This window comes from Neolamprologus brichardi, chromosome 22, assembly GCF_056152115.1.
Source record: "Neolamprologus brichardi isolate AB-2024 chromosome 22, ASM5615211v1, whole genome shotgun sequence".
Lineage (NCBI taxonomy): Eukaryota > Metazoa > Chordata > Actinopteri > Cichliformes > Cichlidae > Neolamprologus > Neolamprologus brichardi.
In genome coordinates this window covers 32,992,085-33,110,362 of record NC_142124.1, presented here as the reverse complement: position 1 = coordinate 33,110,362, position 118,278 = coordinate 32,992,085, and the positions used below count along the sequence as shown (strand labels likewise).

The 118,278-nt window shown below is 43.7% G+C and overlaps 6 protein-coding genes and 2 non-coding genes across 12 annotated transcripts; 5 read left to right on the top strand and 3 right to left on the bottom strand.

Annotated features, from left to right (window-relative positions):
* Positions 1–591: 591 nt before the first annotated feature.
* Positions 592–22,717, bottom strand: smad10a (SMAD family member 10a). Of its 4 annotated transcripts, none has more exons than XM_087834908.1 (13): positions 22,417–22,717; positions 17,656–17,731; positions 17,299–17,542; positions 11,420–11,594; positions 11,260–11,283; positions 8,903–9,088; positions 8,479–8,730; positions 7,895–7,996; positions 7,389–7,442; positions 5,542–5,725; positions 3,393–3,561; positions 2,850–3,003; positions 592–2,678 (listed from the first exon to the last, which is right to left on the bottom strand). In XM_087834908.1, exons 1-13 carry the CDS (start codon positions 22,418–22,420, stop codon positions 2,467–2,469), a joined length of 1,836 nt encoding a protein of 611 aa, XP_087691034.1. In that variant the 5' UTR covers positions 22,421–22,717; the 3' UTR covers positions 592–2,466. The 4 variants fall into 4 exon arrangements, with proteins under 4 accessions (XP_087691034.1, XP_087691036.1, XP_087691035.1 ...); XM_087834910.1 differs by having other exon boundaries at positions 2,850–2,988; XM_087834909.1 differs by having other exon boundaries at positions 17,299–17,539.
* A 2,920-nt stretch (positions 22,718–25,637) lies between these two features.
* Positions 25,638–28,740, bottom strand: snapin (SNAP associated protein). Its single transcript, XM_087834573.1, has 4 exons — positions 28,380–28,740; positions 28,194–28,240; positions 28,001–28,119; positions 25,638–26,057 (listed from the first exon to the last, which is right to left on the bottom strand). Exons 1-4 carry the CDS (start codon positions 28,595–28,597, stop codon positions 25,950–25,952), a joined length of 492 nt encoding a protein of 163 aa, XP_087690699.1. The 5' UTR covers positions 28,598–28,740; the 3' UTR covers positions 25,638–25,949.
* On the top strand, positions 28,514–34,455 carry chtopa (chromatin target of PRMT1a). Its single transcript, XM_087834572.1, has 6 exons — positions 28,514–28,832; positions 29,329–29,418; positions 30,427–30,577; positions 32,584–32,758; positions 33,166–33,309; positions 33,530–34,455. Exons 2-6 carry the CDS (start codon positions 29,354–29,356, stop codon positions 33,718–33,720), a joined length of 726 nt encoding a protein of 241 aa, XP_087690698.1. The 5' UTR covers positions 28,514–28,832; positions 29,329–29,353; the 3' UTR covers positions 33,721–34,455.
* Positions 34,456–35,292: 837 nt separating this feature from the next.
* Positions 35,293–40,402, top strand: LOC102777972 (uncharacterized). Its single transcript, XM_087834848.1, has 9 exons — positions 35,293–35,316; positions 35,427–35,667; positions 37,285–37,338; positions 37,884–37,913; positions 38,088–38,132; positions 38,575–38,627; positions 38,740–38,876; positions 39,684–39,731; positions 40,285–40,402. The coding sequence occupies exons 1-6, from the start codon at positions 35,293–35,295 to the stop codon at positions 38,592–38,594; spliced, it is 414 nt and encodes a 137-aa protein (XP_087690974.1). The 3' UTR covers positions 38,595–38,627; positions 38,740–38,876; positions 39,684–39,731; positions 40,285–40,402.
* LOC118455162 (small nucleolar RNA SNORA8) lies at positions 38,294–38,431 on the top strand. Its single transcript, XR_004844049.1, has one exon. It is a non-coding gene; the product is annotated as a small nucleolar RNA SNORA8 (small nucleolar RNA).
* Positions 38,931–39,061, top strand: LOC148096851 (small nucleolar RNA SNORA18). The gene has a single exon (XR_015717156.1). It is a non-coding gene; the product is annotated as a small nucleolar RNA SNORA18 (small nucleolar RNA).
* Positions 40,403–42,293: 1,891 nt separating the features above from the next.
* txnipa (thioredoxin interacting protein a) lies at positions 42,294–44,386 on the top strand. The gene is made up of 6 exons (XM_087835087.1): positions 42,294–42,680; positions 42,795–42,870; positions 42,974–43,121; positions 43,213–43,572; positions 43,650–43,952; positions 44,039–44,386. The coding sequence occupies exons 1-6, from the start codon at positions 42,425–42,427 to the stop codon at positions 44,084–44,086; spliced, it is 1,191 nt and encodes a 396-aa protein (XP_087691213.1). The 5' UTR covers positions 42,294–42,424; the 3' UTR covers positions 44,087–44,386.
* A 12,805-nt stretch (positions 44,387–57,191) lies between these two features.
* On the bottom strand, positions 57,192–104,859 carry gatad2b (GATA zinc finger domain containing 2B). 2 transcript variants are annotated; one of them, XM_087834542.1, is made up of 11 exons: positions 104,668–104,859; positions 70,404–70,781; positions 68,630–68,759; positions 65,979–66,110; positions 64,479–64,607; positions 63,284–63,454; positions 62,802–63,153; positions 62,086–62,288; positions 61,434–61,538; positions 61,131–61,341; positions 57,192–60,495 (listed from the first exon to the last, which is right to left on the bottom strand). In XM_087834542.1, the coding sequence occupies exons 2-11, from the start codon at positions 70,778–70,780 to the stop codon at positions 60,359–60,361; spliced, it is 1,947 nt and encodes a 648-aa protein (XP_087690668.1). In that variant the 5' UTR covers position 70,781; positions 104,668–104,859; the 3' UTR covers positions 57,192–60,358. The 2 variants fall into 2 exon arrangements, with proteins under 2 accessions (XP_087690668.1, XP_087690667.1); XM_087834541.1 differs by having other exon boundaries at positions 70,401–70,781; positions 104,668–104,858.
* Between the last annotated feature and the right edge of the window lie 13,419 nt (positions 104,860–118,278).

Sequence of the window (118,278 nt, the reverse complement as noted above, 5' to 3'; positions counted from 1 at the left end):
GTGTGTGCTGTACTGTTTGGGTGCTCGAGTCATGTTGATGTGAGGGGCAGACACTCCTCTCACCGAGGTGACGTTTCCATATATTTAAGGGGAAAATCCATCACACCTGCATGAAATGCACTCATGAAGATTACAAGAGAAATGATCGTGCATCAGTGGAAAGGGTTTACACGAGACAGCCAATGTCCAGATGTGCCCATTATATTATTATTATTATTATAATTTCTTTGATAGTTAACGACAAGCACTGAGTTCAATTATTTCATTTAAATATTCAATCTTCTGATTGATGAGGTCGTTACACTTTATGGCTCAGGAGGTCGAGCAGATTGTCTACTGGTCGGGTCAGTGCTTCAGGTTTATCTACGCGCCGAACGCTACGTTCACTCTGCAGGTCTTGATGCTCAATTCAGATTTTTGGATCAAATCTGATTTTTTTTTGTCTGCTCGTTCACACTACAACAAAAATGCGACAGCAAACGCGCTCTAGTGTGAACGCTCACAGCGGCCGCATGCGCAAAAGAAGACATCACACACAGCGCGCTCTGTTTAGACCCAGACCAACAGTATTGTTTGACTGATGGTCTTAATATAAAGACTTAAGTTATTTTGTTATTTACATAATAATGTAAATAACCTAATAATGATCCTTATTGCTGTTTCAGAGGAGCGGTGCTTCAAAGGATAGTTACAGATTTCTGTCAGAATCTGCAGATTATACAGTACAAATATATAAATATCTGTTATTAACCTCTGTCTCTCTTCCACAGCATGTCTTTATCCTGTCTTCCTTCTCTCACCCCAACCAATCACAGCAGATGGCTCCGCCCCTCCCTGAGCCTGGTTCTGCTGGAGGTTTCTTCCTGTTAAAAGGGAGTTTTTCCTTCCCACTGTCGCCAAAGTGCTGCTCATAGGGGGTCATATGATTGTTGGGTTTTTCTCTGTATCTATGAAGCGCCTTGAGGCGACTTTTGTTGTGATTTGGCGCTATATAAATAAAATTGAATTGAATTGAAATAAAATGTTCACGTCTCTCCAACGTTGTCTTCCCAACAGTTTCACTGGATGGAAGTGTTCGCGATGTCTTCTCCGGCGCTGATAATCGGCGTCTGTCTTGTGTCGGTGACGTAAAAGACGGATTTAATGCGACATGACCATCAAACAGCAGCTTTCTAAAACATCGGATATGTAACGGATTCAGTACCACATACGAAAGTGACCCAGATCGGATTTGAAAATATCGGATTTGTGCCGTTCACACTGTCATCCATGATCGGATAGATGGGTCGCAGAGGGTCAGAAAAATCGGATTTGATGCGCTTTCGCCTGCAGTGTGAACGTAGCCAAAGTGTCCTCGGCGAGACGTTTAACCCTAAACTGCTGTGACGGATCCACTGGTGTGATAAAGTGCTATAATAATATGTGTAAATGGGCGAATGCAGCCTGCAGTCGTGGCTTCGACTACGACCCAGACTGGGCCGAATGATTTCAATCAGCTTCCCGACCAGAACTCGTGCACACAACCAGTCAGAGTTCAAGTAAACTGCTGCGGTCACTCAGAGGACAGAAAGGCACTGGTGTCAAATGTACAGACCGGTGCTGGATGCTGAGTCTGACCATGCAAACACTGTCTGGGTTTCTGTCTCTGCGTGGGAGAAGTTAGTCGCGTCTTACGATTCACTCTGCCGTGAAACTAAATGTTGCCGTCAGGATCTGATCGGCCGACCTGTTAGTTTTGGTACCGAGTCACAGACCGACTCCAGCTGTGACTCTGCACTGTACTTATGAGGTAATCTGGCTTTCATGAGTTATATCAACCATTTGGTTACATACAGAGTAGCACTGTTTCATTACAAAGTACAACAACACGGCGTTAAAGCTAAATGTTTTGGGCTTTTTCGTCTTTTGGTACAAAAATAATATAGTAATAATATAAACCAACGTAGAGTGAAGAGCAGATGGAACAACACCGGTCTCCTTAATCCATACTTCTACAGCTCTGACGTCAATGAGACATAAAGAAGTGTAATGTGTTCAGCATTTTCCAGAGGTATGCAGTTTCCTGTCTGAGGTGCTGGATTTTTAAACATCTGTTTATATTCCATGAGTGAATGTGCAGAACACTCCTACAAGAAGAAATCCAACTTGCATATCGGAGAATTGAATATCTGAAACAAATCCCTGGATTTCTCTACTGGTGGGTTCGAATGTCGCCTGCCTTGACTTTAGATTCTTAGGACTAAAGCGTTAGAAAATCCCAAAGACATCAGCACATGTGTGTCTGGACAGACCTTTTGGTTACAGTGTGTGTGTGCGTTTCAAAAAGCATGAGTGATTGCTACAAGCATGATTGGTTGTTGATGGTTTCTGACTGACTTGCTGGAGAAATCCTTTAGAAGAAGAAACAAAGAAGCAACCGTGTGTCTGATGTGTGCACATTCAAAGAATCCGGACTGCTGAGGGCTCTCAATTGGCCGGCCCCGGGTCAGTCAGTGGCATAGTGTGCAACACCTCATCCAGAAGCTGCAGGGCACGGTGCAGGTGGACCTCCACCCAGCAGGGCGTGTGTTTGATGCTCTGACGGGGGTAGTCCGGCCCCCAGCCTTTCACGAAGCTGAGCCGCAAGATACAGAGTCGCCTCAGGTCATCGACACCAATGCCTGCTGCTGCAGAGAGACCTGTGAGTGAACAGGGAGGGGGCGGGGTTAATATCAGAGACCATATTAGGACATTTCCACCTGCTGGTGTTTGGCTGTACTCAGTCATTGTGAATGAATTAGTAGATTCTTAGTATATTTAAACGTTGTTTTTTCCCATCATGAGAGTGTCGTGCGTGTCTCAGCACTTACTAACTGCAGGTGCAATCCCTCCGACGCTGCCTGGACCAGGAATGTTTCCTGAGACGGCGGCTGCCTGTGCAGCAGCTGCAGCTTGAGCCGTGGCGGCCTGCTGCTGCATCTGTCTGTGGCACTGCCGTAGGTCGAACACCTGACCGAGACACAACTGGTGAACACTGTAACAGCAAACCACCTGAGGCATGAAACTCATGAATACTGCTTCACTTTCCTCCCATTGCCCCCAGTCACAGCAGATGCCCGCCCCTCCCTGAGTCTGGCTGGTTACTTCCTGTGAAAAGGGAGTTTTTCTTTCCCACTGTCACCAAGTGCATGCTCAGTGGGTGTCACTGATTGTTGGCATCCTTGTTTTATTGTAGGGTCTTAAAAAAGTGCCTCGAGGCAACTGTTGGTAATAAATATGTGTGATAATAAAATGGAGCTGAGCAGGTTAAGTGTTTGGTGCAGTGTTCCTGTGGCCAGTGTCACCTATAAACCCAGTGCTGCTCACAGTGTTCACAGTAACATATGAATGATGCGAGTGAGCTGGATTTGTACCTTGATGTAGGCTCCAGGGTAGATCTTGTGCACAGCATCACCTGGTGCCCGGCCCGCTTCCCGATCGAGGTAGTAGCTCTGTACAAACACAGCATGGTCGCTCATACAGCGCATCCACACATCCCCCTCACCACGACACTCCAGCTGCACACCTTTGCCTATGTGTAGCCTGGAACACAGGGAAACAGTGTGCAGGGAAATAATGCAATGAAAATAAAGTCAAAACCTTTTGTGTTTATTTTGAAAAATGTCTTAGTAGGGCTGGGCGATATGGCCTAAAATTCATATCGCGATATAATTTGAAGCATGTGTGGTAACGATATATATCACGATATATTCTTTTCTTCTGTATAACATATTTTCCACACTATAAGGACTTAAAATCCTTTAATTTTCTCAAAAATCAAGAGTGTGCCTTATGTATGAATTCTGGTTGTGCTTACTGACCTCGACCGATTTTGGCAGAAATCTGTTAAAAAATGTTTTGATGGATTGTCAGAGCATTACGGCTGCCGTAGTGAGGAGCTTCGCGGCGTAATCTGGGTCCTAAACTCCGTCAGATTCAGGTCCCAAAGTCAAACGAACACTAAGAGTTAAAAACGGTCTAAATTCTTTAATCTTCAATAAAATCATCAGCGTTGCTGCTTTACCAGGTGTAACAATTAAGTTTAACATCCATGAAAACAGAAGTTATTAAATTTAACGGAGTTAGAAGTTAACAGGAAGTTAGCTCGCTAGCTTCCACCTAAACATTTCATACCATGTTCTGACTGAGAGATTTTTGAAGCTAATTCAAACGTACAGCTCTGCTATCACTTCCAACATAAATGAAGACAGAAAACTAAACAGCAGTGACGTTTGCAGGGTTACTGAAGTTGGGCTAGCTGGTATATAATGTTGTGCTACGTGATTGCTAGCAACACAGCTATGTTAGCATAGCATTAGCACAGTGACGCTGGAGGATGAACGCCAACTTTTTTCCACTCGATAAAAGTTAACGTGAGGGATTCTGGTGGTTAGAGACAAATGCAATCACACGGGCCAAACTTCAGTCAGGAGAACAACTGAGATTATTCATCCACAATACGAGGTTAGTTTTCAATATACTGCAACAACATGGGAACAGAGCAGCTGCGAGAGAATTCAACATTAATGAATCAATGTTACGGAAGTGGAGGAAGCGCAGTTTTTGGCTTTCCCCATATTTCAAAAGTGCTTCATCTCTTTGCTATGACTGTCGCCCGCCATAATTTGCAGATGATAATGGTTTTAGCCGCTGCAATGCTTTCGACCAAAACAGGCGCAGCTTGATGACATCATCAACATGCGCTATCGTGATAGAGCGGTATAGTCAAAATCTCTATCGGTGGCCAAATTTATATCGTTTCTATCATATATATCGCCCACCCCTATGTCTTAGTGTCATTGTTATCACCAAATACTTCCACGAGAAAACATTTTTATCTGCTTATTCAACTAGTGTTGGCTGAAGCCGACGCCAGATCAGTACGGGCGGTTAACTAACCATCAGAGGCCAAAAGTGTGGATCTGTGGAAGCAGCACCCCAAAACAGGAAGTCAGGGTCAGCTTCTGTTTAAAAGTCCGAATCTCTGATCCTACGGGTACTGTGCAGAGTTCAGGTGGAGCCAATGGCCGAGGGGATTCGCCCACTCCTACATCCCTGTAGCTCCCCTCATTTAAGAAAACCCGGCATCGTACAGACATCCCTGTAGCTTCCCTCTAAATCGGTGCACTTGGTAACAAACTGGGTTATATTTAGTAGTCTGGAAAACTCAGTCCCAAGGACTGGTAAATGGACTGGTTCTTATAACACTTTTCTAATCTACCTGTCGTTCTCCCATCATGTGGTCGCAGCAGATGGCCCCGCCCCTCCCTGAGCCTGGTTCTGGAGGTTTCTTCCTGTTAAAAGGGAGTTTTTCCTTCCCACTGTTGCTAAAGCACGTGTCCATGTAGGGTCATGCGATTGTTGGTGTTTCCTCTGGTTTTTCTGTATTACTGTAAGGTCTTACAATAGAAAGTGCCACGAGGCGACTGATGTTGTGATTTGTATAAATAAAACTGAAGGGTGATGTTCTTTGCTAAATATTCGAAAAGTCATTCCACAGTTTGTGTGTCTGCGTCAACACACCTGGCTCTCTCACTTGCATCTGTGCGATGGACGTTACTCAGCTGGCCGAGGCAGAAGCGATCACCTCCTGACGGGTCGACATAACCATCCACAGTCACTATCGGGCAGCTGGAAGGCACCTTGAACATCTCGCCCACCTGAACGTCCATTTCAAAGTAGGAGACAGAGCACCAAAACTCTGGTCCTGCAATACGAGCAAAAAATGTTCATAACAAAGTCAAGAAAACAGACGATCTGTTTGTGACGTGCACGACTCAAAAAGGATTTGGACAAATAAGAAGTGGAGATGTGTTAATAGACGTTTAATATGCGTGAAAATCAGCCACATGTAAGTAAAACACATCATCAGCTTCTGTTACTCTGTGAGAAACTCTAAAGACAGATATTCAACGTACAAGCCCACAGCCCTGAGAGCTCTGAAATTATATTGTGACAATATGAGGTAGAGAGACTGGTCCACAAGATCAGAATCTAGAATTTCTATGACGTCCATGTAGTTCAGTAATTAGGAAAAAGCCTTATTTTTGTGTTAAAATTTCATTTGGACAAAGCAAGTGACTGTGGGGGTCCCTGGCTCAGCTGCAGGGGAGGGCACAGGCGGTGCATTTGGACCAATCACAGTCGAGAGACTGTGGAGCTGTGCATATGAAAGTTGAACTGGTGTGTGTGTGTGTGTGTGTCCATCTTACAGTGACCATCAGAGGTGGGACCAAGTCATTGTTTTGCAAGTCTCAAGTAATGTCAGGCAAGTCAGAGTCGAGTCTCAAGTCACTGGTGTAGAAGTCTGAGTAAAGTCACAAGTCTGAAACTTTGAATTTCAAGTCCTTTCGAGTCTTTAAAAAAAAGAAAAAAAAAGAAAAAAAAAAAAAAAACGGAAAAAAATGTTGCAGTTATGCTAAATGTAAATATTAGACTATGTGATTTTAAAATCTCTGTTTTTCTCAACACATGACGAAATAGTGAACTTGGAAAATATACACACCTCTATAAAATGCAGCTCAATTAAACTCCAAGAATAATTTTCACCGACAGTTCTGAGATAAGCTGCATGTTATTCTTGGATGCGCTTGTGGGACCGGCTTTAAAATAGCATGACAAAAATATCACACACATCAAAGTTAGTTGACATCACAAAGTTAGATGAAGTCAGCTATCTCATCGTAGCAAAAGAGAAGCACCACCTACCGTTCTTTATGCAACTTCAACTGTCGGAGAAAGTTGAAGTTGTTCCATCTGTCTGTGATTCTCTGCTTGCATGTTTTGCATGTTTTGCATGTTGCATTTCGTTTTTTTGTTGACTACTTCATAGTTTATGTACCTGAAAAAAATAACTCCTTGCAGCATTTTTGAGCGTTTTTTTTTCTTTTTTAAAAAAAAAATCTAGTTAATTTGATTGGCTGTGCTGCAGCTAATGCACACATACGTACGGAGTGTGGTTTGAATAAATGAATTGAATTAATGGTGCACACTTTCTATATAATATGTGTGTTAAATGTTACATTTGGGGTGAAATATCAAGTCTTTTCAAGTAAACCGGTTCAAGTCCAATTCAAGTCCCAGGTCATTGGCGTAAAAGTCCAAGTCAAGTCACAAGTCTTAGAACATTTTTTCAAGTCAAGTCTAAAGTCATAAAATTAATGACTCGAGTCCAAGTCATGTGACTTGAGTCCACACCTCTGGTGACCATTACAACCAGAGAAACTGAAAAACTGCAGTGGACAAAAAACAACAGCTAAGATGTCAAACTGACAAAAGACGAGCATCAGAAAAGTAAAAAAGTATCCGTATGTAACCATGGTAATATTATTAGTAAACAGCAGTGTTCATATTGACAAATGGTGTCTAACCTGAATGACTGGACCCTGAAGGAGGGAAAGAGGTTGAGCTGTGATGCTGAGACCCTAAAAAGCAAAAAGATGAGTACATTAGTCTGGAGTGGCAGTCTGTGACGTTTCCACACTCGACCTTACGCTGAGACGTGTGGCTGTCCGGGGTGTGTGCATGACAATAAACACACAAATATACAAAAACATGATGACAGAAGTGCTGAACGTGAACTGAACATACAATCATGGTTCTTGCAATTTGAATATTTTACATATCAGGACAGTAAAAAAAAACTCCTAAAGTCATGCAGAAAATAGTTACTTCCTGTTACATCACATTATTTTTTGATTTAAGTTATTGATTGTGAGCAAACCCCTCCCCCTCCCCAAACATTCAAGCACAGCACATTTGAAATGTGAGTTTTTGTGCATGTGACTGTGCACACGGTGTCAGGTATCACAGCAGTGCATTCAAATATCAGAGCATCAGTGATCAGAGCAGGGACACATTGTGAAGCATTTCTTACAGTGATGGTTTGGAAGATGCAGAGGAGGCTGTTGGTGACCGCGCCCTTCCTGCTGGGGTCCAATGGGAGTGTAGGAGGCCGTGCTACTGCCTGTCCAAACAGCTGCGTCACAGGAAAGCAAAATCTGATCAGTGTTGTTGAAATGATGCGCTCAAATTTGACACGAATGTATGCAAAAGTCAAATTAGCCAGTGATTAAGTTACTAAACATCCGTTAGCTAAACGTGCAGAAGACATCAGAACCACCTTTGTTTGTTCTTTGCACTGCTTATTTATTTATAACCTGCATATAACAAATATTATTTCCAATTAAAAATGATTAGAACTCACATATTTATCCAACGTTTACTGTTTAAGTGCATGTTTGAAACTCAACAATCCTCCAGTCTGTAGCAGCATCGTGTTTACACTGTTTAGTGTCGAGCTCAGGAGCACATGCATGAAAAGATTGGACAGCTAACGTGTCCATCACTAACCCACGGAGACAAATATGAATGATAACGAGTGCTTTTGATTCTTTTATCACTGGCTGATCTGGCAGCAGGACTTAGAGGCTTTGATCTGTAAGAAGTGCGTGAGCTCACTGTGGAATGAAGGCTGAGTCTGAGACTGCGTATTGCTGCTGTATCCGTTCTGTCTATTCAAATGAGAGGGAGGTAGAGGGGGTTGCTGTGAGTGGGTGTGCTGCGAGGGATGCTGGGCAGCCTGCTGCTGAGAGGAAACCTGGGGTGGGCTTTGAGGTCGTTGTTGAATGACTTGAGCCTGTGGAGATGGAGTTTGGAGACAGCCATCACCATGACTGCCCTGCAGTGGCAGCATGGAGCCAGAGGCAGGCACTGGAAGACAAACAGAGGAGCACATCGGACCTGTGACTGCAGCTGTTATCAACTATCTGCGTAGGAAAGATACAAAGAAGCTTTCTCGTCCCTTAATATAAAGTTTGAGCAGTCCCAGTGTAAAAAAGTACACATGACAAGATATGAACTTTGACAGGTTCATCAAACTGACCTTTGGGTGACACAGCCAGGTTAGAGTATCTGGTAACAGGTGGGGGGCCATGGGGTTCAGAAGGGGGCAGAAGGGGACTATAGTGGTCTGGAGCTGCTTGGTGGTCGGACAGAGGCATGCCAGGCGGAAGGTCCATCTGTATACAATCAGGGATGTATTCTTCTTTGATTAGTCCACTCGACGCAGCTGTGAGAGGCAGGAGGAGGTCAGACAAGAGTCACAGCACTGATTTGTATCTGATGCTGATGGACGTGTGAGTGCGAAGAGTTCATATCAAACATGTAAGGTGTCACCTACCAAAAGCCTTCAATGATGTGAATGTAATTAATATTCTGACAGACGGGCCTGTTCACTACAGAAGACCACTGGTGTCGTGGGAATCACACACATATATATTCCTCTGCTTGTTTCCTCATCATTTAATAATAAAGTTGTGATATTAGGAATAAAATGAGAGAAACAACAATGCTGTCGAGTGTTGCCGGGCTCTTTTTTCACAAAGGGACATAATTATCAGAGACACTGCACATGTGGGACAAAAGCACACGAACAAATCTGTAACGCTGGTTTTTGCTTTCATTTACTAACACTTGATTTTTGTCATGAAACATGTTGGTTTAGTAATAAGAATTGATTGAGAGAGAACGCCCACATTCATGATTTAACATTCATGTGTAATACTTCTGATCACTGTAGGGCTGCCACAAACCATTATTTTGATAGTCGACTAATCAGATCATCATCCATTGGACGTAAAACTACAGCTTATTGCACCAGCATACATCTGCTCTTATATAACTATCATTAGCTTACAGCTTTAAGTGTTTAAGGTATGTGCTAACTAAAAATAAAGACAATATGATAGTTTATTAAATTTTAATGAAGTTTGCAGATTGTTTTGGTGAAGTTTAATAAACTCCTTGCTATCTAAAATATAACAGGACACCGGAGTATATTCTGGAGCATCTCACACTTCTGATAATCAGCTGTCTGCTTGATGTTTATTCAGCTGTGTAAAAACTATAACTTTAATCTCAGCCAAACCGATTTACTCAGGAACAAATAAAATACTAAAAAAAAGCCAAACAATAACATTTTTAAGTTATCTAAGTGACTTATATATCATGTTTAACCTGAGTAGCGAAAGACAGCGGTGGGTTTGAAAACGATTAGCCGGGAGTCCGGTGTTCTCACGGCTCTAGTTAGCCTAGCCCCCGGCTAGCTATCGAGCTAGTGGCTAACAGACGTCTCCGAAAACGTTGGAGCGCTTTTGAAAATATGTGGTGTCTTGATAAACTGAGCAGATATTTGAGGTTTACACAGCTATATTCTCGCCTGAAAATATGTTAAACGTTTATTTTATGACCCAGAAAGAATAATAAGAGTAATATTAAAACTAACTAGCTGCCGCCATTGTTGGAAACTGAGCTGGGCTGCGCTATGAATTCTGGGACACAGCTTCTTCTTCTTCGGGGTTTAACGGCAGCTGGCATCCTTGTACATGCAGTGCTGCCATCTTCTGTTTCAGTCCGTTATTACACTCTTAAATCCTACTACTTATTCCTGCGTCTTTTGGGATCTTACAAAGCTTCAAACGACGTGTCGACTATTAAATCAGTCGTCGACGATTTTGATAGTCGACTAATCGTGGAGCCCTAGATCACTGTCATGAGAATCGACCATAAACTGTAAAGTAAAAACATAAATGACTGGAATGGAGAAGCAGCTCCCAGTAGTTCATTTCCTTGGACTTGTCAGTCCGATTGGCTGTCGATCCCGCGTATCTGTTCCACTAATGCTCACGACACCGTTCAGACAACAAAGTAACGTAACGACTGGTGGAACAAATTACTCAAATTACTGTCTCCTGGGAGGAATTAAGCAGTGATGGCAGAGGGAGCCAATCAGAATAAGGAATTGAATCATCAAGTGGAATTTGAATTGCTACATTCTTACTGATTCCCATCCCTACGTGTGACTTTCCCACAGATCCCGGGGTCATTTTAGTCCAGCCTCTCAGGAGCTTCGGTCATCGTTGAGTAAATGTTTTTTGACTTCTCTGCACTTGTTACAGAGAGATGTTTGAGAGTTCGAAGTGTTTGATTGGCTGCACAGCAGAGACCACAGCACAGAGTGACACGGATGATGAGAACACGCATGCAGCTATCTGTCAATATCATTAGTTAGGTGGTGTCAACCAGAGACTCCTTATAGACTGCTCATTTCACATGGATACAAACACGGTGGTAGGAGGCTAATTCCCCAGTTACAACATAAATATTTACTAAGTGTATTTTGTCACAACTACAGTGTGGATTGGAAATGTTCATGCTGTGTTTGTGTGAAACAGAACTCACCTGTGTTTTGAAGGCTGAGACCAACTTTTAGAGAACAGGGACAGAATAAGAGAAACATTTTGACTGATCACAACAATATCTATCATTCATGATGTCATAATGTCAGTTAAGGAGACCGTGGAGTCCACGTAAGAGCTGCTGAGGTAAAGCGTCGACCTACCGATGCCCGGTGACACCACCCTCTCATAATGGTAGGGGTTGACGCACACGCTGTCATACTTGAGGTCAAAAGCATACTGGCAGAATTTGACATGCTTTAGTTCATTCTTGTGGAGGTCAGGCCAGCGCCACAGCCGTGCGTAGATCACATGAGGGAAGCCTTTCCTCCCCGCCACCTGAAGAGACAGCAAAGCAACGTTACAGCAGTTCCAGTCTAAACCAGGAAGCCTGTTTCAGAGCTACTACAGGGAAGCTGTGAAGCGTAACAGGAAAACCTTTGTTGACTTCCTGCGTACAGCAGAGAATTGTGTGTGGATCTGTTACTGCTGTCTGAGTGACAGCATTTACCCAGGACCGTTTCAACAACACTACAGATTAGCAGAGCGCAGCTTCAACACGTATCTTAGTCCTATTGTCTCAGCTTTGGGCCTCAACACTACACCACCCAAAATAAAGCTACACCGACAATTAGGGGTGGGCGATATAAACGATATACGATAGAAACAATATAAATTTGGCCAACGATAGAGATTTTGACTATACCGCTCTATCGCGATAGCGCATGTTGATGATGTCATCAAGCTGCGCCTGTTTTGGTCGAAAGCATCGCAGCGGCTACAACCATTATCATCTGCAAATTATGCCGACAGTCATAGCAAAGAGATGAAGCACTTTTGAAATATGAGGAAAGCGAAAAACTGCGCTTCCTCCACTTCCGTAACATTGATTCATTAATGTTGATGTCTCGCAGCTGCTCTGTTCCCATGTTGTTGCAGTATTTTAATTATATTTATATAATTAATTAATTAATAATTAATTATAAAATATTATATCCAGCTTCACTGTGCTAATGTTATGCTAACATAGCTGTGTTGCTAGCAATCACATAGCACAACATTATATACCAGGTAGTCGAACTTCAGTATCCCTGCAAACGTCACTGCTGTTTAGTTTTCTGTCTTTATTTATGTTGGAAGTGGTAGCAGAGCTGTACGTTTGAATTAGTTTCAAAAATCTCTCAGTCAGAACATGCTATATCATGTTTAGGTGGAAACTAGCGAGCTAACTTCCTGTTAACTTCTAAAACTTAATTGTTACACCTGGTAAAGCAGCAACGCTGATGATTTAATTAAAGATGAAATAATTTAGACCGTTTTTAACTCTTAGTGTTCGTTTGACTTTGGGACCTGAAGTGGACGGAGTTTAGGACCCAGATTACTCCACGAAGCTCCTCACTACGGCAGCCGTAATGCTCTGACAATCCATCCATCAGTGCGGCTTACCAAAGCTGTACTAAAACATTTTTAACAGATTTCTGCCAAAATCGGTTTGAGGTCAGTAAGCACAACCAGAATTCATACATAAGGCACACTCTCGATTTTTGAGAAAATTAAAGGATTTTAAGTGTGCCTTATAGTGTGGAAAATACGTTATACAGAAGAAAAGAATATATTGTGATATATATCGTTACAGCACATGCTTCAAATTATATCACGATATGAATTTTAGGCCGTATCGCCCAGCCCTACCGACAATGGCCACCAGACTTCAAGGTGAAGTTAGATTTCACCACACAAGCCCTGCTTGCCGTGGTTACCTTGATGGGAAGCCACTGCTGCATACGCACTCATCAGCCACTTTGCATTGATGTGTCCACTGTGGTTGTGGAGGGCCGGACATGGTCGGCTTGTTTAAACGTTTACACAAGGCTCGATTGTTACTAAGGGGCATAAAGTGTGCTGTGATGGCTGCACTTACAGCCACACAGTGGTAATACCCAGCATGTTAGTGTAGAGGCTTATAAGTAACATCGCAGTCACATTTGTCTTTAAATATAGGAATTAATTTACAGGACAATAGATAACTGGTTTTTGTTTAGAGTTAATTCACATATCCACATGACACTGCGTTCTAAAATAAGTGCGCACATTATAGTTTACACTGTTATGTGTGATTAATCTTTTGTTTTCTGAGTTACCTTAGTTGCAGCTGCTCCAGTCCCTTGATTAAGGAGCCAAGAGGTGGAAAAGGGGCGGAGCCAGCTTTAAAGGAAGACTGCAAATTGGTTCGTGCCATAACTCGGGACCATGGGGGGGAATTGGAGTTCATTATGTTAGGTTTAGTTAGGTTTGTGTGTTTTACCCCTTCTCCTGTTTTTGTGGGCTGATCAGCCACTATTTAAGTTTCCCCTTTGTCTCGTTAAGTGAGGTCAGTTTGTTTGAGTTATCAGTAGTGTTGTCAACTTTGAGTAGAGTTTTTTTTATTTTGACCTCTTTTATGAGCCCAAGATTTTGATTCTTTTTGCATGATTTAACCAGTTATGTTGTTGGGTTAAATAAAAAATATTTTTTTGGACTTTAACCTGTGTCTAAGTTTCCTTCACTGCTCGGTCCATCACATGTGCCAGGAAGATATCCCCACAAGACCCCACCTGCAGCACCACCAGCCTACACCACTGATGTAAGGCAGGATGGAGCTGTGCTTTCATGTTGTTTCTGCCAAATCCTCAGAGATGTTTGTGCAGGAAAGTTCCAGAAGCTCGGAAGTTTTTAAAATACTAAAACTATCGGACACCATCAGCCATGTTACGTTACGTCCCTTTAATCACCGCTTAGCCTCATTCTGATGCTTGGTTTGAACTTGCAGGTCATCTTAGCCACATACCTAAATGCAGCTGCTGTCATGTCATTGGCTGATTATACAGCGGGATGCAAACGTTTGGGTAATCTTGTTAATAGTCATTATTTGCCTGTATAAATCGTTGGTTGTTACAATAAAAAATGTCAGTTAAATATATCATAGAGGAGACACACACAGTGATATTTGAGACGTGAAATGAAGTTTATTGGATTCACAGAAAGTGTGCAATAACTGTTTAAACAAAATCAGGCAGGTGCATAAATTTGGGCTCCACAAAAAAAGAAATGAAATCAATATTTAGTAGATCCACCGACTGCAGCCTCTAAACACTTCCTGTAGGCTCCAATGAGAGTCTGGATTATGGTTGAAGGTATTTTGGACTGTTCCTCTTTACAAAACATCTCTAGTTCATTCAGGTTTGATGGCTTCTGAGCATGGACAGCTCTCTTTAATTCAATTCAATTCAATTTTATTTATATAGCACCAAATCACAACAAATGTCGCCTCAAGGCGCTCATCTTTAACTCACACCATAGATGTTCAATAATATTCAGGTCTGGGCTGAGATGAACGTTGTACTTGTTCCTCTGCATGAAAGCTTTAGTGGATTTTGAGCAGTGTTTCGGGTCGTTGTCTTGTTGAAAGATCCAGCCCCGGCGCTGTTCAGCTTTGTCTCTGATTCCTGGACATTGGTCTCCAGATTCTGCTGATACTGAGTGGAATCCATGTGTCCCTCAGCTTTGATAGGATTCCCAGTCCCTGCACTGGCCACACAGCCCCACAGCGTGATGGAACCAGCACCATATTTTCCTGGAGGCAGCAGTTGTTTTTCTTGCTGTGTTCTTTTCCTCCATGCATAACGCCCCTTGTTATCCCCAAATAACTCAGTTTTAGTTTCATCCGTCCACAGCAGCTTATTCCAGAATGAAGCTGGTTTGTCCAAATGTGCTTTAGCGGCTCTGTTTGTGCTGTGGGCGGAGCAAAGGCTTCCTCTGCATCACTCTCACATGCAGCATCTCCTCGTGTAAAGTGCGCCGAATGGTTGAACGATGCACAGCGACTCCATCTGCTGCAACATGATGTTGCAGGTCTTTGGTGCTGGTCTGTGGGTCGACTCTGACTGTTCTCACCGTCGCTTCTGTTTATCCGAGATTTTTCTCGGTCTGCCACTTCGAGCCTTAACTTGAACTGAGCCTGTGGTCCATTGTCTCAATATGTTCCTAACTGTGGAGACCGACGGCTTAAATCCCTGAGACAGCTTTCTGTGTCCTTCCCCTAAACCATGATGCTGAACAATCTTTGTCTTCAGGTCATGTGAGAGTCGTTTTGAGACCCCGTGTTGCTGCTCTTCAGAGAACATTAAACAATTCTTGCACACTTTCTGTAAATCCAATAAACATCACTGTGTGTGTCTCCTCTATGATATATTTAACTGACATTTTTTATTGTAACAACGATTTATACAGGAAAATAATGACTATTAACAAGGCTGTCCAAACGTTTGCTGTAGATTTACAGCTGAATAGGTGTACCTAATAAAGTGGCTGATGACACTGTATGAAAAAACACAGAATTTTCTGACAGTTCAGGTTTTCACATAAAGGTCAGCTTTTAAATTGTAGCAAAGATCAGTAGGTAATTAGTCATGTAGACGGAGACCATCCTTTTGTCTTACTGTAGATCAGGGGTCTCAAACTCGCGGCCCGCGGACCATTTGCAGCCCACGTCACCCCTACTTGCGGCCCGCAATTTAATATGAAGGCAGAGTGTTACAGGCAGAGCCCTTTAAGAACGTAGCCTCATTCACAGTGTAGTCCGTGCTGCAGGGACAACGTGTGGGACCGCCTCTCCCATTGTGTGTGAGCGTGAGGAAGAATCAAAAAGTACGAAGTGCTGCCGACGAGAAAGCTGGAAGCATGTAAATATAATAATAACCACTGCAGCCAAACAGAGAGCCTGACGAGCCCAGCTGTGAGTAAGCTGTTAAGACTCGACTGTACACCGTGTTCGTGTTTTCCTCTGAAACAATAAGTTCTGTTGCAGCCTTTCAACGCCTCTCTCTGTCTCTGCTAGCAAAGTTGACCCAGACAGTAAAGCTAGTCAAGAGATCAACATGGAACTCGACATATTAGCCGGCGGTCTCTTTACTACGGTTCAGACCTGGCTGAGCTAACAAGAGAGTACAAACTGTGTTGGGTTAGTGAGAGTTATTCGTAAAGAAAACAAAGATGGTCTACGCTTACGTCTGCATTTTCACTTTGTTAAATACGAACAAAGTTATAGCAGAGGTGCTGCCACGTGTCTGTCCAGAACGAGAGGACCAATTTGTTTATTTGGGAGTTCAACGAAAGGCTTCAGTTAGTTAAGAGTGAGGAGAAAATGTGCTTACTTTTGCAGTTTTGTCTTATTATACAATATTTAACCTCGTAACACCTGAACTCTACCACAGCAGCATTTTAATTTCTCTTTGATATTTGTGCTGATTGGCACCCGATGAATGTAAAAACAAAGAATTACCTGATTTTTGTTTCTAAGAAGAATGAGAGCCACATATGAGGATATCAGTTTAAAATTTCAGTAGAACAGTGGCAGCATAACGTCCTCGTAAGTGGACATCCGGCCCTTGGAGAGCAAAATTGAGTATTTTGGTTTAAATAACCCAAAATGTGATGTCCACATATGTGGACGCAGGTCCAAGGAGGTTAAAATAAAGAAAAACACTGTTTTTGGAAATAATTGTGTCTGTTTTCTTGTTCTAATTGAACACTTTAGTGTCCAACGAGACGACAGTGCCAGCAGCGGCCCCTTCGTAGATGCTTCATTCAAACCAAGACCGACAACTTTCAAGGTCAAACCAAACCAAGCAGGAAATGTGAATGTGGGACGATTCCCCAAAGCAGAGCGAGACAAAGCCAATAGGATACAAAGAGTGTTGTTGCACAAAGACATCAGGATTTTGGCAGAAAGTTCGTGACGTTGTAACACTAACATTGTCATTTTTTATGCCTACATGCTGTATGTGATAAACAGTGAATCTGAATCGCACTGTCAGTCCTAAACAAAACGACTGCTGCACAAATAAACCTCAAAGCACTGATAATTGTGTATAGAGTCGCACTTCAGTTGAATACTGACCACAGCAACTCTAACCCGCCGAGGAAAAAGTGAAAAAAGTGAAATCATTGATAAACACATGAATCGTGCACAGGAAGATCAAAGCAGTGATCGAGGTGGACTGACCTGCAGCCGTCCATCTAGAGTCCTCTGGATGGTCACACACTTGCTGGGATGGACACCATTGGTGGTGACAGCAGTGATGAGAGAGTCCAGCTCGTCCTTCTTCTCCTTTAGCTTCTTCACCAGACTCTCGATGGCGCGCTTAGCAAAGCCCTCGTTCTCGCCGCCCTGCCGGTGGCACATGAGGCTGTGGACGATGCTGAGGCAGGCATCGTTGCTGCTTGGTGGGTTTACTGACATGATGCTGCTGTCACAGGGCCAAAAATGGACATTTGTTCTACTTACTAGGCATGTGACAAAAAGCAGAGACATCTAAGGTTGATGGCAGCTAAAACATGGCATCATTCCTGTGTCGCTTACCTGGTATTAAGTTGGTCCACCAATGAGTGACCAGAAAGTTCACTGGCATCATGATGGCCCAGCTCTGAATCGTTCCCTGTTCGTGGAGCAAGAACACCAACACTTAGTGGATCCTAGTGAGGTCACGTACACAAGAGTCACTAAAGATGAAGAAGGTGTTTCTCAGGCTGGGTTTTTGGCTCCTCCCAGTCCTGAACTGGGATTGTTTACAAATATGAATGTGAGTAAGAACTGTTAACCACTACAGCACTGAGCCTCCGCTACTCCGCCTCCTCCTCAAATTATCCCATTCACAAGATTTTCAGAAAACTTGACCTCTGACCTTGATCTTGAGGTCGAGGTCACTGAAATTCAAACTCATCTGAGATTTTCAGTGGACGCAACTGTGGTAGAAATGTTGAAATCCTATGTCACCTCATTCTTGGCACGATCTGATATCCTCGTGTTGGTGTTGTTCCCAGATCATCATACTAAATGTTGTTCCAGGATCAACATTGCAAGTGACCAATCAGAATGTTGTGATGTCATACTTTTGCGACTTCGGGAAAAACCGCTGTAAAACAAAAAACTGTACTTAAGCTGCGAGAAACCGCCTTTGTCCGCCGATCAACGGACCCTAACTCTGACCCTAACCCTTTAATAAACGGTAAGCGGAACTGATATTGTCCTTGCAACATTGGAATTTCATAAATGCATGAATGGGTTGGTGCGCAAAAGAATAACGTCACAACAATGTGATTGGTCACTTGCAATGTTGGACCTGGAACAACATTTTCATGATGATCTGGGAACAACACCAACACGACAATATCAGATCATCCTCATTCTTGAGTCACAGACTTGACTGACGATAACACCACATCAGCTTTTTCTGCCCGAGGGTTGAAAAGGCTCCATGAGGCAGCCGGGCCACAAAGAGCTGGTTACTCTTCCTAAATCCTTTATTCCCGTCTGGATACAAGCATAACGCTTTGACAGGACAAAGTGAATTAAGCTGCCTTTGGCCTCGTTAGTAGGGGTGGGGGGAAAAATCGATACTGTGTATCGTGATATTTTGTTTGCTAATAATGTATCGATACAGGGACAGCAGAAATCGATACTTTGTTACAAAAAAGGTTTTTTTTCTGAGCAAGAATCCTGACATTCCTTCACTGTCCAAATGTGTTTAACTTGTTTTTGGCAGCAATAAACATGACAGTTTACTTATTTTAATTTAAGACATGTTTTATTTTAATTAAGTTTAAAACTTTTTTATTTAATGTAAAATTATATTTTGTTTTAATTTACTTTCAAATTCTTCAGTTGCTGAAGGGGCTGCATAGTTTTCATAAACTGCATAGTTCAGAATAGCTATAATTGTACCAGATGGTTGATTCAGTTAAGTTGGACTAGACTGTAATACAAACCGTTCAGTTTGTCAACAATAAAACTGAAATGAGAGAAAGACTGAGTGTGAGACTTTGATATTAGAGAAAATGAATATTGATAAAGTTTACCTTTATGTACAGAATCTGAATATCGCAAAATATTTTTAAAAAATTGCAATAATATCGTATCGTGCGTTAAGTATTGTGATAATATCGTATCGTGGGATGTATGGTGATTCCCACCTCTGCTCATTAGCAAATGGAAAAGAGTGAAATGCTAATAGCTCCAGTGTGGGGCAGCTATAGGTAGACTAACCTATGGCAGGAAGGCAGGGTTAGGGAGCAGACAGGAAGTGTGGATAGATAATGCACGCAACTCACTGAGCTTTGTCTCTGATGCCAACACTGCAATACAAACTGCAAGTGCCTTTAAGTTAACACACTCTAAAGGCAAAGCCAGCTGTGAGGCCACACTGAGGTATGAAGGTACATATGATGCAAAATGTGAACATTTGTCAAATAAAATGTGACGACTGTATTTTGACATTGTTCACACGTGTTTTTAATTTGCAGTTGCAGAAAAATATTCACAAATGTGCAGACTGATATCTTCACAAAGCCAGAGGCTTTAATTGAATCATTCAACTTTTATTCATCTTAATAAACATTAGCACATTAGCACTGAGTAAATCCACACAGACATCAGAAATCCGTGTCTACGCTCCTGTCTCGGTGCTTTTAGGATTCTGTGATGGTGGAGGATGGTTTGCCTCCCACTGACAGCACTGGGAGGCAAACCATCTTCCACCATCATTGGACCTGCTCAGGTGATTAACAACTAATTATTAATTCATATATTTACATCATTTTAGACACTTTGTGTTAAAAAGCACGATGGCAGCCACAGACACTGGTTCTGTCTGACCTTTACTGTACTAACCATGGGTCTGTTGTGCGTCACCCAGCTTCCTCATCATCATCATCAAGTATGTGATCATTACTACAATAAAACCTCAGAAATATGCAAAACCATATGTGATGGTTCATGATTATGTGGTTTGGCATGCATTCTTTTTTCCTTTTAAACAACAATAACAAAGTTTTAACAAGCCGTTTAATTCATTTACTTAAATAATTGCAAAGTTCCCTGATGTGATTCATGGATTTCATCTGCATGAAAGTTCATTAGAAATCAAATCAATCTGCTGCATGACACCGACTTGGCACAGTCGCCTTTTAGCACAATAAACACGGGCCAATCAGCATGAAGGTACTGAGGGAGACTCTGGTTTCAGAGGTGAAGTAACTTTTACTGCCAAGCTGGGTCAAACTGAGGCATATCCAAGCTGCCACAGCAGCGTACTGATCAGTGTATTTATGCTATATAGCTAGCTAGCTAACATTGTTTCTTCATTCATGCTTTTTTTGCTGCTGCACCTAATTAGAAGTGAAGGAATTGTGATGTTTGCACTGATGTGCTCATTAATCAGAGTGCTAATGTACTAACTTACCATGGCTCTGTGTGCATTGTGATTGTGAATCAGGCATGGGGAAAGAGGACAGCACTCCTTTGCCTCTTTTCCACTAGTGCCTACTTGGCTCGACTCGATTTATTGATGTGGTATCAATTGTTATGTCACTTTTTTCCAAAATACTATTTCAAGTTTAATCTGGATTTTTTTTTTTTTTGATCTGGCCCTAATGCTCTGTTGCAGATTAGAGTGGACTTCAGCAAAACATCTTCCTCTCTCTGCTTCTTGGGGAGAACAGTAAACGTGGCCCCAGAGTGCTCAGGGCCTGGATCTCTGTGAGTGCTGCCCACTGAGCCGCAGCACCACAGTTCCTAACTCCCTGTGGAGGGTGGGATGCACCAAAACTTCCATCGGTGGTTGTCTAATGAGCTGCCAATGTTTTCCTTTCTTACAGACACCTGGGCATCATTTTTGTCTCCAAGGATATCCATGTCAACATCATCCCCCTTGTCTTCTCTGCATCCCTCTTTGAAGAGAGGAGGAAATTCAGCCTCCAGGACCAGGATTCAGGGAGTGATGTCAGTGTGTGCCTGACACGATACAGATGCAGAGGGGATGGGTAGTTTCCCCAAGACAGTCAACCCACAACAGCTGGGCAAGGGCAGGATGCGACATCCTTAACCTTCCCACCACCGGCGTTCCCCTGAGAGGATCCAATGTGAGCCGTACCCACTAATGCTCAGCTTTGACAGCGAACAATAGCGACACAGTCACAAGCTCACTTGAGGTGCTAGCTTTATAACCGCTTACTAAAAACAATATACTGTGACGAAAAAACATAACTCCAGTGTAGTAACATTTGTGAAACGGAAAAACCCACGTTCATGGACTACCTACATCAACAAGCAGTGGATAAACTTGGTCGGGGACCACTGAGGAGGTCTAGTGATCTTCATGGGGAAGAAGGAATGCCTGGTGTGGGCACTAATAAAGGGGGTTGGGGACCCCCTGTCCTTGAAGTGACTGGTTTGTCGTAGACCGTGACTGGTCACACCAGAGGGCGCTTCCCACAGTGAGATCCAAGCAAGATACCAAAGGTAAAAAAGACCTACAACTTTACAGACTGAAGTTTAACAACACAGGAAAGTAAATGTTATGCAGCATTTTGTAACAAAGCTAAATATAGTCATATAGAATTACCTCAAGGTTCAGACTTTAAAACTGTGCAGCACAGTTTTGTGAATGTTTCTTTGCACCTTTTTTGCAAACACATATGCAAACTTTGAAATAATCTGCTAATTGCTTTAAAATGAAATGCACAGTGTGTTCTGCGCACAGTTTCTAAGCGTGTGGAGAAGGTAGGATATTGTAACGTAATACGGCCTTTTACTACAGCCTAACTCATGGAAAGACTACAGGCAGCCGCTGCTTTTAGTCACTGCTATACTTTCCTACCCGCACACACACTTCCCTAAACATGCTGTTCATGAAACAGGAGCACCAATCTAATACTCGCAATGCAAAATCACAACTGAATGGACACGGCCACGCCACACTGACCGTGTCCTGTGTGCTTAACAAAACCTGAACAGTTTCCAGGCCATTCATTCCAGTCAGTGACATTCCGCACATCCCGAAATCTGCTGTCTCGACATGCCCAGCTGATATAATACAGATATAAATATGAAGGTTATTTACGTTTCCCACTTAAACTTCACCAATAAGATTGGACATATTTGAACACTGGAACCGGAAAACGGACGATACGACACCGGTCAGTATGTACCAAACGGGACAGTAGAAAGAGCAGTTGTTGCAGATTTAAAGCAACAATTTAGCAAGCTAACTTGACTCTTCCTCACGTTTTCGTAGCAGCAATGACGAAAAATAGAATAAAAGATAGAGAAACTATTTCTACTTACACATCAGCCAAAGTAGAGAAGAACTTGGACAGAACGATCGCTAAGCTATTCGACAATTGCCTCAAGTGTTGCACTCCGACAGCTCTGCGTGTTGTGTCTGCTGCCCAGAGCTGCCGTTTGTGTTTATAGCGATTTTTGTTAGATCTGAGTGTCTCGCTGTGTTCACGGGGGGGTTTCTCTGTGAATTCCTGTAGTGGAGAAAGCCAGCGTTTCTCAGCGGCTCTGCTGCGCTAGCTTGATGTTTCTCAGTTGTTTCATCCCTTTATCAGACCCACTGTCTCCTCGTGCATCTTGCCCCTTCCTCTCGTGCACGCCACAATAACAATAGCTGGGAGACGACGTGCGCGTCAGTGTCTCGACACGCCGCAGCCAATCGGCGGTCAGGTGTCACAGGGCACGCACCTCTCGGCCAATCGCGCTGTGGTTCTCACAGCAGGACCGCTAGCCACGAACTGTCTGGTTCGCCTAGATTGGCCCGCGAGACTGTTTTTCTAAAGTGGCGCCGCTGAGGATTAGCCCCGAGTCACCACCACCAACTGGAACGGCACGGCTCGGTATTTGAGCACGACTCCAGCGGTGTAGGCTCACACTGAATCACTGAATACATCATGTTAGTTCACGTACACGTATTTACATGTGCAATAGCACAACTTTCGCCTTCTAGCAGCAAAAACAGGGAAAAATGGCACTCGGAGAATCCTTACACGGAGACTGCGGTAACGTCCGTGGGGGGAGGGGGCTATGCTATGGTCGTTTTAAATCAGATGTGACCCTTGTAATGAAAATAAATTTTAGATACTGTCTCCCAATAACAAGCCAGAGGTGCTGAGATTGTTGCAGAAGGACTCAGTGAAACGCTGACATTCAGTCCAAAGAACATTTTTGTTTCCAAAATCAGATCTGTGAACATTTTTCTCCCAATATGGTGACGATTTGGTAAAAATAAAGACAACTAAAGACACTACGCTCTACAGGTACATTTGCATTTAAGTATTTAATGTGTCTATAGCTGAACATACAATTCAACATGTACAGAGAGTTTACCTTCCACAAGTAAGAAAGTTTCTACTGTGGTTTAAACAAAACAGTCCCTCTAAGTACTTAACAATACCCGTCTGCTTTGAAACTACTCCAGGACAAACGTGGATATCAAACAGCCACAAAAGTAAGGGAACAAGCACTGTGCTTTTTACCTGCAGGACAAATAAGAGGCAGCAAACAGGCTACTAGGACAGAGAGCCAGTAGTTTACATTTGGTGCTTTTCTGATACAAAGTCTTATAATAATTTACATTATGTTCAGGTTTTAGTAAAAAAACAAGAAAGAGTTTATTTTAGGAAAATGTTTGGATTAAAATACAGCCTTTAAAGAACATTAGTCATGTTGCATAGGAGAAGGTCCTGAAGCAAATGACCTCCATGTGCCACCAGCAGCAACCCAAGAAACTGTCCATAACATCACAGGTAAAGTATCTTCTTCTCTCTTGCATGTTGTTACAGGAGCAATATTTCTAACATTACCGTCATGGATAGAAGTATTTATTGTACATTATATGGAGAAACGTGGGCCACCTACATATTACACTTGGAGGGAGCTGTAACAACTTTTTCTGATTTTGGTTCTGTAATTCACCACAATGCATTTTTGATTAACTTGGATGCAGCTGAAGTGCGGACTTTCAGCTGTAACTCAGTGGGTTGAACAAAATGATTGCAGAAAAATGAAACGACCTGGGTCTGAAAGTTTTACTGAAAGTAAAATGTTCACTTAATACTTGGTTGAAAGCTCTTTGCTGACACTGACAGCCTGAAGTCTGGGACTCATGGACATCACCAGATGATGGTTTCCTCCTGCTCTGCCAGGCCGTCACTGAGCAGCTTTCAGTTGCTGTTTGTTTGTGGGCCTTTCTGTCTCAGGTTCAGTCTTCAGTAAGTGAAATGCTCAGCTGGGTTAGGATCAGGGGACTGACTTGGCCATTTAAGAGTATCCCACTGTTTTGCTTCAATAAACTGGGTTGTTTTGGGTCATTGTCCATCTGAACTATGGAACATTCAGTTTGACTGCGTTTAGCTGGATGTGAGCAGACAGGCTGTCTCTGAACACCTCAGAGTTCATGCTGCTGCCTCTGTCACATCGTTAATAGACACCAGTGTCCCAGTGCCACTGGCAGCCACGCACACCCGAGCCATCACACTGTGTGTTACAGATGATGTGGTCACGAGTTGTTGCAGTGAACCCTCTGTATTTAGACTTGGACATCGATACAGCTACCTCTCCTGGAGAGTGTTGTTCACCTGGTTGTGATGGGGTTTGATTCTGTGATCATCCACCACTGCTGTCTTCTGTGGACGTCCAGGTCTTTTTGTGTTGCTGAGTTCACCAGTGCTTTCTTTCTTTCTCAGGATGCACCAAACTGTAGATTTTGCCACTCCTAATATTGTAGCCATTTCTCAGATGAGTTTTCCTGTTTCCACAGTTTAAGTACGGCCTGTTTCACCTGCATGGAGAGCTCCTTTGACCACATGTTGTGCAAATGCAAACACCACACCTCAAATCAACTGCAGGCCTTTTACCTGCTTAATTGCTAATGGCATAACGAAGGAATCACCCACATTTGTCCAATTACTTTTGGTTTGTTTAAAAAGCAGGTGGCACATGTTAAGGAGCTGAAACTCCTAAACCAGGGGTGTCAAACTCCAGGCCTCGAGGGCCGGTGTCCTGCAGGTTTTAGATCTCACCCTGGGTCAACACACCTGAATCACATGATTAGTTCATTACCAGTCTCTGGAGAACTTCAAGACATGTTGAGGAGGTCATTTAGCCATTTAAATCAGCTGTGTTGGATCAAGGACACATCTAAAACCTAAAGGACACCGGCCCTCGAGGCCTGGAGTTCGACACCTGTGTCCTAAACCCTTCATCCAATTTGGATGAAGATCGTCTCAAATGAAAGCTGCGGGTCTACACATTATGTCAGTGTCCATTATATAACTATAATTGGAATATGTTTCAGTAAACAGGTAAAAGAAAAAAAGAAAGAAAACAACAGCAACTTGTGTCAGTGTCCAAATATATAAGGCCCTAACTCTGTGGTCTGCCACTGGGCTGCTGAGTTTCCAACACTTCCACTTTTCACACCAGTGAATACCACTTCCAGCTGATTGTGTATTATCGTGGAGTGATTGATTTCACACACCTGCGGCAATAAAAACATCAAAGGATTAAGAGCTGTGGCTCCGATAGTTTTGTCCGCATGGTGCGTCTATTTATTGAGTGCATTAGAATTATTACATAAATATCTCCACTGAGCAAGCCCGTACTCTGAAGTTGCCAAATGGTAAGCAGACAGCAGCGTTTTCACTGTGACAAAAGCAGAACATCAGCAAGGTATTAAACAAAAAGACAAGCAAACGTCAAAGGAAGACTGGCCCCTCCTGGTTTTTAGCTTCCTATAATCACAATCATCCTTTCCTGCTGATCACAATAGCTCACAGTATTTACTGTGTGGAGCAGAAGGAGGTTCAAGGTGAGGTTCATGGTTTACTAGGTGAGCGGGAAGCGAAGACGCCCGATGTCTCCAGTATCGTCTTCCTCCGCGCCGTCTCTTTGGCCACGTTGTGGTTGAGCCGCCTCAGACGTTCCTGGACAAAGAAAGCTCAGGTTGTGTAAAGTTTCTATATCGTTTTCACACCATTTTCAGGTAACTTGAATAGTTAGTATATCTGTGGTCGCCATGGAAATCGGAATTACAAGCCTCTTCATACAGTATTTGTAGTGTTGGTGATCGTAGCAATGTTATTAATAGCAGTAATTATTATTTACTGTAGTGGAAGTTTGTGCTAAATCACAAAAAACAAAGTGAAGAATAGGGATGGGTACCGGTATCGGTTCTGACATAAACGGTAGTAACCAGACCAAAAAGCAGCGCACATTTCGGTGCTTTATTTTCCTGAGATGTCACACACTTTGAATTCTAGCCAATCATTTTACCTTTGCAAGCGTAGTAGGCGGGTCCAGGTACGTACGTTCTTTTAGAGCACAGCTACAGATTAAAAATGCCCAAGGCGAAGCGGTCAAAAGTCTGGCTGTACTTCACAGCAAAAGATGCAAACTCAGCAGCTGCAACAAGTGCTTTAAGCTGATACTGTGATACTGTCAAAGGAGGTAACACCTCAAATCTGATGAAACACCTGGCGACGTTTTTTTTAAAAGCCGAGAAATGCGCCGTATTTGATAGCTTGCTGCGAGACCTCACACCGAGCACATCTACTGCAGGTGTGGTGCCTGTTATCTGACCCGGAGTTAGCAACATCCCCCAAAAACCCGAAGAGGAGAGTCCTGGCCCCTAGCCCTGCCAGTGTAGCAGAAATGATGAGGATGATGATGCAGCAGCAGCCGTTCTTCTCTGCGTGAGTAGCTTAATGTTGTTCGTGTGTAATTTACGTTGAGTAGGCTAACCACGTTATTACATTAATGCATGTAAGGTGAACTAGCAAACATCATCATAGCTACATGCGGCTGTCTTCTTGTTTGATGGCAGATACTCCCTTCACCCTGGCCAAAAAGGCTAAAATGACCAAAGAAAAAGTGGAAAACAGTTAAACATGAGAGGTTTTTGGACAAAGTTTGTGTTTTTTCCATTGTTTAAGCTGCTTCCAGCCAAGAGTGATGCCATATATGCCCCATAGCTGCAGAAAAGGCTAACATTGTTATCTTTTTACAAAAAAACTGCTGAACATGAGAGGTTTTAGGACAAAGTGTGTGTTCTCCATTCTTTAAGCACTGGCACCGTTTCAAAAGTACCAGTTTGGTACTGGTATTGGATAAAACCTAAACGATACCCATCCCTAGTGAAGAACTTCTTCATTTCTTGCTGTGCAAAAGTTTTAAAGCAGCTTTAACTCTATGTGGAGTTGTGTGTCCAGCTATAAACCCAACATTCAACTTCCTTTTAACTCAGCTCGAATCTCCTAAAGATAAATATCTGAGTCTAGAGCTGCTAAACGCTCCACTATGTTCACTCGCTACTTTATAAGGCTGAGATTCGACTTGTTTGCAGACGTGTACACCAGCAAACATCAGGACCAGGTAACTCGTTCTTACTATACTTATTTTTTTTAACAGTCAAACTAATCTGCCTTGAGTGTGTGTGCACTGCAGAGTCTGCCCAGACGATTATGATGGAGTAAAAAAATTATTTGCTCCATTTGTTGCATATTTGTCACACTTGAATGTTTCATTGTATTAAATGTAATATTTTGCAACGATAACCTGATAGATACATGATGATTTCAGACAGACATTCACAGGGAGCTCTGGATTCACACAAGCTGTGCGTGAACATGTGGATGAAGTCCAGCAGTGTTAGGAGAATCAAATCCACAGTTACTCTACGTCACATGTTCCACTCAGGTCGCACACGTGATGCCCACTCACTGTACCTCCCTTACAGGGGCCCAATATTACATTATACTAATTTCCTGCCTAATGTCTGATGTGACGAAGGCCGTACATCTGATTGTAGGCATGCTGACGGGCACAACATGTGATACAGAAGAAGATCAGCTACAGACGGGTCACTGACCTGAGCGTTCTGCAGTATGTTGTTTACCAGCACAACTCTACGCCTCGCATTCAGCAACTTCTTCACATATGGGTCCAGGTCCAGAGCCACCTTCTGATGCTCGTTTATCCTGCATAACTCTGGAAAGACGCACACAGCACGTTATTTATGAATCTTTGATGCTATATTTGAAGGACTTCCTGCAGCACCTTACCTGTGGCCAGACCGTCTATATGCTCTCTTAATTCCACTTGGCTTTTTCTGTAAAGAAACGTGAGTCACGTGAGTCCAGAGAAAACTGAACAACAAAACAATCAGTCTGACGGGAAAGTCAGCTGACTGTCAATACATTGGAGACATAAGCTGGTTTGCGGTGTAATCTAACGAGGACGCGAGTTACCTGACCGAGTTTACATGCAGGTCGAGCTGCTGTATCGCTGGTCTCAGGAGGTCGAGCAAACCCTCGGCGACAGCATCGTTACCAGAAGAACCTTCGACTAAAGCTGTAGCTGCCATTTTGCCGAACCAGCGCGAGCGGACAGGAAGTCGTGCCCTCGTGACGTCAGCGTCACAAGAACCTCTCCATTTTCTTCCGATCAGTGTAGCCAGGAGCACCATTTTAGGCTTTCGGATCGCGAAGGAGTCTCGATTTCCGCGTTATTACAATATTCCTGGGAGAGTTTGATATAGGGTCGCTTACCTAAGCGCTGTTTCAAACTGCGCGTGCGTGGGGAGCTAGTATATGGTCAGTTGTATTTAAACAGGACACAAGGACGCCTGTACGAAGCCGCCGTGCTGCTAAAGCTAACCTTAGCTAGCTTTGAGGCATTTCTCTACCAACGCAGAATCCGCTGTAAGTATGAGGCGAAGTTGTTATCCGTCGATAAACGACGTGTTAGCGAAGACGAGGCGGAATCGTTACTCCGTGTCTCTGCAGTTTGTTATAACCGGATGGACTCAAGCTAAACATTTGATTTTTCCACCGGACGTGATCGATAATTGGGGTCAAATTAAAACTTTCTCTTAAAGAATCGACCCTTTTTGTTGCTGGTGACACAGAAACGAGTTTAAAGACGTTGAAAACTTTGCTAAGTCAACCAAACTGGCGGTGGTCTGAAGTTTAGCTTGGGTGGGAGGGGGTCGTGTGTTACTCCTGCCGGGACGACTGCTACGGTCCCGGGAGGATTAGTGTGAAACTGTGTGTAGTCATCAAAATAATCTTTCTCTGTTGGAGGAGCACGTGTAAAACAGCTAATTACAGCAAATTCCTTGCAACAGTGACTTAAGTGGTAATTTAACTTGTAGTAGTGCATTATGTGTGAAAGAGATTCTGTCTTCTCTGTTTCCAGGACTCTACAATCAAAGTCTTTCAGGATGAGTGCGGCTGCCTCCCAAAAAGTTGTCCTGAAAAGCACCACCAAAGTGTCCCTGAATGAGCGGTGAGAGGCTACGCACCCTGTCAGACATTAGTCACCTGCTGCCAGCTTGTGAAGGCTCTGATACTCAGCGGAGCCTACTGTTGGGACCAAACCTGATATGGATGCAGCTCTGGCTGTTCCCCGTGTGTGCGCTGCTCATTCAACTCTGTTGGCCCTGTCCTGGTTTGTGTTACGTGTAAATGAAGTGCGGGGCAGGAGGGGCTTGCCCGGGCCAAATGTTTTGTGTGAGCAGCACGCACATGTAGACGAGGGGTGACTGTAGCGGTCGTGGTTGGTAACGCATACGCAGAACCAGACCACCGTCCCGTAAATGCCTCGGCACGCTGGCTCCCTGTTTAAACAGCACTGTATACGTGATGTATACACCATTAAATGGGACCAGAGAGCTAAAGCTAAGTCAGTGAGATGGGGCATCTCGTCTTTTTCTCTCTCAGACCAGTAAAAGTGAAGCTTTTTATCTCCTCATGTTCTATCATCTTTCTTCTTCGTTCTCCTTTCCCTGCTCAGAGTACTCAGTCCTAGCTTGGACGTGACAAGGGACTACCCCTTCCCCCCAATCCCCTAGTTCCTGACCACTTGGTGGTTTAAATAAAGTCACGGTCCATCCTGTAAGTGGCTGGGTGCCCAAGCACACCTCATGCCCTGGCCTCTGCTGCTGCGACACGATGACATCCCACAGTGTCAGCTGGAGGCTTGTAAGTGGCAATTGTGGCTCTTCTTCTGGAACTTTCTCTCTCCTTCTGTCCTGAAGTCTGCTTTCAACTGTTTTTTCTCCTTGTGTTAATTTTACAACACAGGCTAAAGTCAAGTGTAAGTAACTCTGGAATATCATATGATTGAGAGAGAAAATAAGTGCCAACAAGTGGGACAAAGTCTAACGTGACTAAAGAGCTGCCACGATCGTCCGTATGAGAAATGACATGATGTGGAACCCTGCTTCCTCCTCCTCTGTGTATCCCCTGTCCCCTTCTTTTACTTCCTCCTTCTTTTTCCCTCCCACCTCTAAAGCTTCACTAACATGCTGAAGAACAAGCAACCCACTGCGGTAAGCATTCGAGCCACCATGCAACAGCAGCATTTGGCTAGCGCCCGCAATCGTCGGCTGGCCCAGCAGATGGAGAACCGGCCTTCGGTGCAAGCCGCTCTGAATCACAAGCAGGTGAGCGCGACGCTCAGGTGAAGTTGGTGTGCGTGGCACTGTTGGTTCAGTCTGAATATGTTTGACCCGAATTAAGGCTACGTCCACACGTACACGGGTATTTTTGAGAACGCAGGTTGGGCCTTTTATCCACACGTGCACGGCGTTTTGCATCGCTGAAAACAGATTTTTAAAAACTGTTTGTGTGGACTCAACGCCAAGGGTGTGCACCTTTTTTTTGCATCACACGTTGTTTACATGCGATGAGTTTCTACAATGATATTGACAAAATATTGTTGCTGTTAATCTGCAGCTTTTACATGCTTTCATATAGAAATACAGTTTAGAAAGACATCATTGTTTACGCTTTCCCTCGCAGGCTGCTCCACTTCTGATTGGCTAACATTTCTACAGGGTTAGGATTATACACAGGGCTGCACATAAGTGGTCTGCAGGTGCGCATGCGCTGTCAAAATAAAAGACGCGACGCAAAGAAGTTGCAACGCGTGTTTGTGTACATAAGATTTTCTGGAGGAGGACAGACATTTGTTTAGAACTCTTAAAGATGTTGAAGAAGCTCCTTTAAGCAATTACTGTGATGTTCCTCCACCTCCAAAGAAATGTCAGAAGGAGTCAGAACCACAAAAGAAGCGCGTATTCTTGGAAAAGTGGTTGCAGGAGGTGAGCTGGCTTCAAACAAACGATGAACGCACAGAGATGTGGTGCAGAATGTGCCGTGAAAATCCCACTCTAGTGGACAAAAACAGCCTTTTATATGGACGCAAACGCACTTTGCAACTTCTTATCTGGTCTTTTATTTTGACAGCGCATGCACACCTGCAGACCACTTATGTGCAGCCCTGGATATATCGCCACCTGTTGCTTTGGGTTGTTCTTGAAAGCTATTCAGTTTGTTTTTTGCATATAAATGTGGACGGGACTTTTTTTATTTAAAATCTGAGTTTACAAAAACACCTGTGTCCATGTGGGCGTGGCCTGAGTGAGTAGAGAAGGAAATCGGTCACCTGTGGTTCTCTGATGCTGCTGTTCACCACAGCAGTGGGTAAATAAAGAGCACAGCCGAAGCTGAACTGGATCCATGGTCCAGTCAGAATCTGTGATCTTGAATATTTTGGATCCTCCAGCTGGTCTCTGACCTGGTCAGTCTGTGGACAAAGTGTAATGTGAAATTTAAAAAGATTACCTGGAGCCTGCAGACATCAAACCACAGTGTCAACAGTGATGCTGAAGGATGGTATCAGGTTTTATAGGAAAACACCTGGATTTTTAATATTAACAATGATGTAAAAACGATTTATTATTCCCGCCATTCCCCAAACCTTGGACTGCCACAGCCCAGTTTGAAATGTGAAAAGCTTCTGCTGCTCACGGCTCTGATCAGTGTTTGACAATTAGGCATTTCTTTTGAGTTTCAGGTGACTTAATTCTCCACACGCTGCTCTAATTTCCAAATGTTCTTTCCAAATAACGGGGATTGAAAAATGGGTCGGAAGATGATCGTTCCCTGGGCTTGTTTCAGTTTTCATTGCAACCTTAAACTGACTGCAGAATCCAAGTTAAAAACAACTCCTGTACAAGTATAAGACCTTTTAAAATGATGTAGTCTATAATAACGAGTTCCTGGCTCTTTCAAAGTTAAAATCAAAGGAAGAGTCCAGCTAAGGTACCGACAGCATTTTAGATTAGATTTCTTATTTGTTAACACTTGTGATTGGAGTCGACGGCAGCGTTTGTGCAGAGTGTGAGTCCTGGGTGAAACGTGTGAATGCACACAGAGCAGCATGATCGCAGCACGTGAACGCCAGCCTGCCCAGCACCTGTAGGTCACGCTGGCCTCGTTCAGTAAAGACTTTACCGCAGCGTTGCTGTGAGTCCGAGCCGTAGGTCGTTACGAGGCTCCTGTTCCTGCCGTGTGCAAGATGACATTTCCTGAGGATTCAGCTTACTGATTTTAATTTTGCCGTAATTGCTTTTGTAATGTAGCATTTGTAATTAACATGTGTCAGAGCCTAAAGCAGCGGCTGGGGAAGAGCAACATCCAAGCCCGGCTGGGTCGGCCTGTCGGGGCTCTGATGCGCGGAGGACCTCCTGGAGGCAGAGGAGGAATGCGCGGGATGAACAGAGGAGGTCTTCGGGGACGAGGCAGAGGAGGCGTAATGAGGGGAGCTCTGTCTCTGAGAGGTATGTTTCAACAAACTGTCTGCCTGGATTCTAATGGCCTCCTTTAAGCTGTGTTCATACTGGAAGTGATGCAGGAGACTGTAGATGGTGAAACACATTTGGCAGGCGGGACCCAGGATCTTATCTCTCATCTTATCTCAACTTCCATGCAAGTGACTACCAATGAGTGCGCAGAGTGCCATTGATTGACATGTAGCCTAGTATTGAATGCATTAGAGAATTACCTAGGCAACTGGTACCTGGGATGTCTGCAGGAGACGGGCCTCCAACCTTATTTGGGCCTCCAACCTTATAACCTTATTATGCCATGTGCGACTAGTGTAATGCTTTCAGAAACGTTGGTTTGACTGTCGCTTTGTTTCTTAAGTCTTGCTTCGTGCTCCTACTGAGTGTTGGCTTTTACACAGGGAAGCGAGTTTCTACAGGTGGGCCCATGCGAGGCCGTGGTTCTGCCGGTCGTATGGCAATGCGTAGAGGAGGCCGCCAACGCGGTGCAGGCATCGGAAGAGGAGGAGCTCTGTCCCGAGGAGCAGCTCGAGGAGTACCCAGAGGTCAGGGGCTTATTGTTATTGAATTCAGCTTATTTGTGTAGCACCAGTGAACTGTCATTTTTAATATCTATTCAAAACTGTTTTATTCATACAGTGCGGTTCTTTGAGGGCTCTAAGATAAGATTATTGAAGACTTTGTGAGGGGGATTTTAAATTCAGAGCCAACATTTGCTCTTCAGTTTAACAAACTCCTGAAGATTTCTGCTCTGTTGCTTGACAGGTCGCGGGGGGCTGCGTGGACGCGGTGGTTTTGCTGGGCGACGCGGACGTGGCCGAGGTGTCGGTAGACCGGCTGTTACCCGCGAGCAGCTGGACAACCAGCTGGACGCCTACATGTCAAAGACTAAGGGACATTTGGACGCAGAACTGGATGCCTACATGGCCCAGGCAGACCCCGACTCTATGGAGTAAAGGACTGTGGACTGAGCACACGGAGGCGCTGAAGTTGGACGAACAGTGTAGTGTTGATGTGCTGAGAAATGATTGTTAATTTAGCTGAAAGTGATGACACTTTAGGTGGCACCCAGTAGCGGTCTAAACAATATTGTGTGGGTCACTGCTCGGTCGTGCATCGACCCGCTCGTTCAGAGCCCTTTTAATCCTGGAGGGACTTCTTATGCATTAACAAACCCTGCTGTTTCTACACTTCTGTGTCCAAGACGGGTTTTTTCCGTTGTCATTTTTTTATTTATTTTTTTTTTCTCCAAAGGGACAAACTGTCAAAATTTTGTTGAAAGCAGTTTTTAAATGTGCTTTTCTTTTAAACATTCGCCCGCTCGAATCGTGGGGATTCAGAAGTTTTAAGCATCACTTTGTTTGCCATTTGCTTACAGTGAAATGTTTTAGGTGAAATTTGAATTAAAGTGGAAACTATTTCCTTAATTGTGTCACATGTCTGAGTTTTAAATATGCATTCACATCCAGCCTCCATCCAAGAGCTGGCTGTCTTTGAATGGTGTTTTTGTAGGGGGGGGGGTGATGCTTTCACTTCTGCTGTTTTCACAAAGTAACTTTGAGGATGCCATGTTCATTTTGGGCCGAAGATCGCTTTGTTGCACCAACAGAATATAGTTCTCATGAGTCTGTGGGGTATCTAATGAAGTCAGAGGACTTAGTGCCACAAAAAATAAACAACTTTTGGAAAAACCTTGTTTGATTTTTTGTTTTTAATGAAACTGAATTATTCCCAACAGTCTTTCACTTTGCCCTCTTTGAGTTTTTTCTGTAAAAAGAAAACTACAGTGAGTTTCTGAAGTTTGGAGGAGGCTCAGCAGCTTGTACTTGGCTGCAGTCTTTGATCTGAATAGTTTGTTGTGACTTGATTGGATTTTAGGATCTTATTTCTTTATTCAGCTGTGTTTGGTTAATTTTCTGCAATGAATTTTAATGTAGTTCCTGTTTTGTTTAGAAATAGTTCGTGTGTCAACACAAAATGTTAAACAGAGAAGGTCATTTTACCCGTTAAAGTATGCTTGTAGGTAACATTCACATGGTTTGGCACTTAATTTTACCGGTCAGAGTGTGTGTGTAGCTGTTATTAACAAGGGTAGGATGGTTCGCCACTGAAATGTAGCTATTAAAGTATGCTTCTAGCTCAGATTAACAAAAGTAGGACGATTTGCCACAAAATTTTAGCAGTTTAAGTATGCTTGTAGGTGACATTCACAAAGGTAGGGTGGTTTGGCAGTTATTGTACCGGTCAGAGTATTTTTCTAGCTAATATTCACAAAGGTTGGACAATTTACCACTGAATTTCGTGTTGTGCGCGTGCGCAGAAACAACGGGTAGGATGGATTACCAGAACGCCGGATCAATCCAAAGATTGATAATGTTGATACCACATTGGTATCAGATGGTTGCTAGCATAATGGGATCAGTATTTAAATGTGCATTTAGTACAGTTGCTGTTTCATCCGAAAGTGGACGTCTCTGTGCTAAAAGCACGTATCACGTGTCTTGCATGTTTTGTTGCCAAGCCCTCAAATGAATGAGGCTGAGCAGACGCGTGTAGAACGCCGAGTGATGGCAGACACAAAGGAGCATCCTGTGGAGACATAAACACTAGAAACTTTGCAGGAAGTCTATTTGCTATTGTGACACCAATTTATACAAACAAGAACAATCACGTTAAACACAGCTGCTTTATACATCAATATGGCTCTTGCTATCAGCGACGCTGGAACTGCTTAGTATCGGATCTGCAGCGTCGCTACTACTCCGAGCGTCGCATGAGTAGGTGTCGAAAAGCGGTTTCAAGTGACGTAACACTTCCTATAAAGCGCTTTGCGGCGGGTCTCGCGCTCCTTTCACTGCGGTCCGTCATGAGAGGGCGAGAGGTAAGCCTAACTGAGCGGTATGGTTAGTTATGTCCTCTGTGTGTATATCGATATGTGGTTGCATACGTTTTATTATTTAAAACTTAAATGCGATGCTCTTAAACCTCTGTGAACATAGCTAACATCTAGCTTTGCGCTAAAACTGTACGTTAGTATACAATCTTCCAAAAACGCGCCAATTTCTTTTTAAAAACGACAAAAAATAAACCGACTGGTTTTCCTCTGGTTAGAATCGCGTTTCACCGCACGGAATCACAGAGTGAGGACATTCCTTACTCTGTGATTTGCTCGAACCTGGTGTTAACACAGCGTGTTAACTTAGGGACTCCCGGAGGGCCTGGTTAGCTTTCTGCGGGGAGTATTGGGTGTACGACCCGACCTACGCACGTGGAAGGCGCCGTGGCCGGCGTGTATGTTAGTGTGGGGAGTCCGAGGAATATCTGGTCGAGCAGAGAGGGCACGTCTGCTGCCCGCTCCACTCCGAGGCCTGTCGGTCAGCCTGCAGTGCGCGCTGTTGTCAGAGGGAGGCAGTGTCCCGGATGTGTTACGTGTCTGTGAGCCAGCCGCGACAGAGCGAAGCTGTAATAGAAAAGCTGAGATGAAACAAAGAGTTAAAAATGATGGAAAGCGTCGCTGCAGCCGCTGTCTGTGCTTTTCGTGCTTCATCTTTTGCGCTCTGGGTTTCTTCGTGGTTCTTTCGTACTCTGAGCTCTGCTATCGCTCCCTGCTCTGTTCCGGTGTCGTGCCAAAGTAGGTATCCCCGACAGAATTTAGACTTTGGAGGATTTAGCTCTTTATACAGTAAAGTTACAGGAGGATTAAAACTATTATCAGGCAAAATGTTCTTGTGTTAAAATAATCCCGTCCGATACCACGTGAGAACAATAAATATATAGTTCTCTGTTGTAACCCTCAAACTGAATGGTAATGTAACGATAGTAATTAACTTGTTCACAAAAGTAAAACATCAGTACTTCCTGTGTGCTCCCGACTCAGGGGAAACAAATTCTGTAGGGGATACCAACCAATCAAAATTCGGCAGGCTCAAACGTCATCCGCTTCCAACGATGCGCAGTCAGGGTCTTGGAAATAATTGTATGTCTGTATTAAGTCCTCTAAAAGTCCTGTGAAGACCAACGTGGGCTGCATGTGGCCCACGATGTCCTTTAGAAGTTTCCAGAAGTGCAATGTATAAATGTAGAGACAAGACTGTTTGTGGAAATCTGTAGTCAAAAACTATTGTAGGTCGATGCATTATTATCATAGCAAGTGTTAACAAGCCAAACCTGCCTTATTGATATATCTAAGCTTGTATTACCATGGAGACGGTGCTGTTAATTAAGAAACCAGAGCATTAAGAGCAGTGCACCTCTTGCTGTTTGAAAGAACGCAGCTTGGGTGTTATGAACTGAATCATATGCATATTTTTATATGGTATCTGCCCACAATGCCACAGTGCAATCACCCACTGGGGTTTTCCTGCACTGTGGACTAATCCCTGGGCTACAGTGGCTATAGAACATCAGGTTTTGCTTTCACCTCTGCATCATTGGTTGCTTAGTGGTGACAATGAGCCCTGACACACTCGACGTACAAGTTTGCATCTCCTCCCATTTAACACAAACCTCTCGTTTTGCAGGATGTGATGGGGAGCAGTGGCTCTGCAGTTCTTGCTGCTGCGATGGTGCACGTGGTCAGTTGTATTTAATTTTTTTAAAATGTTTGTTTCTACAAAACTGTAACGGCTGATTTTTGTCTGGTTGCGACGCTCATGGGTCAGCCTCAGCTAAAGCACTATTAAAGATTTGTTAGTCCAAGCAACAAAGCAGAAGATAAACAGTGGGTGTTTTCACTTTAACAACAGAAATGTCCTTTAGAGTCCAACCATAATATGCTTGGCTGTGGTGCCTCAGCTAAATATCCATTTCTTCCTGTGTTTTAAAAACAACAAAAACCTGCTTTAGCAGTGGTGAAGCACCAAAATGAATATGGCGCTCACTACTTTCACGCATGACTGTTGATTAGCACAGTGTGAGCTCTGGTTCTGTCAAGTGGGCCATAAAGCTTATGCAGTGCAAAGAGCAATATATTCTCTTGCAACCCACTGCTGCAGACTTTCGGCAGCAGTGTTACTAATGAGGACTAACATCTGTCGGTGACCTCGCGTGTTCTGTGAACTGATCTGAAATTTCAGTTTGAAAACTTGTTAAAACGAGAAACTTTACCGTTTCCCTGCAGGTGTCGCAGACGACGCTTCGGTCCAACTCGGTAAGTCGTGCTTGAGGACGAATGTGCCGTAGACCAAGTAATGATGATTGGCTTAATATGTTCAACTGCTCTGAAGTGTGAGTGACAGCTGCCTCTCTGAACACCTGCTGCTCTGTAACCACAAACTGAGTGTTGCTGAAGTCCTGCTGACCTCCATCCTACCTCCTCTTGCAGGTTTTCCTCTTGACCTGACTTTGTGCACCGAGGCAGCAGTAAACGGTATGTTGAGCTTCTGCATCCATATCACTCACTCCCACGATGTAAATGCCCACCACAGTGAAAACCAGACTGACACATGATTGCAATCAGTGAATCAAGATGTGCAAAAGGAAAAACAAGAATGTTAATCTCAAGGAGTTGTGGATTGGAGCCACAATGGCAGCACTGTGTGGTATCTGCAGCCAGCTGCTTCATTAGCTGGTTTGTTCAAAAGTCAGTGCAAGATGAACTCAACAAATGGCATCGTTGGTCTCCTGACTGCTTGTGTTTGGAGTCCTGGTAAACGTGTTGATACACACTGTCAAATAAAACTGTTTTTGGTTTTTTCTGCAACTTATTTTTTTGTTGCTGATCTGAAAATGAATTGCTTTTGTAATCAGCCAACGTGTTTGTCCCAGTAACCCTGCATCAACTACTGAGCTCACTGTTAACCTTCTTCCAGGTTTCTGCTGCCACAAATGATCATGATCCAAGGTTTCAACTTCAGTAATGAAGGTGAGGATTGGTCCTTACTCATGTCTGTGGAAATGTTTTTGCACGGAGTAAGAACAAGTCTTGTTTCTAACACTGTTTATCTTGTGTAACTAGAATTATTTTGTATCAGCAGGCTGTGCCAAAACGTTGCTGCCACGCCTCATTTTCCTGTAAGTGTCAACATGTTTCCCACGAGGTGCAAGTGACAAACCCTCTATTGTTAGGAGGAGGAAGCAGCAGACTGAAGACGCTGAAATAAATCAAGTTCAAGTAAGAAATCCACTGATGCTTGATGTAGTCACGCATATAATTCATGCTCCGTACGCTGAGGTCTATCCCGACAGACCTTTCTCTGTAGGGCCATGTCGTTGGAAATGCCTCACAAAGTAAATCTGTTTCGCTTTACCCACATGTTCACTGCCATGAACGTTGTGAGATACTGATGCAGAACAAGTGTCAAATGTTACCAACTGCTCCATAGAGTTTCTATTCTGTCATTGTTTACAAGTCTTATCAGTGGACTGGCTGTTTTCATATCACTGGTTAGGGTGGACCACGGTTAAACATGGAGAGGAGTAATCGGTGTAGTGTGAGTGCCGTGAGGTTATGTGCATATCACGAGCCTGCTTTAACAGAGCTTCTTTTTTTAAATGAATGATCTCTGAAAATCCCTGAACTCTATAAAACTCACAATGTTGTTTTCAGCAACATTGTGAGTTTAAAACGAAAGAGAGAGATCTGGAGCAAAGAGGCAGAGCAGTTACCGCGACGATGAGCTCAGGTGGGATGAAGGAATTCTTTCCGAGCATCCAAAGCAGCAGCACTTGTTACTGTAATCAACATTAAAACTTCCTGTTCAACAAGCTCCAGTATGAGGAAAAGCCAGCTCGATAGCTGCTCGCATGCAAAGTGACAGCAGTGAAAGTGAAATGTGCAGGTGAACAATTAACTTTAGACTTGACGGTTAACTGAAGCCTGCAGCAAGCAGGCCTGGGTCTAAAGACGGTCTTCATGAGAGCATGTAAATGTCCACATGACAGGACACGGTCCAATAATTTAATGAACCATGTGTTTCAGAACCTGAAGGCTGTCCTGCCTGCATGGAAAGGACTGCAGCTGATCACTGTAAGTGTGTGTGTCTGTGTGTGTGTCAAAGTGGTCATGAACCAAGGCTGTCAGGATTCTGTGTTCCTGTTTAGCTGTGGACATGACCAAAAAACAAGCCACCCCAGTGGGCTTCTCAAGCAACCAGCTTAGAAGAACCTGCTGGGAACATTTCCTGAGGGGTGTATGAAAAAGCAAAATTCCAGGATTAGTGATATGTTGAGGCTTCACTTTCAGGAAGGTGTCTCAGTCACTTTAATAAAAATGTGTTTATATAAGGCCAGCTCACAGTAAAGGTGCTTTTAATGTAAAGACCCTACAAGGGTAGAAAGAAGCTCCAGCAGAACCAGGCTCAGGGGGGGGGGCAGTCATCTCCTGTGACTGGTTTGGGGTGAGGGTAAACAGTCATGATGTCGTTGCTATAACGACGCCTAGCCCATTGGGGCAGTAGTTGAGTGTAGTGACAAATGTAGAGTGGAGCTAAGCAGGTGCTAGTGGACGAGAAGCTGATTGACTTCACTTGGTGACGGTGCGGCAGTCTTTCTGTATCTGAAATCTGTTCTTTTCCTTTCAGGAGCGGATCAGCGATTCCTGAGAGGAGGCGGTTCTCCAGGCTGACGCTGGCTTTGGAGCAAACGTGTTGTAACTTTTGCAAATGAGAGATTTAATAAAGGATGTCGTGTTAAAGCAAACCCTGACTTGGCACTTGTGTTTGGACCTTGTTTACGTCTTTGGCTTGCAGAAACAAGATCAATGAATACTTTGTGGTAATACTCTTTAAAGCTCCGGGGGGATTTTTTTTTTTTTTATTTGATCACTGACTATTTTTAAAGAAAAGGATCAAGTTGTTTTGTTTTTAAAATCTTGCTTTGTCATTCCTGAACTGTCCTATTAAACTTGAGACTGGCACTCACTGATACTGTTTGATCTTGATGCAGAGGGTGCTGGTATACTGTAGTAGCTTACTTTCTCCACTGGGAGGCAGCAGTACTCCATTAGCTTGAACCTAACAAAAGTACAAAAAGTAGGTTGAAGTTCACGGAGCTCAGAACGGCTTCGTGCAGGAACCAGACACCATATCGACATTCCTCAGAAAGCTGCTGGGAGTTCTCCAATACTAGGTTTAACCTAGAAAGGGCTTGATGTCTCCATGGGCTCTCATGAAGCTGTTGGGACAGGCTATTTTAACATCTTCTAGACTAGTGCTGTCAAGCATGAGGCCTGGGGGCCAGGAAAACCCAGCCTGCTCGGCTAGGTTGGGGTTTTCCTGGGGCCATAAATTTTCTTTAGTCTACGCTTATGTTTACAGGTTTTAGTTTTTCTTTCTCATAAAAACCCCCCACGTGTCCACTGACAGTACACCAAGGTAACTACACTTTCGATTTGTTATTTGTGCACATGACTAATTACAGGTTAAGCTCAGTCATGCTGACTGCTTCTTTCTTTAGCTACAGGAATTCTTTACTATGTAGAAAAACAGAGAAATGTTGAACCTGCTGCACTTTGTCTTATGTTAAAAGATCTTATTGATTACACGTGTAGTTGCACTCTTGGCACTGACTGAAATTAGTTTGACTCATCCATGTAAGGTAAGAGCATAAAATGAGCTTGACACCCCTGTTTTAGACCCAGATTCAGTATTATACTTCCCTTTTTAAATGCTTATATTGTACAAAACACTTCCTTATTTCCCTGAAGCTCATATAAAGGATATCATCCAGTTTGAGCCCTCTGTTTAGTGTTGACCTCGAAACCTTGATTCATTCTTTAAAACAGCTACTGGACAAAAAAGGCTATAGTGAAATTAAAATGTTCAAGAATTAAATATTTCAAAAAAAATATATGTGCCTTATGTATTTTTGTTTTTGCGAGTGATTATAATCTGTGTGTTTCGTTTATTCTACTTTATCAAAGTATTTGGTGATACTGTGAGCTTTCATTTTCATTTTTACTTTTGCCTGTCCCGTTTGGCTCTTTTTCCATCAGAATTATTGCCTAGAGGCAAAGAAAGATGCCCAACGGATTTGCTTTACCAAATGGACCATCCCAGCCTTGCTGTAATGGTCTATTTGATTCACCTTTTATTGTTTATTTTATTTTATTTTTATTTGTTAAATACGGGACAGACTGGGGAAAAGAAAGAGGGAAAGAAAAACAGCGGGGAAGAGGGACGGGGATAAAGGGCAAAAAACATAAGAAATAAAAAATAAGCTGACAAAAACACATCTATCAGATCGACAGCACACAGCGTGCTTTGAGGTAGGAGCTAAAGGGTGTAGTTTGTGATACTGTGAGCTTTCAGGTTTCCATTACATGTGATACTGTACTCATTGTCAGGCGAAGATTTCACACGTTTTAACGTGTTTACTATAAATGCGATGTTCTCTCTGTACTTCCAGTTTCCTGTGCGCGCATCTGCTAAGCACGCTGTACATTCTCCCAGCCACGCGGTGTCCACGCGTTGTTTCGTCGCGCTGATTGGGCAGGGCTGACACAAACAAAGTTTTCTCCACCAATCAGAGCAGTGTGCACGCACTGAGCCACGCTGTTCATTCTGCCTCCTCGTGCCCAGCTCTTAAAAACAGCCTCCCCCCTTTGTTTACAGCAAAGTGAATCGGTCGATCGACGTGTTTGGATTATCGACAGTTTCCAAGGGATTTATTTGTGAAGTTTCACAATTCAGCTCTTTTTCTCCGTTTTCGAGGTTGTCGATCATGGTGGCGATGACGAAGAAAGTTAAAATCTTTCAGATAATCTTTTCCGATCCCAGTAAGACTTTTTACTGCGGCGGAGACACGGTGTCCGGCCGTGTCGAAGTGGAGGTCAGCGAAATGATGCGGGTGTCCTCGCTGAAGCTTCTGGGTCTGGGCTGCGCCAAGGTGGAGTACGCTAAAGGCAAGCAGCGGTGCCGACAGGAGGCCGAGTACCTCAGGCATGAAACGGTCCTGCGGCTGCAAGACCAGCCCACAGGTACGGGATGACCTTTATGCTGGATATCCTGGGATGTGGGTGTTGTAATAATTGTCAGGGCAGCCTGAAAGCTGTGCATGAATAATGCAATAAACGGTTTACTTTCTTTTCCAGACTCTGACGGCTCCGTGGTGTTGAGACCTGGCAACAAGTACGAGTACACGTTTGGATTCGAGCTCCCTCAGCAAGGGTGAGGATGCGCTATGTGACGCATGATTTTCCGTTATCTAAAGAGATGCAGTGCGCACCTCTCCACTGACTTACAAGTGATGGAGCAATAACGGTTCTTACAGGCAGCTGGTGTCGTCATACAAGGGGAAGTTCGGCTACGTTCAGTACTGTGTCAAAGCCGTGATGGAGAGGCCGCAGCAGCCCGTGCTAGAGTGCAAGAAATGTTTCGAGGTGGAGGAGCCGCTGGATGTCAACACCCCAGACCTGCTGGTGAGTTCACGAATGCCAGAACATAGTCAGTGTTTTTGTCATTGCAGCTTGGGCCTGCATAACCCAACACTGTCTTTCTGCTGCTCTTCAGTCTCCAGCAGGCGGCATGAAGGAGAAGAAAGTCACCTGCATGTTCATCCCTGACGGTCAGGTGTCCCTGAATGCAAAAATTGACCGGCGCGGATTCTGTGAAGGCGAAGAGATCTGCATCAATGCGAAGTTTGAGAACACCTGCTCCCGCATTGTTGTGCCCAAGGCTGCCATCATAGCCAAACACACCTACCAGGCAAACGGCCGCACCAAGACCCTACGCCAGAAGCTGTCCTCGGTGCGTGGTAACCACATCATCTCTGGGATGTGCGACGCCTGGCAGGGAAAAACGATCAGGGTACCGAAGATCAAACCATCCATGCTGGGCTGCAACATCATCCGCGTGGAGTACGCTCTGATGGTGAGCCTTCAGTTTCTGAAAGTTTTGGTCTTTATCTCGTAAACATTGGTGTTAATAACTGTTTTTCTACATCGTAGATTTACGTACACATTCCTGGTAGTGACAAGCTGATCCTGGAGTTGCCTTTGGTCATTGGGACCGCCGGTCTGGGCAGCCGCAGCAACAGCGTGAGCAGCCAGGACAGTTCAGCCAGCATGGCGTCCCAGAGCTGGGTGTCTCTCAGGATGCCTTCTGACCCTCCGAGCTACTGCGACGTGACCCGGGACTGCCGCCTCGACCAGCCTCTCACACCTCTCCTTGATGACTTTGACGGCGATGACAGTCCCATCTTTATGAACGCACCAGCCTTCCAGTACCCAGCGCCGCCAGCATACAGCGAGGTAAGCATCTCTGCTAACTTAAAAGTGTCCTGTTAGTAAGAAGTTGCATCCTTGAGGTAACTAAAGGGAATTACGTGTTTTTTCAGGCAGATGAGGAGTTCAACGGCAATGCTCGCATGCTGCCGGTCTGCTGAAGTCTACCAGTGGGAACCGTGGAGCTGTGGTCCACCTGTGAAGGACCAAACTTGAAAACAGGCAGAAGGTCTAAACTCCAGAGGAGGTTGGATGGAGAAGTAAAGGCACGAGTGTGGAGGTGGACAGAAATGTTGGTCGTTTGTTCCATCAGCTGCCTTCAACCTGCTTCATCGCTTATGAGTCTTCCTGCTCGTGCTCCTCAGACCAGAGATGTTGAGGCCCGATGGCACAGTGATCTGCTGCATTTCTGAATAAGCTGCCAGAGACTCTCCATTTACAGCCACTATGACTTTGTTACTGGGCCATCACTGGCCTGCTGTGGCTTTTTCTCATTGCACTCCAAGCCTGTATTTTTACAGGACCATCCTTTCACCAGTCCACTCAGTTTGCATCGCTGTTACGAAATTGTTGGGAACACTGTTGCTTTTCAGAATTACAGCATGTAAATTTCTTCCTTAAATGTCATTAGTGTTACCAGTGTTTGAAAAAAGTCCTTTATTCCTACGTTGTTGCACTTTTTGAGCGCTTTTGACTCCTACTGCTAGAAGACTCTGTTCAGTCGAACAATGTTTTTGATGTGGAGATCTGCAACTTCACAGCTTGGTGACTGGTGCTAATTACTGCGAGTGCCGTCCATACCACACGCTCTCGATGGCACTTTATCTGAGGATCCTTGTATCCGATCTGCAGTTGTCCCAGACAACATTTCATTTAAGAGTTCCACTTCTGTTCTTTCAGGGCGCAGGGAGATCACTGTTAATGACTGATTTGTGAGAAAATATGTTTGTAATACGCTCTTGATACGTGCAGATGTTTTTGTATGAAACCCTATGGGTTCTTTTTTTATTAAAAACTATCCACTCACTTGTCTACCTCCTTTTTTTTCCCCTGGTTGTCAGCTAGAAATTTTTAATCGCTGCAGGTTTTTGTTCCGCTTGCACAAACTCTTTGTGCAGGGAGCCTATGGAGAGGTCTTTAACTGCGTGTGCAGTTATATCTGCCTGTTTCCCTGAGTAGATGACAACAGAAGCAAAGATTAATACAATAAAGGCGTTTAGGTCAAAGAATGGTACTAATTTATATTTCTTTGTATTAAAATGTAATCTGGACCTTTGTTAATAGAAATGCTGGAATAGATTCCACACACTGGAATCGTGACGGGAAATTAGTCAGTGGTTGTTTATGTGACTTGCAGCAGTGTGGCTGAATCTATTTGGTTTCTCTTCCACAGCATGTCTTTATCCTGTCTTCCTTCTCTCACCCCAACCAATCACAGCAGATGGCCCCGCCCCTCCCTGAGCCTGGTTCTGCTGGAGGTTTCTTCCTGTTAAAAGGGAGTTTGGGTTTCTCTCTGTATGTGTTATTGTAGGACCTACCTGACAGTATAAAGCGTCTGGGGCGACTGCTGCTGTGATTTGGTGCTGTGTAAATAAAACTGAATTGCATGTTGATGTTCTCCACTCTATACTACGTGCGTCAGCAGCTATTGCGAGCAACAGATAAGCAAAGTTTGTTTATCTAAGACAGGCTCAGCTCATCTGCTGCTTCACAGCCAACCAATGGCAAATGACGAAAAGTCATGTTTAAGCTTCTCGGAGGCAGTGAAACTTCCTCTGCTCTTTTCCTCTCCCTGGGAAATGACTACTGGAGTGTAATTGTTATTAAAAGTTCACAGCTTGACTTTCAGCCAAGTGAACTTCCCACATTTGGCAAACACTGATAAACACAGTTTGATATTAGAAATATGAAACTGTGGATATAAACTTCATAACAGGGACAGTACAAACCAGCCTCGTGTATGAGGATGATCGGCAAACTGCTTTTAGGCTGCAAGAAGAATGACTTTATTAATATTTTAATATCATTATTAAAACAATAATAAAGAAAGAAAACCACCAGGAAACACTTTTCACTGAAACTCGTATCCAAACACACATTTCTTTTTCTTTTAAACTGGAAAACCTTTTTCGGACTTGACGTGTATCCAGCTTTTGGAACCTTTGCTGAAACTTTTCTCAAAACACAAACCAGTTTCACAAAACAAAGGACTGTTTTGGAACATCGGATCCAAACATACAGTATAACCAGTGATCCGTGTCTCCACAACCTTTTCCCTGTAGAACGGGTGGCTCATTCCCACTATCCCGTTTCATCTAAACGTAGTAAGATGAGTTTAAAAAAAGTTATTATGCTACAACAATTTTTTCCAACTTTTCCACGTTACACCAGCCACACATGCTCCCTGTTACATTCTCGTTCATATGTATATTTTCTGTCTTTGCCAATGTATTTTAATTCAGGTGTTAACAGACATGTTTTATTAAAGAAACACGTGATATATTTAACTTCATATGGTTTAGACTAAAAAAGATAAAAAATTTAGTCCAATTTTTAAATGCATTTTATTTTGTCAATTTGTTACCTTTAAGCAAAATATATGTTTTATTTTAATTAGTTAATTGGGCAGCCCGAGCACAAATGTAGGTGGCTCGCCTCATACAGCTGACAGCTGGTTGGGACTTACACCACCAGCGTTGAGTCGCCTGCAGTGCAGTCTTCAGATCTCCACCCCTGCCTCAGGTGACCTCGCTGGGGCTAACGTCTGGTAAATGGGCTGATGACAGCACCTTTCTACTTTCCCAGAGAACTCAAACATACAACATTCACATTCATTCGTACGAGCACTTGTTTTTTTCTATGCTTAAGTGCTTCCTGTCTAACATTCACACTCTGATATTTGCAGCCAGGGATGACATGCACGCTCAGTAGCAGGTCAACGTCCACCTCCACACGGGACACCTTTAAATCCCTGAAAATGACTAATTATCTGTGTCCAGGCTGTGGGTCAGTCTTTAAAGGCAGACATTATGTTGTTACTAAAAAGGCCGCACTTATCAAGGCCATGAACACAGGAAACTGACTGGGTTTCCCATCAGTATCAGTCGCCTGTACATCTCAGGCCGACTGGTTTTTCATACTTGGTACTCTTGATTCTGCAGTTTGGGAAACCCTGAAAGGTTTTAGGACCCAGGAGACCAAAGTGAGGGCAGCAGGTGCTTTCTTCTGTCCTGGTTGGTTTTAGATGAAGGGACTATTTTAAGCTTGATTCTGGGATATGAGCTCTGAATCACACTTATTTGGAGTTGGAGGTTTCCTGCTGGGGACACTGAGGTGTGATCAGCTACATTGCTGGCAGGCTGTGCCATTAAAAGCACCGTGTGTGTGCAGATAAGGCCTTTTACTCTAATAACACCTTGTTTTGCAAACTCTTAATAATAAAATCATATAAAGATTTGAGCTCTTTATTCGTCCCTGGAGGAGTTTTTAACTGGAAGATAAACGCCTCAGTGTTATAGATTATCTCAAATGAGTCAACAGTGAGAAAGGCCGGGTGTGGCAGATTGGAAGAAGTTGATTTATTGACCCCTGACCAGCCCTACAGGAACTCTCTCTATTCTCTCTTTCTAATGACTTCTTCAAAAACAGGCTCCTCCCATCTCGTCTCACTGAGGCCAACATTTGTCTTTAAGGCAAGAAGAGGAAGACGCCGACCCTGCAGGCCTGTTTGACCTCCATTGTGGTTCCAGTGAAGAAGCTCAGAGACACAGACGGAGACTTTGTAACAACTTAATAACAACAATGAAGATTGGGGCTGGCGGTGCCGAACCCTTCAGGAGATCCTTCATAGTCATAAAAATAAATAAAACTAATGATAATAAATCTGCAGACTTTTGCATCGTGGCTCGTTTTTGGGTTTCACTCTGAGAGATGAAGTAAGGCTGATGAGAAATGTTCTCATGTTCCAGGCATGTGTGTTTGCGGGCAGCTACACCATCGTGTCATCACGCCTCGGTCCATCCCCAGACACCAGCTGTGATTGGCTGAGAGGCCAGAGCACTTGCCCCCTGTCTGACTGAATAAAGGCTAGCATTCACGAGCTGCGTGTTCACACCCACCAAGACACTCACAAAATACCAGCAGCACAAGTACACAGACACTCCCGCCGGTCTCCACCCGATCACTATTTCCTCATCCGCCCATTTTTCTCTCAGCGGAGACGGTGATTCACCACAGGAAGTTCAGTTTGCTTACTGAGCAAGTCTAGTCATGAGCGGGACATCGTGATACAGCTGCCTCAAATAAACACTGATTGCTGAGGCTCTTCCAAAAAAGCCTTTAACTGTAAAAGCTGCCTCTGTAAAGCCTCCATTTATGATGCCTGTGACACAGGCGAGCTCAGGAGTCTGCACGCCGACGTAACCTCGAGCCGACGTATCCGCTGTCTATCCAAAAACAGACTGCAGTGGTTAACAGGACAAGTCATTAGGCCTTCTTATTGTTTTAGACAGGAATGATGTCCAAGCAGCTTCATGTTTTTCCCAGTTTTCCATATGGAAGTGTGACAACAGAAGTAACTGAACAGAACTCGGCCTTCAGTCTGTTTCAGGAAAGGGGAGTGTGGTTGTGCAAAGGCAGAGAAACAAAGAGAGAAGTGACCACTGAAGGAGAAAAGTGGCTGAAGTTGGTGTTTTGCTGCTGTTTGAACTGAACTGACACAAAAGTTGCTTCTCAGAAACCGGACGAGTTTCCTTCTTTCTGTCTGTTCACAGAGACAAACACACGAGAAAAAAGTCTTCTCTGTTTCCCCCAAAACTTGAGGACTGATTGGCTGAAGCCTGTTGCTAAGTGTTCTGTGATTGGTTGGAGTCCTTGTTCATGCGTGGGGCATGCACACAGAGCATGTGGGCGTCTTCGGGAGGAATTTTGTTTTTCTCGTGGCTCCTGGGCGGGACGGGGGACTTTCTGCTTACTGCTGCTCGATGTGCTTTCAGTTTTGATACTTTAGTGGGTTTTTGCCAAACTTACTTTTAAATGGAAGCAAATAAATGATGAAAATGTTGCAGGTTGTTCCCTTTCAGGGAACTCTGACTGTCAAAAAGTCACATGGGTTTAGTCAGCGGAGTCTTTGATATGGTGCAACTGTAAGTCACATGGTTAACCATGTAGTCCTACAGTACTGCATTCTGCTTCATATCCGTGACCAGTTTAGAGTCACCAGTTAAACTGGCATTCATGCTTTTGGGTGGTGGGAGGAAGTCAGGGTCCCCAAAGGAGGACAGCACAGAGGGCCCAGCAGTGATAACAGTGAGCAAGGTCATCGCCATTACAACAGCTACTGTATTTGTGCAAGTTCTAAAGAAACAGTGAGAAAGAAGAAAAGCTGGAAACTGAACCAATGACAGTTTCCCTTGTTGAGCGTTTTGATCATTAGTTGTAGCGTTTGCAGCTTTTCACTCACTGTGGAACAGAAATGTGCACAGACACTCTTCACCTTGACATCCACCTTAATCAGCCGTCTGCCTGCTGCGTGCACGCTCACGCTGACAAACAACAAGCAGGACATGAATCAGCAGATATTTTAAAAATGCAGATGAAGCCGCACAGACATGAACTCTTGTGTTTTTGGGGAGCGTGAGGAAGATATGAACTCTGTATGTGCGGCTGCACATTCAGCAAACCGACCGCGGGATCGTAACCTTCGTGTGTTCTGGGCAGACGCTCTTCAGCTCCGATCAGCACGTTTCATGTGTGCGAGAACAGATTTGATCATTTCTGTGCTGAGTTTTCCAGAATAAACAGACTTTGGTCTGCGAACCTTTGTTTGGACTTCAAGCACATTCAAACAACTGAGCAGCTTGAAAAGATTCACTGAAGGGCAGGAGAGAGGACGTTAGCAGTGACCAAAGTAAGGTGACATGTGACTGAGAGCGTGCACACAGGTGTAGAGCAGGTAAGCCCTTTCATTGGCTGGAGAAACAGACAGCAAATGGATGCCCCTGGAGTTATTATCAATGTTAATGTTTGGTTATCTTGTCGATCTTCTCTACATGTCCCTGGGCGAGCCCTCAGGTCTTCAGCCCAGTTACTCCTGTCTCAGCCTGGATCTGGACTTAAATCTAGGGGTGACCGTGCTTTTGAATCTGTGGAACAACCTTCCCGTCGCTATCCGTGCGTCAGACTCCGCTTTATCTTTTAAATCCCGTTTAAAAACTCATTTATTCAACATAGCTTTTCCATCGAGTTAGCGTCCCTGTTTTATATTTGGTTCAATTTCTTATTTATGTACTTTATCTTTTAGCTACATCTGTTCTTAGTAACTTTGTTCTTATATTCCCTTTTATTGCTGTATAATTAGTGCCCTTAACCTGATGACATATGTGGTACTTTGTTAATAGTCTTTTATTTATTGTCTTAATTTTCCTGTTTTATTGTAAAGCACTTTGGTGAACCGCTGCTCTTTTAAATGTGCTGTACAAATAAAGTTGTGTTGTTCAGTCTCGTCCACTCTGTGTGTCTTACATGGAGATGTTTGCCTTGTGAGGAGTCCACGACAGTTTACGTTAAAATTAAAAAAGTGAGGCAAATATTAGGATAAATTCATGAATACTAATGAATTATTGTTGAGCAGCTGCATACGATAGATGTGGCTGAACTCTTTATTCTAGAGTATATTACAGTGATGGAGGAAGGCTGCGTATCGACTCCACATTAAATCAAAGTTCAGGCTAAACGAGGTTGACAATAAGGAAATGACTCGCTGATGTTTGAAGGTTGTTAAAGTGTGACAGCAGTTAGAGTTCAGTCCATTCAGCACAGAGATGATAACAGACAAACACATTAGAGCAAATGGAGATGAGCGATGTTGCTGTTTCACTGTGTGGTTCGAAGCACTTTGGAAGGTCACACCGCACCACAGTTACACAGTCGAGGTCGTCCAGCTACCGCGTTCCCGTCCTTCAGGCAGATCTATATGTAAACACTCCGAGAACGTCATGTTCCACACAAAGCCGGCCCCGCCCACCGTCACATCATGTACTCTATCAGTGCAGCTGCTTTTTTACAGGTCACATGATTGTGGTTGTGTTATGTAATGACTGTTCGCGGTCTAGACAAAAGGGGAGTGAGATGCAGCTCGTTGTTTTCCTGCATGTGCACAAAGCCTGAAAGACTTCATCAGCTCGTTTAACTGGTAACGGAGCGAGTTCAGTACAATGACAGAAACAGATAAACATGTTTCTGAGGTCGTGTTTATCACCAGCCGTCCAACGGTTCTGTGTGAGCATTTCTGCAAATATCCTGAAGTAAACACGTCTGACAGCCTTATTTTTAGAAAAGTCTATTCAAACTGTGCAGCACCGTTAAAGGAACCTTCTGATACGCTCAAAGGAAGCCGATAAGACTGTTAGCGAGCGCTCAGTAAATACTGCTCTGGGCTGGGAGCTGATTCTGTTATCAGTGGTCTTATGACTGAAAGAGCCATAAAAGCCACAGAGCGCCTTTTAGGATCAATGCTACAATAATATTTAATATTCAGGCAAAAACATTTCTATTCTACTCTGCTTTGTAACTTTGTAACAAACTTTGTAACAAAGTTACAAACTTTGTAACTTTGTTAAAGTTTGTAACTTTGTAACAAACTTTGTAACAGCGCAGAAACAATACTGTAACAGCTGCTCCAAATAACGTGTGTGTGTGTGTGTGTGTGTGTGTGTGTGTGTGCGCGTGTGTGTCCACCAGCCCTGATCCCTGCATGTACCGGTTCATTCAAAGCAGCTCAGAGGATGGCTGTTTAATCAACACAGAAAAATCAGGAAATGACATCATGAAACATGTTAGAGTAAAAACACATTCGTCTGTGCTGGAATGAAGAGAGCTGGGTTCAGATTGAGTCCTGATCAGTCTGCTTCTACTTTTCCTGGAGTCTCTTTCAAGCTCTCCAGATGGAAACTGTTTCCACACAGGTCACATTTCAGCTGACCCGGGAAATGGATTGTTGCTCCAGGCTGCCACCTAGTGGAGAGGACTGCGTTGTGTACATGATATAAACGCTGGTTTAAGTATAGACCCCCTAATCCAGGGGTGGGGCTCTCCAGGCTTCGAGGGCCGTGTGCTTGATCCAACACAGCTGATCTAAAGAATCAGAATCAGAGAGACTTTATTTATTTATCCCCAAAGGGGCAATTAAGGTAGAACGGAGCAGAGGTTAAAGATGAGGGCATGAACAGGCCAAGAATGAGAACCTGGAGGGTTCTGGAGGTGGTGACCACAGTATTCACAGAGGCCAAGGTTTTGAGGCCCTGCCAGGCTGAGTGGAGGTCTCCTGTGGTGAATTTTTTTTCAGCAGTTTTTACGGGCCTCTTGACCTCCCCGTTGACCTCCTTTTTATCCAGTGCAGAGCCGGAAAAGAAAATCCTCTTTTTTCTTTTTAAATTAAGGATTTCCTTGAGCTCCTTGGTGATCCAGGGTTTGTTGTTGGGGTAGATGGAGACTGTTTTTGAGGGGATAATGATAACTTGATGCCCCGCCCCCCAAAATGAATGAAAAGACCAGAGGAAAAGTGGTCGAGGATGCTGCCAAGAGACCTACAGTAACAATGAAGGAGCTGCAGGTTCTGGTCGGTACTGGCTGTGCACTACACGTGACAGCAGTCGGTTGGGTGACAGAAACCTTTTGTCCAAGTCCAGCTAAAAAACAAAAACGGTGCACTGTGATGAGACCGGGGTTGAACGTTTTTTACACAAATCAAACAAGGCAAAAACACCCTCGACCATGGTGACTTTACAGATACAAGTTACTCTTGACCCTGAAAAAGCTTACCAGAAATTTCTCAGCAAGCATATATCAAAGTCTAATTGACGCATGTACAGATCACATTAAACCAACAGGGGCGTGTCCACAAAGAGTCCTGAGAGACAGATCGGCTGAAAGCGCTGCCCAGAGCGCCGTCGCAGAAGAAGAAGAAGAAAGCTGAATGACGTTGACACTTTGAAGCAAATTGTTTCAACCTTTATTAAACATAGCTTGCAAGAGATAAATATTACAAAGTTATTTCCTCCAAAATTAGCTTATTTTTTTTTCAATCAATGCATAATTGTCAATCAACTGGCAGTATTCAAACAGCATTATTTTCTTGACGTTTTTTTTTGAAGACCGTTAAATATCAAGTATGTGCAAAAGGTCAGGATTGATGCAAGTAAAACAAAAATTAGTCTGATTAGTCTCTGGTCCGTTTTATCATTCGTTCCTACTTCCCAGATATTTAAAATTGTCAACACTATGCAAAAAAGAAACAATGATTTTGCAGTTAAATCATTCCCTGCATTAGCAACAACAATTAATAGAAGATAAAGCCAAACAGTACAGTATCATACGTGTTGTATGCTGGTGTCGGCAGAAAAAGTGGTCACTGATTCAGGGCGAAGAAGCTAAACAAACAAAAAGTTTCTACAGTTGGAAGAATCTGCGTCTTAGTGGTTCGTGTATATCCGCGTCCTGCCTGCGTGTAACAAACCGCTGAGCAGTAATCGTGGTTTCGCCAACGTGACGGCGTTCTGACAGCGAGGGCTAGGCCCACCGAGTCCGACCAATCAGAGTGTTTCCATCAACAAGTAATTTGAAGGTATCTAAAGTTTAATGCATCAAAGTATTGAGACCATTCTGAGCTGAACCAGTGAGCACTTTCCTGCAAACGCTAACTAGTTCAAAATAACAGCAAATGCAACCAGCGAGGCCGCTTCAAGAAGCAGAACGGGCGAAAGAAAAAGAATCCCAAACATTTTGCACATTTGTTACACAATAATACACAGTGATCACAAAACGAAATGACAAGCTTCACAATATTCATGGCTTTTTGTTTGCTTTTCTACACAATGTACAACCATTTAATTTCTTTTTTCAGTAACGGAGGAAAAAATGCATATGTACAATAAGTCATTATTACTTAAACCCTAGCAAATATTGTGTCATTTATTTCATAGTCAATATTTTTTTTTTAACTGCGACAGAAAACAAACAAATCCTTAGAATAAAGAATGACTTGAAAATCTAAAAAGTGATGTTGAAAAGAACAAAGTTCAAATACAAAGATGTATAAATGCATCTGCAAAAAGAGAGACGGGAGCTTATTTTGTCATTTAGACTTCGGCTTTGCAGCTGAAGCAGATCGGACCAGGAGCCGGAGCAAAAATAGATTTCAGGTTTCGTTTCGCTACATCCAATTTCAAACGTCGTCTCCCATCCAGCTCAGTCTTTATACACATAGTGCCAGCTCACAGCAGGATCTTGGATCGCTCTCTGTGGACTGTTTGTCACTGGATCATTCTGTAGTAGTGACAGGCAGGTCTGGATTACTTGGACACAACCAGAACGCACAACAAACAAACAAACAAAAAAACGCACAAACACTATACGCGTATAGACGATGCAGGGCTTATTGGAGCCACACGGAGCTTCATCAGCCGACTCAGTACCGATACTTGCTCAGGATTCGTTCAGTAACACTGTAATAAAAGTTGACTGTATCGTACAGCCTTTGTGAGTCAGCGGGTCACTGCAGCGCGACTGTAACAGCTCCCACCTTCATATTTAAGCAAATTTGAGAAACGTACGAGTGTATCAGCCACAATCTGTGGATTTGAACACTGAAGCTTCTATCCCCGTTCAATAACAACATAACACACTTTGATTGTTAGTCGGCTATAAGATGCACGTGTGAGAAAACAGCTGAATTAGTGAGAGGGGAAACTAAAAGCTCTAAAACTGGGAATAAGAGGAAACACTGACTTTTCCAGAGTCATCGTGTGAACTTTCTCTGCTGTAGTCTGAACGTTCAAAGTGCTTTCAGATGCTAAACTCATGTTTTTGGATCGTTTTGCTTCCCACTGTGTTCGACATGCATGACATGGTTTGAACACCTCTGTCATGATTCGGTGCTGCTCTCTTTATGGACCAAAAACTGTCCCGCGTGCAGCTTACAGCTGATTTTCTTGGCTGGGGGGCTCATTAACCAGGAGAAGTTACTGTGACCGACTTGCACAGCTGATGAAGTGCTGAAGCTCTTTAGAGAGAAGCTGTATTTTTGGTCTGCTACCATCGCTTCTCTTGCTCGTACGTTCACACGTGCCTTTTACTTGAACACAGCGGTGCTTTAAGCTAAATGCTGATGTCAAGCTGCAATGTGTGAATCCTTTTAAAAAAGGAGCCGTTCATGTGCATCAGCAAACAAACACTTTTCAGTGAGCTGAGTGCAGTTATGCAGCTGCAGCAGAAACCAGAGAAACAACTGTAACCTGTGACATTCAAACACCGCACACAAACCGAGGTAAACGTTTCTGTGAGGAACATCAGCTGGTACCCGAGAGCTGAAGAAATCCAACATGGCGGCCAGAGGTCGTGTCAGGTCGTGTGGAGTCCTTTGCAACAGGTCAGCCATGTTTCACTATGCGTTAGTCCAAGGTCTCGATCAATAATCTGAATCTGCTGTGATGCTGTCGCAGACCATCATCAGTAATCTGCGTCAGACTTCACATCACAGATTAAGTAGCAACAGCTGCTAGTTTGAGACGACTCTCGGTCGTCCTGTAAGGACGGACAGCGTGCTGTGAAGAATACTGCACATCACCTGAACACTGCTTGAAATACTCGTGTTGTCACCAACAACACCAAAGACCTGAACACGTTCTTCTTGCTTAGATTATGAGGCTTCGACTGCAGTCTGAATGATGTATTTGTCATAACCTGCTGTCACACAACGCCGTTACAGTTATGAAGATTCATGTTCCCTCCCAAACCTTCAACACCACCATACAGTTATTTCCAGAGGTTGTTGGACCATGAATTTATCCTTTCACACAACGACAGTCGACTTTAAACCAAACCAAGATGTGACAAAACCAGACTTTCTGATTTCATTGACAGAAGTGCTGCATTGACTGTTGACTGAAGGGTCAAAAGTAACTGGACAACTGACAGACGAGCAGATTCGTGACTCCCTCATTACTCCCTGACACAGGAGGAAACAGATGTGGAATTAATGGTGAATGTTGAACTTGTACTTAGCTGATCATGGGAACTCTCAGCATGAGCATGGAGGTGGTTACGCTCCATCAACCAGGACAGATGAGATACTTACAAAGAAAATCTAAAAGCAGGTGGAGGCAGCGTACGTATGTACAGAAACATCCGGATGAATTCTGCAGGATCTCTCTGCTCAGATTTAGCCAAATGCTCCAAAACTGACTGGATGACACCTCAGTGCACATGGACAATGTCCCGAACATACTGCATGGACAACCCTGGAGCTTTCCTGAGACAAAGAAATGGGACATTGATCCCAACCCAACAAATCTGAAGGCAAACACACAAAAAGCAGCTGAAGGCAGCTACGGCCTGGCAGAGTATCATGATGTCCGTGGGTTGGAGACTTCAGGCAGTCTTCGACAGCACAGGGTTTCAGTGAAGTATTAAAAATAATCCTGACATTTAAAATTACAGCAGTCTGTCCAAATACTTTTGAGCCTCTGAAAGATGTAAAAAAGATTCAACAGGTGATGCAGTATTTCTGTTTAAAACAAAGTCTGCATTTCAACAACACCTTGATTTTAAATCCACTGTGATGGTCGACTAAGGCAAGACAAGCTGTCTGTAGGTGTCCAACCAGAATCTAACACTGCTGTTATGACGGCTGTTGTTACGTCTCAAACTAACTGATGAAGCAGCTGTCCAACCTGTGTAAAGACCGACTGGGTTTGGGCAGGTTTAGAGGTTTTGTCCGGAGCAAAACCATCGACGTCTTCGTGGAAATACTTCAAATGGTTTGTGAAAACACACACTGACATGATAAATAGATAAAAGTGGATTAACACCATCAGATGCTCAGTTCTGTTCATATGACAGAACCGCAGTTTTCAACCTGTCTCCAAACTCCAAAACTATGTTGGAAGAAATCACATTTCCTGACACTTTGGAAACTGCACATCACTGCTGCAGCGTTGCTGCTTATGGAAAAGCCCAGTGACAGTCATGTCACCAACTTTCACCATTTCTTATCCAGAGCACAGATGGGCTGTAGCGTTTGAGGTGAAGCCTGAAACAGGCGAAGAGTCTGTTCTTAATAACATTGAACGATTGGTTCTTCTCACTATCTTCACTATCGTGTGTAACATGCCAAAAGTTCTCCATCTGAACGACGAGTGCTGTCACTTTAACCAATGGGAAACATTACCGATCCTGGGACTGAGATGGAATTTGGTTTGCAGTAAGAACAACAACAGATCATTTTACACAAACACAAATTAAGGGGCAGCTGTAGCTCGGAGGTCGAGCAGGAGGCCAACTACTAACCAGAGAGTCGGTGGTTCAAACATCCTTGGGCAGGATACTGAGCCCGAGCTGTGCCCGATGCATCCATCACAGTACGAATGTTAGATAGAAAACATTTGAGCAAAAAGAGGGTGGATGAGGTTACGTTGTATAAAGCGCACAGAGTGCTCAGGTACAGTAGCAAAGGGCTGCGTAAGAACCGCTCCATTACCAACGGCACACTTGCTGCAGTGAGAACGGGGTGCAGGCCTGACACTGGGCTCTGTGAGGGTTATGTGTCAGGATGAGTGCAGTAACTCCATCTTCTAGATACATGTACAAACTGGACACCAGTGAAATGAAAGCTGGGACTCAGGTCCAACATCTGCAGAGAGTAAATTAGGATTTAGTCATTTATCAACGAGTGTCTCTTTCAGCTTTTCTCCAAACTTTATTCAGTGTGTTCGATAACTTCTTCGTGCACGTTTCAAAGGAGGAACAACTGGAGCCTGACTGGAGGTGACACCAGCAGAGCAGGTGGCAGCTGTAGCTCAGGTGGCAGAGCAGCTCACCTACTAATCAGAAGGTTGATGGTTTGATCCCAGTCTGCTCCAGTCTGCATGCCAAATATCCGCACCCCAACCAATCACAGCAGATGGCCCCGCCCCTCCCTGAGCCTGGTTCTGCTGGAGGTTTCTTCCTGTTAAAAGGGAGTTTTTCCTTCCCACTGTCGCCAAAGTGCTGCTCATAGGGGGTCATATGATTGTTGGGTTTTTCTCTGTATCTATGAAGCGCCTTGAGGCGACTTTTGTTGTGATTTGGCGCTATATAAATAAAATTGAATTGAATTCCTGGGCGAGATACTGACCCCAGGTTGCTCTCCGATGCGTCCATCGGAGTGTGAATGTGTGTGAATGTTAGTCAGACAGCACTAAACACTAATCAACAAGTCGTGTGAAGAGCTTTGAGTGCTCAGAGCAGAAAAGCTACCAGTCCATTTAGCACTGGGTCATGCTAACATGCTAGCTGAGCTATTTCAACAAAGAGACGTTCCAAACAAACCTGTTTTCATCGACTTCCTCCTGTTTATGTTGTCAATAACAGAACAAGTGACAAATAACACCATCAAGACCAACGTTAGCTCTGCTGTGATGTCAGCACGCTCAGGGATAGAAGCAACATGTAGTCGTCCTGTCGTGGCTTCAGGTAACGGCTTTGTTAAGAAGCCCACAAAGTTTAGCTTTCGTCATCACAGCTGACCAATAAGAGTGGAACTGGAATTTTGGAAGGCGGGCTTTAAAGCGACGGAAACTCAAACGGAGCATTTGTAGAAGTGCAGGATCATAAAGTGTTTTTGAACATTAAAAGCATGTAAACATCTTTTGGGGAGCCTGTAAATAAAACAAAACGAGAAACACAAAACACACACCTCACGGACTCTGGTTCGCTGTCAGCCAGCATCCAGACCGCAGCCACTCTCAACTCTTCTCCACACAAACGTCTAATTTGAAATATGCACAGGGCTCCTCTGTAGAGGAAACGTGTGCAGAGCATTCACACGATGATTGAGCCGTGCCTCTCCTTAAAAGATAAAATCCACATCCTTTTTCTCTGAAGCTAGCTATCTATACATAATCCATACAGACATTTTAATAGTTTCTGTTTTATGTTGATTATTATCGTCTCCGGCAGCCGTACCTCTCAGATACGCAACCGTTTTATTAGGAGACGCCGCATAAAGTTTAAACGAACAAACGAAAAGGGATGAGGTAGGGATGGGAATAGTAGTTAGGGTTCGGGAATGGGTGTTGCACAACATTTAGAAAATAATCTAAAAACCAAAATATAAAAAGAAGAAGAACCCAGATTTGTAGTTACAGAGTCTGTGGTTTGGACGCACAAAATGCGCTTCCACCTTTAGCTTTGAGGTCTTTTTGCTCAAAGAACACGCGACGCCACGAGGAACAGCGGGGTCAAAGGGTTCAGTCTGTGCATACTGAACAGCCGAAGGGTTGGGGTGGGGAGTATGGTGGTGGTTTAGTAGGTCACTGGCAAATAGTGAAATGGGATGAGACCAACAGAGCATCAGCAGGCGAATACTTGGCAGGTACGCAGACGACACGCCCGTCGGCTTCCTTCTCGCTGGAGTTTCGACTGACTGCTGGTCTCCTGACGAGGCAGGTGGTAAACTGCTGTGACTGTCCATCGTGATTAGTACAACTTAAGCATCATCCAGCATAAAAAAGTGTTACTGTTTCAATCTGAAATGAAGAACCTGATAAGAAGCTTTTCGTGAACGACGGTGGAAGCGAAGGTTATCCGAACACTGATCACACGGGTTTTCTTTTGCTTCCAGTTCGTCAACTCCGTCGGTGGCAGAATCTCCGGCGCTGTCCTGAAACTTAACGTTAGCATATCAGAATTTTGGCTGAGTGTCGCTGTGAAGCAGGCCCTTTCAGGGAGATTGTACAGGTGTGGCTGCTCTGCCGCTCCCTCCTTCCCTCCCTCCACGTTTTCCATTTTTAAAATGGGTTCTTCATCCTCTTTTCAAGAGCATGCAGAGCCTCAAACCGTCTGTTTTTGTACCCGTCGGGATTTCAGTTTCGTCCGAGTCGAGACTATTTTACAAAGCTTGTAAGTTGCATAGCAACCAGAACGCATCATCTTGATCTTCTGTTACTAGCAACGATCGCAGCTAAGCTTTAGGACAAATTATAAAGAAAAAAAATGCTATATGACAACGACAGGCCGTCACTACCCAGAGTCAAAGATAACAGCAGAAAACAAACGATCAAAAGGAGAAAGCATAATGAGTAATAGTAACAGAAGCAAATATGGTAGTTGTAGGAATAATAATGCTACCACCAGTTATAATAAGGGGAATTATAATTCTTAAATAGACTGAAGAAGAAGGATTTTACTATATTAAGAGCATGTCAAATGCACTGGTCGTTTAGAGTCCTCGTCCAACTCGGTGGGGTTTTTATGGGTCAGTTTAAGGTAGGCACATGGACAGGCACTGCATGCGATGAGAGGTGAAGAGGAGAGGGGATCGACTGATTTAGGAGTGCTTCGGTATGGTTTAGGTATGAAGATGAAGGTGGCTTCGAGGGGCAAGAGCTGGACAGGGCTCATTTCTGTCCAGTGATCGACTGCGATATGGATCGAGGCGGGATCATGTCCAACAGGTACTCCCTCTGCCGGTCTGCTAAGCTGGAGCTCTTATGGGCTCCGACAGCCGCTGGGTTCAGATAGGCGATGTTTAACCCTGTGGAGCAGAAGGACAACGTTCAGAGGAGATGAAGACTTTGTAGAGTTTAAGGCTCAAACATGTAAGTGACCTTTTGTTTTGTTGCTGTTGACATGAACTAGCCTGACGCTCCGAAACTTCTTTTATTTTATACGTTTACTAGAATTGTTTTAAAGTAAAGAAACAGCAATAAAACTAAATCGACACAGAGGTGGACTCAGCGAAACATCTGCATCCTCTCGTTTGTTTGAATGATTGACCCCAGATAACCGTCACACCTGCCTCACTCTCACTCACATCCACGTAAACAAGACTGCACTCAGAGTTGTTCCCAGGCTTACTCCTCTCCAGTATCAGTCGACCCCACCCCTCCAACCCCAACACCCAATCATATGCTTTCTATAAAGCCACAGTGTAACTCCTCCTGACCTTCTGACTTGCTGATAGCACGTCTCTGCTAAAGCTAATGTTAAAGACCTTGGTGGATGCTGATTTGATAGTTTCTGAGCTGTCGTGTTTACAGACAGAAAGACAAAACAACGTCCTGGGTGGAGCCAGTAAACCTACGAATGGCTGATGTTGACTAAGATGCACAGCAGGAAACAACACACACACACACACACACACACACACACACACACACACACAGGTACCTGGGATGTTGTAGATCTGCCGACGGTTGTCGTGCTGCAGTCTGTTACTGCTGCTGTTGCTGCCGCCTCCGCTGCCGCCACAATGCTTGGCGCTGGTCATGCCCATGAGGCTGCTGGCCACAGAGAGCTGGGAGGCCTGGGCGAAGTTGGACAGGACCCCTCGTGCCGAGTTCGACAGCCCCTGCTGCAGGGAGGCCTGAGGCTGGGACGCCTAAGAACCAGAGATTTGCGAGTTATTGCTTGAAGCACATTTGGTTTGGAACACACACACGAGCACCACACGTCTCCTCTGCTGGAACGTACCTGGCGGAGGGCATGATGTCGGATCATGGAGTCAGACTTGGAGGCGTTGGTAGGGACTGAGCTGGGAGAGAGAGCAGCCTGCTGCTGCAGCCTCTGTTCGATCTCCTAACAAGAGAAACACATTCAGGTGCATCGGTGCCACCGTGTTCTTACATTCAACGACTCCACAATCACCATCAAATACTCCAGCTGTGTTTGGGGGTTCAGGTGTGGTAACAAAGAGACTGCAAACAGGATCACATCTTATCTGAGTAACTTCAGCACCAATTCAGGGGTTTCAGTACTGAGAAGCTCTGGAGCACTTTTAACTTTTTTAAAATCAGCTGCTCACAGCAGACGTGTTTATCCAGATGCTGCCAATGAAGTGAAAACCCTGGGGTAGCCTAGCTAGCTGACACCAGCGTTTTAGGGTGAAGCCAGGTGAGGCTCTGCTGAGTCGACAGCGTGCTCATTAGTGACTCGGATGTTTACAAACATGAAACCGTGTCCCTATTGGCACATTTTAGACGACACTAAAATGTGCCAATCATTTATTTATCACTTTGCTACCAACACCAGACGACAACACTCTGTGTGGCTACACAGTAAAACTGTGACAGTGACATAAACAAACTTAGTGAGAGGAAGAATCAGCCAGCATGACGCTGCTAACCTGCTCCTGTTGTAAGGCCTTCACAAAGGCATTCTTCAGCCTGTTGGTGTGCTCGGCCTTCAAAGCCTTTTTCTGATTGGATGTCATGCACTGCTCGCAGAGGATCCTCCCACTCTTCTCCTGCTTCCAGTGGGGGGTGAAGTCAGTTCTGCACTGGGCGCAGAAGAAAGGCTCCAGACGGGCCAGCGTCCCTCTGAGTTTACCTACAGACACGACTCAGTTATCAATGACAGAGCTGCAGCGACGGGCGGCGCTCCGGCAAACGCACACCCAGAATTTACAGACAACCCATTTAAAGTCATCACAACACTCCTGAAACAAACTGAAGGCACTTTGTTCTGCTCACAGCTGAGCAGACAGGTGTAGCCGCCTTTATTCAGACCTTTAAAGGCTGACAGAGTAAAAAAGGCGGAGCTACAAGGATGGAGCTGGATTCAGGGACAATGATTTCTCAAACATACGAGAAGAACTTCCTGCTTCTGGCTCTGCTAAGCCGTGATTGGTTATTGCAACAAACTATGGACAGAAGAAACAACAGCACCACCTGCTGGCGAGATTTAGTCTTTATAATTATTATCAAAATGGTCTCTGGGTCATGCTCACACAACCAAACACTTATTTATTTAAATATAGCGTATTCATGGTTTGTCTATCAGTTCAGTATAAATCAAAGATTTGCTGTAGATGTTTCCTCCCCAATATCAGGTTTTACTTACCCTGACTGTCGAGCACACTCTGCACCACCTCCTCGAGGCCCACCATGTAGATGAACTCGCTGTTGGCGGCAGAGGGCAGGAAGTGCAGGAGGGGGGCTGGGGGTTTGGGTGGAGGGATCTCCAGTAAGGTTTTCTCCAGCTGCTTCCTTAGGGCCAGCTTGGCTGCCGCCTGACTGCTCGCCTGGTCTGCCATGGAGCTCACCGCTCCGCTGGCCGAACCGGACATGGTGGACGGGCTGACGGCCGAAGCTCCGCCCAGGCCGCCGGCCCCAGCTGCTGCCGCTTGCATGTGGGCCAGGTTCATGTACATGGCGCTGGAGCCTGAGCGCTGGGAAGCTGCCACCTGACTGGCCTGCAGAGAGATATACATCCACACATGTAAAGGGTTTGATCAGTGATCTGTCTCCAGGCTCCCACCAATCAGCACACACGTTCACACCTTTCTCAAACGAATGCTTTAGCCCAGGTTGGTTTGACTCTACCTGCTGGTAGCTGACAGCGTTAGCCAAGCTGTTGGAACTGGAACGAGACATCCCAGGTTTGGACGCGACCCTCTGGCCCTGCAGCTGGGCAGGGTTGGGTGCTATCACTCGCTGAGACATCAATATGGGGGGCAGGTTTGCATTAGCCGCTGACCGGATGACTGTGTGACCCTGCAGACAGGAGAAGGGCAACAAAGGGTTTCATAGTTCAGCAGAGATCAGAGATGCAAATGACACTTGCTCACCTGTTTTACGGTAAATGATAATGTAACCACGGCTCATTCACACGTTCTTCTATGTTTAAGTGTTTTTTTATCCACCGCAGCTCAAAGTTTTATCTGGAGCTAAAAATCCAGAAGATTTTGTTTTTTTCCCTTTTGAGTCTCTTAACTGAAAGCTTTTTACAAACGGGTACGTATCATTGGCTAAAAGATGAAAACAAGACCGTACTTGGTAAGAACATTCCTCTACAGTGAGTGGTGCAGCCACCAACGAGGCGATGAATCATCTCAGTAACTCAGATCAGAGACGTGGATTCAGTCTCAGAGAAAACTGACATTTTGCTAAAGACATCAACAAAAGGTGGGAGCTCAGCGTGCAGAGCCATCTCTGTGAGTACTCCACATGGTGAAGTTTAAAATGTGACTACAGATAAAAAGGAGACATTTCAGACTCCATCACTGTCCTATATGGTCACATGGTCACATGACCCTTTCTTACAGCCAAAACGTCGAAGGTTCGTTTACAGCAGCGGTTCCCAACCCCCGGGCCTCGGACCGGTCCCGGTCCGTGAGTCGTTTGGTACCGGGCCGCGAGAGTTGAGGCTCAGGTGTGAAATGTTTGGTTTTCAGGGTTTTTATCGGTTTTTAGCGTTATTTTGTTATTGTTTTTATTGTTTACTCAGTTTTCCTGGGTCTTTTCACGTGTGTTATGAATAAATCTTCTTTTTTTCGGTACCGGTACTAGTTTTATTTTGTTGTATTTATCCGCGACACCTTAAAGGCCGGTCCATGAAAATATTGTCGGGCATAAACCGGTCCGTGGCGCAAAAAAGGTTGGAGCTGGTTTACATGATAGACACTGAGTGACTTCTGTAGTTCTTTTTCTTTCTTTGTGAGTCAAAGACGTCATTTAAAGTCAGCACGGCTGGTTTAAGGTGCAACAATCACACACACACACTCACACACACACACACCTGTGCAGTGCGGAGGTTCTGGGGCTCAGGGTTGTGTAGACCTGGCCTCACAGGTAGCTTCCCCAGGACAGGAGAGCTGTGGATGGGAGGAGGCTGCACAGATGACGCAGCATTCTGGACCACTGGGACCTGCAGGAGAGCAACGATGAACCAGGACGGGAACGTCTCAGACTGATGTTCTGGTGCTTTCTTTATATTAATGTTTACTGCATATGATTTAGAGCAGGGCTCTCAAACTAAACGAGACACTGCTGCACTGTTGTCTCATGTGAGGGCAAACAAAAACAAACAAAAACAAACAAAAACAAACAAACAAACACTCACAAATCTCTCCTAAAATGTCGTTTTGTTTAAAAATAACAAGACAAATCTTTTTGTTCGTATTTTTGTTCGTATTTAACAAAGGTGCAGACATAAGTGTGCGCATTAGTTTGTGAGTCTGTCAGTGAACTAACACACCCGTCATGTTTGTGTCTCTGCTCGTGTCGCCTTCATATTCAATCGTTTGAAGGCAAGTTTATTTGTATGGCACAATTCAACAACAAGGTGATTCAAAGTGCTTTACACAGACATTAGAAACAAAAACAAATAAAAAGCAGGATTTAAAATTGATTAAAACAAGCAAACAAACAAACAAAACAGATAAAATCAGTAGTTAAAATGTAAGTTTTGAGTGCTGATTTGGTGCTTTATTCAAATGCAGCTGAGAACAGGTGAGTCTTCAACCTGGATTTAAATAAACTGAGTGTTTCAGCTGATCTGAGGCTTTCTGGGAGTTTGTTCCAGATATAAGGAGCATAAAAGCTGAATGCAGCTTCTCCGTGTCTGGTTCTGACTCTGGGAACTGATAAAAGACCGGATCCAGATGACCTGAGGGATCTGGAAGGTTCATACTGGGTCAGGAGGTCACTGATGTACTTTGGTCCTAAACCATTCAGAGCTTCATAGACCAGCATCAGAACTTTAAAGTCTATCCTCTGACAGGCAGCCAGTGTAAAGACCTCAGAGCTGGACTAATGTGGAGTTTGAAGAACTTTTCAACATTTCACTCAACAACAAACAAAATCGTCACTTCAACAGTCAAACTGCATTTTATGTCTACAGGTCCGTATACGGGGCAGCGAGCAGGGGGCTGCGAGTGGCCCCCGAGCCACGGCTTTGGGAGCCCTGACTTAAACAATATTACAGTCCCGTCTGCAGCTCAGGGTACAAACATGTTTCAATACTGATCCTGCACTATCCACTGTCTATACAGGTCATGCTCTCCTGATATAAACTATTATTATTATGTTAGGATCAGTCTATGAATATATTTGTTAAATTATTGAAATATTAACAAACTGCTGCTGTGATTAAATAAGACACTGAAGCCTCCTTTGGCACCAAATAAAAGTGACTTGAACTGAACCCACGTAACCATGGCGAAGGCACCACAGATGCAAAGAGCTGCAGAGCTCCAGCAGTGGCCTTGTGTGAGAGTGTGGCGTCAGCAGCACTCACCTTCTGGACCACGTTCTCCTTCTGCATTTGACTCTGCCTGAGCTTCTTCAGCAGCACGAGGCGAGCCTCCTCCAGACGAAGCTCTTCTCTTAGAGCTTTGATCATCTGCTGCCTCTCCTCTCCCGTCTTCCCCTGGTACAAACGAGCACACAGAATTAGAGAGGCACACTATATCCGCACATAAGACCAGAGGCGACTTTGAGCTCGTTGAACTCAACAGCCAGTCTGTATAAACCAGACTAAACCTGCACAGAAGCTGCAGTTTGAACAGCGCGTCGCGTTCCTGCATCGACAGGATGTGACTGCAGAGTAAACAGGACACGTTGGGCTGAAATATTCTTTTGTGCAAAGTCAAAAGCAGCGATTTAAAACCTGTTTACTTCAAGAAAAAGTGATTTTGATTCATTCACAGGAGTTTTGCTGCCTTCATGCATCTGCAGTAACGTCAGTACTGGTGTTTAGACACATCTGTATTCATGTTTCCATGACAGCCTGTGGAAACATGCAGCTTTCACACATGTGACACTGACTATTATATTTGTTGTTGTTTATTGTCCACCTGCGTTTCTTCTTGTCCTTAGCGGGTGACCAGCGGCGGTGGTCAGCACGCTGCTGTAGGTGCCGCAGGTTCTCTTGCTTGACCAACGATTATCTTCCACGCTTTCGATCTAAGGCGATGGTTCTTCCTGCTCGAGGTCAAGTCGAAGGGCCTTCAAATCATCCTGGATGCGTTTCATCCATGTCTTCTTTGGTGCATTTCGATACACCCTCCAATCGGTGGGGCGGGTCAACCAGAGTAGGCCGTGGGGGTAGCGGCTCGGGTCCATTCGACAAATGTGGCCAAACCAATGGAGTCGGCGGCGCTGGATTAAGTCGCCGATCGTCGGTTGGCTGCCGCAGCTGGTGAGGATGGTGTCATTCGAATGACGGTCGCGAAGGGAAACGCCGAGAATGCATCGAAAGCAACGCATTTGGAAAACTTCGAGCTTGCTCAGGTCGTGTTTGAGCATCGTCCACGTCTCTGCGCCGTGAAGTAGAATGGGCCACCTGCGTTTACTCTGATTACTCTGCTCGCCTAAAACAGCTGCTGACAATGACGTCCTCTGCTTTGCATCTATAATCAGACTCATTATAGTCCATCCACCACTTTGATCACACTCTGGATCTTCTGACATACAGGATGAAATTACAGCAGATGTCTTTTGGAAAGTGACTCCTCCACTGGTCCTTTCTTGAAAACCTTGTGACAACACCGCACAGAGAAGCTACCCAAGCTCTACTCCCACACAAGTCCATCACCTCCTTAAGAGAACAGAATTGCCTTTTACTGTCATTGTACATGTACGAATGATTGGTTGTGTTAACAGCTGCTGTGAAAAAGAAAAGCTTCCATCAGGACTTCCTGGTATCACTCTTGGTTGGTGGTATATCGGCAGCTTCAGTTCAGGGCTATGCTTCCTCCTCACGTCACCCACCCGGCCTGTTTCCCTGCTGCTCAGGACAATCTGCTGGGTGAGCTAACAGTGGCCCTGCTACCATCACTCGCCCCGACCGCAGGGCTTAACTCTTTAAGACCTACCATAGAACCAAGTCTGCCAGAGCTTATATTATATGTTTACATGCTGTGGAGCCATTTTTGGGAGCATTTCAAGTTGCTATACATCAACACAACCATTACAGCCTAGATTTTAATAATATGTCTGCATTAAGTGCATAGTAATTACATAAATTGCAAAAAAGTGCAATAAACTACAAAAAAATTGAAAATCATTTTTGTTTTTTTAACATATATTTCTAGTTAGAGAAATTTAAGAGGCTTATCCCTCAAAACTGTAAATACAAAAAAGTTGCACAAAATAGTTTCCCACCACAGGAAATTTATTTTGAGTGTCTTCATAGTTTTATTTTTGAAATACACCAATTTTTATACACTGCAGGAAAAACGAAAATAAATATTATAATGCAAATTTGCAAAAAAGCAGCATATGCATCAAAATAAACTATTTCCAGCAGTGCAATATGAGTCCTAAGCATCCCAGAAACCACACAGAAAGTCATAAAGTCAAAGATAACTTTTAAAAACACCAGTATAGGCTCATGAGGCCTTGATGGTAAAAAACTACATTTCCACGAAAATGTCGTCACTTCTGGTTTCGGGCAGGTCATGGTGGACATGCGATAGTTCGCGCTGACGTCTATTCCAATGTAGGAAGTGTTACAAACAGCTGATCGGATCGGCAAAGCGTGTTTCTGGAATATTATGTTTTTGTTGCTGCAAGTGCTTTTTATGCAGTTTTTGCAAAGCTATATGTGGAAGGAAACTGTGACCGAGGACAAGCTGATGGCATAAGATGTAAGTACAACTCCTCCGGTTTCATATGCAAAAAAAATTATTGCGCTAGCTCACGTGGTTGCAGAGCTACAGGGATTTAAAAATAGTTACGCAAAACAGAGCGTGCTGCTCTGACCGGCTTTAAAGGGTTAAGCTAGCTGCAGGGTTTTAGGGTGTGAAGCCAGGTCTCATTAAGTGTAGCATCCTGAAATATCTGAGCGACCTCTACACTGGATTTATGCACCAGCGTTAAAGGACTTGTACAGCGTATTCAGTCTATTTCTTCACCCTTGTCAGCAGTGCTGTGACGGCCTCTTACCTTGAACATGTCCAGGTTAGCCTTGTGCACGCGCTCCTCGGGCCGAGGTGTCGTTCTGGGACTGGAAGCCTCGTTGTCTGACAGGATGATAACATCCGGTGACGGAGTTCGTCTGTCATGATCAGCATCACTGGTAAGAAAAAAAGATCAAACACAAAGTGCAGTCAGCATTTAAAGTCGTACTTCATCATCACAGGATCCGACAGCTTTACTAAACTGCGTGGAGTCGCTTGACATCTGTTCTGCTGGTTTTCCCGGTAGGTTCAATAGAAGTCAGTTTACAGTAGGGCTGCACGATTAATCGTTAGAAAATCGCGATCTCGATTCATACTTATGTGCGATCTCATTTCCAAATGACAACGATTTAAAAAAAAAAAAAAAAAAAAAGACGACGATTGTACCGCATTTTGATCCGGGACGTAATCTGCATGAAAACAAGCGCTCACTCTTCCTGCTCAACTAATGACGAGGGCGGAGCCTTATACCACGTGATACAGAAGCTGGCTGCTAAAATTAGCAGGAAAAAACAACGGAGAGCACGTCAGGGATGACGAGAAAGTGACAGGAGAAAATCCGTCCCGGTCAACCACCCAAACATCAATAACGGGAACCTTATACAGCGCTTCCCTATACACGTCGAACTCCCGCAGGCACAAAGAAATTACGGAGGCTATCACTTATCACCTGACCAAAGATATGGCTCCATCAACACTGTGCAAAACGAGGGATTCAGGAAAACGATCAACACCCTAGACAAACGCTACACAGTGCCGTCCCGCAACTATTTTTCTATTGTTGCACTACCTGCTCTATACACGCAGTGTCGAGACATTTGTTGTTTTTATGTTTATTTATTGTTTTTATGTTCAGTCTCAACTGTTACGAAGTTGATGTGCAGCTAATAAGCGCAATAAATATTTATACTGGGAAAGAAAATCGTGAGAGAATCGTGATTCTCATTTTATGCAAAATCGTGCAGCCCTACTTTACAGGTTGTGAATCTTTAGTCGTGCTCGTTGGTTAAAAGCAGAATAACAAACAAACTGGGCCGTTTCTAACGTCCATGTTCTTAAACTTAAAAGCAAATCTTTCAGCAGCTCCAAACACAAAGGTTTGGGGACAGAAACAGTAATGTACACTGTCACACATTTATCAATGATTGAATATACTGTAGAGCAACACTAAATTACATGTAGGCTAGTGGTGCCCTCCTGTCATTGTTCCATGTTATATATACTGACTGATTTTTACAGCTGCCCTGCTGCATGTGCATTTGTCATTACTGTAAAACACCCATAAAACTAACCACACCTTTGCTACACCTGTGTTACTTTGTGCCGTTTAGTAATTTGGCCCCTTTAGAGTTTTCGTTACTTTCCGTGTGGTTGAAACCGTTGCTATCACCATGCACACAGTGTACATATAAACCCTGCTCTGTAGGGCCGAGCTGGCACCAAACACTGTGGACTATTCCACAGATTTCTCACTGAACCTGTGGAATAAGTTGGTCCCTCTGTACTCATGTAAAAGCCACAGAGACAGTGTGCCGTGGACAGTTCTTGCAGTTTGGTGGCCAAAAATGTGCCAACGAGGACAAAAGTGAAGACTTTCATTGACAGCTGAGGTTTCACCCGTTGGTTACTTCTGCAGAGTAAAACTAGCTGCTAAGCTGAACTGCTATTTTCCTTCACATAATCAAATAAACGATGCCTGGATTCAGGTAAACAAACACACATTCCTGCTCTTTACTGTTTAAAATGTTTATTCTCACCACCTCCTCCCAGCGCTCATGTCGACTGGCTCATCCAGGATGTTCTCCTTCCCATTCTTACTTGGTCCGACGGGGCTACTGTGGCTTCCCAGCCTCAGACTTCCATTTAACTTCTCCTCATAAGCGGCGCCCATTAGGCTCTGATGATGCAGGCTGCTGGCTCCGGGGCCTTTTCCATCTCCCAAGCTCCCTGCAACATCCAGGGCTGCTAGGTCAGCTAAGTCCTTGCGTTTAAGAAGCGCCAGCATCTTCAGGCGCTCCATGGCCTCGTGACCTTCCATTTTGAGGCGCTTGGCCAACGCCTCTTCTCGCTCACTGGTTGACTCAAGGCCTCGCTTAAGTAGGTTCAGCCTCAGCGCCTCCTCAGACATCTGCTCCATCCTAGAAACAAGAGAGGGCAGACAGGTTAGCAGAGCCGCCACAAACACACTCCTCTGTGTAACCTAAAGCATGAGTACAGTTATCCACCACACTGGGTGCAACAGCTGGACGACTCTGGAGCCTCCGATCCTTCCCAACCCTTATTCCAGATGTTCTCTCCTCCCAGCAAAGTTAATCCACGTTCCTCTGAAACCACGCGGAACAACTCCAAGTTATCCCAGCGATCAGAGCTCGAATCTGCTTTTAATCTGGTATTAACATGATTACATTTGTATATTTCTACACGTTTCCTAACCCAGATAATGTCATGCAGATGTAAACACAGAGAACACAGCTTTGCATGGCGCTCGATGATGAATACTGTTTTTGTGTAGACTGGGAAAAATAAAGAAATTAATCAATCGATAAGAAAAAGCAAAGAGCAACAAACACAACCCCATCAGATCATAGACCAGTTTAAAGGCAAACCTGTCCCTGCTAAGTTCCACTGTTAGCGTGACAAAACACACAAACCAGTGTGTAATGAAGAGCAGGAGCGAAGCTGACAGCAAACTCCTTCAGATGGAGGATTCAGATTAAACACAACATGTTTCAGTGATCGTCTCCTCTGGGTTACTGTAGAATAGTTTAAAGCATGAACGACTTCTGCATGTCGGCAAAGCTGAGAGGAAAGAGGCCAGACAGCGCCGAGGCACAACTTTGACTTTGAAGGTCTCTGTGTCTGGTTGAGCTGCACTTTTTACAGTCGCTCTGTAGTGACTGCAGAGAAACGTGTGGAGATCTTAGACTCCGAGTGAAAACCAGCAACCTCCAAGAACCACGGCCAACCAGTAAGGAAATACACATGTTCCCCAGCAGCTATGGGTGAACAACGTCCAGCGTGGAGAACCTCGAGCAAGTCTCATGTATGAAGTCGTGAGTCGTCAACATGAACACAAAGAATGAAACTACAATCCTTCAGCTCTGAGAGCTGACCTCTGACCTCTGACCTCTGCTCTCCTGGATGCTAATCACCCAGTCTGGAGGTCACTGCTCCGATTACCACACACACACAGACACACACACGCTCTCACACACACAGACACACACACGCTCTCACACACACACAGACACACACGCTCTCACACACACAGACACACACACGCTCTCACACACACAGACACACACACGCTCTCACACACACAGACACACACACGCTCTCACACACACACAGACACACACGCTCTCACACACACAGACACACACACGCTCTCACACACACAGACACACACACGCTCTCACACACACACAGACACACACGCTCTCACACACACACAGACACACACACGCTCTCACACACACACAGACACACACACGCTCTCACACACACACAGACACACACACGCTCTCACACACACACACGCTCACACACACACAGACACACACACACACACACACACACACACGCAGACACACACACACACGCTCACACACACACACACGCAGACACACACACACACGCTCACACACACTCACACACACGCTCACACACACACAGACACACACACACAGACACACAGACACACACACGCTCACACACACACAGACACACACGCACACACACACAGACACGCACGCACGCTCACACACACACACACACGCACGCTCACACACACATACGCTCACACACACACACACACGCACACAGACACACACACGCTCACACACACACACACACACAGACACACACACGCTCACACACACACACACACACACAGACACACACACGCTCACACACACACACACACGCACGCTCACACACACACACAGACTCACACACACACAGACACACACACACAGACACACACACACGCGCACACACACAGACTCACACACACAGACACACACACACACACAGACACACGCACACACACACACACGCACGCTCACACACACACACAGACACACACACACAGACACACACACACACGCGCACACACACAGACTCACACACACAGACACACACACACACACAGACACACGCACACACACACACACGCACGCTCACACACACACACAGACACACACACACAGACACGCACGCACAGACACACACACACGCACGCTCACACACACATACGCTCACACACACATACGCTCACACACACACAGACACACACACGCACACTGCTTGACTTGGTCACTTCCTGTTGGCAGCTTCTACCTGCTGGCGTCACCGTGGCGTGCCCTCACGCTGTCTTTTCACCGCTCTAATCTGCTCCTCCTCCTCGTGTCAGTGACCTCACATCTACATCTACAGCTGCCTCTTCAGCACAGGGAGGAGTCTCACTGCTCCCACAACACGGCTCTGCCCGCCACTTCTTCCTCTAATTAATTTGTGACGCAGCGGCGGAGTCGTCGCCTCCATTTGCTGGAGCACAAACACGAGCGGCTCGTGTAACCCCTCCGCCGATCCGGCCGCCTCGCCGCGTTTAATGAGCCAGAGATCTGCGCCGAGAAGCCAATCACGGTTTGCCTCGCTCCGCACGTCAGTAACTGGCACCCAGCGCTCTCGCACTTAGACTTCCCCTCCCCCTGGTTACTGCTGCCAGGCTTTACATAATATAATGACTGTTACAGTCAGCAGTGCCCCCAGACAAAGAAATAAACAAACACTTTCCCTTCGCTTCATCCACCACACCCTTCCAACACACTGCCAGGCCGATAATGGAGAAGAAAAGATGTACAATCACACCTCTCCTAAACCCCCGGCAGGATAAAACATTAAACATCTGTCACACTGGAAAACTGTGGCGCTCCAAGGAATGCTTCCCGTTCGCACCAGCAGATAGACGGCGTCCACACAGACGCACATGCAGCTCAGCATTCCGATAGAGGGCAGAGTTTTGTAATCCTCCCTCCTACTCCAGCAGTACAGTACCACAAAGAAACACTCCTCCCTTCTCCTCTACCCTCCCCCAACTCCTCAAACGCTCATCTTTTCCTCTCCCTCCTCTTTCACTGCAAAAATAAACACAAGCTTAATTTCAGGGGCCCCGTCGATGCCGCCAAAGCCGAGCGCTTCGTTTGTTCACGTTACACCAGCCAACAGCGTGTGTGCACGTGAGGAGGGACGGGAACCAAGACACAGAGAGGGTTTCTCTTTATTGCTGTGTGTGTGTGTGTGTGTGTGTGTGTGTGTGTGTGTGTGTGTGTGTGTGTGTGTGTGCAGGGCTAGAGGCAGAGACAGCAGCTCTCTCCTGAAATGACGCCAACTTGTAATTCCACCTCCCATCCCCCAAAACACACACACGTTTATTCAAAGAGCTGTCAATCAGAGGCTGCTACTAAAACATTCTCCTCACAATTAAACCCGTACTCTTCCTCACTGACGGCGCTGTTGGAAATCCGTGGCAGAGATAACCTTGATGTCTCGTCCTGTCGATGTGGCGCCAGATTAACAGTGTTTGGGTGTAATCGTAATAAAGCGAGCGCGCGGTTGAATCTGCAGCTCGACGTTCATCGTGAAAATCCATTTGCCCGACCGCCTCCTGTCTTCTGTCCACTCTGTCCTGTTTCTGTGGGAAAGTGTTTAATGTTCAAACTGATGGTTTCACTCGGCGGTGGATGCGAGTCTGATCCGTCAGGCCCGACATCCAATCGCTTCACTGATTTGATTTGTTTCATCCAACTGTAAATATGGAAGTTGTTATACTAAACTATTAGCACCTCAAGTCCAAATCCAACCTCTGATTTGGCTGCAGACGAGCAGCCGTGCCTGTTAAAGTCGGCCTGTATTCATACTAGAGATGGGCCGATCCGATATTACGTATCGGTATCGGTCCGATACTGACCTAAATTACTGGATCGGATATCGGAGAGAAATAAAAAATGTAATCCGATCCATTAAATATTAAAAAAGCACCTCACAAAACTTGCGACACGGCGTAACTCGGCTCATAACCGTAGCACGTTGGAGCAGTGTGGTCACGTGATTGAGCGGCTGTGTGTGTTTGTAGCCTGCTAGCAAACATTTCATATCCGAGGAAGTTATCTCAGAGAGAAGTAAAGCAAGTGTGTAAGTTCATCTCTGAATGTTTGTAAAGCATTCCCGCGTTAAGCTTAACAACCGATATATGGAGCGACTGCCTCTCTCTCTCTCTCTCTCTCTCTCCTGCTGCTACTTCAATCATGAAACTGATCAATGATCAGCTGATCAGCTTTTCTGTATTTCTTTTACTGTATATAGTAACTGTTAAGTCTAATATACCCTAGTAAGCTATAGTACTTTTTCCTTTGGGAAAGTACCATCTGTGCAGTCTGCAGTTCTGTTGAAGAAAGATGTTGAATCTATTTAATTATTCTTGAAAAATAATTTATTTCTGTGTATTTTTTTCACCCTGCATCAAATTAAAGTTGATTACATCGATTAAGCATCATGAGGTCGAGGTTGGGGGGTGGTTCCCTATTTTCTTTTGCTGGGAGTTTGCAACCCTATTAGTCAGGTTGCTTAATATTTCTGCTAAGTACTCTTTAAAATACCAGAATAGGGAGGATGGAGCAGGTTTAACTTTATTAGACTGATCAGTTGCTGAACTATGAAATATTTTGGGTGCAGTGTATTTTTTTTTTTACTTTACATACAGGTACAGTGGGGCAAAAAAGTATTTAGTCAGCCACCGATTGTGCAAGTTCCCCCACTTAAAATGATGACAGAGGTCAGTAATTTGCACCAGAGGTACACTTCAACTGTGAGAGACAGAATGTGAAAAAAAAATCCATGAATTCACATGGTAGGATTTGTAAAGAATTTATTCGTAAATCAGGGTGGAAAATAAGTATTTGGTCACCTCAAACAAGGAAAATCCCTGGCTCTCACAGACCTGTAACGTCTTCTGTAAGAAGCTTTTCTGTCCCCCACTCGTTACCTGTATGAATGGCACCTGTTTGACCTCATCATCTGTATAAAAGACACCTGTCCACAGCCTCAACCAGTCAGACTCCAAACTCCGCCATGGCCAAGACCAAAGAGCTTTCGAAGGACACCAGGAAAAGAATTGTAGACCTGCACCAGACTGGGAAGAGTGAATCTAAAAAAAAAATCAACTGTGGGAGCAATCATCAGAAAATGGAAGACATACAAGACCACTGATAATCTCCCTCGATCTGGGGCTCCACGCAAGATCTCATCCCGTGGGGTCAAAATGATCATGAGAACGGTGAGCAAAGATCCCAGAACCACACGGGGGGACCTGGTGAATGACCTGCAGAGAGCTGGGACCAAAGTAACAAAGGTCACCATCAGTAACACACTACAACGGCAGGGAATCAAATCCCGCAGTGCCAGACGTGTTCCGCTGCTGAAGCCAGTGCATGTCCAGGCCCGTCTGAAGTTTGCCAGAGAGCACATGGATGATACAGCAGAGGATTGGGAGAATGTCATGTGGTCAGATGAAACCAAAGTAGAACTTTTTGGTATAAACTCAACTCATCGTGTTTGGAGGAAGAAGAATACTGAGTTGCATCCCAAGAACACCATACCTACTGTGAAGCATGGGGGTGGAAACATCATGCTATGGGGCTGTTTTTCTGCCAAGGGGACAGGACGACTGATCCGTGTTAAGGACAGAATGAATGGGGCCAAGTATCGTGAGATTTTGAGCCAAAACCTCCTTCCATCAGTGAGAACTTTGAAGATGAAACGAGGCTGGGTCTTCCAACATGACAATGATCCAAAACACACCGCCCGGGCAACAAAGGAGTGGCTCCGTAAGAAGCATTTGAAAGTCCTGGAGTGGCCTAGCCAGTCTCCAGACCTCAACCCCATAGAAAATCTGTGGCGGGAGTTGAAAGTCCGTGTTGCTCGGCGACAGCCCCAAAACATCACTGCTCTTGAGAAGATCTGCATGGAGGAATGGGCCAAAATACCAGCTACTGTGTGTGCAAACCTGGTAAAGACCTATAGTAAACGTTTGACCTCTGTTATTGCCAACAAAGGTTATGTTACAAAGTATTGAGTTGTATTTTTGTTATTGACCAAATACTTATTTTCCACCCTGATTTACGAATAAATTCTTTACAAATCCTACCATGTGAATTCATGGATTTTTTTTCACATTCTGTCTCTCACAGTTGAAGTGTACCTCTGGTGCAAATTACTGACCTCTGTCATCATTTTAAGTGGGGGAACTTGCACAATCGGTGGCTGACTAAATACTTTTTTGCCCCACTGTATAACAGAATAGCTTTAGTGTTGTTGTTGTTTTTTAACTTGAGTATGAACTTATACAAAATGCAGCAAGATATTAAAAAAACAGTTTTATTGAATAAAAACACACTATATCGGATTCATATCGGTATCGGCAGATATCCACATTTATGATATCGGCATCGGTATCAGACATAAAAAAGTGGTATCGTGCCATCTCTAATTCATACGTAGTAGGTGCACTGCAGTTGGTCACACTCAGGCATGCAAACGTCTGCTCGGAGCCTCGCACTCCCAAAATCTATGCTGCTTAGAGCCAAGCGGACCACAGCATATCTGCAGACACTGAAGCTTATAGGACACCTTTAAGTATGCACAGCACATGACGCAAACGTAATAATGTTAGTGCAACAGAATCACAGACTGTACTCGGACTTCTCGAGTTTTCTGGACTTTACAAGTCAGGTGAACATTTGTGATGATGTACTTTGTGCTTCTGCTGCTATGGCTTATTCCACTCTCTGTTACTCGATGCTAACGATGCAGCTACCATCCTGTTCTTATTTCGACCGTTGTTATTCTGATGTTTCTCAGATGTCTCAAAAACAAAAATATGCAAATGGGAACATCTCTGCACTGAATTCAGCTGCAGAAAAAGTGGGACCACTCCCCTCACGATGTTCTGCTGCTGGTTTGTTATTCATGCATTTTATCAACAAATGAGCAGAAGAAGAAACAGGTGTTTCAGACAGCTGCCATCCAAACGCACACAATGAAAGCCAGACTGCTTACAGCTCCACCTATTGACTAAAAGACAAGACGATCAATAACCTGACTACTGTGACTACGTGTGGTTTCACAGTCTGCTACTTTGTGGCTGAATTGTTTCCAATTGCCTCCATGTTGTTATCATAGCACTAATAGTTGACCAGCAAATAAACTGTCACGGTTGGACCAGCGCAGGTGGCACATAGAGAAGCATCCAAGGTGAAGGCAGCACCCATCTCCTCTCTTAGCTCCTCGTGCTGCTGTAACTTGGTATAGCAAACACAGCTTGGTATCACTGCATCCTATACTTTCCCACCACTAGTCTGTCAGCTTGGTTAGCCATCACCAGTTGGTCTGTTTATTTTGGTCCCACAGGAGCTTAGCTTAATCATTCTCAACCAGAATAAGGACAATTTTGACAAAACACACTGAGCAAAAGTCAAGAATATTAAAACGTGTTAAAGTCTCTCCTAAAACATTAAAAAATGAGATATTATTCTTCTTGTCTCTGCGTCTCATTGACAAACTGGTGCATAAATAGACTGACTGACGATATGACAATGCTAACGACCTGGAGCACAAGCGCCTCTCTTCCACTGATGTTGTTGGACCTTAATGAAACAAAATGTCCCGAGTGGCTTGTGTCCCATCCACAGTAACGTCATTGCTGCTGTATGGTGGAAACGCCTTGTTGCTAATCATATCAACCATCCTTCAGGAAAGCACCAGAGTCAGCTACCATCTGGCTTCTTCAGCTCGTGTGCTAGAAAACAATAAAACCTTCCTGTGATTGCAGGAGGAAGGAGCCTAGCTCATTGGTCCAGCAGACACACTAAAGCAGCAATGCGCACGCACACACACACACACACACACGCGCACACACACACGCACACACACACAGTTGGCTGTGTGAAGATGCTGATGACAGGGTTGCTGGGAATATGACCAAAATTTGCATGTGGCTACTTTTTGATACTAATGAGGCCGATCAGAACACCGCCCATAGCAACAGAGTTGCAATTGGTAGTGGGGAGCAGCTAAGGACTCGATGGTTGTGGGATAAAGACTCAGACTTGGACTTGCGAGGAGAATGCTGATGCTTTGTTCCTGAATAATCGATCGCGAGTAAAATACGACAACAATCGCGCACGCCTTCACCTGCCGTCTGTGGACGCACAGCGCATAAGGCGACTCACACCTTATGCACAGACTGCTCTTTATTAAATGAGACAACAGCTCATTGTGGGGGTTGCTATGACAACCAGTCATCTATTTTTAAGACATACCACTAATCAATTCCTGTTCTGCTGTTGCCTGAGGGGTGGGGGTATGCAACAACATGCAAACCCCAACCCCCATGTTCTGTTTGTGTGCGGGTGGTATTACGGGGGTGTTTCCTTTTTTTCTTTTTTTTTGAGGGGGGGGGGGGGGGGGGGGGGGGGCAACAGCGACCAAGACACTAAGCAGGGGGGAGTGTGCAGTAGGAAACAAAGAGCAGAGCAGAGTGAATGAGTACTGAGGATCCATCTGATACCAGCGCGTGACGCCGAGTCAAACTACTGCAATCACTCATCCAGTAACCAGGAACCCACACACACCTGCAGATCCTGCCCTCCCCCCGATCACGTCAACAAGTATGAAGTGTCGAATACTTACAGGTTAAAGCATAAATATAGGTCATACATTCATACATTTTCCTAACCTAACTGCATCTATGACCTTTTTTGTGTTATTTGCACAAATATACACGTTACTCACAAAACAGTAAATGACTACACTGTAATTAAATCAGTATTTACCTGCAGTGATCCTTTCATGACTGAAATAAAAGGTCCTAAGACCCAAACCCTTCATTCATTCATTTCTCTTTCATATTTGTGCATATTGGGACCCGATGAATGTAAAAACAAAGAATTACCAGATTTATTTATTTTTTTACCGGACTTTTGTTTCTGAGAGCCACATATGAGGATGTTCGTCTAATATTTTGATAGCACAGTGGCAGCATAATGTCCTCGTAAGTGCATATCAGGCCCTTGTAGAGCAAAATTGAGTATTTTGGTCTAAACAACCCAAAATGTGATGTCCACATATGTGGACGCAGGTCCGAGGAGGTTAAATAGGACATTTAGACCACGGAGCCCTGTACAGGTTTAACACTGTCCATGAGGCTACATTTAAAAGGGTTCTTAGAGCATGTAGCACCACTCATACGCTCTCTGAGTACAGAATATCATGTCACCTGAGGACAAACCCTCTGCCAGCTCCGGACAAACCTGACAGAGGGGACAGGGCAGCACTTGACTCAAACACCATCTCCTCCACAAGATCCAGCTTACAGGTGGATGTAGGGCTGCTCGATTATGGCAAAAATGATAATCACGATTATTTTCACTGATATTGAGATCTCGATTATTTGACGATATTTATTTAACAATAATAATGTGTTGAATAATGACTTTAAAGATTGTCAAAAAATAATATAAAATAGTGCAAATGTTTGCAATATAAAAATAAATGAAAAATGTAAACATCTATGTTTAGTGAACTTTGCAGTGTTGCTCTGTGGTGCAGCTACGACACTGTAGCAAAGTTTACACACTGTGTCTACTTGATCCACGTCTGACTCAGAACCCATAATGTTTCCACACCACTCAAGTTTTTTTACCTCTTTAACCAACAGCAGTCACTCTCCTCTCCAAATAACTTCTGCTGAGCTTTCCGAGCTTCCCTCGGGTCCTCTTAATCAGCGGGCCCCAACCCCCGGGCCTCGGACCGGTACCAGTCCGTGAGTCGTTTGGTACCGGGCCGCGAGAGTTGAGGCTCAGGTGTGAAATGTATAGTTTTCAGGGTTTTTATCGGTTTTCAGCGTTATTTTGTTATCGTTTTTATCGTTAACTCGGTTTTCCTGGGTCTTTTCACGTGTGTTATGAATAAATCTTCTTTTTTTCGGTACCGGTACTAGTTTTATTTTGTTGTATTTATCCACGACACCTTAAAGGCCGGCCCGTGAAAATATTGTCGGGCATAAACCGGTCCGTGGCGCAAAAAAAAAAAAAAAGGGACTGCTGATCTTAATTGTTGTGACACGTTCAAAATGCAGAGAGGTGCGCTCGATTTGCCACACGGAGCAGCGCGGGAGTAAAGCACGAGGGAGGGGCTAATAATCGGCCCAGATCGTAATCGAGATTAAAATTCGATTAATTGAGCAGCCCTAGGTGGATTCCCCTGTTCCAGTGCGGCTCGCTAACAATGAAGAAGCATCTACTGTGCCCCCGTACACCCCCGGAGCTTTTTCACCAGTTTTTGGAGAAATGTTGTGTTTGTCCAACCACTGAACACCAACCTATGAATCATTCAGGGATAAACTTCAAAGATTCAGTCTTAAATGACGTCTTCAGACACTGTTCCTCACAGCCTGTCACAAAAACACAATTTCATTTCACTCTATAATGAAACGTTAAAGCTGGGGCTGTGTGATATGACCAAAATCTCCTGATATAAGACATTTATCGTAACGACAACCATATAAATCACAAACATGTTACTTTTCTGTAAATTCTGTGAATCTCGGGCAGCTCGACTTGTATGAAGTGTTTCCAGCTGGGCGTCGTGTAGCTGGAGGCGAGTGTTTTGGAGAGTGTTTTAGATAGGAGTTGTAATGGCCGCCATTTTCTTTGTGAGTATTTATTATGCGGCGTGCTGCGGGGAAAAGCCTGCTCTAACGTTTGAGTCTAAGGTGTATTAGGAGCACCTGGCGGCTCTTCTTTTCTTCTCATCAGTAAACTCTCTCCACACTCTTTGGCGTGATTCTTGCGTTGGCGGTTGTAGAGGTTTGCTGTGTTTGAGTCTGAGGTGGGGACCGTTTGCAGCATAATTTGCAGAGTACAGTTTTATCTGGTCCGTGTCAGACTTTTCATAACCAACCATGTCCATGCTACAGAGGCAGCCCCGCGTTTAGGAACAAGGTCCTCGATTTGTTTGGACTGGTCCTTTGTCATCATTTTAGCTTATTTTGAAAAATTTCAACAGGATCTTCAGCTTTATTGTGAAAGGTTTATATGGAAAACAAACAAGCAGACGGCGGAGCCACACGCTGGGTTTACCGTCGTTGTTACTGACATCAACTCGTAAAATCAGGCCCTTGTCCGTCCGTAGTGGTTATTTTAAATATAAGAGAGAGAACTGCTGCTACAGTGACCATCAAAACCATGAAAAACAGCCGTAACTGTTTATTTTGCGATACCATGAAACAAACGATAGATGTTCTTATATGGTTATATTAAACAGCCCTCGTTACAGCAGTTTGTTGGTGGTATTGTGAACAAAGTGACCACTACATACAAGTCCATTTATCATGTCAACACATCATCCCAGCCGCACAATCAATATTATAGAAGCCTATGAAGGAAGATCCACGTACTGGGAGATTTACCAGAGCAACACTGACTTTAACAGATTTGTTAGATATCATATTCTAAACATATTGTGAAAATATTTAAAATGACAGCTGTGCTATTGTGTCTTTTTCTCATTTTTATATTGATTATATTGATTTTTACTTTAACTAATGTGCCATTGATTAATTAAAACTGAAATAATTGATTTAATACATCTTTAAAAGCAGGTCATTACTGCACTGTTTCTGTCATTCTTTGATGGGTTCATGTATCGCTGACCTCTGAGGCTGAGTCTGTAATTACCTGCTAGTTCTGACTTAGTAAACTCAGTCTGGACCTCTGACAGCTCAGTGACACAGCACCATGATGGCATCAGCTCGACTTCACTGTGTACTTAACCCTCATGATTCATGTTTACAATGGAAGTAGCCTACAACACAATACCCCTCATTATCTGTGCTTTTTGAAAATATACATACAATTTTACACACTAGCATCTAAAAAAAGGCCCATTCATCCAAATTTATTTTGAAAAGTCAAAATCTCTGAAAGAGAAATGACTGACCACAGCTGAGCTGGGCTGTAAGCTCAGGGTTCAAAATGATCTTTTATTATGTAGCAGTTAGTGGCAACAATGTCACAGCAAGGTGGCAAAAAACCCAAAACAACAAACAACCCAGTGACCAAAGTTCTCTCTCTCTTTACTTTTAAGGGAACAGCTTTCATTTAGTCTGTGAACAGGAAGGAGCAGATCTGGATAATAAGGCTGTTCTGTAAACACCTGGACATGAACAACTTGACCTTAAAAACAAAGATCAGCTTAGATGTCGCTGTACTTGGGCCTCGTACAGTGAGCAGACCAGCTGTACATTCATCCATTCATCATGATCCATTTCACAGAGCAAATACAACACAAATAGCTAATAGAAAAGTATAAATAGATGAAAAACACTGCTCTACTAAAAAATATGCACTTGTTGGTGGGTAGCAGCAGCCACAGAGTGTGAGTCATATTGAACATTGTACCATGTTATTCTAGTGTTCTGTACCATCATGTAACATGGCAGCGTTGTGACTGCAGGTGAGGGGGGGGGGGGGGGGGGGGGGTGGTGGTGGTGAAGCTCAGTAGGTGGATTCACTGGGCTTAGCGGTCAGCCATTTCTCTGCCTGGCTGTCCTACTTATTAAACACCTGTACTTCCTGTCAGGGGGCATGAGGCTGAACAGGTGAGACAAGTTTTCTGAGACACTGTTTGCTAGTTAAGTCCTTCAGAGATGGGCACAGCCGATGATCTGCAGCTGCCACCAACCATGATGCAGTGGCTGAGGACACCCTCGATGGTGCTGTGGTAACAAGGATCCTAAGGATGTCTTTGTTGGACTTGTGTTGAGCTTGTGTTCACACCACCATGCTGCCAGTTTTTTAACCTCCTTGCTGTACAGTCTCATCTCCTGATGAGGCAACATATCCTCCTGTACAGACTTAACTCCAGCCTGGATGACGTCCCCAGCGACAATACAGATTCCCTCAGGACAGACCTGCACTGTTTGTTTATCACGGTGTACAGCTGGGAGGACGCCATGCTAACATTAGCATCAGGTGGTACGTACACTGCAGCGATGATCACTGTGAGCTCTCTGCACAGCACAGTCAGAGCTTCCAGTGTGTGAGTGTGATCCTACCGTTCACCAGTCTGATCACACAGAGACACTAAAGTTTAGCCAAGTTTACCCTCAATCATTCACACATGCTCTGTGAAACTGTGAGCTCCTGGCTGCTGGCTGCCTACGTGCCGCCATCTTGCATGGGAGATCACAAATTTTGATATGAGACAGATATGATGATTATATATACGTAATAGTGAGCTCGGAGGTCAAAGGTGACATGATATTTGGATCCAGACAATTATTTGAATCCCCCTTTAACCATTATTATTTCTTAAATGTTGCCAAAACAAACAAAGGCAGAGTCATTTTAATCATCGTTTTAAAGATAAAAACATTTTTCTGACAGTTTGACCTTATTTGACCTTGGAGGAGAGGTCAGAAGTGCGAACCTGTTATTTAAAATCCCTACATACTATTGTGTAGAGACTGATGTGTTGTCAGGACAAGTAATGGCAATTTAACAACAAACAAACAGTTTTAAATAGCTCTATATGACCTTAATCTACTGACAGTGAAGATAGTTAAATATGGCGTATTTAAAACCTTTATAAGGGACTCTGTATGTTGACAGTACACACCTGTAAGGATCAGAGTGCCTAAATATAACCAATAACTCTTTACGTTGGCTTTGAAGACCTCGATATAGCAAATGCTCTTGGATGATAATTATAATAATAATAATAACTCAAAGTGCTATAATATATAAAGCACTTTCAAACAAAGTGCTGTACAACTATTTGAAACTAAAAAGATAAAATAAATAATAAATAAAAGCCACAGAATTAAGACATGTAAGAACAAATGTGTCTTCAGCTTAGTTTTAAAAACCTCCACAGAGCAGCCTGCTGAATATCTTGAGGGAGGTTGTTCCACAGAAACAGGAAAAAGCTCTCCAATAGTCTTTTTTCTGGCTCTAGGAACCTTTAGAAGGCCAGAGTCCTGAGATCGGAGAGCACCAGATGGAACATAAAGATGTAAAAGGTCGGAGACGTATGAAGGTGCCAGTCCATTTAAAGCCTTGTAGGTGAGCAGCAGGACCTTAAAATCTGCTCGAACCTGACAAGATAGCCAATGCAGAGATCTCAGTACAGGCTAATGTGCTCACATTTCCCAGTTCTTGTTAAAATGCGAGCAGCTGCATTTTGCACCATCTGTAGACCTCTGAAACTTTTCTTTGGCAGCCCAGAAAGACGAGCGTTACAATAATCAATACGTGAGGACACAAATGCATGGACAAGAACCTCTGCAGTGTCGCTTGATAAAACGTGTCTGATTCTGGCTGATGTTCCTCTAATGATAAAGGCGGTCTTTGTTATCTCTTTTACATGAGATTCAAAAGAGAGCACCATGAACCACACGCACAAGTTTTTTTACCTTGTTCCTGCAATTTATGACACTCATCAATTCTCAAGATCAAATTTTGGGACAAGTGCTGAAATTTGTGTGGCCCAATGACCATCAACTCTGTCTTATCAGGATTTAGGAGCAAGAAATTATCTGATAACCAGCCCTTAATTGCAGATAGACAAGATTCTAGTTTAGAGACTTCAGCACAATTTCCAATGGTTAAAGGAACATAAAGCTGCAGGTCATCAGCGTAACAATGAAAGGTTACATTAAAAGAACACCAAGAGGCAGCAGGTACAAAGAAAACAGCAACGGTCCAAGTACGGAGCCCTGAGGGACCCCACGCCTCACTGCACAGGTCTCTGAGAGATCATTTTTAAAACTGGTGGTTACCATGACCCCGCTCTGCACCCATACGACATTTTATCTGAATTCAATCACAAGTTTTTGACCTTTTGTATTCACAGACAGAATGACACGCGAGCGTGCATCCAAAAAGAAAAACAAAAACAACGCAGTGGGAGGCGAGCAGGAGGAGCAGGCGGGTGGGTGTGGGCGTTGTTGGAGTGTTAGGGCAGCCACTGCATTTTGAGAATGAAGAAAAGCTCCTCTTTGAGAGGCCCTTTGATAAGAAAAGACTGACTGCTTTAGACCAAAGGGTGGGGCATACGCTCTTCCACAAGCCAACAGAGAAACAGAAAGAAAACTGCAGGAACAGGAGACGTTTAGTCAAAGTACAGACATCTTAAAATGAGGCTGAATGTGGCATCAACACAAACACACCCACACTGAACAGTCAGCAGATCTGCACAACATGCTAACCTCCACACATTTCACTTTCATGTAACACTTGTGTGCTTCAGACATAACCACTGCTAGATGCTGGTGACTGATCACATCTGGAGCAGATTTAAATGAAAAGCATCAACACCACCAGCAACATGTGCGTGCACATCTCCAAACTCGTATACGCTTTAGAAACTTTCTGCACATCTACAGGTTTCCATTATAGTCTCAGTAGAAACACTAGAATCAGAATCAGCAGGTCAGACAGTTAGTAACCCACTGATGTCAACGTTTTCAGATTCATCCACGTCACAAATAAAGATGTTATATGAAATTACTTCTCAGCCCAGGAAACTTATGTTTGACACGCTAAAAAAACATTTGAATGCAACGAGGATTTTTGAATTGCAGTTACTGCAGTCTTGTTTCCCATGATGCAATCTGCATGCTTTCACTGCTTTCCTCTCTAAAATGTTTCTGCATCTCAAATGTAACGATATCTTATCAGCCTATAGTTGCCTTTAGTTGTTTTCACAAAGAAAAAGAAAGATGAAAATTCCTGTTTGCTCAAAATCTGCTCATTGTCAGCATATATACATGAAGTCATGGACTTTAACTATGTGCACTATATTGCCGAGCGTATTCACCTCACCCATAAAAATCATTGAATTCAGGTGTTCCAATCCCATCCATGGACACAGGTGTATAAAACCAAGCACGTGGGCACAAAGTCTGCTTCTCCAAACACATTTCTGACAGAGCGGCTCACTCTCTGCAGCTCAGGGTGCAGCGCACACTTGTGCAACACGTCTAGTTAACTGTTAGCTGCATTATAACAAAGTGGAAGTGATTGGGAACGACAGCAACTTGCACACACAGTGGTAGGCTACATAAAATAAATCACAGAGTGGGATCAGCAGATGTTGAGGTGCATAGTGTGCAGAGGTCGCCAACTTTCTGCACACTTCATGTGGTCTTCAAATTAGCTTAAGAACAGTGAGAGCTTCATGACTGAGCAGCTACATCCAAGTCTTACAACTCCAAGTACAATGCAAGCATCAGATGCAGTGGTGTAAAGCACGCCAGCACTGGACTCTGGTTCTGGTGGTTGTCAGGAGGACGGTACTCGTCTGCCTCCATTGAGTGAGGTGTAAAGTTTGCAGGAGTAGGGATCATGTTGTGGGGTTGTTTTTCAGGAGTTTTGCTCCCCTTAGCGCCACTTAAAGAAACTCTTAATGTTTGGACAATTTTATGCAACCAACTTTGTGCGAACAGTTTAGGGATGGCCACTTCCTGTTCCAGCATGGCTGTTCACCAGTGTACAAAGCAAGGTCCATAAAGACATGATGAGCAAGTCTGGTGTGGAAGAACTTTTTTGCACAATGACCTGACCTCAACCCAACAGCACAGCTTTGGGATGAATTAGAGCAGGCCTTCACCGTTTGACCTCAGTTCTGGAAGAATGACTAGCACACTCCTAAACCTCGTGGGAAACCTTCACAGAAGAGTCGACGCTGTTATAGCTTCAACTCTTCTGTGGGCCGACACAATATCAGACCCTATGGATTAAGAATAGGACGTCACTCAAGTTGATGTGCATGTGAAGGTAGATGAGTGAATACTTTTGGCAGTACAGTATATATGGTGCCTGACAAAACATTTGAGCCAACCCAAAGACAGTGGAACTTTAAGAGGCATAAAATAACATGTCATATTAGTGGATAATTTCAGTGACCCCTATGAGCAAGCACTTTGGTGACAGCGGGAAGGAAAAACTCCCTCTAAACAGGAAGAAACCTCCAACAGAACCTCCAGGGAGGGGCGGCCATCTGCCATGGAGGTCAGAAGAAGTGGCAGGCCTATCTACCATACTATCTACAGATGAACAGTATCTGAAAGTCATGTCCTCAAGAAACAGGGAAGAAAAGACTTGACACAGGACCTACGACACGTATCTGACCCTTCAGTTTATCCGTCTGTTCGCCAAACTTAATCCAAAATAGTTTCATTTCAGTGAAGGGTGGCTTTCAAGAAGTCATTCTGAAGCAAAGCAAATAGGACAGAGGTACGCCAGATTACACAGAAACTCAGCCAGAAATCAGTGGTAGCAGGTTTTATAAAGCGACAAATCCACATTTTTAATTTTTGGTTCAAATATTACAGAAGAGGTCAACATTTGTAAAAATCAGTGGAGGCCGTCACGGTTTGAGTCATTTCAGCCAGTTGTGGTGGGGATCTTGTCAAAATTAATGATATATTAATGCAGAAAAGTCATATCAGATTTTGATCAGCAGTGCAAAACCACGTGGAAAGAACCTGACTGGTAGCCGTGTCATTTTTCAGCAAAACTATGACACCAAATATATTGTCAATGCAGTAAAAGAAGACATAGTGTTACATTGTCTCCCTATCAGTCATGGAGTGACCTTCAAAAGGCAGCTAGGAGGAACAAAAGAGCAAACTTCCAAAGGAGAGCTGTGGGATGTCTCCAAGAGGCCTGAGTAATTATCACAGAATACTAAATAAATTACAAGACAGCTTGACTAGAAAAAGTGTATAAACCCAACACAACAGTTACGGGAACGTCAGGTCCATGGCTGCACTGGCACACAGACACGTCTGCCCCGTTTAACGTTGAAAAATGAATTTGTGGCATTCAGTATCTGAGTTTAGAATAATCTACCTTCGAATTATGTTGAGCACTTTCATCAAACTATTTCGGCAGAGGAAGTGTGCGCCTGGGACCGACAAAACAACAAAACAACAGGAGTCTCTGAGTAAGAGACCTTATCACCTTATTTTGGTTTAGAAATTCTGTTTGCAGCTGCTGTGGAAATTTTTATGTTTACCCACATTATCTCACTGAGTGGATTAGTTCATACTAAAAGTGAGGAAAAGCAAAGTCCAAATGAAAGTGAAGGAGAGCGTAACACAAAGGGTTTGTAGCCCTGCGGACATGCTGATGGATGTTAGTAAGTTAAGTCTATTAGTAGCAGCCAGCCAACCTGGTGATGTCTGCACTCGCACAAGATGGCTCTGCACTCGCTCTGAAAACTTTAAACTCTTTTAAAAAGTCCTACAATGAGGCTGCAAAAGGTTCACTTGCAACTAGACAGAAACAGTATTTAAGCAACTGTACCTCATCAACGATGACAATATGGCGCCAAATCACACGACAGCCCACCTCAGACAACCTAACAGTGTGTCGTCGTTTTTTGGCACCACCTCAGAGATTCTTATGTACTGGGGTTTTTTGCATCCCATGGTACTGAAGGTTTTGAGCATTTTTCTAAGCATATCAGGTATCAGACATCAGGTTTGAAAACCTAGTACTCTAACCACCTCATAGGACTGTGCAGTAGGGCTGCTCGATTATGGCAAAAATGATAATCACGATTATTTTCACTGAAACTGAGATCTCGATTATTTATTTAACAATAACAATGTGTTGAATAATGACTTTAAAGATTGTCAAAAAATAATATAAAATAGTGCAAATACTGATAACAATATAAAAATAAATGAAAAATGTAAACATCTATGTTTAGTGAACTTTGCAGTGTTGCTCTGTGGTGCAGCTACGACACCGTAGCAAAGTTTACACACTGTGTCTACTTGATCCACGTCTGACTCAGAACCCATAATGTTTCCACACCACTCAAGTTTTTTACCTCTTTTCAACCAACAGCAGTCACTCTCCTCTCCAAATAACTTCTGCTTAGGTTTCCGAGCTTCCCTCGGGTCCTCTTAATCAGCGTCCCCAACCCCCGGGCCTCGGACCGTACCGGTCCGTGAGTCGTTTGGTACCGGGCCGCGAGAGTTGAGGCTCAGGTGTGAAATGTATAGTTTTCAGGGTTTTTATCGGTTTTCAGCGTTATTTTGTTATCGTTTTTATCGTTTACTCTGTTTTCCTGGGTCTTTTACGTGTGTTATGAATAAATCTTCTTTTTTCGGTACCAGTACTAGTTTTATTTTGTTGTATTTATCCGCGACACCTTAAAGGCCGGTCCATGAAAATACTGTCGGGCATAAACCGGTCCGTGGAGCAAAAAAGGTTGGAGACCGCTGCTCTTAATTGTTGTGACACGTGTTCGAAATGCAGAGAGGTGCGCTCGATTTGCCACACGGAGCAGCGCGAGAGTAAAGCACGAGGGAGGGGCTAATAATCGGCTCAGTCATTTTTAATGATCGTTGAAAGTCCAGATCGTAATCGAGATTAAAATTCGATTAATTGAGCAGCCCTACTGTGCAGGTTAGCTAAACTCTGCAAAATAATTTCCAAATTAATTATTTGGAAACACGGCTGCTCCTAAAACACACACAAAAATACTTTTTTGGCCAAAGTTCAAACTTCATTCATTCGAATCTGCCCTAGTAACCTCAAGCTTTACTTTGACAGAATTTTCATTTTCTCAAATTTTTATATTTCGATAATTTCGATATTTCCTATAAAATATTTTGCTATTTTATCCACAAAACAAATGTTATATAGAAGGCAAAAGAAGAGGCTTCTGTACTACATGCTATGGTAAGTATTAATAAAGCATCACAATCTAAGTTTCTGAAGAAGTCACTTGGATGATGATGAAACATTTCTCTGAAAACGCCGCGTCCACACGAACAGAATCAACTTTTTGGGATTTCATTATGTCGCACAGAAACACCATCTGCACTTGTATCCCATCATCCACTGTTGGTATGTTCCTTTATTTTCCATGAAATAAGATAAATGACATTTTTTAAAAAAAAATTGTGCTGTCGGCGTTAATCTTGTTAAAATGACGTTAACGCCATAACCGCATTAACGTGGCAAATCTCAGCCAATCTTAGCGAGTTACCGCGGATCGCCCCGTGCGTGGGGCTGCCCGGCGTCAACATGTTAGCGCGGTTAGCTCGTTAACGCATTTGTCACTACCCGATCCGTACCGGAAACCCGATCGGTACACAAATCTTACGTCACTTCCTCTCTTTGCCAACATTGCGACATTCAATATATTTGAATGACACGGTTAGCGCCCAGTTAGCTCCTAGCATTTCTCAACAGCTCTGCCTCCTTTTTGACTACCGGGACATTTAAACAATGGATAATCCGTATCCGCAACAAATTTTTGCTTTTCTCCTCAACAGAAAGCGTTCCCCGATTGAACAACAGCGCCGTAAAATAAGAAGAATGGCGCCTAATGACAGAATAATAATAATACAGACTTTATAATATGTCACGTGAAGATTCAGCAGCCAGATGAAGTCTTTACTGGCAACTGACAGTGATAGCGGACATCATCATCACTATTCCAACAATCCTCTCCACACAGACAAGCATAAACACACTCGACTATCACTAAATCAAATGTAACACACGTTTGTAATGACGCTAATTCAGTTTACAATAGGGTTCATTCGCTCAGTCAGCAGGTGGCAGTATCCTCGTACACTGGGGAGTACACTGCCATTAAACGAACAGAAGAAGAAGAAGAAAACCCCTGCACATGCGCAGTACGGATCGGGAGTTCTGATCTGTAACTATCTTTTTATTTTTTTGGTTTTTGTCTACATTATATTAAATGTTTCATTATCGGAAACATTTTAAGAGATACTTATTATTCTTAACATCTTAACACATACTCTGACCCATAACTATCGTAAAACGCTTTGACCGGAAGTAGACACCTTTCGCGCATGCGGGGTACCGATCGGGTTTCTGGTACGGATTGGGTAGTGACAGCATTGACACGTGCAGCCCTGCGATCTGCGCTAACTCACTTTTTTTTTGTAAAAAACTTCCTACATATAAACAAAAAAAGACATCTTGTAACAGGTTCTAATTAAAGTTGTTACACAGTATCGATGTGCGACACCACTGATTTCCATTCCGACCTGATACAAAGAAAAATTCAGGCTACTATTGACGATATTGATCTGATACTTTGTATAAAAAGTTAATGCGCTTGGAAAATCTAAAGCAGCGTACACTACCCGTTAAAAGTTTGGACCCATCTTCTCATTTTTCTTTATTTTCATGACTATTTACATCGTACATTTTCACTAAAGGCATCAAATCTATGAACGAACACATACGGAGTTATGTGTTCGTGTGAAAAACTCAAAACATGTTTGATATTTTTGTTTCTTCAAAGCAGCCTCCCTTTGCTTTGTTGACAGTGAAACCTTGGCCTTCTCTCAACGAGCTTTGTGATGCATGCGTAGATATTACACTGCAGTGTGCTGCAAGGACGCCGTCTCATTAAAGCCTAATCATTCAAATAATCCACTTTAACTGATCTACTCAACAGCCTTACCAACTGAACTGACACACATATTACTCCAAGTTAAACTCATACAGCTATTTACTGTAACGCGTTTTATTAACGTAGATTTGAACAAATGGGATTCTGCAGTTTTAAGCATGCAGGGAATTCCAGTTGTTTAAACACTGACACAAAAATGTAAACCTAGCTACGAGTCGCTTTCCAAAACTCAGCCGGAGTGCTACACGTAACAGCTCCACATCGTCTCTCAGTTCCTGGACAGCGCCTGCAGCACCAAAGGACTCTGTGTCGCCGTAGCAGCAACTGTTCCTCTCCTCCTCATCATCATATTGAGTGTTATGATTTACTTTTCTTTGTGTTTGACGAGGTTTGTGTTCTTGCCACATGCATCGCACACTGCGTCCTGGCTCCGTCTATGATCAGCCGTTATCGTCAACAAAACGAGCGAGGACACGAGCCGCGATGCGTTTCTGCAGCCGTATTTCACATATCACTGTGACAGGCGGAAGAACAAGTAGATCCTACGGATCATTTACACGCTGCCAGTAACACAGTGTTCTTGTTAATGATCACCTACAGAAATGACTAATATTTTAATATGACAATCGATTCCAGAACATAAATAAGTGAAACAGGAGGAATCAATATTTTATAATTAGAAAGATTTCTTTGTAGTAACCTTCACTTTCCCATTATTATATTTTGAAAGATTCTGATTTTTCATGAGAGTATATTCTAACAGTAGTGAAATTGTCAATTTCACAATAGATTTCAAGCATCTTTAGAATTCTCTTCAACTTGCTTCACTCTCTTCTGAATATACGATTCTTTATGCCTCAAACAGTTAATTTCACCAAACCCGTTCATCGCTCATCTAGTTGGTCTCAGATCTTTGTTGCACAGGCTAAAATAAACGTACTACACTGCTTAAAGTACAGTGCGTCCTAACAGCACGACACTTGTTCCACTTGTCATGCTACAGCCTTATTCCAAGATGGATCAAATTCATTTTTCACTTTAAATTCTACACACAATGCCTCACAGTGGCAAAGCGAAAATAGTGAAATCCATATATTACAAAATAATAAACTAAAATATAACATACGGCGTTGCCATGACACTCAAAATTGAAGTACAGGTGCATCCTACTGACTTTCTGTCACATGTTTCAACAACTTGATTGAGGTCATCCTGTGACAGATTCAGTTGATTGGACATGATTTGGAAAGGCACACACATAGCTGTTTATGTAAGGTCCCACAGCCGCCACCACATCATCACATTATTCTCCTGAAGGACAATAAAGCCTCATACACGCTGATACAGAGAGACAACTCAAAACTGGAAGCAAAGACTTGGCTGAGTGGTTTTTGTTTTGTTTTTTCTTCCACAAAGTCTCAAGTTTTCATGTGTCTGTATATCTCTGATCGCCTGCACTAGAATACCATCAAAATGGTGGTAGAAACCAACACAATCACACATTTGTGTCCTCAACCTAGCTGTGGTGGCCGCGGGACAACGCACCTGGTTTTAAAACGTAAGATGTGAACAACCAACCAAAGCACAACAAATACGGCGGCATTAGGAAGGTGACCGAGAACCCAAAGCTTCACTCTGACAGAGCTCCAGCATCGCTCTGTAGAGGAAAGACAACCATTTCTGCACCACTTCACCAATCAGGCCTGTGTGGTAGAGTGGCCAGACGGAAGCTACTCCCCAGTAAACACCTGCCGGGAGTTTGCCAAAAGGCACCTAAAAGCTCTCAGACCACGAGAAACAAAACTGTCTAGTCGGCTAAAACAAAGGTTTAACTCTTTGTTCTGAATGTAGCGCTGAAACCAGTAAAGCGCTCCTGGCCAGTACCATCCCTACAGCGAAGCATGGTTGTGGCAGCATCCTGCCGCAGGGATATTTCAGAGTTGAAAGAAAGACGAATGCAGCGATGTAGAGACATCCTGGATGATAACCTGCTTCAAAGCACTCTGGACCTCAGACTGCGATGAACCGGCCCACGACCATAAGGTGCTAGACACACAGAGAGAAAGCACTGACGTTACTCATCCAGCTCAAAGTTACTCACCAAGTGGCGAGGGCTACTGAGTAAGCTATGCTGATTATGAAAGGATCAGGGGTGGAGCCACACAGATACACCACCTCAACCTGCTGAAAGCACAGAGAGAGGTGGTGAGGAGACTGAAGAAGACATTAGCTATGGCTTGAAACACCAAATTCATTGCCACCTCACTCTACTGTGATAACACAAGCCCAGAAATCTGATTTTGCTGCATTCACTTTGAGGATGTTCCCCTCCGCCCAGTCCCACCACAACATTCAATAATCTAAATGGAATTTAACTCAATGCAAAATCTCATAGGCCGTTTTGGCATTTCATCAGAAAAGTAACAAAAAACATCCAAAACGGACAAAACTACAGAAATCAAATCACTCGTTCGACTCTAGATACGTTAATTCAACATTCGGCCATAGTAGAATAAACAAAAACAACAATATTCAATAAATAAAACTAGTAATTGCACTTACTGTCGCTAGCCTAGAATTAGCTTACCGGCGTTTTAGGATGTGCGACCGCGGCTCCGCATTTACATTGATTGTGACCAAACAAACCAAACAAATAACTCACCGTTGAGTCGATTGTGAGGTAGTGTAAAGATGAATGAATCGGCCGGGTTATTGCACGCTGTCAACTAGTATGCAGTGGAAAATTTGTCAATATCTGACAAGTACACCAACCACAGGGACAACAGCAGCCAGAGGAAGCAGGGAAGATGCAGCTCATTGACCCGGAACTTATACGGGGTTCATTCCCACCACAATAAAGGGACTGGCGGAAGTGGGGTCAGAAGTTACTGTGGTTACACTGCACCACTTAGAAACTCGCCCATGTCTGATGGTGCGTTCACGGCTCTGTAGGTTACCTGAACACAAAAGGCAAATGGTTCAGAGGTAACTGGCTGCTCACATTGACAGCTCACTTTTTCACTGGACTTAACCAGACTACCGGCAGATTCCCTCGTCTCCAGAAGGAGAAGATGGTGCTCTCCACTCTGTATGGTTTTACCAATTCGTCACCCTTCCTGTCAGCTTGAAAGCTCCATCACTTTCCAATGCCTTTACACGATTTCAGCATTTGCACTGACATCTGGCTGAAATCTCTGATGGCGGCAGAGCTCGTGGCCAACACGGAGAAGTGGGTAGGAGGGAGGTATCTGCTATCTCGTTATCAGTATCTAGAGTACTAAGACCAAACAAAAGGTAAGCTGGCTTTTACATGTGGTTGTTTACTAGCTCAGGTTTACTAGCTGTGTTCGCAGTGTCTGCCTGAGTGAAACAGGCTCTGTGGGGAACCCCTGCTTCACACTCCTGTTTTTGTTCTGCAGACTGATGCCTCAAGCATGAGGCCTGTTTTGTCCCTGCAGGTAAAGGGGGTCGACCCCACCAGTGGGTTACTCGAGACAAAAGCTATCAAAGTGTGCGACCAGACTGCTCATCCTTTCCTACTCTCCATCACAACAAAGAGGCCATGCCTGGATCAATCACTGGTATCGCTCCTTAAAACCATTTAAATACAAGAATCTGTAGGCCAGGGGCGCAGGCGGCTTTGGCCAATTTCCTGTCTTGTTCATGGGGGGAGGAGCAGGCTAGGCCACAGAATGGAGGTGTGTGGTCGCAGGGTGTGGTTTGTGGTTTATGGCTCAATTACAGGGAACGGGGTGGTGTGTTCAATGGCAGTGCCAGGGGGAACTGGCTGGCACATATGTCAGCAAACATATAATTATGTCTCTCTGATTTCACACAGTAGCACGCTGGGATCAAGGTGTGTGCAGCAGGAGTCGAGTGCTGCCAGCTGTGAAGGTGTAGCAGTGAGCTCGAGCTGACTGGACAACAGTGCAAATCATTGGAAAGTGCAAATTAGGTGGTGAATAAAGAAACGCTGTGTTAATGGTGCATGCGTTGGGGTTCCCACAGATGTGCTACAGGTTTTTTTAAACATTTACATTTTTACATAAGTTGTGTGGAGATTGCCCGTCCCCCAGTACTGTTTAGGAAATCTAACAAGTCCTCTCACTTCTCCTCTAGTCACATAAATTACAGTAAGTTATACTTTTTCTGGAGTGAAATCGTCGACCACAGGGCTTGCAAAATCGCTAGCCCGATGTCCCGGGGCTAATCTATCTCTGCCCTGCCCGTCGGGCTATCATAGGAAGGAAAAATATATGTCAATGCTTTTGCATTCTTTCGAAAATGTAGCTGGGTAATTATGTCATTGGCGTCGGTGAGCCACTGTCAATATGTGACATATTGAAATCGCGTTTGAATTTGCGCTTGTTTTTTGCTTTCACTTTGCAATCGCGTGAACTGTGTATAGAGAGCGACAGCACTGATTGGTGAGTGATGATAATTTGCGCACCAATTCCTCTGACATCGTCTTATCAATCGTTAGCTTACTATGCAAACATGACAAGTGAAATCTCCCGCAGCTTAAACATGTGAGAGGTTGATCGTGCAGAGAATCGCTGACAATGTAAGTACGTGTGTAAAAGCAGCAGGATTTAAGTATTAAGTATTTTAGTTCTGCTGAGCCAAATAAGACAGGTCAGGGTGAAGAAGGGGCAGCCAAAGAAAAGCCAATCACAAAACGGAAAAGTTATGACAAATCAGACAATGAGGCAAAAAGAAAAGAAAAAAAAAGAAAGTGCAGCTTTTTTGGTTTCATGGACAAAAGAATTTCTGTGGCTGGAATATGACAAGCTAAATAACATGATGTTCTGCCAGGTGTGTTGTGAGTTTCATTTGATTTCTGAGTCAACAGGCGCCTTTGTTACTGGGACCAGTCATTTTAAGAAAGACCCCATTAGAACCCATGAGAAATGCAAGAAATGCATTATTGCTCAGTCTGCAGTATCTTTCCCAGAACAAACACCAATTGTAAATAATAAACTAAAAATAAACCTGAAAATCTGTTTAGAACAGCGTACTATCTTTGGCCAAATTTAGCAGTCTTTGCAAACTTCAAAAAGCAAATGGCCTCGATCTTGGTTCCACTTACTTCTTACTTGTGACTTCAGTGGAAATTTCAAATTCAGGATCAGACACAGACTGATTCATGTCCTACACAGTTCTTACAAGTTCATAGAAATTTCTGTTCAATTAAAGAAAGTGTACTTTATTGATCCCCGTGGTGAAATTCCTCTCTGCATTTAACCCATTCACTCAGTGAAGCAGTGGGCAGCCATTAGGCGCCCGGGGAGCAGTGTGTGGGGAGGGTACCTTGCTCAGGGGTACCACCACTCTACCTACTGAGCTATCCCTGCCCCAAGTACTTTAGAACCAAGTATTTGAGTAGATGATTGTAATTTTTATACAGTTGTTGTGATTTGTATTGTAACAATTTTTTGATTAGTTTTTGTTTCCGTTACAATATTGTAACGGAAACAAAAACATTAAAAAAAATTGCTCTTTTTTATTCGGGCTACTTAAATTTATTTTGGGCTACCAAAAACTGAATTGTGCCGGCTCAAAGGGCTACCAGAGATTTTGAAATTTTGCGAGCCCTGTACCAGGTTCAGTAAACATCACACACTGATCAACCTTTTTCTTCATGGTTCATTAATGTGGAAAAACATAACATGTCCACTCTGCTACGTTTATTTATTTATATTTAATCTTGATCATACGGTTGATAAAATACTGAAAATGATTTTTGTCTGCATGTGTTAGCCAGTTGTGCTGCACATGAGTAGAAATGGCTGAGAAAACATCATCCCTGTTACTGTCAGGGTTTTGTGGACACTTGTCCCAAAAATGCCCTGCAGGGACTCTTTCCATGACAAAGGTGGCAAAGAAAAGCTTTAAAAAAAAAATCACATTTAAATGATATTATTTTGAAATAGAATAAACTGCCATGGTTTTATATAAAAAAAGAAACAGAGAAAAATGATGGTATGCTTTATATACCAAGAGTTCTCAAGCTGTTGACTTTATTAAAATGAGCAAGCACTTTGTACAGAAATTGAAGTTGACATGAGACTTTTATTAAGTAAAAAAAAGGATACATTAAATTAAATCAGTGAAATGGTAAAAACCAATGTGAAACCAGGAAAACGTTAACTTCTCATAAAAATGTCTATTTTATTTAAAAGTTCGCTCTTGGCACAAAACCCAAAAGTTATATGGGTATTGCCGTGAAATAATATTAAATCTGCATCCTGGTGGGTTTCATATATTTACAGGGTGAGGCGAGCTTTCAGCCGTGGTACATCCTGTCCTACTGCTCCTCTGTCCACCCTGCTACGTCTGTTTTTGTGACTATAGAGAAAACGGACAAATTCTTAATGCATATTATAATTTTATACGTATTTTAAGAGTTATAAGACTGTTAGTTATTATCCTTGTTAATCGAGTGTTAAATATTGCTTAAAGGTGCAGCACTCTGCACCATGCATTACACTGAAAACATAATAAGGCTGATTCATCGAGTAATCTGATTATAAAAAATCCTCGACACTTCGACGTTTCTTTTAATCCACGGCTCGGTGGCGCACGGTCGTCACGCGAGTGCTTCATCTGCATTTATAACTAAACACAGAGCTGGAATAGAAACGTATTGAGGAGCAGCGTGTGAATAAAGAGTCTGACAAAGTTACGCCTACGCCGCCCGCATTTTAAAACATAAACGATGATAACAAAGCGAATGCGATGCTGTCGTAGTTGAACATGGAGCCAGGAAAAGGCCAGTGGGAGTCCTTCATCAAACCACCTGACCAACAAACTGTGTGGGTGCTCGTCCACCACCGTTTGCTTTACACAACATCTGCAGTAAGCATCCAGAGGTTGTTTTAAACGTAGCCTGATACGATGTTTAATTTACAGCTCAAGGCTGACAGCACTGAAGCTGAAACAGGATGTTTCAGTTATTTATTTTTATTTGTTTTTTCTTTATTAAGTTGAGCTGCTGTGTTGTACATGGTGCTGATGCGGGACTGTTTCCAATGTTGCTGTATTATTGTACTAGGTATGACTGTGCAATGACAATAAAGAGTTATCTTATCTCACAGCTGATCTAAACATTAGCAGCACATGCCTTTGAAAGGCCAACTCTGTGCGAAAATGTGGATTCATTCTCATTTTGTGTCAGGTAGTCACACTGTCATGACGTTCTGATGGCAAAAGCAAACAAACTTTCCTTTTTGAATGTGGTCGGGTTGTTGAACTGCATAAGCAGCACGCCATCGCTGCTGAGGTGGGACGACTGAGGTTCAGGGGCGTCCAGATGTTGCAGAGAGCATCCCTCGTGACTGAAGGCCCACGACTCACTGGTAACAACTGGGATTTTCAACAGGACCACGCTACAGTACACAATGCCTGCAGGACGAGGGCTCTTATCCATCACTCATATTGGCCTGTAAATAGTAAATGGTCTGTATTTATATAGCGCTTTACTAGTCCCTAAGGACCCCAAATGCGCTTTACATATCCAGTCATCCACCCATTCACACACACATTCACACACTGGTGATGGCAGCTACATTGTAGCCACAGCCGCCCTGGGGCGCACTGACAGAGGCGAGGCTGCCGGACACTGGCGCCACCGAGCCCTCTGACCACCACCAGTAGGCAACAGGTGAAGTGTCTTGCCCAAGGACACAACGACCGAGACTGTCCAAGCCGGGGCTCGAATCGGCAACCTTCCGATTACAAGGCGAACTCCCAACTCTTGAGCCACAATCGCCCCATATTAACATTATTATTAATATGAATTACCATCTCCACCATCATGTCTTGGTTTAGGGTTAACCATTAACCAACCAAACATGAAACACACCGGATCTACCTCAGGAAATAAAACAGAACTCTTTTTATCCCCATTAACATCAGAAAGCCTCCAAGAAGAAAAGCAAAGATACTTTATTATGCCTTAGTTTAGATCACATATATAGCTTTATTTGATTTTTCCTTTGAATTTTTAATTTATTTAAAATTACTCAATTAATCAGTGGAATATTCAACAGAATACTCGATTGTTAGATTAACCGATGCAGCCTTAAAACACACGATACCCGAGGTAGTGCTGGTTTCTTCCTCGCTGACATACACAGTGGAAATGTTGCACCTTTCATGCTTGGTTATATACAAGTACCCCTCTGGCACCAAGCAGATGCACCTGTAGCATAAATCTGAAAATCCCAGGTGATTTTCAGAAAATTGACCTCTGACCTTGACGACAAAGTCATCGGGATTCAAACTTGTCTGAGATTTTTAATAGTGTAACGTATGGTACTCTAAGCTTGATTTTGACCATTGATCTAAGATTTGTAGTACATGCGCTTTGGTCTGACTTTGAATATCCAATGTGATTTCCTTCATAAGAGTCACACACAAGATTTTCACAACACTTGACTTGTGACACTGAAACTCATCTGAAGTTTATGCTGTAGTCTTCCTCGTGCACAGCCATACGTTCCCAATGTGTCTTTACAACCGCTCAGGTTTTTCGTTTCTGGTCACATCCCGCTCTCACTTTTTGCAGTGTAGCCCGGGGCAGTCGCTGCAGATGAGCTGGAGGCACCGATCTGCGAGCAGGTCTTTCTCTATGGGCGTGTCAATGATAGATTAGTGTGGGAGCACAGGGATTCCCACACTGCACAGAGGGCCACCACTGCAACAGTTCTTTGGAAACCTTCTTGTTTTTAAGTTTGAGCCCTCCCATCAGCCATTCCCTCTGAAGAACACGAGCATATTCCACATCTATCGAGTATACTGACTATATGGACAGCCGTGTGCATCGTCAAGCCATAAAAATGTAAAACCTTTCTCTGTGGGAACAGGTGTTTCCTCCTCCAGGGAGATTGTTTGTACAACATCCATAATTGATTAGAGAGAGATGGAAAAATATGAAAAAAAAAATATTTTAAATATCCGACTGTTGTCACAGACGAGTGGAAATTAAAAATTTTCTCCACTTTTTGTATCGGCCACTCAAACTTTTCACCAGCCATTATTTTTCTTTTGTGTGTAACATTTGAACGATGCAGTTCACGTCCTTATGGCCTTTAGACAATCCGAGGTCCCTGATGGCCTCTAATTCAGAGTATTTGGTGCTAACAATAAAGCTATCAGTCTTGCTGCTGGAAGGCATGTGCTGCCGACAGTTGGAACGAAACATTGACTGGCTGCTCTGATTAAAAGCAAGCCAGTCGCGTACCTCACCGTTGTCACGTCTTTTCCATTTTTCGTTAAAAAACTGCAGTTTAACGTCCCATCGTAACACCTCGAGGAGTGTTTTTGTTTCTGCCACCTGCTTAGCTCCACGAACGTAACACCACGTTGCTAAACTGCTCGAATTTTCCCTCCTCTTTCAAAAGCCCCTTTTCCATTAGTACCTCCTCGGATCGACTCGCCACGGATCGCCAAATGGTAAATGGACTGATTCTTATATAGCGCTTTTCTACTCTCCCGGAGTACTCAAAGCGCTCTATACAACATGCCACAATCACCCAGTCACACCCATTCTCACAAGCGCTTTATCTATACTTAGTGCTTTTTCTAACTACATTCACACACATTCATACTCCGATGGACGCATCGGAGAGCAACTTGGGGTTAGTATCTTGCCCAAGGATACTTGGCATGCAGACTGGAGGAGCCTGGGATCGAACCTCCAACCTTCCGATCAGTAGGTGACCTGCTCTACCTCCTGAGCTACAGCCACCACAAGACAAGCTACAGCCAAGACTCGGATCGACTGGTGTTCCATTGTAAACCAGTACTAGCAAACCTGCGTGGTTGTCACCATTGCGATGTGTTCGAGCATCCCGCGACGTCGAGGCGACGATATACCTGCTGCTCCGTCTGTGGCTTTTCATCAACCACGGCGTTGTTTGTTTGGAGCCATTTCCCTCATTGCCTGGTTTCAAAGATGGCAGCTTTAACTTTCGTGAACAAGACGTGCTCGTGACTCGTCAAGTGACGCTACCGACCAGCCAATCTGTCGACGACACATTTTAGTACCTGCTCGGATCGCGTAGCGGCATTTAGAGCAGACTAGCAGCAACACATCCGCATTGCTGCCCACGACAGGTCAGGACTGCAAATTAAACGTCGTTTTTTCTGTTCAAACTTAAATCCGCCATGCTGGCTTCTGGATTGTTCAAATTTACCACGACTTCATAAAACCCGCATTTGGCCAGTGGTGGGTGCTAATTTCCACCCCTGGTCACAGATCATAATAAGGAATTTCCAAGAATATACTTGGACATTCTTTAATATTACAGTCCTACGTTTTCAAGAACAAATCAAAAAAATGTATTAACCTCATCACACCACAGACGCCACTGGGAAGCATGGGAAACCGCATGTATATGAAAGTTCAGAAACATACCTGTAACCTTCCAAAGTCAGGATATTATTCTGAACAGCCATGTCTGAGACATGTACCACAGCCTTTTATTAAACTAGTACCACTTCCAGACTCATCAGCACCAAAGCATTGTTAAGTGTCTGGACGAACTGTTATTTAAGCAATGTTAATGTATTCTTACAGAGCTCATGTTTCCTTCTTTTCAGCTGAAACAAAGGAGCTTTAAACCTGCTGGTCTTCAGCTCAGCCTTCTGACTCCAACGCTGATGGTATTTGTAAAATAGTTACTTACCTGGGAAAAAACAAGTCTATCTTATTGGATTGCCTCAAGTTTCTTTTTGATCATAACTTCTTAAAGATGTATGAAATGGAAATCGAATGGTTTCTGTCTCATATAGAATCCTTTATAGGCTGGATAAATGCTCACTTTGTAACTAACCATTACTGACCAGTTTCAAATGAACACAATAACCAAGTTTTTTTAAGCACCACTCACTTTTCCATCTACTATTTTTTAAACCACCGTCCTCGACTTTCACTGCAAGGTTGGCATCAAATTTAAAATGTGCAAAATTTCTTAGTTTCGACATTTCAAAAGCTTTCTTTGTTCCATTTTAGTTGAGACATTTCTTACAAACCATCACATTGTTTTTGTTTACTTCTTCCACACTGTCACACCTTTCTAAAAATCAAGGAGGTACACTACTACAGAAATGTAAAAAGCTTCCACTGTGGCAGCGAGGATGTGTATCCTGCTATGGCTGCCAGGAGATTCAAGAAAAAGGACGAGTAAAAAACTCCACAGCTGAGATTACACTACTACTCAACAGCAGGGACCTTTCATTCATACAACCCCACAATCACCAAGTGTGTGGAAGGCTGAATGTTTTACGTCTGGAAACGTTTACCCTAAAATTCAAAGGCTCGGGCGTTGCTTTAATGCCACACTGTCACTAATTTGTCATAAAGAAGAGAAAAGTGACAAAACAATGGTAGATCTTTTATTCCCACAGTTTTCCTGTGTTGTACAGTCAATCCTGTATGAAGATGGAAGTTAAAATGGCTAGCTCCTGTTGACAAACCTCTTATAAGAGAGGAAGGCACAGATATCCGTCTTCATTTCACCTCAAACATAACTGTACTGTATCATCCTATGTAACGCAACTGAAAGAAGTCAATGTAAATATCAGCATGTGACTGCCTGAAATCCCGAGCAAGCAGCAGCAGCAGAGAGGCTGAAGAGGCACCAATTTGTCTGAAATGAGCTTGTGTGCACCAAAGAATAATAGCAGCACACATTAAATATTGATTCCAGTTTGGTGTCTAACGTCATCTCGACATCCACCTCCGTTAATCCGCCGATCAGGAAACAATCAGCCGTCTGGCCCGAGTAAAGCCTTGCCCTTACAGTAAAATGTTGGTAATGCTGACAGGCGCCAGGCAGCCATTTAGGTGCATATGGAGTCAGTTGAGTCTCTACGTAAATGGCTGATGCATTTCGAATTTTTCTTCCTAATTGCTGAGAGCCATCAGCACCCCCGGCCTCCTCCTAGCGCCTTTTAATCCGCCACTTTATATAGCCTTGCTTCAATAAAACCGTCTCACGACCTCGTCTCATTCCACTGTTCTCTCAAGAAGCTTTCACCAGTACCTGAAAGACCGTGTTTCTTTATCGAGTCTGAGTTAACCCCTAGAGACTCTGGATGAAACAATGAAACGGATTGGAGGCACTCCGACCAACGTTTCCATCAGAATGTAATTACAACACGTCCGTTAGCAGCTCGGCGCTTATCAAAACAAAAAAGCCACACACGATTAAAAAAAAAAAAAGATCCATAAGTGTTTGTGTTGCGACTAGAGGCCTTTAAATGTAAAGTAACAGTTGCAGGCGGCATTGCTGGTCGCCAACATGTCAGCATGCATCAATAAATAGCGAAGCAAAGGCGCTCCATTGTCTGACAGCGTATCAGCGTATCCGCTAACAGGAAAACGACACAATAACCGTCCGGCTGCGACGTCAAATCCACAGTTGCCGTTTCAAAACATCCCTGACCAGAACCAGGCCCCGTACACATCCTCGGACTCACCTGTATCTCCTTTCGCCTCAGTGTGTAGCGTCTCCGGGTTCACGGTCCGGTCCTGACGCGTTGCAGCAGCCCCTCACCACCAGTCCCCGGCACCGGCAGGCAGCACTGAGAAGCTGATTGGGCCTCGATAGACACTCACCCTTTCGGTGCATCCAGACAGCCAGCTAATTGGTCAGACGCTCTCTCCGTGAAGTCCAGACAGCGCAATGAATGGCTGTTCGTTTCCACAGAAGACCCAGACAGGCAGCTGATTGGTCGTTTATTTCCGCGGCGGAGACAGAGTGCGACTTGATTGGATGGTAGTAGTGTTGTTGTCTGTGTCTATATGGAGAGCCATGTTACCTCAAACGAGACGAAAAAAACAGTGTTTGGTTGTATTCACTGAACTAAACCGGATCGTTTATGGTGCTCCAAATTATTTTTACCCAACGACGTCTGAACGACCAAAAACAACAGCTACATTTTCCGAGGAGGATTTTAGTGACTTCTTGTTACACTCGTTTCCTAACGGGTATTCTGTCCTTACATGCATGACAAAGACCCAAGGGAGGACAAATGTAGCTCGGACAGCATTGGATGGTTCAATCATAGGAAACGTCATTACTTCTATCCCAACTACTGCGCTGCAGAGCGGGTCTTTGTAGGCAGTAGTAGCAGGTTTATAGTGGTAGGCTGGTCAGGGGACGCTGCCCGCATGCCTTTAGGACTTGCAGAACATGGGATAATATACATGCTAAATAAAATGATTTTGTATAGCACTTATCTAGTATTATCAACTATTCAAAGCACTTTACCAATACAGTTACCTATATTCTGAAAATTCTGAAGCATCCAGCACTAGCCTATGTCACACTGACAAGATCAGGAAAATCCTTTTACCATCCTTGACTGGATGATTTTGTCAATATCAATGGCTTAAAAATGTCATTTTTTGAGTGGAAATAACTTTGGTCACATCTTCATGTGCAGTACATTTGTGCATAACTACCTACAACGGTAAAATACACACATCAGCCACAGCATTAAACAGTTAAAGTGAAAAACACTGATAATCTCATTCCTCATTTTTCCTGGGAAACCTTCAGGTCTCAGCATCATGTAGATATCGCCTTAACATGAACACTCAACTAAACACTGTTGTAATCCTCCATGGCAACCTTACGGATGAGGATTAGGGCCACCGAAAGAAAAAAAAGTGGGCAAAAGTCAGAATTCTGACTTTAATCTCAGAATTCTGAGAGAAAATAATTCTGATGAAAAAGTCAGAATTTTGACTTTTTCATCAGGATTCTGGAAAAGAAGAAAAAAAAGACCTGCCCACTTTTTCCCTGTGGCCCTAATCCTCTTCCATACAACCTTCCTCAAGTAGGACAACGCACCCATTTACTCAGTAATAACTAGGAGCTCGAGGAACACATTGTCAGGGTCCATGCAGGTCGTGAAAAAGTATCACAACTATAGTTAAGTAAATATCTACTGTATTAGCACAAATGATTTATTATTAGTTGAAAACTATTCCTTGCATATAATATGCACACAACAAGGAATAAAACACATCTCAACCCACATGAAATTAATACTAATACTAGTATTAATTACTAATGTGAAAGGGCTGCTGAGCCTGTCTGTTTTATTAGACGTCAGAGCTGCCGTCCACTCGTCATGGTTGCAGCTTTCATTGCTAAATTAATAAAAAGAGTTGCCTCCCACTACTCTCTCATCAGTTTATTGTCAAAGGCTAGTTTATATGCAAAGCCCCTTCACAGATCACCAGAAGAAAGCAGTAGGCATCTCAGGTTGCCCAGCTCCAGCCAAACAAGAGACGGACATGTCCTCAAAACGCAGAGAGCTGCAGTTTTCTATGAGATTAAAAGAAGAGCAGCTTTCAGCAACAATATCTGACTGTGGCCACAAGATGGCAGTAATGTAAAGGATTGATGCACATGTTGACTGACAGGCCAGAAGCTTTTTGACAGTGTTGTCTGAGGTGAAAGGAGAGTGATCACTTTACTTTGGTAAATGGTAAATGGCCTGTATTTGTATAGCGCTTTGCTAGTCCCTAAGGACCCCAAAGCGCTTTACACAACCTGTCATCCACCCATTAACACACCTGGGACGCCTCTGACCACCACCAGTAGGCAACGGGTGAAATGTCTTGCCCAAGGACACAACGACCGAGACTGTCCAAACCGGGGCTCGAACCGGCGACCTTCCGATTACAAGGCGAACTCCCAACTCTTGAGCCATGATTTGTAGTTTTAATTTCCTTGCTTTTCCCAATGGAATGGCACTGGAGCGTTGGTCTGACCTGCAAACTACCCAGATCAGAATAACTAACAATACTGTCAGTGCAGTAGCTACTTTTTTTAAACTATTACTTGGAATGGCAAGGTTGTTTTTGACACTATCTGTTCATCTATAGTGCATTCCTTCTCTTGCTATATCAATCACCTTTGTAATGTTGCTTTCAAAATAGAGGATTTACTTCTTTGACCTTTGACAGTGTTGTGATTCAGCAAAAGCAGAAGAGACAGACATGAATCAGTGACTTTGGTGTAGTTTAGCTTGTAGCTACTTTTGGCTGCACTCTTGTCACCACAGCAGGTAACTCTGCATGTTTGATTGGCAGTTTTATTCCAACGCCCTTCCAGACATAACCCCAAAGGTGATGTGTATCTCCAGCTAGAACTGACTAAGTGACCTTTGCTGGACTTTGTGGACTTTCCACTAATTAATGTGCTACCCACATTAACCACATTAGTGTAGTGGGTAGCACTACAATAATTAATGATTCTGATTAAATTATAATTTGCATAAGAGGTAACCCAGATACATTTTTTTATGATCAATGATTTGATATTAAATGAATGCACTGGTCATAATTTTCAAATGTGTTTGTGGATTTATTATAAGATTGCATTATTTGTATGAATTGGATAATTCTTCTTTTTTAAAATCATGTGTGAAAGCAACAGTTACACTCTTTTGTCCATCCGGTATAGTGAAAATAACAAATAACAAAGTTTGAAGTTTTTACAGTTTACAGTAAAATTTGAATCATATATATTTAATCTCTGTAATATTCTGAATATTTATAATTGAGTTATTTGCATATATTAGAGCTATTGCTTATATTTTGTAGCTTTGTAATATACTATATTATTTAATTGAGTTCAGTCTGTAACCACATAATTTCCTTTCAAGATTAATAATGTTTTGTTTTTCTGATTCTGATTCACACACAGAGATGGATAGATGGATGGATAGGTACTGTATCCTTCAAGCTCAGCTTCTCTACCAGAGGCCTGAGATCTTGAGGTAATGTATTATACTTGATATCATGTTAGGATTTTTCCCATCTTTACAAGAGTCAAATTTCTTCAGTATAATAATGCAACTGTTCACATGAAACAGAAGGAATCTGTTGGTTTTCAATGTGAATTTCTTTTTGAATTGGCCAAACACTGCATCTTTAAAATCTGCATGAACCTTTGGTGGTACAAATTGTACAGTCTTCAAGGCACTTTGGAGTGCTGATGATGTGGGGTGGATGACTCTGTATTTACAAGGAGAGGCACATGTGTCACAGCCAGCGGGGCAAGCCGTGTGGAGTTTAATAAGGACCCAAAACGCAGGCAGTGAGGGGAAGGAAAAGCGGAGGTAACATGGGAAATGACCAGCAGGGAGAACAGCATGGAGGAACAAGTCCACAGAAAACACCGGAGCTCACAAATACAGTCCAAACACAGTTCAGGGGGTCGGCCTGGGGGCTGACAGCAAAGAAGTCCATACGGTTCTGCAGGCCGGGAGGTCAGTAGCACAGGAGCGGAGGGGAAAACAGTATAGTACAGGCAATGGCGGCAACACAGGCGAAGTAAATCTGGAGACCGCCCGGGTGGAAGGCAGCGGCGGTGACTCAGGCGAAGTAGATCCTTGGAGAGAGTTACTGTCTTTAAAGCAGCCAGTTCTTGGCAACACAGGAGAATGAGCTGAACTTAACCCTGGAGAACCCAGGGGGTCAAATTTGACCCCCTGGGTTCTCCAGGGTTAAACAGAAAACACTGGGAAACACCCAGGACCATGACAACATGCCCCTTATTTCACTTTACAAACAGCAACATGATAAAACCAGTGGACTGCTGCTTTTCCTTACCACATACAATGTATCACTTCAACAATGCACCAGAAGAAACAATGTAGAAGGGCAGGGTAGATGCATAGGTTGATGAGCCAGGCGGGCGGTTGGGAGTAGGAGGGCACGGTGAGGTTAGTCTTGATGGGAAGCGTGAAGGCAGGTAGCCTATAGATGCCTCAAAGGAAGACAAGACTGTAGCGGAGAAGGTGAGAGAGTTTTGTGTGCGTTTGATCCAGGAGAGCTGTGTAGACCAGGAAGATGGGTTCCTGGAGGTGACACAACGGAGAGCCGTCTCCAGTTCGTGCTTGTAATAGATCCACAGCAGACCGGTCCACATTTGAATGCTTCTCAGCATACTTTATTGACACTCTTCTTCCGCACATGGTTGCTGTATACACACTAGCCTTTCTGTTTGACCATTGGTTTGTGAATGAAAACTCGAGCTGAGACATGCTTTGGCTCTAAGTGCTGTGAAAGTTTTCCATACTTGAGAGATGAATTGGGGACTCCAATCAGACTCTCTTTCTGTAGCAATGGCAGCTTGAAAACATGATTGATTAAGAGTTTAGCGTTCTCCACAGCACTGGACAATTTCTCTAGGGGAATAAAGTGAGTGGACTTGGAAAACCTGTCAACTACTGATGGAATGTTACACATTACCAACAGCAAAACAACCAAAGTCTGGGGATATATGTGAGCATAGTCTATGTAGTGTTGACAAGGTTTGTAGCAGACCAGATGGGCACTCTGGGTTACTTTTATTCTGGACACAGATCGAACTGCTGCCACATAGTCTCTCACATCCCTTTCTACCGACCCCCATCAGAAACAGCAGTAGAGGAACATGGTGGTCCTACTCACCCCAGGGTGATATCTGAACCTGGCTGAGTGAGCCCAGTGAATGACTCTGGAGCAGGTTGCAGTTGCAACATAGTTCCAGTTGAGGGGCTGGTACCAGGGTCAGGCTCATCATGTAGGGCTCGCTAAATGGACTCCTTTGTTGGGGACCCCACTGTGAATTTGGAGAAAAGGATGTTCTCAGGCTCCAATGGATCGTTGTTAGCAGAGAATTGGCAAGAGAGGGCTTCTGGCTTGACATTCTTAAAGCCTGGACAATAGGAAATGGTGAAACTGAAACAACCAAAAGACAAGGACCAGCAAGCTTGGCAGGTATTGAGTATTGCAGTTCTGAGATATGTTAAGTGTTTATGACAACGGGTTGTGAGGCCTCCTCGAACCAGTACCGTCACTCCTCCCAAGTAGCTTGCAGTCCTGGACATTGTTATTTCACTCAGCAGGGGTTATCCAATGGGAGCAAAAGTTCCTTGAGATTAGCAAAGGCAGCGTTGGCCTTGGGGGACCAGAAAAATAGTTGCTGGGCTGAGTAAAGTGGAGTAAAGTGGGGGGCCAGGACGGATGGACTTAGTCCAGAACAAAAAGAAAAGTCCACCAGGAGCACTGGAGCTCATGAAGTGGTCCAAACCAGAGTAGTAAACACTGGAACTCAGGGGACAGTCCGTCACAGAGCAGAGCGAGGCAGATTCAGAGGCTGACCGCACGGAAAGCAGCGGTGGCCAGACAGTTCTGAAGGCGCCCATGAAGTGTGGACCAGTGTGGCCTGGTCCACACCAGTGTGTCCTGGTGTGGAGCTGTACGTTTACGTGCAGGCTGAACCGAACATGGATGGGAGACTCATGGGCAGCTCACAGTTGCACTGCGGTGGTTGAAGAAGGTGGCACTGATTGTGGAACTGATGGCTGGGCGGGCTCCTTGGAGCCTTCAATAGAGACAGATGGCTGAGGCGACCCCTCAGGATCTCCAGCGGAGACAGAAGATGGCTGGAGCGGCTCCCCAGATCCTCCAGCGGAGACAGACGGCTGAAGCGGCCCCTCGGGACCTCCCGCGGAGACCAAAGATGGGTCTAGCTGCTCTCCGGACCCTCCAGCAGAGACAGACTGCTGGACAGGGCCCTCGGACCCTCCAGCAGGAACAGAAGACGGCTGGTGCGGCTCCTCGGACCCCGCTGGGGTGTGAACACAGCGGAGCTGGGAACGTCTACATTGATCCGGATAAATTTGAAAACGGCGTTTTCATCTTAAAATGCACCGCGTCCATACTATTGTTTTCAATAATTTCTGAAGAGTTGTTCACCCACACTGAGAGACTGAAAACGCTTACATTCCTGTACTGTGCATGTGTGAAAAACAATTTGACCTGTGACATTTCAGTCTGCCATTTATTTACTTTCCTGCTCTTTGAAACGTCGCGGCAAAATGTTGAGGAAAAGCACAGAGTTTTTCAAACAAATTGACTATGAGGTGGAGTTGTCGCTGTGAGAAACACAAGAGGACAAAGTTGCAAAGGTGAGTGAAAATATAGACTGGGAGACCAAAACAAATTAACATTCGGTCTTCTCTGAAGAAAAGCGTTGTGGAGCAAACTGATATTAATCTTTAACGGGGCTTTCTTTGAAAAATGGGAAAAAACAAAACAACTGCTGTACAGCGCCGTCATGACTGCATCATATGACTAAAACGAAAGCTTCCATTTTCACAATCCACACTGCAACAAATGTATCCACTTTGAAGAGCATTTTCAAAAAGCTCAGTTTTCCTTGACCAAAAACAAATACAAACACAAAAACATAAATTAGTGTGGACATGACCAAAGAAGGCTTGGCAGAAACTTTATTTCCTGAGCGTCCTCAGGAGAAATAACAAAAGCTGCTGGTGTCCTTCTATCGATGTTCTATCGAGAGCATCCTGTGCTTCTGCCTCTGCATGTGGTTTTCCAGCTGCACATCAGTGCAGAGGACACCTGCTGGTCTTTAGCCTCTCTGGACGAACTGCTTAGTCTCGCTGTCTCAGAAAGCAGGAAACATCATAAAAGGCTCCTCACACTCTGCTCATCATCTGTTCCTCCTGCATCAGAACAAAGACAAATAGACTGAATATCAGTTTCTACCCCGGAGCTTTTAGGGCATTGAATTACACGTAATCACCTCCAATTCAACCTGACAGGTACAGTGCAATGGATGTGCAATAAGGTTTTATTTATTATACTGAACGACTGTGTTCTACTTTTGTAATTACATTTAAACGTTTTCTCTTGACACCACAGGAACTGCACTTAATTTTGTTGTCCTCGTTACAATGAGAATAAAGATATTATAAGAAGTGAAAACTGGAAATAGCGAAGAAGGTGACTGATGGGATTTATAGTTCTTATAGGAAAACTAAACCTTAAAATGACTTGGGTTAATCACATGACGCTAAGTGGTTCTTCATTTGGTCATTTGGTGCTTGAAGAAAAAACTCCCTATAAGGTGTTATCCAGCCAGACTCGGTGGCTACCTTGCAAAAATCAACAGTGAACTCCCTGCCATAACGTTAATAACCCAGGGTGGGGGGCTGCCTATGATTGATTTTGGCCTGGTCGATCTGTCACAAGGCCAGAAGGCCGGTAACTGTGGTAGACAACAGGGTCGGCCAAAAAGGGGGTAACTGTCATGGTCCCCGAGCCTCGCTGGTCGACTCTCTGTTAGGCAACATGTTTGTTTTTGTTTTCGCTCTCTCCTTCCCCCCTCTCCCCCTCTGGCTCTCTCTCTTTCGCCGCGGCGAAGCTCATTGCGGGCTCCCGCTGCTGGCCCCCACACCTGCTCCCATCACCACACCGGTCGCCGATCCCAGCTGATTGCAAGACTATTTAAGATGGCAGATCTACACTGGTCTTCGCTGGACTGTTGAGCTATCAGCGTCACTCAATCTGCATCCGTGAGTTTTGTGACTATTCCTCTAATCGGACCTTTTTGTGGACTACAAGAGGAGCGGCAGTGGAGAGGAGTTGGATTTTGTACAGTAAGTGTGGAGCACCTGTTTCCCCACGGACCCTGGAGACCCGGACCCCTCTTTCCCCCTGCACATTGTATATTCACTTGGTGTTTTGTTCACTGTAAATAAACACACTGTCTTTTGCCCAAGGAAAACCTGGCCTGCGTCCCTTTAAGAAACCTTATCAGCAACGGCAGCAATCTTCATTTCAAGGCTCTTCATTTATTTGAAAGCCTGATGCTTAACCTTGTCCACTCTAACAATTTATTTCTTATACATCATCCAACTGGCTCTTATTTAAAGTCCCTGTGATCTTTCAGATGTTTATCTGATTTAGTGCTCAGATCAACTAATTATTGTTTTTAACATCCCAGTAGATAATGACATGACAGCCTCAACGTGACATTTAATCTCTTATTAGACTCAATTAGCTTTTCTCAAAAGTGTAAAAGAACCCACCGACCACTTTAAACACATTCTGCTTCTTGTTCTGACGTATGACATTCAGCCTGAAATGACATCTCACTGATTTAGAAGATCTAAATTTAGCCTGGAAAAATAGTTTGTTGCTCTATTTAAAAAAGTCATCTGTGCATCTATTAGCAGGGGCGCATCTAGAGAAGTTTTCTTAGGGTGGCAAAGAAATCAAATGGGGTGGTGAAATCAAAGCCTTTTTTTCACACACATATGCAGGTGGTTACATGTGGTTAAAATGATTCAAATGCAGTAAGTATACACGTTTTTCATATAAATATAATCTATAACTTGATTATTGTCTGTAGCCCACATAATTACACACTTAAGTTACATAAAACATGAGTTTTGATGTTATGTCCTGTATAGCCTGTATAATAAATAAATATGTAGCCCAATAAGTATAAAATCCAGAAAGCTACACAACATGGGGCGGTTCATTTATAAACACAAGTCTAACTTAAGTTTCACTGTTTTTTGTTAGAAAACAATCACATTGTTACAGCTTAAATTACACAAAATGTCAGAAATCTGCACTGTCATGAACAAAAATTTAAACCTAATTTTTCATGATTTGTTGGACTCTGAGGTCTGAAATATAACCGGGTATTTTTGACTCCTTTTGAGTTTATTTGTATTTCACCCTCAAATTGTTTCATTTTATTTTTTCCTGCCTTGCTTGGTGTCTTTTCAGCTCAACCTCACGTGTCTGAATTTAGATGTTTTTTTCACTGACATACTGCATTAATATTACTGATCTGAAATCATGCAAAAAAACTTAAAATCCTAGTAGTATTTTTTTACTGTAAAAAACAGACATGTTGATTAAATTATTTTTATAACTTGAAATGCAAACATAAATTGTACATTTTGTAAACACATAGAACTATTTATCTAAAATGCAGCCAATACACCTGCTGTTTTCTTTTATTTTGTACAACCATTTAAAAATATGACTAAAACTAAAATGAGAGAACAATCAGGCGTCACAAATGTGTGCCAGTAAAAAATGTTTTTCCACCAAACGACAGAAGAACAGGGACAAACCTGCAGGCCTGACAACAGGAGTATCACTCCGCTGGTTTTCTACTTAGTGACAGTGTTTACGCTGCACTGCGCCTTTGTGACATTCATTAGTGCCCTCACTGACACACAAAAGAAAGCAACGACTACACAACACACTAACTATACACTCCACACTGAATGTCACAAATCTCCCACATCTAAAAACTCTCTCACTCGCTCGCTCTGTCTCTCTCCCAAAACAACCAAATCCCACATGTTGATTTTTTTTAATTGGTTGACATGGTGCATTTTTCCACCAATAGGAAAGAGGTGCGTTTTTGCACTGTTCTTAGAAAACGCTTAAAACAACAACAACAGCAAAACACACACACGGCGACAGTATTTAGAAAAAAGGAAGCTTATATATATTTTATCATAACTCTGGATTTAAATTTAAAAGCTGGTGTAAACTTTGAAGACTCAGCGCGGCTGCAGCTTGTTGCTGTGTCAGCTTAAACCAGTTGTGTGATTTGGAGGTGCGGCGTGTCCGTGGACCACAGAGGGTTAATAACACTCACCTTCATAATTTTTGTGATAAAGTTAGAATAATTCACAACTTATAATTATAGTAATATTACTCTAAATGATGAATAATAAGTCATTGGAGATTATTATGACTTCTGACTAACACTTATGCCACGTATGTGTATAAATCATATTTAAAAAGTTATTCCAAATGGAAACGGTGCTTCGTGACGACAGAGGATTGATGGTGAAAGCTACAGGATGTTTTGCTCGTCTGAATCTAGAATGAATCGTATCTGTATTTGTTCAATACAAAAAGGAAAAACAAAGTGAAGTTTGTTAAGTTTGTTAAGTCATTATAGTCGACTGTTCTAATGACATTGTGCGATGGATTTGCTGTAGTTGGGATGGAGTGTGGTCTGTGGCTCAGCTGTGGGAGAACGGGGGGGGGGGGGGGGGGGGACATTTCCCACAGACTCACACGGACGACTATTTTGCTCAGAGGATCAAACAGTGGGAGATCAAGGATGAGGTGAAGCGCTTGGCTACTGATGCTCAACCTAACATGATACCCTGAGCAAGGACACCACAGGCCGGGCACAGCATCTGTGTTGAACATCCCCTCAGTTTAATAGAGCACAAGTCTTATATATGATCAACCTATCTCTAATAATCGGCTATGTACCACAGGCCTTCAAGGTGGCTGCAGTTAAACCTTTACTCAAAAAGCATCTCTAGACCCAGCAGTCTTAGCTAATTATAGGCCAATCTCCAACCTTCCTTTCATATCAAACACCCTTGAAAGAGTAGTTGTCAAACAGCTAACAGATCATCTGCAGAGGAATGGTTTATTTGAAGAGTTTCAGTCAGGTTTCAGAGTTCATCACAGCACAGAAACAGCTTTAGTGAAGGTTACAAATGATCTTCTTATGGCCTCTGACAGTGGACTCATCTCTGTGCTTGTCCTTCTTGACCTTAGTGCAGCATTCGATACTGTCAACCATAATATCCTGTTAGAGCGATTAGAACATGCTGTAGGTATTACAGGTACTGTGCTGCAGTGGTTTGTATCATATCTATCTAATAGACTCCAGTTTGTGCATGTAAATGGAGAGTCCTCTTCACACACTGAGGTTAATTATGGAGTTCCACAGGGTTCAGTGCTAGGACCAATTCTGTTTACATTATACATGCTTCCCCTAGGCAGCATCATTAGAAGACATAGCATACATTTTCACTGCTATGCAGATGACACCCAGCTCTATCTGTCCATGAAGCCAGATAACACACACCAATTAGTTAAACTGCAGGAATGTCTTAAAGACATAAAGACTTGGATGGCCACTAACTTTCTGCTTCTCAACTCAGATAAAACTGAGGTCATTGTACTCGGCGCTGAAAAGCTTAGAAATATGTTATCTAACCAGATTCTTACTCTGGATGGCATTACCTTGGCCTCCAGTAACACTGTGAGGAACCTTGGAGTCATTTTTGACCAGGACATGTCCTTCAACGCACATATTAAACAAATATGTAAGACTGCGTTCTTCCATTTGCGCAACATCTCTAAAATTAGAAATATCCTGTCTCAGAGTGACGCTGAAAAACTAGTTCATGCATTTATTACTTCCAGGCTGGACTACTGCAATTCATTATTATCAGGAAGTCCAAAAAACTCACTGAAAAGCCTTCAGCTAATCCAAAATGCTGCAGCAAGAGTACTGACAGGGACTAGAAAGAGAGAGCATATTTCTCCTGTTTTGGCTTCCCTTCACTGGCTTCCTGTTAAATCCAGAATTGAATTCAAAATCCTTCTCCTCACATACAAGGTCTTAAATAATCAGGCCCCATCTTATCTTAATGACCTTGTAGTACCATATCACCCTATTAGAGCACTTTGCTCTCGCTCTGCAGGCCTACTTGTTGTTCCTAGAGTATTTAAAAGTAGAATGGGAGGGAGAGCCTTCAGTTTTCAGGCCCCTCTTCTGTGGAACCAGCTTCCAGTTTGGATTCAGGAGACAGACACTATCTCTACTTTTAAGATTAGGCTTAAAACTTTCCTTTTTGCTAAAGCATATAGTTAGGGCTGGACCAGGTGACCCTGAATCCTCCCTTAGTTATGCTGCAATAGACGTAGGCTGCCGGGGGATTCCCATGATGCATTGAGTTTTTCCTTTCCAGTCACCTTTCTCACTCACTATGTATTAATAGACCTCTCTGTATTGAATCATATCTGTTATTAATCTCTGTCTCTCTTCCACAGCATGTCTTTTATCCTGTCTTCCTTCTCTCACCCCAACCGGTCGCAGCAGATGGCCGCCCCTCCCTGAGCCTGGTTCTGCTGGAGGTTTCTTCCTGTTAAAAGGGAGTTTTTCCTTCCCACTGTCGCCAAAGTGCTGCTCATAGGGGGTCATATGATTGTTGGGTTTTTCTCTGTATCTATGAAGCGCCTTGAGGCGACTTTTGTTGTGATTTGGCGCTATATAAATAAAATTGAATTGAATTGAATTGAATTGAATTGAAGTCAATCCAATAGGTCCTCCTGCCTGCAGCTCTATGGGCAAAGTAAAGGAAGATGATAGCAGATCAGATCATTTATGCCAGACGCATGAGTCGGTGTGCTGACCAGCACATAAATGACTCATAGAAGTAGAGACCAGATGAAAGATCATCCTGTTAATATTACACGGCCTCTTCGAACAGCGTGAAGCTAACCAGCTGGCTGTGTGGTGTTTGAACGCTGTTTCTTAGGACTAGTTATAAATGAATATATAATTCATTCCTACTAAAAATCCCGACTTCCCAGGGGGTCCTGGAGTTCTTGAGCAGCTTCTAACTTAACATAAAGGAATAATTTGGATGGTTGTCGGCCTGCCTTCAGTATAAACACACTTTCTGCTCTCTGTCGATGTGTCTCAAGTCAAATCATATTCTGACTGTCAGAAGCTTATTTTACAGTAACTGTATTGCTGGAAAACAACTTGTACTGGTTAATTTCCTGTGTACTGGTAACCAGTAACATCCCAGCAATGAATCTACGTTCAATGAAGAAACAAACTTCTTTTAAAACAATTTACTGATCAGACCTAAAATAGTGTCTAATTGTCACGGACCTGGCTCTGGAGGACTCGGGGGTCCGTGAGCAGTTTTGACTGTGGTTGTTGTTGTTGTTATTATTATTGTTATTATTTGGGGATGTGTGTTTTTCTGCACTATGCTTCTGTGTTCCACTCATATGTATAGGCAGGGTGTGGGTGTGTAGGGGAGACCGGGGATAGTTGTAACATTTTTGACATTTCTGTCTGTAAATTGGAGCTCTTTTAAGGTAGTGGATTCAAAATGTAATGCAAAGTATTTACATGTCTCTGCTATTAAATAGTGCAGCTATTTTCTCTGCAGCACAATTACCCATTGCATGGTATGGTCTCCAACACAAAGAGTGAAATGTTACAATTAACCCCATAGTCTGGGTTAGTTGTAACATATCCTGGGGTGAAATGTAACACAATGAAATAAGGGTACTAACAAAACATTAACATGTGATCTTTTTTATTCAACACATGAATGCACTTATGTAGCTGTGTGTGTGTGTGTGTGTGTGTGTGTGTGTGTGTGTGTGTGTGTGTGTGTGTGTGTGTGTGT

Excerpts from the sequence above, each read along its gene's own strand:
- smad10a (XM_087834908.1), bottom strand. Across the intron at positions 17,543-17,655 it reads GTGGACCAACTTAATACCAG|CAGCATCATGTCAGTAAACC; the intron begins GTAAGCGACACA and ends GCCCTGTGACAG. Across the intron at positions 7,997-8,478 it reads GACTCAGCCTTCATTCCACA|CTGTTTGGACAGGCAGTAGC; the intron begins GTGAGCTCACGC and ends CCTGTGACGCAG.
- snapin (XM_087834573.1), bottom strand. The coding sequence starts at position 28,597 with ATGGTGCTCCTGGCTACACTGATCGGAAGAAAATGGAGAGGTTCTTGT. Across the intron at positions 28,241-28,379 it reads CTGCATGTAAACTCGGTCAG|AAAAAGCCAAGTGGAATTAA; the intron begins GTAACTCGCGTC and ends GTTTCTTTACAG. Across the intron at positions 28,120-28,193 it reads TATAGACGGTCTGGCCACAG|AGTTATGCAGGATAAACGAG; the intron begins GTAAGGTGCTGC and ends GCGTCTTTCCAG.
- chtopa (XM_087834572.1), top strand. The coding sequence starts at position 29,354 with ATGAGTGCGGCTGCCTCCCAAAAAGTTGTCCTGAAAAGCACCACCAAA. Across the intron at positions 29,419-30,426 it reads AAAGTGTCCCTGAATGAGCG|CTTCACTAACATGCTGAAGA; the intron begins GTGAGAGGCTAC and ends CCACCTCTAAAG. Across the intron at positions 33,310-33,529 it reads AGCTCGAGGAGTACCCAGAG|GTCGCGGGGGGCTGCGTGGA; the intron begins GTCAGGGGCTTA and ends GTTGCTTGACAG.
- LOC102777972 (XM_087834848.1), top strand. The coding sequence starts at position 35,293 with ATGAATGAGGCTGAGCAGACGCGT. Across the intron at positions 35,317-35,426 it reads ATGAGGCTGAGCAGACGCGT|AACAATCACGTTAAACACAG; the intron begins GTAGAACGCCGA and ends TATACAAACAAG. Across the intron at positions 37,339-37,883 it reads CTGCTGCGATGGTGCACGTG|GTGTCGCAGACGACGCTTCG; the intron begins GTCAGTTGTATT and ends GTTTCCCTGCAG.
- txnipa (XM_087835087.1), top strand. The coding sequence starts at position 42,425 with ATGGTGGCGATGACGAAGAAAGTTAAAATCTTTCAGATAATCTTTTCC. Across the intron at positions 42,871-42,973 it reads TTCGAGCTCCCTCAGCAAGG|GCAGCTGGTGTCGTCATACA; the intron begins GTGAGGATGCGC and ends CGGTTCTTACAG. Across the intron at positions 43,122-43,212 it reads TCAACACCCCAGACCTGCTG|TCTCCAGCAGGCGGCATGAA; the intron begins GTGAGTTCACGA and ends GCTGCTCTTCAG.
- gatad2b (XM_087834541.1), bottom strand. The coding sequence starts at position 70,780 with ATGGAGCAGATGTCTGAGGAGGCGCTGAGGCTGAACCTACTTAAGCGA. Across the intron at positions 66,111-68,629 it reads CTAACCTGGACATGTTCAAG|GGGAAGACGGGAGAGGAGAG; the intron begins GTAAGAGGCCGT and ends CGTTTGTACCAG. Across the intron at positions 63,455-64,478 it reads AGAACCTCCGCACTGCACAG|GGTCACACAGTCATCCGGTC; the intron begins GTGTGTGTGTGT and ends TCCTGTCTGCAG.